Here is a 144,179-nt window from a genome sequence, read left to right as displayed (position 1 = left end):
CTGTCTCCTATCTCTGCCCCTCCTCTCCCCCAACTTCATGCGGCTCACACACAAATCTGGAATTTATGTTGAATATACTTTGAATATGTGTTATATACATACTGTTTTGCCCAATACATTTGATATTGTTCATATGGCTACTTGAGAATTAAATACATTTCTTTGAGAGAGTACTAAGCATAGCTTGGAGGATCTAGGTGGTACAGTTCATAGAGTGTCAGGCCTGGAGTCAGGAAGACCCAGGTTCAAATCTGAATTTAAATATTAGCTGCATGACCCTGGACAAGTCATTAACCCTGTTTGCTTCAGTTTCCTCATCTGTAAAATGATCTGGAGAAGGAAATAGCAAACTAGTCCAGCGTTTTTCCCAAGAACACCAGAAATAGTTTCACAAAGATTTGGAAATGGCTGAAATGCCTGAACAATGACAACAAAAAAATGACTGAACAACGGAAAAAGCATAGCTCTCTGAATTAGCCCCAACCCAAGGCAATTCCTTAGTTTTATCACATATCACACAACAAAATAAAAAAATCCACATATTAGATCTCACCCTTTTTTTTCCTGAAAAGATAACAAATGTGAGATGTCAAATTTCTAGTAAATAAAAGGATCCCATATTTGCAAAGTATTTCATATTGTTGTTATAATTAATTGAATTATCAAAGGTAATGGACACAGAACATAGTACTGTCTCCCTTCCTTGATTTTGTCAGTTGTTCTTATCTAAGCTTATAATACATTCATACTTGAAAGAGTGTCAGGCATAATTAGAGTGAGTGTTACAGCTGAGGACAAGAAAGCTCTGTTGAAATAGGTGGATCAAGAGAAAGCTAGACAGAAATGGAACATATTAAAAAAACCTGAGACTTGAGGACTTTTCAAATGGGTTGGTAAGATGGTTTTTGTATCCTCTTCATGGTTCTACTGCTTCAATTAAAGTGATCAAAACTACTCGGGCTCTGAGGTTGTTGTTCAATCCACTGTATTACTTCACAGAATATCATGAGCTTTTCTGAATGTAGCTCACTTCCTATTTGAAGTAGACTGAATCACTCTCAGAAACTAGAGCTCCCAGGAGCACCATTACAAAGCCCCAGGGCAAATGCCAGCTAATTGATATCTCCTTTATGGGATTTTTTTTTCTTTTCTCAGAGAATCTGTGCATAAGTGTACTTCTTATGCTTCACTGAAATGGTATTATTATGTAATACCTTCCATCCAGGGTGTTTTAACACTTCAATAAGAAGCAATCAGACTTCAGAACTCCACTTAAATTAACTACTTCCTCCATAGTTGACAGTGATCTCTTAATTAATAATTTTGATGGTCTTTTCTCAGTATTCATACTTCCTGTCACTGCTGAACACCTTTCTTTCTAGATATTGTCTTCCGATTAGGTTTCTTGACACCCCTTTTTCTTGATTCTCCTCCTCGTCAGAATAGTTTCCCCTTTGTTTCCTTCATGTCTCAATGTCCACAGCACAATATCTAAACATGAGAGTTCTCAAAGGCTCTGCCCTGGGCTGGGTCCTCATCTCTTGCCCCTCTACTTTCTCTCTTTTGGTGACTTCATCACATCCCATCAATTTAATTATTTAATTTATGTTTACAACTGAAAAAAATATATTATATCTAGTTATAGTCTCTCTTCTGATCTTCAGTCCTGAAAAAAAAATTGCCTATTGGACTTCTCAAACTTAACCAGTCAAAATAGAGCCCATAGAGGCAGCTAGGTGGTGCAGTCGATAGAGCACCCGCCCTGGATTCAGGAGGACCTGAGTTCAAATTCGGCCTCAGACACTTTACAAATTTACTAGCTGTGTGATCCTGGGCAAGTCACTTAACCCCAATTGCCTCACCAAAAACAAAACAAAACAAAAAAATAGAACCCATTATTTCCTCCCATCCTTTTTAAAAATGTCCTTTTTCTGCTAAAAATCACCACCATTCTTCCAGTCTCTCAGCTTTTTATGTTTTGTGTTATCTTTGATGCCTCACTCTCCCTCACCCCACAAGACCCACAAGTTGTCAAATCTTTCCTTTTCTCTCTTTATAAAATCTTACATCCAAATCTATGTCATCTAATCACAATCACCACCTAATTTCAGACTCTTATGACCACTTGCCTAAACTATTGCTGACTGGCTTCTCTATATCAAGTCCATCCTCCACAAAACAATCAAAGCAATTTTTTAAGTACAAATCTATTTCATTCCCCTACTCAAAAAGTCCCAAAGGCCCCCTATTTCCACTAGGATAAAGTATGAACTCTGTTTATCTTTTTTTTTTTCAGTGAGGCAATTGGGGTTAAGTGACTTGCCCAGGGTCACACAGCTAGTAAGTGTTAAGTATCTGAGGCCAGATTTGAACTCAGGTACTACTGACTCCAGGGCTGGTGCTTTATCCACTGTGCCACCTAGCTGCCCCTCTGTTTATCTTTTAAAGACATTCATATCATTCCAACCTTTTGATATGGGGAAACCGATAGGAGAAAGCACGTGGGTCCTTAGGATTCCTCTGTAAAGAATTACACTCTCGCACAAGACCTAATCAGGAATAAGAGAACAGGTTTATTGGGGTACAAGAGAAACCGGCCGGGAGGAAGGTTTTGCCAGAACAAAACGCTTTCCCCCCAACTGACTTGTGGGGTGCCATTTTATAGGGTTTAGATGGGGGGGTGGGTAAGATTCTCTTATTGGGTGAGGGGCTGGTGGTCTTCCTGCATTGCGCTGTGCTAGGAAGAATCCCTCGTGAGAGATCTGGTGGTGGGTGTCAACATTGTCCTGATGGGTCTAAGCAGTCTGCCGATGGGCGGTTCCAGGTGGTCTTCTCCTGGATTACCTCATCCAGATGCTTAGGAGGACTGGAATGTGGGGTGATGGTCCTGGAGCATGCTCAGTTCAATCTGTGCTGCTTATCTCCGTTAGGTGGGTGTGTGTGTCCTTGATTGTGTTCAAGGAGAAGCCTACTTGATTTCAAGGGAAAACCCCTGAGGTTTCAAGGAAAAGGTTCCTTGAACCCCCCAGAGAATTGTTGGGGTGACTGGGGCCCATAATCCTCCCATGACACTTTCTGATAATTATACTTTATTCCTCCTCTGACACCTGACAACCCAGACATACTAATCTCCATGACATTAAACCTCCTGTGTCTGTTGTTTTCCACTTATCTTCCACACCCCCAGAATGTACCCTTTCCTCACCTCTAGCTCATAGGTTCCTTTTGTTCCTGTAAAATGCAGCTTAAACACCATCTTCTACCTGTGAAGCCTTTTCTGTTCTTCCCCACTGCTATTGCCCTCTCTAATCATTTTGTGTTTAACTCCAGAATTTACTTCATAATCATTCTGTATGTTCTGGTTATATATAGTTTTGTCCCCTCAAAGAATGTAAGGGCTTATCGACAGTAGGAATTTCATTTTATTTTGTTTGTGTATCCCTAATACCTAACACAATGTAGACACTCAAGAAATTATTTTTTATTGGTTTATTCTAAGTTTTGAAAAGCTCCTGACATATACTAGCTCATTTGTTCCTCAAAACCACTGTGAGAAACACGAGTTTTAGAGAGGTTAAGCTCCTAGGGTCACACAGTTCCGAATGTCTAAGGTAGAATTTGAACCCAGGTTTTCTCAACTCTGAGTCTAGTGAGTAAATTCACTTGGTCTTCTATGTTCACACATAGGTGATGAGGGAAATATTTATTTGTCATAAGAATGATATATGCCAATATATCTTAAGCATACAAAGTGTAAAGCAGTAACTATCTGAGAGGTTACTTAAGAACTATGCATCATTTAGAATTACAACACTTTTGAGAGGCATATACACTTGTTCTTGGTGAAATATTTGTGAAAGTATTTTTGGGTCTGATACCTTAATTTCACCATTTCTGTTGTTTTTCTCCATGTCTGTTTGAGGACTCCATCAGACTAAGGCTGTGGAATTAAAAGATTAAGACATATATTCTACATATATTGTTTGGCCCCTCCATCTTCCCTATTTATTGCTCCACTTTCAGGAAGTTAATAAGGTAGACATTTGCCTACACTGCTCAATCTAGAAAATTGATTATACATAGTCTGGGGGGTTCCTTTTCTAATCCATAATTCCAGTGCTTTGGGGACCTAATTTTTCAGGTGGTATTTTAAAACACACTTTTATTTAGGGAATAGAAAGCATGATTTGAATATCATGAATACCTACTTTTTGACCCAGTATTATCATAAATATTTGAGACATCATTAATGCCATCCTGTGGTCTTGTCAGATAATAATATAAAGAATTATATTTGTATCCACATGTCTAAATTCCTTATCAATATTTAAACTATGCATGTGTTTTATTGAAATGCCTGGTTTTGCATATATGTTAACTATGATCTTTGTATTTGGATGTAGTTTTAAAGAGACATATCCATTGATAGAACCACTTATGCCCAGTAAACTAATATCATTTACTAGGATTTTCACTTCTATCTCCTAGATCTAATGGTGTTTCAGTGGCCTAAATCATGTCTCAAGGACATCCCCTCTACTTCTTGAAGATGTTGCAGGAACCTAATAAATTCTTTGGCTTTCAGGCCATTTACAATTAGACGGCATTGCTTAAGGATATGTTTCATAAAACTCTCCCAACTTCAATTTGTATTTCTGAACATCAATCAGTTTTTATACAGGAGTTACATAAGGATCCTGATGTCATCTATTCCACACACATGGGTAGTCTAGATGTTGCGTTTTGAGGAACATCATAGCAATTGAAAGTGACAGTACACATTTTAGGGCTTTTGTCACTGATGATTTTTTTTTCCTATATGAATTTTCAGTAAGGCTCCCAGGTGACATTGAGATAATTATTAGAAGAAAAAAACAGACAGATAAACAAACAAAAACATATTTTGTATCTGTGTGTGCAAATGTACATGTGTGCAAGGTCCAGGTTTGATAGCCATAATAGAAGATAAGGAGCACCACTACTACAGAGAACTTTAGTTTCATGGGAGCTTGATGAAACATTGATCATGTCCACTACTTTTACCTTTTACTAGATATATTGAGCTTTCTGATTTGGGTTTCTATTTGTTTTTTGTTCATCAGCATGTCATTGGAAAATGTAATGCTTGAGCAACAGAATTTCACTGGCATCTGCATTTTCAATGCAAGTCTGTTGAATATATGAATTTCCTAATATACTGGAATACACGAGTTCATTGTTGTTCAGGAACACCAGTGGTTCTTGACATGGTATTATTTGCAAAGTGACTTCTGGTTATTTGCATATCTTATGAAGTGGGTACACCAGGTATGTAATAATTCGCATACAGCATTTTTAGGATAGTGCTTTCTGTGAGAGCAGGAACTATTCTATTTCTTTTCTTTGCAGCACTAGTACCTACCATAATGTCCAGAACATACTGGGTGCTTAATAAATAATTTTTTGATTGATTGCTTGATGCATTTGCTGCCTTAAGTAGTTGTATAAATTTGTTCAACACTGAACATAGATCTTCTTTACATTGATGATTCTACATATTATCTTAAAACCTTTAACAACTCCTCATAAAGTACATGTTGCATGATCTACTATGATAGAAGCATAAATATATTTTATGACATAATTTTAGGACATTATCAAACATATTGGGAGTAAATAAATTAAATAGTAGCCATCATATTCCTATTTTGCTCCTGATTCACATAGTATGGGGTTTTATAGTAAGAGCATTCATAGCTATTTGTTAGTTATATGATTTTAGGCAAATTGTTCAATTTCCTTTATTTTAATTTTTCCTGCCTATGAAAATGGGATGAAAACATCCATAGTCCTTACATCACAGATGTATTGTGAGGATTAAATGAGACTTTGCATCTTGTAACCTTAAAGCACTATAATAGTACTACTAGTAGTACTACTGTTACTACTAGTAGTACTACTACTAACACTACTATGAACTATTACTAGATTTATGTCAAATTTTAAGATTTGCAAAGCACTGTACATATGTATCTCACTTAATCCTTATAACAATTCTCTGAGGTAGGTACTTTTATTATTCCCATTTTACAGAGGAGGAAACTGAAGTAGTTAGAGGTTTAGTGGCTTGTTCAGGGTCACAGAGGTAGTAAATGTTTGAAGCAGGATTTGAACTCAAGTTTCCCTGACTTGTAATCCAGCACACTTACTCAATATAAATATAATTAATGATGATGATGATGATATTTGATGCTATTTTCATTGTCATAATACCTTGTCCTTTGTGGCATAATAAATAGAGAGACTACTCTGTTTAGAGGTAAAAGACCAGGATAAATAATATTAACCACGCGTTTTTGCACAAATCAATTAATTTTTCTTATGCTTCAACTACTTTTTTTTTAATGTGTGTGTTACAGCTCTATTACGTACTATGTGACAATGGGCAAATCACTTAAACCCTTTAGGCCTTTGCTTCTCATTTTAAAAAATGAGATCATTGTGGAACAGCTAAGTAGTAAAGTATATAGAGTCCCTGCCCTGGAGTCAGGAGGACTTGAGTTCAAATCCATCCTCAGACACTTGACACTAGCTGTGTGACCCTAGGCAAGTCAATTAACCCTGATTGCCTCCAAGAATCCCCAAACCAAAATAAATAGAGATCATTGGAGTTCTGAGGTTGTTTCCAGTTCTCCATCAATGATCTTTTTTATTTTCATTTTATCAGACCTTTGTTGTTTTTTTTCAAATTACATGTAAAAATAGTTTTCAACATTCACTTTTGTAAGATTTTGAATTCCAAATTTTTCTCCCATCTCCCCTCCCCTGAAGCCAGCTGGCAATCTGATATAGATTATACATTACAATCATGTTAAATATATTTCCATATTAGTCATGTTGTAGGAGAAGAGTCTGAACAAAAGGGAAAAAAAACATAAGAAAGAAGAAACAAAAACAGCAACGAAAAAGCAAAAACAAAAGTGAAAATAGTAAGGGTCAATCTACATTGAACTCCATAGTTCCTTTTTCTGTATGTAGAGAGCATCCTCCTTCACGAATCTTTTGGCATTGTTTTGCATAATAGTATTTCTGAGAAGAGCTAAGTCTGTCATAGTTGATCATTACACAATGTTGTTGATACTGTGTACAATGTTCTTTTGGTTCTATTCATTTCACTCAGCATCAATTCATGTAAGTTTTTCGAGGTTTTTTTTTTTTTTTAATCTGCCTGCTTATTCTTTCTAACAGCACAATAATATTCCATTACATTCATATAACACAACTTGTTTAGCGATTCTCTAATTGATAGGCATCCCCTCAATTTTTAATTCTTTGCCACCACAAAAAGAGCAGTTTTAAATATTTTTCTACATGTGTATCCCTTTCTGTTTTTTATGATCTCTTTGAGATATAAATCTGGTAGTGGTAATCCTGGGCCAAATGGCATGCAGAGTTTTATAGCCTTTTGAGCATATTTCCAATTTGATCTTCAGAATAATTATCTTTTATGTAAAATTTGGATAATAATACCTACACTATCTACAACATGTGTTATTCTACTAATGGAATAAAAATAATGGATATTGAAGCATTTTATAAGTTGCAAAGTACACCACAGATGTAAAGTGTAATTATTATTCCCCATGAATAGCAAATATCAGCTCTATCATGATGCAGTCTATGATTCTGAATCTGCCTTCTCTTCCCCCTCAAACAGACTTATTAGCTAGCTCATATGGATACATTGGTGGAAGCCTTGCCACTACTAAGGAGCAGAGAGATATTAGTTAGCTAGAATTATTAGCAGGAGATTCTAGAGTTTACAGTTTCTAATTCTCTGATGATAACAAGGCCTGACTCTATCAGCAAGATGGCAAGGAGCTATACTCTCTCAGATAAGGTTGCCAAGGTTTGTGAGGGTTGTCCTATATTGAAAATAGGAAGACATATGCTTCTCAAAGAGGGATAAGTATGAGAGAGATGTTTTTTAAAATATAATTTTAATGTCACCAAAGTACTTAATTAAGCAAGATCATAGGGCATAATTTAAATTAACTCTATATTGGCTGTGATATGTTTATAAACATTATTAAATTATTCAGTTATTATTCAGAATTTGAGAGCAGTGTTATAGTGTAAAGAACATTGGAATTGAATAATAAGAACTGGATTCATATCCTATACCTGTTACTTACCACCTTTGTGACATCGATCAAATCAATTATCCTCCTTGGGTCACAATTTCCTTAATTATAAAATGGGCATTTGGACAGGATGGCCTCTATAATTTCTTGCAACTCTACTTCTGTAATCCTATCATTGATGGCTTAAATTTTTGCTCTTCCCCTTATTATCTGTGTGATTTTGGACAATTCACATAATTTCTCTGGGCTGCTATTTTTCAATATGAAAAATGAAAATGCTAGATGGATGAAGCAACTACCTTTTTGTTGAGCCCCAATGCTATGATCCAAAATATAATACTTACCTTCATTTAAGTGTATTTTTTAAACTCCCCCAACATTGGACATCTTATGTTCATTTTTGCAGGCATGAAAAAACAGCTTTGAATTTGAATAATTTATGGAAATATGTTAGGAGAAGGATTCTTAATGAAATGAAGTTGGTTTATTCAGAATGAAATACATGAATGATTTTACTACTACATATTCTTTTATCTAAATAATTGCTATTTGAAATGATTATTTTCAAATTTTAAAATATGAAATTCTTTCTCATGCCCTGTGATCTTGGATTATTAATTAAATAAATGGCATGGACAATACATAGTCATGATGTTAAAACACACACACAAACAGCAACAAAAAGCCTTTTAGTTGAGAAAAATGTCATGAAAAACAATCATAATGGATTCCTATATTTCACTACAGATTTAGGTTTTGATCCTTTATTTTATATGTAAAATTTGTCCCTTCAATGCATATCTTTTCAAGTACATGTCTATACTGGAATGATGGTACCAACCAGAAGCATGGTGCAATATTAAAAACAAACTATAAACAAAGATTAGGAAGGTCTGGGAACTAGTCTTAGCTTCCCTCCAAATTAGCTTTATGGCTTATAAATCACTACCCCCTCTGAGCCTGTTTTTTTTTTTTTCAAAAAATGGGAATAATTCCTACATCACCTAATATTGCAAGTCTTTTGTGAAGATAAAATGAGATAATTTGTATAGCAGTGCCTTATAGACTGTGAAACACTACAAATCTAAAGTATCATTCTACTGAAATATGATGCTACTGGAAAAGATCAGTGTCCTTGCTTTAAAAGAGTAATGCTTTTATTAATATTTTTTTCTACTTTGCACATAACTAATGACTATCTATGGGTATGATGAGGCTGCTACTACTATTTTCAGGCCTTGGTGGTCTTTATTACTTTATTTCTCAGAATTATGTTTTTATGTATTTCATGATCAAATGAAATACACCTCTAGTGCCTACTGTACAGTAAGGCTATATTTTAGGCACTTTGGGAAATTATATTAAAATGGTTTCAAAGACAGTAATTTACTTTACTGAAATAGTATATTCCCAACTGGTAGCCAAGAATCTAGTAAAGAAAAGGCAACTGGTATCTGGAGATAACACATTAAGCACTGGCTTAGTCTTTCCCATTCTTTTTTTGGATAATTTCTCTCCTCTCTGGGAGTAAAGTTGCATCTTGAGCATTTAACAATGTCAACACATGTTAAATTCAAGTGGAAAACTGAAAATTATTATTTGAATAATCTCAAGCATGATAGGCATGTCTCCTTTACTGTCTTAATTTTCATTCTCTGAAATATGGGAGGGTTGAATCAGAAAATCTCTTTTTAAAATCCACTCCATGTATAATTTTTTATGACTATATCGCTATTTGTGGCCAAGATGGTGTCTGTGTGTCTGTGTGTGTGTGTCTTTGTGTGAACTGTCTAGTTCTGGTTTGGTTTTTTTGTTTGTTGTTCTGTTTGTTTTGAATATTACTGTGTTATGTGAAAGTCACCTATAAACCAAGGATAAGGAATTTCATTTAGGCAACATTAGACATCTTGCCAGGGAAATCTATTCACAATAACGGTAGCCCAAGGATGAGGAGTTAGAAGCCAGAAGTCTAGAGCCATGGAACAATTAGTCATATAAGGCATCCTCTACTAGTAAAGAAAGGAAAACAGGCAGTTATTAAAATTTTAATATAAAATGGAGCTTCATCATAAGAAACAAGATAACAATCTAGTAATTAGAATTGTAATTAGGTTAAAAGAGGACCAGTAGCAAATCAGACTTGATCTTGAACTGCTTTTCTACCTCCACAACAAATTGGTCCCTGAATCTGGCAACAGGTTGAACCTAAGGGCAGTGAAGTCCCAGATCCAGGGCAAACAAGAAGCTTAGAAATTATTAGATTCCTTTATATAAATAAATTGTCACTTCTCAATGTCACTAAAACCATGTTCTTAAGTTACATACAACCAAAGAGAAAGAAATAACCAAGCTTTTAAAATAAGTTAACTGATTTTTAGCTTTGATTCTGAATACCCCTGTGTATATCAAGGTGACCTTACATTTCTCCTCTAGTGTAAAAGGTGTGTGCTTTATGGAAGTTAAAATGATAGCTAGTGTTTATATAGTACGTTAAGGTTTACACAATGATTTACATGTATTATCTCATTTTATCTCCACAAAAATATCCTACCATATGACTTTGGACAAGATGCTTAACTTTTTGGGCTACAATTTCCTCATCTGTTAAAGTATGTGGCTGGATCAGATTAATTCAAAGTTCCATTTTATCTCTAACATTATTACCATGAACATCTCTGCCAGGTAGGTAATGCATTTTTCATTATACCCATGTTAAAGATGAGGAAACAGATTAATAGAGGTTCAGAGACTTGCCAATTGTCATATAGAAAGTAAGTGTCTGAGGCAGGATCTAAATCCAGTTCTTTCCCTACTCTATTTTCCTCTATACTATGACTCAGTATATTCCTCAGAAGCATTTTTTTCTTCTGATTTTATAGCTATATCCCCCTTTTCTTTAGGCCCCAAAACCCCCTGATTCAAGCTTAGAATTTTGACCTGTTTGGTTCATCCTATTCAGTTCTAAGGGTAGGAAGTGGGGTCACTGCCCAGCACCCCAATATATAGGAATTTTGCAGCTCATGGCCAGAAGTTGCCATATTTACGCATAAGGGAAGCCTAGAGAAGTCAGAGTGCTGAGATGAAAACTCAAAGGATGTTAAATTTAGAACTTGGTGGGAATATGCTTTGTAGGAACTAAACAAAGCTGAGAATTACCCATAGAGAATGAAGTAGTATATAAAGAATGATAACCCCAGGAGTTTAGGGAAAAATTTTGTTTTTGTTATGCTTTTCAAATAAATATTCTCAGTAAGCGCTAACACCAGAGGTGTGAAGCATTCTAAGTATAACAAGAGCCAGATTGAACTGTAATTGGATAGAAATAAACATACAATAAAACATAGTTAACATTACATTTTAAAACTAAGTCAATAGAGAGTCTGCTGGGATTCCTATAAAGGGACTAGTATCCCCTTCCTCTGTCTATTTGAATTTGACAACAATGGCTAATATAACTGTTAAATGGTTAATTTGTACTGGGGCATTAAGAATCCCTTAAAATTGGAGGAACATGATCAGTGGGACCTTGAGCCATTGGCAGATCAGACATCTCCTGATCTCTCTAAGGCTACTGGGTAACCCTAGGGGAAGGGATGAAATGTAACATAGCTTGCCTTCAAGCAGTGGGAGCCATAGTAGTCACTACTACAATAGAACTAGACAATGAGAGCTAGATGGAACTGAAGAAGTCATGTCAACCAACACCTTCATTTTACAAAGAGGAAATTGAGACAAAATGGTTAAATAAATGATTCATGTTCAAATACCTAAAAAGTATCAGAGAGATAATTTGAAGTCAGGTTTTCTTGACTTCAAGGCCAACATTTATCCCCTAATGCTTGTATTATGGTGATGAGTGGAGGGAAGGGTGAACCCCAGTAATATTAAGCCCTATATGTCTGGGAGAAGTGGGCATTTAGAATTTGTTTACTCTTAAAATATTCTGCCCTACAACTGCTAGACTAAGCTACATGGGTGGATAAATCACTTAAATAAATTTATGCTTTTTTTTTCATATTACTGCCAGAATTGGTAATCTCTATAGGTGTGGGGGGACAACATGTTGGAGGAACACTATACAATATCATGTATGGGTAAGACTAGATGGCCTAGCTGACCTGAAGTCCAAACTCTCAAAATCTGTGTTTCTGGGAAAATTACAATTGTACTGTGGAAATAACTTGCCTGGGTTAGAGGCAAAGCCAAATTGAGAAGGAACCAATAGTACACAGTTGTGTTTCAGTAATACCACTCTCTAAAAATACTCTATATTTGTATTTGTACCTACCTGTTGAAATGATCTGTAGTTCAAATGCAGGTCTGATTCATTAATAAATTTGCTTCATTCTTCAATGCCTGTTAGAGAAGGCATCTAGCTTTTTATAAAGGATCTGGCTTAAGTATGAAAAAAGCTCTTCTTTTGGGGACTTTTGAAACTAGAATCAGAAAATGATGAAGATTTTTGGAAAAAAAAAATAACAAAGCATATTACTGAGCATAACCATGAGGTATGTACCATAACAAGTTACATAATTTAACCACCCCATTGAACACTAATAAAACTCTAATAAAACCAGAGCATCACTTATATTAATTCACATAAAAATTAATGATAAGTACATAATCATCAATTCAATTAATAAAAAAGAACCTAATTACTAAATAATCTGTATGAAATATAGTTGTTTCCATGATTTTTTCTTCTTTATATTCATTATATAAATTTAATTTTTAGAAAGAGAGAGATCTAATTATTTGTTTCCTGGGAAACAGCTATAATTCAGTGGAGAGGCAAAACAAGGTGAAATATGTATATTCAGCCCTATTCTATGAATCTTATAGCTTGGCTATATGGATATAAGCTCTGACTTATGTGGACTCAGAAGTCACCTTGTTCTTCATTCCCTTGCCCTCCCCTCTAGCCAGCAGAACGACTAACCAAAAATCTACCTCAGGAAGAATTTGTCACCTCTTTGTGGTTTCAGAAGAAATGCTTTTCTCCCTGCAGATAGGGAAGGAGAAAATTGGTGTTTATAGTTTGTAAAAAAAAAAAAAGTCTTGGTGATATGAGGTATGTTTAATTTATAATGTATATATAACTTATAAATTAAATTTATAATTTAAATATGAATTTTTATATAAATTATGAATAATTTATAATTTTAGCATATATTATTTTCCTGAATAATTTTTTTGTTCAGTCATTTCAGGCATGTCTGATTCTTTGTGACCCCATTTGGGTTCTTGGCAAAGATACTGGAGTACTTTGCCATTTCCTTCTCCAGCTCATTTTATAGATAAGGAAACTAAGGCAAACAGGGTTAAGTGACTTATCCAGGGTCACACAGCTAACTCAAATTTGAACTCATGTCTTTCTGACTCCAGGCCCTGCACTCTATCCACTGTGCTATTTCTGGATAATTAGGAATACTTTGCCTTTCACTATAGATTTTTTTCTTCTCTTTTATACCTCTACTGCCTCTTGTATTATACTGATGAGTTTTAAAATACAATGATGGGGCAGCTAGGTGGCACAGTGGATAGAGCACCAGCCCTGGAGTCAAGAGTACCTGGGTTCAAATCTGGCCTCAGACACTTAACACTTTCTAGCTGTGTGACCCTGGGCAAGTCACTTAACCCCAATTGCCTCAATAAAAAAAAAAATACAATGACAAAAGATTCAACTTCATTATAAATTTTTGTCATTAGGTATTTTATAAAACTCCTGACTAAAGTTCCTAAATATTCCATGGTGGTAGAAGTCAGAAGACCCTAAATGGGGTCCAAGTGCTTATTGTACCAAATCTGTCTTCTATTGGATAGTTTTTACTGGTTATTAATGTGTTTCTCAGATATAATTTATTTCTTTAATATGCCTTTATGCTGCTTTGCTGATCACATGATTTATAGTTCTGATTATTTGTTGCTTTTTTCTTTTCTATCTTCTTGTCAATCCTCAATACATTGTTTCCAATGTCATAGGATGGTGTCATCTGGTTTAGGGCAGAAAGAATATTAGGAACTAAGAATTGTATGCTCCTGATGATGTACTTAGTTGTACCTCTTTAGTATATCCCCTGAGCTACATCTGCAGAATCACTGCATATTTCAAGCTGGATGGTTCATAGGCATCTGCAATTCAACCTGTCCAAAATGAACTCATTTTCTCTTTTCCACAACCTACCCACCCCTCTTCCAGACTTCTCTATTTCCCTTGAGGGCATCTCTCAAGTTTTAAGCTTTTATATTATCTTTGATTCCTCCCTTCCTCTGAACCCACATATTACCAGTTGCCAAATCTAGTTATTTCTACCTTACATTTTTTCTTTCATCTATTCCCTTTTCATTACTCACATGACTATAACTCAAATTCAGATTCTAATTACCTCTTTCCTAGACTATTGCAATAACATCCTAATTACTAATTGTGACTTGTCTCTCCCTTATTCACATCTTTCTCCACTTAGTTTGCAAAGTAATTGGAGAAGAGAGAGACTTGAGACAGAAATAACAATTAGGGCATTACTGTCATACATACATACATACATATATATATATATATATCTCACCAAATTGATCTCATATTTAATTAACTTAATTGGCTTCATATTGCTTCTAGGATCAAATGTAGTCTAGGTGATGCAGTGGATAGAAGGGTGGACATGCAATTAGGAAGTTCTCAGTTAAAGGCAGCCTCTGACAATTACTAGCTGCTCACTTAAGCTCTATATGCCTCAGTTTCCTTATCTGTAAAAGGGAGATAATAATTGGACCTACCTCCCAGGGTTACTTTAGGGATAAAATAATATAGTATTTGCAAAGCACTTTACAAACTATAAAATGGTAGTAGTATTAGTGGTGGTAGTATTGGTGGTGGTGGTAGTAGTAGTAGCAACAGCATCAGTAGCAGTCATTGACATCATTGTCTTCATTGTAATCATAGCCATAGTATTAGTAGTCATAGTAGTATTGTTTAAAAGTCCTTTACAGGGGCAGCTAGGTGGAGCAGTGGATAGAGCACTACCCCTGGAGTCAGGAGTACCTGAGTTCAAATCTGGCCTCAGACAGTTAATACTTACTAGCTGTGTGACTCTGGGCAAGTCACTTAACCACAATTGCCTAACTGAAAAAAAAAAAAAAGTCCTTTACAACCTGAGCCAAACCCACCTATCCAATATTATATATTACTTCTTTTCACATTCTATATTTTAGCCAAATTAGCCTTCATGCTACTTCTTTTAAAAATGAACTCCATTTCTATTCTCTGGGCCTTCATGTGTTCCTCCTACCTAATCTTTCCTTGTTAGAATCCTTGTTTTCTCACAAATCTACTCAAGCAATACTTTCTTTTTTTTGTTTGTTTTTGGGGTTTTTGTTTGTTTGTTTGTTTTGTTTTTATTTTTGTTTTGCAGGGCAATGAGGGTTAAGTGACTTGCTTAGAGTCCCACAGTTAGTAAGTGTCAAGTGTCTGAGGCCAGATTTGAACTCAGGTCCTCCTGAATTCAGGCTAATCAGTAGATATTGCATGATCATGGATTTACAACTGGAAAGGATCTTAGACATCATCTCTAGTACAACCCATCATTTTATGAATGTGGAAACCGAACCCCTGAGAAGTTAAATGTTATCCCATGTTCTCCAAGAGTTATTATTTGAACCTAGGCCATTTGAATATAAACCCAGCATACTTCTCAGTTGTTTTGTAGAGCTTGGCAGGAATGATGCACATGTGAGATGTTTTGATGGTTAGAAAGAAGGTAAAGCTATCAAGTTGGGTGAAGAATTTGGAGTACTGCCTGAAAGGGATTTAAAGAGTTCTTGTTTGTTATTAAAAGTATTTATCCAGCTAAACGGAACAGTGGGTACAATAAGGAAGATATGAGTTTAAATCCATCTTTACGAACTTATTAGTTGTGAGAGCAAGTCATGTAACCTTGGTTTGCCTCAGTTTCCTCAAATATAAAATGGGGATAATAACAACACCTGCCTCCCAAGGTTGTTGTGAGGATCAAATGAGATATGTGTAAAGTACTTAGCATAGTGCCTGGCACATTCTAGGAGTTATGCAAATACAACCTCTTTTTAGCTATTCTATGGAAGAGAAATTTCATGTGTTCTGATTGGCTCCAGAGGGCAATAGTAGGAATAGGAGTTGAAAATTGTGGAAAGATAGTAATGATGGAAGGAAAAATTTCCAAATGATTAGATCTATCCAAGAAAGGAAAGGGATTCTTTGGGCAGTGCTGTGTTTTCATTAGTGACCTGGCTAACCATTTGTTGGTGATATTGACAGGATTCTTGTTATACTTTGAGTTGTACTAGATAGTCTCTCAGTTCCCTTTTTGGTCATATAGCTTCTGTGATAATGGGCCATTCAGGAAAGAGCATAAAAACATGATTCCCTATTAAAAAAAATAGAGGGAGGTACAATAAAGGCAACTGAGGACAAAAATTATACATTTGTTTTTGTTTTTATGGGTAATGAGGGTTAAGTGACTTGCCCAGGGTCACACAGCTAGTAAGTGTCAAGTTCCGCATTTGAACTCAGGTCCTCCTGAATCCAGGGCTGGTGCTTTATCGACTGTGCCACCTAGCTGCCCTCAAAAATTATACATTTGAGAATTTTGCCTCCGTCTGTCCATACCTTGGTAGAAGAGTCAACCAAGTCTCTTCTCTTCCTTTCCCATACCTCCCTCTCCTCCCATCGCTTTCCATAATTTTTTCCTCAACTTAACCTGAGCTCACCTGGATGGGGGAGTATAGTAGCTGCTGGGCTCATAGCACAGAGTTATTCTCATATGGGTACATGAATGCTATTATAATATGCAAACAGAAATTTTAACTATCATCTGATGTCTTCATTAATCAGCATTTTGTCTATTCTTGAAATCAAATACTTAGTTTCACAAAAATCAAGGAACATAATGAAAGGAGTAGGATAAAATTGAGTCTATGTGCAAATCTACAATGATATTGGGTTTAATTTGGGAGATCCCAAGTACACCTACCTCTATTGTATCTCAGTGAAGTTAATATTGTTGGTACACTCACATCATTAAGGAAGATGATAATGATCACAGAATACCTAGTGTCTTATTTTGACTCAAGTACATAATACTTAGCTAGTGCTCCTAAGCGTCTTGCTCACTTCATGAACTGAGGGAGTTATATAGAAGATCAGAGGTATCTTTAAAATTTTGTTCAATAAGGAATGATGCAATATGGCGATAGGATTTAGAGATTCGAACCAATCCTGTTCATTTTGAAAATAATTAATTCATATCAGAACCAAACACGTATTCACAAAGCCCTCCTATGATTCCATTCTGAACTATTTTTTTTTTTTTTAGTGAGGCAATTGGGGTTAAGTGACTTGCCCAGGGTCACACAGCTAGTAAGTGTTAAGTGTCTGAGGCCAGATTTGAACTCAGGTACTCCTGAATCCAGGGCCGGTGCTCTATCCACTGCGCCATCTAGCTGCCCCATTCTGAACTATTTTTAAACTAGAACAAGATATCCTATGAAAACTAAATATATTTCAATATCATAATAACATTGAGTAAATAATAGCAACATCTAACTGTGGTGGGATTTCTATATCTGCAGAAACATATTTGTCAGATAAGATAGAGTGAATTATGTATATATTGCTAATTTAAGAGAAAAAGTTAGGGCTTTGTTAAGGGTGTATTTTTGTTTTTTGAACAATCCCTTAAATAATCTGATGGACAAAGTCAATAAATATTTATTAAATACTCTATGTCAAAGTACTGTGCTAAGTTCTGGGGATACAAATATGAAGAAAAGATCCCTGCCCTCTAAACATTTGCAATCTAATGGAGAAAGACAACACAAAAAAGGAAGCTGAAAATTGAAGAGGTGGAAGGTACTTCCTGTAAGGGCATGGTAGGGAGATCAGAGAAGTCCCAGAGTAGTGCAGCTAGGTAAGAAATGAGATGTTCTTTGCTGAGATGCCTCCTTAGATGAAGGTATCTTTGCTAAGATGCCTCTTTAGATGCAGGTATTGGAGGTAATGCCTCCAGGCTTCAATCAGATGGGTGAAAAGCAGTGAGGAGGTGGAGTACCAAGGTTGATGGGATCTTGTAGGATGATGACATTTTCTAAATAATAAACTTCCTGGGGTATAGTGGAGTAACTATAGAGGTTTTTTTCTGTACACATCTTCAAATGCTCCAATGAATAAACATGAAATTTTTAATAATTTTATGGAAAAAAATAAAAACTTGGTATCTGCCTGAAAAGGACCATTTTGCTCAAAAGATTTTTGTGGAGAGAGGATTTATGGGGGTGGGGTGAGGGTTGAGATGGGAGGGGAGATAGAGAAAAGGGAAAAAATAAAAAGAAAGAAAGAAAATTACTTTGACCAGACTTGATTTCATCAATGTGGAAGATTCCTGATAAGGAACTTAGGAACTTCCTCTGTCAATGCAAACTTGTACTTTGAATTTTATTCAAGAGGACTTTCTGAGGGTAGATATTTTGGGGCCCAAATTTAATATATGGAGAGTTAATTGGGTGACTCGCCAAACATTGGGGTCCCGGAAATAATGAGGGACCTCTAGGTTCAAAGTTCCCTCCCCTTTGAACTGCCCTTTTAGATATTTTTCCCAGGCCAATAAGAAAGGAGCCTTACAGCTTCTTTTCCACAAAAGGATAAGATTTTATTACTTGGGAATTAATTAAACAACAAAGGTGAAATTAATAAAAATCAAAGATAAGGAAGTAGGGATAAAGAAATACAGATAAATTCTCCTTGCTCTAACCTAAGTCTATACAATCCCCACCTCATTTCCAATTAAGCTAATTCAAAGGAATGCAGGGCTATTGTTTTCACTCACCACACCTGGGAAGTCTGCTAGTTGCTTGAGCCACCTGAAATGACAGAGGAGAGAGAAGAGAGAGCCAGTGTTCTGGAAGCAACTCAGCCTCCCCTCAGCAAGCATTCAATCTTCCTCCCCCAAAAGGGGAAGTCCTTCAAAAACTGCCTACGGAAAGGTTTCTCCTTCTGACCTCAGTAGCATATGTAACTTCAGGGTGGGCCAGGTGTGGCCCCTCCCAAATGAGTCAGCTAAACTCCAATAATTTTTACCACAATATTCTACTTGAGAACTGAAAGCTAAGAATGCTTTTCTTCTGTATTTGCAAAACCAGTATTTTTCAGAGGTATCTCAGTTAATATTTAGGACACCTACTTCAGGCAACAATTAGTTCATTAGAAGCCCCAAAACATAATGTGAGTTGTTCTCTTACTTTATTATTTTCCCTAAGGTTTCTGAGTGACAAGAAACTCATAAAAAAGAAAAAAGAAACAAAGAAACAAGCCTCAAAGCAAAAAAAAATCTTCCAAAAAGTAATTTAGCTATTGAACACTGAGAAGTTAAGTGATTTGTCCTAGGTAACATAATCAGCATGTGTGAGGGGTAAGATTAAATACAGACCTGCCTGATTGTGAAGCCAGCTCCCTATCAATTACACCCTTCTCCCTTTCATAGTTAAAAAAAAGGGGGGCAGCTAGATGGCACAGTGGTTAAAGCACCGGCCCCGGATTCAGGAGTACCTGAGTTCAAATCCGGCCTCCGACACTTGACACTTGACTTGCTAGCTGTGTGACCCTGAGCAAGTCACTTAACCCCCATTGCAAGCAAAAGAAAAAAAAAAGTATGATTTTTTCCAAGCTCGAATAATGAAAAGGTTTATTTGATAAACCTAAACTTCACAGGGTCATAGATTTAGAGATGGAAGGTATCTCAGAGTTCACCTATTCCAATGCTATCATTTTACAGATGAAGAAACAGAGTCTCAGGAAGACAAACTCACTTGTCCAGAGTAACATTGGTCATGAATAGCCAAATTGGAATTTAAACTCAGATCATCTGATTTCAAATCCAGTAATCTTTCCACTATTCTCCTTTGATTGTTTTTGAACACCTCGAGTACAGGAATGGTTTCTTTCTGTTTTTGTTTTTTTTTTTTTAACTCTGTGTCCCTACCATGGTACCTGACTCAGAGTAGATGCTTAATAAATGTTTGTTGATTAATTGATTTGTACTTTGCTTCCTCCTAAATGTAGTTGACTAGCTAATACATTGTGACTAAATGTCTTTATATGAAACTTATATTGTCAATGTTTATACATACAAACTTATACATGTATAGACATATATTGTTTATGTATACATTTCATTAGAATCAAAATACTTTGTCACACTATGGCAAAAGAGACAGGAAGCTTTACATTTTAGATTCCTGAAAGCCTTTTAATGCTATTTACAAAGTTTAAAAAATAGTACATTACCTATATAAAAATGAATTTTAAATAAAACATACATTTTTAATATCTTTACAATAAAATTTAGTTCTATTAAAGAGGACTCTCTGAAGGTAGATATTCCACTTGAGAACTGAAAGCTAGGGATGCTTTACTTCTACATTTGCAAAACTACAATTTTTCAGAGGTATCTCAGTTAATACTTAGGACAACTACTTTAGGCAACAAATAGTTCATTAGGAGCCCTAAAACACAATGTGAATTCTCTTACTTTATATATTATTTTCCCTAAGGTTTCTGAGTGACAAGAGACTTGTTAAAAAAAGAAAAAAGCAAAAGAAGCATAAAAAATATCCTTCAACCCACCAATTGCTCCATAAAAACAAACCCAGGACATTTATAAACTATATATGTGGCAACAACAGGAGAAATATGTCACTCTTGCTGAAGATTTCTGCAAGACATCAATCCTTTACTTTTTCCTTATGCCTTAGAATATAAATTTAGTCAATGACTTTCAGTTATCATCTAAAACTTTTTATAATCATGTTGCTACCCCTGAGGAGTTTTAGAATAAATATAAAGACAATAGCTATGATGTGTATTATTGTTTATACACACATGTGTGTATATATACATACAAATATGTATGTGTATATACAGTCCACTATGAATCACTTTCTTTGCTGAATACACATTTATTTTACATAAATTCTATAGGTGGAGTTCACATAGGATGTAGTAGCCTAAGTTTCCCAAAGATATCATGAAGAAACATAATGATTCTTTTATTTATTTATTTTTTGTTGTTTGTGGGGCAATGAGGGTTAACTGACTTGTCCAGGGTCACATGGCTAGTGTCCAGTGTCTGAGGCTGGATTGGAACTCAGGTTCTCCTGAATTCATGGCCAGTGCTTTATCTACTGCACCACCTAGCTGACCCCCCCAAAATCATTCTTCTTCAGGCTGAACTACTGCTGATTGAACTGCATAAGACTTTGTCTTCCATACCATACAAACTTCACTTTGGAAACTCACTCTAGGCTTGCTACTTCTTACACTTGTGTAATTTAAAATGCTAAATGTGCATTCTAATCTGTCCCCCAGTTTTTTGGGGAAACAGACTAAAATCACTGATCAACGAATTTAGGATTTTTAAAGGTTTATTGAAAGATAGTAAAAGAAAGAGAAAGATTGAGAACAGATTTCCTATAACCTGGCAATCCTAACCATCCTAAGCTCCCACTTCTGAAGTCCACTGCCACCATGATGATCTATCCTATCAAAAAGAGGCTGACCTGTCTGGCCAGTGTCTGCTTCCTCCTTCCTGTTCCCCTCCCAGAAATGGGGGGTTCTTCAAGCTGATTGGCTAGTGTCATTCAAATTCATTGGTTCACTGGACCTGAAGGTGTTCTCAATGTAAAGTTCAAATTTCTTAGCTTCTGAGAACAATCACCTTCCTAAGTACCCTTAAGTACCAGCCAGATGTGTTTACAATCCAGTAAACTGGAAATAAACCAATAATCCAGTCAGCAGTCAGTCACCTTATCCAAATCAATCAGTTTAAACCAGTCTCCAGGTGGGCCCCTGAGTATCTGCTAAATCTTATCTATCACATTCCATTATCTTGACATACTAGAAGCACCCTTTTCCATAGAGACTTCACCTTTGGATTGGCAGGGTCCCCTCCAATTTTAGAAGGCTCCTCAGGCCAAAAATATCTTCATTCTTTTTTTTTTTTTTTTTTTTTTACTGAGGCAATTGGGGTTAAGTGACTTGCCCAGGGTCACACAGCTAGTAAGTGTTAAGTGTCTGAGGCCAGCTTTGAACTCAGGTCCTCCTGACTCCAGGGCTGGTGCTCTATCCACTGTGCCACCTAGCTGCCCCCTATCTTCATTCTTTTACAGGCTGCTCCTGATATGTCCACAGGACTCTATCTTGTTATCACCCCTCCTCTACCAGGTACATTCACCTCCCAGTGCTCAGCACATAGTAAGGCTTAATAAACACTTGCTGGATGACTTACTAACAATGAAGGTAGTAAAGGAAATATTTTTTTTAATAGAAATTCCAAAAAAAAAAACCTAATTTTATCTTAATTACCCAATTTTCCATAAGGATAAAATTTCTAGTTTTCTTTACTCCACTCATATTTTTGACCATTTCACATTCCTTTTAGAACTCTATAACCTTTTGTCATTTTACTATGAAAAATATCCTATTTTTTAAGATCTTTCACTGAGCCATCCTATCTTTTTCTCAATCCCCCTGACTCACTAATTCTCATGAGATGTGTTCATTTGTTTTCTTCTCATTTGTAGACAATTTGTCCTTCCATAATTTTATTTTATCCCTTCCTATCTCATAATGATAGACTGTGCTTTAGTTTTCTCATCCGTAAAAATGCCTGGAATGATATCAGTCTGTAACAGACATTATTAAGCTTCTTTGTATCATAGATCCCCTTGGCAGGCTGGTAAAATCTATGAACCCCTCTCAGAATCTTTTAAATGTACTATAATACAGCTTGCTGTAGATGGTGGGATTTTAGTTATTACTTAAAATAAGTGGGGGCAGCTAGGTGGTTCAGTGGATAAAATGCCAGTCCTGGATTCAGGAGAACCTGAGTTCGAATCCAGCCTCAAACACTTGAAACTTACTACCTGTGTGACCCTGGGCAAGTCACTTAACCCTCATTGACTGCAAAAACAACAACAACAAAACAAAACAAAAACAAACAAACAAAAAAGAAGCCAAGTTGGTCAGTATCAAAGCAGAGCAGGGAGATCATTCCGGGTATAAAGGAGAGTCAAAGAAAAAGCATGGAGCTGAGAAGGAGGTCCTTATCACTGAATTGAAGAGTACTACTAGGAGAGTAAGGTACAAGAAGACTGGGAAGATGGGAGGGGGCTAGGTTTTAAAAGGTTTGGGATGCCAAACATAGCCCTTTGATTTTGTTTGTGGAAGCAATGGGAAGTCACTAGAATGCAGTAAGTAGGGGAGGTCACATGATCTGGTTTGCATGAGACCTGAAAATCCCTTTAGTGCACTCCTGAATAGGAGTGGGGAGAGACTCGAGGCAGGCTGACTCACCAGCAGCTATGTGATAATCAAAATGTGATGAGAGGAAGGTCTGTACTTGTAGGGTGGCAGCAGCAGAGGAAAGAAGAATGGTTATTTGAGAGATGTTTTCAAGGTGAAATCAGCAGTTCTTAACAACAGCTTGGGTTTCGGGAGTGAGAGGGAGGGAAGAAATCCAGAATGATGACTAGCTTGTGAGGCTGAGGGACTCGGATCAAGGTGATGCACTCAACAGCAACAGAGGAGGGGGTGGGGCTCATTTAGGAGCAAAGAATTCTACATGAGGCATTCAGTAATACTCATAAGAATACATGATCTCCTTTAATCTTTCTTCTGTGTTCATACCTCTCCTATTTCGTTAGCATATTATAGATCATAATTCAGTACTTGTTTTATTTCTGCCCTCCCCTACTAAGACTATATTTTAAATATTTAACCTTTGTATCTGCAATACCTAACACAGTGTATTTTATAGGAAAAGCTCATACTAAAAGTATTTAGCCCGACCAATCATTAACTCTTGCCATTGATATTTCTCACATTTTGACGATTAATAAAGGTCCATCCTCCCCTGTATCCTTTTCCATGACTTTTCACATTTTTTCCATCAATTGATCCATGAAATGCCAGCATTCAACATTAACTTCCCTCTCTGCTATAAATTATCATTTTGCCATCCTTGATGTCCTCTGAAAAAAGAAAAAAAATATTCAACTGTTTCAGATATTCTTGTTGCTTTTAGCCCTGTTGTTCTGTTAAATAATTTTATGACTAGCAACATTTGATTCATTTCAATTAAGGTCTTCCATTCTATCTTTTCTCTTTTTTTTTGCAGCGCAATGAAGGTTAAGTGACTTGCCCAGGTTCACACAGCTAGTAAGTGTCAAGTGTCTGAGGCTGCATTTGAACTCAGGTACTTCTGAATCCAGGGTTAGTGCTTTATCCACTGTGCTACCTAGCCCCCACCCCCCATTTTATCTTTAGCAATAATTATGGAATCTTAAGACATGGTTCAAAAAACCCAAACAAACAATAATTTGACAGTCTATAAACCACTTACTTCTCATGATTTCCTTTCCCTTTTAGAGCTCCAAAATATGAATACTTTATATTTTCAAAGATAATAAAATATGATACACATAATATTTAAACTTTCTATACAATTTCATAGTCCTTAGAGAGAATGGTTATATTACTGAAATTTCCATAAATTATGATAAGTAGTACTTTATGAGGTGAATGAATCACAACCTGTTCTTTGACACATAGCAAATTCATGTTCCCATAAGAAAACCTACCTTCTAAAAAAAAAAAAACAAACTACCTTCTAGTACCCTGATTTATTCCTCTTTTAAACTCTTTACCTTTTTGTTGAACCACTTACGAAGTCTGTACTTCGGATCAAAGGTTCTTCTAATCCTTCATTCATTGACAGAGATGGACAAATTTAATGGAAAATAAAAAGAAGCAAGAAAACATGTAAGAACCTCAGTAAAAATTAAGAAAAGTTAGATACAATAGTTTAGTTATTATTTAATGGAAATAAAAAAGACTGTGCATATTTTTCAGAAGGACAGTTCTAGCCAAGACCTGTTCTCACTCCCAAGAAAGTAGAATACCTGATTCTGGCTTCAACCTCTTCCCTCCCCTCCTGACAGGAATCAAAGTCTCTATTAGAGAATGATGATTGGTGGATACACTAGAGATATTTGTTCACCCCACCCTTTAAGTCACAGTTGAACAAGACACATTTGAGCAAACAAGATCCATATGAACAATATACACATGTACATATATAGAACATATATTGTATGAACACATATACAAAATATCAAAAAATTACTTTGTAGAGCTAGAAAAAATTTACTAAAGTCTCTGAATGGAACAAATAGTTGAGAATCTTGAGTAAAAAATATTATTTTTTAAAAAGGGCAAGTTTTCTTTCAATTCCCAGGGCCTAGTATAGTTCTTGACACATAATAGGTGCTTAATAAATAATTATTGAGTGATTGAATTGAGAACCAATTCCTTGACCTTAAAAACTAATATAAACATGTGTTCATTCCTTTTAATTTCCCATTAATAGCTCCTGAGTGGGGAAAATATTTTCTCCCGTTATCGCCATTTACTTGCTATATTATATTTTTAAAAAAAAGAAGAAAAAAGAAGTCGGAGGGACCAGTAAAAAAGAAGCTAAAGGGGTTGGGAACAATTGATGGATTACTTTTTTAGGCCACTGAAAAGGAGAACTCATTCATTCATTCATAATTATAAGAATGAGAATAATATTTTTTCTATTTCCTCAAAAAGGACAACTATTTCCCTTAACATCATCACTGTTTTAGAAAAGAATAGAAAGGTATCATAATATTTAATGATGAAAGTTTTGTTGAGAGTGTTTGTATGTACATGTGAAAGTGAATAGACTTTTGTCTTGGAAACAGCTATTTGATCAAGCTACTGAATCACATCCCTAGTATTTGTTATGTGATTATGTGATTATTTATTTAGTATTAATTTAGTCTAAAATTTCATACCATTCACCTTATAATAAATTTTGGCTAAAATAATATCCCTCCCTCCACCTACCTACTTCTGTCTCTTCTTGAAATGAATGTAAAGGCCAACACCAATAGCCAAAAATTTACTATGAAAATATCTGAAATGAGTACTTTTTTTTTTCTTTGTTTTCATTTTTGACCAGCTACAACATATCTCATAGTGAGTTTCTTTGCTGAATTAAAGTATGCAATGAACTGTAAGGTAAAGTTGTTTTATTCCCTGGAGACTCTGGTATTCTAGCCAATTCTATAGAGATTTGTTCTCCAACTGTGTTCCCCCACTCATAACATCTGGAGGACACAGCTGCTTTTCCTTGAATAAAATGTTCATAACAAATTAGAAAAACAAACATCTATAGATGTACGGAAAAGATTCATTGCTCTCTTAGCTAACTAACTAGGTAGATATATCTATCAATAGAAAGATAGCTATCAATAAACATCTGTACCTATCAGCTATGTATCTATCATCTATCTGATCTATCTATCATCTATCTATCTGTATCCCAACTACTGAAATTAGGTAAAATAAAATAATAGAAGGAACAAGAAAACTAAAGAAAGAGAAAAAGAAAAAAAATGGCATGTGTTTGCTTTTCACATTTAAAATTATTTAACCTAAAGTTTTTCATGAAATACATTTTTACAGGGACAGAGGTGACAAAAAAGATAAACTTCCCACAAATTTGCACCAAGTGGCAACTTAAAGTAGGTTTCTTTTAGAACAAGGAATAAATGTAAAGAACATTGCTGTTTTGGGAACTTGCAGTAACACAAGTATATTTTTTGGAAAACTGTTCTTTATATAACACAATGAAACACATTGTATACAAGCTTAAGGTAGCATGCCAGAGATATCCTGGACTTTATTCCAAAGAAACATGAATCCCAATGAATGTATTTTCTTTTCCTCCCCCTGTGTACAGAACCTTTGGTGTAAGCCTCCAGCTCTGCTTATGGTGCTGTTAAAAATAAGATTTTTTTTGAAGACAAATATAAATGCTTTTCTGACAGCGAGTGACATTCAGTAGTTTGAATGCCATGATTTTGCCAAACCTATGTGTTTTCCTCTTTTAAAAATATACAGATCTGTCTGCCACTTTTCTATCAAATACATTTCAGAACATTTTTGCTGGTGAAAAATGAAAAATCTGAAAGGAATCAGCAGTGAAGCTACGTGCCTGAGGAAAGGGGTAAGGGTGCAGGTATATGTGTGTGTGTGTGCTAGGGGTGACTTTCCCAATGAAGAACATTGGGCACATTTGGCTTTTTGCCGTTTCATAAAAGGGCAAAAATAAATCCATTTTGGTGGGCGAATAAGAAAGCTCTATGCTGTAAACAAGGATTTATTTACACCTTAGAGATAGAAAATCAATTCTGCATGTACCTGTTCTCCAGATTCTCAGCATGAGAAGCTTCTGAGAGGAAGGAGGAGTAGGAATAGATTTCAAAGAGGAGAGAAGCATCAAGGGCTCTAAAAAGGAAAGGCCATTGGAAAAAAAAATGTTTTTGTTTGTTTTTGTTTTTAGTGAAGAGAATATAGAAGAAATGAATAGTCCAATGAAAGATAATTTTCTTTTTCTGGTGCTTCACTCTGGTGTTTCCAAAATCAGATTAAACAATTTCATTCCAAAGAATCTTTTGATTTGACATAATTTTAAATGAACATTTCCAAAGAAACATGAGGCAATGTAACATAGTAGATGGGATCTGCTTGTGGATTCCAAGTTAGAATGTGGTTCAAGTTTTCCTCTGATACTGTGACTGATCTTGCGGAAGGCATTTAATGTATAGTTGTCCTAGGTAACTCTCTGTGACTTCACAGTTATGGACAAATTGAAGATCTACATTGCTGAAAGCAGTTTTCAAATGGGGAATTTCTCCAAACCGGGGAAATCACAGACATAGACTGAAAGGAAATAGTTTGTGGTTTTCTATTTTTGTTCCACACCTTCAATTAAGGAAAGGGAGTTCCAGCTGAGGATAGTCCCTTTATCATTTCAGATCATTAGTTGTCCTCCAACTTATAATTTAAGAGAGTTCCTGAAGGACATTGAAAGGTTAAATGATTTACCTAGGTTTATCTTGTTGATAAGCATGGGAAGTTGAACTGAAAGCCTAGGTTGTCCTAGCTCTAAGGCCTGCTAATTCTCTTTATGGTATACTACATTGCCTCTCTGATCCTTTCTTACCCTTCGATTATATGAATTTTTCTCCTTTAAACCTAGGAAAAATAATACATCTTCCATTTAGATTTGGGAATTTTTCTTGATGTCTTTTCTTTAAATATTCAATATGAATTCATGGACTTGGAGCAAGGGATCATGGCATGGCTCAATTTAATGCTGAGGAATGAATCATTATTGAAAATATACTCTCTTAATTTAAGATATATGTATGAATATGTATGTATGTATACAATTGAGAGAGAGAGAGAGACAGACAGACAGTCATTCAAGTAGTAAGAAGAGCAGCCCGGAATTTTATCTTGTATTTTCTCACTATCAATTCAGTATTTTTGGTAGTCAAGATATATTAAGATAAATGCTGTAAGTTCATTATGACATATGGTTACCTATAAAAAAACAACAAACACAAAACAGATTCACATGTTCTTGGTCCTTTAGAAAGAATTATAATATTGAATAGAGTCAGAATTAGCAGTAAAAAAGGGAAGGTCATAATAATAAATTGATTCAATTTATGTAGCTTATTAGTTTTTTTTTAAAATGCATCACCAATATTATCTTTTTTGATCTTCATAGCAACATTATCAGGAGCATATGTATATGTGTGTAAGTGTATATATATATTTTTTGGGGGGGGGCAATGAGGGTTAAGTGACTTGCCCAGGGTCACACAGCTAGTAAGTGTCAAGTGTCTGAGGCCAAATTTAAACTCAGGTCCTCCTGAATCCAGAGCCAGTGCTTTATTGACTGCGCCAAATAGCTACCCCAAGTGGATATTATCATTATTATTCCCATTGAAGAGTAAGCAAACTGTTCAATCAAAAGGTTACATTAGTTGCCCATTCTCTTAGCTAATTAGGGTCTGAAGGGAAATTTGAACCCAAGTCTCTCTAATTTCATGTTTGCACCCCAAATTTAGTCAACAAGGGCACAAGTAGAGGAACAAATTTTTTAGGTTATTGTTTGGCATGCATATTCTTAAAGCCAGAAAACTCTTCTCTCTGTGACATCTGAGTTTATATTCTATGTTAACGCAAATTATATGGATCATAAGGAAAACTCAAAACTTCAGGTTAACAATAACACTAAGGGGGCAGGGTTTTTTTAACATATGTAAGGGCAATAAACTCTGAATAATTTTTATCATGCTCTCCATCAACAAACAAATAAACAATTGGACACACTTTATATATTTATATATGCATATACATTTTAGACATAAACATGCTATGTAAACTACAATGGTGCTAATACATACAATTTAAAACCTATGCAAAAGAGATTTTGAAAAGAATAAAAGGTGAAATATGTAATAATTTGATTAATTTAATTTTTCTTTTAAGTTCAAAATCTTTTCCTATCTCAACCCAATTTTAGTGACAGCAATGTGATTTATTATTCTTGAAGCAATTTGTAGATTTAGTCTTATGTTCAGCATATTTTTATCCTGTTCTAATGAGTATTGGATCAGAAAACAAATCATGGAAAGATCTATATGAAAGAAGGCCCAATGTTGTCTGATCTTACTAAACTATTTTGCTATTATTCCCAATCCTATCAACAATTAAACAAAAGGTTTGTTTGTTTTTCAAATAGACATGTGGCTAACAAATTTTATTGTCTCTGATGTTAGGGGTAAGACTTGGGAGTGAGGGAGTAGGGCATGATTTCTTGAGGGGTCAAATCCAAAGTCTGGAAATTAGGTAGGAAGAAAAGAGCAGTGGTAATGCAAATGGAGACATCCAAGCCCAGACTAGCCCCTGGTTTCCCATGGCAAACCATTTGCTTCTTCATTTGCTCACAAGTTTATAAGTGATTTTTGAATTGAAGGTGAGGTGCAAAGGCAAGAAGGGAGGAGATTGTCTTGTCAGCAGAAATGCAGATTTGAAAGGTTGCTACTTAGTCTCTAATCCTACCACAGCTGCCTCTGCCTCTTCTTAAATACCCCTGTTTATGACCCTTCTGGGTCCTAATGCTGCTATTTTCTGTGCCTATTCCTCTCAGGGCCTCCTGGGAGTGTGTGTGTGTGGGGGGAGGGGCCCTAGGAATTTGGTGAACTATAAGGAAGTTTTGAACAGTTCAAGTGAGAAACAAAAGGCAATTTCGAGTCAGTGAAAGGAAACCAGAAACCTTCATTGGACAAGTAGGGGATGACTATATGCTCACCTACCTACATGGGTAGGAAAACAAGTGGCTGGCCAACCAGCAAAGTCGAAATTGAGCAGCAGGAGGGTTAAGGGGTTTGGGCCAGCTGCTACTTTCCCATTTGCTAGCCTGAGGAGGAGTGCTCATGAAAAGGTAGGGGAAAGGAAAGGAAAAGAATCAGATGTAGCTGCTAGTGTACGGAACAACTATTCTGTTTTCCTCAGTATTATTTTTTTGAGTACCCCAAAGGATCTTTCTATGTATACCCTGGCATGTATGCACCCTATTTGTGCACTATTGATATTTCAGGAACCAAATACCTTAGCTCAACAAAGTTTGAACATGATTATTCAGTTGGGATTTTAAAATAAAACTTTATATACTTCTATATTTTCCATAATTAATTGTTTTCTTTTCATTTCTTTCTCTTTTTTACAATTCTTAAATTTTTAGATCATTGAATCAGAATATTTACGATTTAGAAAAATGATGAACTGAGTCATCTTCCAAATTCTTATAGATAAACCTCTTCAACGGATTTCTAAAGAACACTGATTTAAGATAATTATTTTGTTCTAATGCTTTCGTATTATGTATTAATGTATAGTATTTGGACACATACTCAATGCATAACCTCTCTAACCCTTTGCTTCCTTATCTGCAAAATGAAACAATCAATGAGGGAATTTATTTTTGCTTGATTATGCATATTTGTTACAAGGAATTTATTCCCTCTTCAACCTCCCCCCCACCAAAACAACAACAACAACAACAACAACAACAACAACAACAACAACAACAACAACTGGGGAGTGAAAGAAAATATATTTCTGATTTTAAAAATAGTGAGCTGGGGGTGCGGGGATTGTCAAGCATAAATGGTAAGGAATGTTTCACGCTCTTTCAAAAGTAGTCATTCTATTGTTAGTTTTGTTCAATTGTTTTACTTTATTATTGAATACTTCTCATCTAATTGTTGTTGTTCAGTCTTTTCCAGTCATGTCTGACTCTGTGACCCCATTTTGCGTTTTCTTGGCAAATATACTGGAATGGTTTTCCATTTCCTTCTCCAGTTTATTTTATGGATGAAAAAACTGAAGCAAATGGGTTAAGTAACTTGTCCAGGGTCACACAGTTAGTAAGTCAGATTTGAGTTAGTGAGATCACATTTGAACACAGGAAGATGAGTCTTCTTGACTTCAGACCCAGCACTCTATCCACTGCGCCACCTGTCTGTTTACCTCTCTCTCTCTCTCTCTCTCTCTCTCTCTCTCTCTCTCTCTCTCTCTCTCTCTCTCTCTCTCTCAAATGGTACTGTCAGATTCTTCCACATTTCTATATATCTAGCATTAAGAAATTGGATGCAAACTTACTTTCAGTGCTCAGCTATACCTGGAATAAAGTATTTACATCTCTACCATTCCTATATCTGCCCTAGGAACTGAGTTAAGGAGATTCACAATTCAAAGAAATGAAGTAATTATAGTTTTTAAATTATAAAAAAAATCTGTAACCTGTACAAAGAAAATACCCAGGGCCAATCAAACCATCAACATACATCTCTTAAGAGCCTAATATGCAGCAGACACTATATTAAGCACTGTGGATACATATATTGAAGCAAAATAGTCTTTCTCAATGAGATTTTATACTGAGGGGAGACAAATCATTTACACACAAAGACATGTACAAAATATATATTTGGGAGTGGAAAGGTAGTAACAACTGGGACAGTGCAGAAAGACCTCATATAGAAGATGACACATGAACTGAGCTTTCAAAAAGAAAAATTGGCATTATAAGAAATAGAAGTGAGGAAGGAATGCATTCCAGGCTTAGAGGATGGCTAGGGCAATGGACTGAAGGGAGTTGATGGATTGTAAATACTGAATGGTAAGAACTGAATTTTGGCTGAAACACAGAGTGTGTGAGAGACAGTCATACTCAATGAAGCTGGGAAGATAAGTTGGTTTCAGGTTGTTAAGAGGTGTAATTGCAAATAGAGACATTTTTATTCTATCCATGTGCTAATAAGGAACTTCTAGAGTTTGTTGATTTGGGAATTATGTGGTCATATAATCAGATTTTTAGATAAGGAAACTTAGGTACCAAGGGGTTAAGTCACTTTGTCAAGATCACACAGGTAGTATATGGCAGAGGTAGAATTTAGACCAAAGTCTTCTGGCACAAAATTCCATACTATCTTCATATATTATATAATTTTCTTGACCATATTCAAGACTAAAAGTGTTCCTTTATTCCTTACTGTACATTTTCTTCTATCTAAACATTTAGAGTCCAGATCTCTACCACCAGAGAAATGGGCAAATTTATGTTATTTCCTTAGAAATACACAGTGGGGGGGGGGTTACTCATAGAACTAATTCAATTAACTGGGGGTAAGACCTACAAGTTAATTTTTTAAATATAATTCAGTGACACTACCTGTTAAGAAGTGTGATACTTAGAGAAGCAAAATAAATATTTTTAGATTACTAAGGGGAAGATCAATCTACTAATGCAACAATACCTCTCTGGCACTGAAAATAATATATTCTTACCTTTTATAGTTTTTAAGAATCTACAGGACATACTCATGGGAGTCAAGTGAATAATATTCTTTGATCTAATCTGTCTTTTGCAACTCTATGTTTATTGCTTGTACACAGAAAAGAAAAATGGAAGCTTGATGGAAAACAGAAATTTGCAGGTAAAAATATCTTAACAAACACACAAAAAGTTTGACCTATTTAATTCTATGTAGATGAGTATCTATCAACTTAAATCTTTCTCCTCCTAAGCTCTTTAAACATATTACTCCAAAAGACTCTACTCTTGCCCCATTTGACTTCTTTTTTATTTTAATGTTCTCTTCTTTGGCAAATATATCTACTCCTGTATTTGAAAGAATGAATAGAGAAAGAGAAGACAGTGGTAAAGAGAAGATGTGGAACAACATAGGAATTCAGTCCGGAATAAAATGAGCATAGCAGTATTCACTTGACTGAGGTATTATCTTATATCCTCCTTCCACTGTCCAGTCTCTAATAGTGAATCTTTTAGGGCATGATTATTTGACATTCTAATAAATTGTGGTCACCAATAAATTAGAAGCTTTGGCAAGAGTTTAGACTTTTTAAACATTTATTAAGGAGCATAAGAATTTGGTCAAGAGAGAGAGAAAGAAGCCTAGATTCAGATATCTATCTCAGGGAGCCAGCATCTCCTGCTCCATTCCCCGCTGAGGTCCTCACCCAAAAGGGAGTGCCTTGCCCCTTCTTTGTCCCAGAAGCCTCCTGTGAAACCGGATACAGGGCCATCCCAACACATATAGCTCCAAGCTATTTGGCTGGTAGCTTTGATAGACAGTACCCATGAGGAAACATCACTTACTAATGCCAAGGAACTGACCTTTCAAGCCACATGGCTTGACTTCAAATGCCTTCTCCTCATGGCAGAGCTTTCCTACAGTAACTCTCCAGTAGGTGGCGTCACTCCAATTGTCAAAGTCCCCCCTGTGCTTCAAGTGATGAAACATGGTTTCCTCACATGAAGCAATAACATTATAGATGCTTATGACTAAGTAAAGGGAATGAAAAGAGAGAAAATTAAATTGAGTGATGCATTGACATTCACAGTTATTGTCTGTTTGCTTCCTGCTTTGTATTTAGTTCTCTTTTTTGGTTTCTCCAGATTTTTTTTTAATTTTAAAGAGATAAATAAAACATATGTTTGATAATTTGATTTGTATAACATTATATTCATTAATATTGTGATTTTTATTAAATTCTCATGACCTGATCTGGAGCATTAATATTCAGTTTGCTCTAAATCTTTTGTTTCTTTAAGGTCCACTTTATAATTGAATCTATATAACTGTTGAGTGTACTTTGGTACTGTATAATTTAAGATTCTAAATGTGGATTCTAATCTGTTCCCCCAGTTTTGGGGGAAACTGACTAAAATCACTGATAAAACGAGTTTAGGTTTTTAAGGGTTTATTGGAAAATAGAAAGAAAAAGATTGAGAACAGAATTCCAACAGCCTGGCATTCCTATCTTTCCTCAAATTTCCTGTGAAGTCCTCTGCTGCCACCACCACCACCATCAAGTCAGGAATCCAAAAGAGAGAGAGCTCTCTGTGCAGGCTCCCTTTCCTCCTTCCTGTCTCCTCCCAGAAAATAGGAGGCTCTTCAAGTTGATTGGCTGGTAGTCTTGATAGATAGCACCCATGAGTAAATGTCATTTCCTGACGCCAAGAAAAAGCCACAATACTTCTGAGGCATTTTCCTCATGGCGGAGCTTTCCCACAGCAAGTCTCCAGTAGGTGGCATCATTCTAATCATTACAGTACATTGAATTCCAAATATTTGAAACATTTTGTAGTTAGTTTCTTTGTTAATTCTCTGGTAATTTCTAGTAGACATCATTTCATCATCAAGTAATTTTATTTCCTCTTTGCCTGCTTTATACATTTAATGTCTGTATTTTGTTTTAAATTTATATAATTTCTAGGACTATAAAGTGACAGCAGTGAGAGCATATATCCTAGCTTTATACCTTTATTTAGGATACTTTTAGTGTATCCTAATGATAGTTTCATGTGGTTTTAATTATATATTTTATTAAAATTAACAAGAAATTCTATGCTACAGTTTGTGGACTTTTTCCCCACCATAAATAAATGCTTCATTTTGTTAAATAATTTTCTGAAACTGTTGGGATAATCATTCACATTTAGATGTTTTGTTTTGAATATGGTAATTATGTTTAGTATTTTTCGAAGGATGAACCAACCTTACACTCATTGCATAAACCCCTTATGGTTCAATTTTTAATGAATTATTTTTATGGATTTTTAAATTTGATATTCAATTTGTGGCATTGATATACAGTTCTTCTTTGCTTTTTCCTTCCCTGTTTTATGTATAGTAATCAAATTTGTCCCATGAAAATAATTTTCTAGAGTATTCTTCCCCAACCTTGTTACAACAGTATTAATTGTTCTTTAAAAGTTTGATAGAATCCTCTTGTAAATTCATCATTTGTGGCTCCTTATTCCAAAATTGAATTATTTAGATTTTTCTTTGGTATGTTATTAAATTGGATGTTTTCTATTATTGAAGGTAATTCTCTCTTTCTTTTGAGTTCTTAATTTTGTTGGCATATGACTTCATACATTAGGCTCTGATCATTTTTACTTTCCTCTGACTTTGTTGTGATTTTACCTTTTTCGTTTGCGATATTGTCAACTTGATTAATTTAATTAATTTTCTGTTTCTTCTAAATGCTTATTCTTTGATTCATCATCTTTATTCTCATTTTTTTTTCCTTTTCTAGCCTCTTTGTCTTTCAATAAAACTCCTAAAAAACAAGTTTAGCTAGGCTGTGAAGGGCATACTTGTGAGTCAATCAGTCAACAAACATTTATTAAGTCAATATTTTGTGCATGTCTATGCACTAACCAGTGGGGATACAAATACAAACAAAAAGACAATACCTGCTTTCAAGGGGTTTACATTCCAATGGAAAAGAAAACACATAAAAAGAAGGCAAAGGGGGAGATGGAGAGAGAGAAAAAGGCTATGTTCTTGAAATATAAAATATGTATTCTTTAGCATACTCAGAGTAGAGGTATGGTAGAAAAATCCAGAGGAATGATACTCAATGGAAAATGAAGAGCTGGTTGGCCTGAAAGCCATTTTATTTTATTTTATTTTATTACTTTTCATATTTACATTTAATTTTTTGCTTTACAAGGTAAAATTTTTATGTATGCTTCACATTTTTTCATGAGTTATCTAAAAATTATACAAAAACATATAGAGAAGTATTCACATTTTATTGTGTATACCATTGCTATTTAAACAACTGAATGCAATGTAAACAATATTCACATGATATAAAGCATAATTTCACTTGATACATTTTCTGCCTTTTAAAGAAAGAAGTTTATGACATACTGTGTTCTTCAATTTGAGATTAGCTCAAATGTTTTATTACTAAGAAATTTGTGCTCTAAAAGACTGTTTTTATGATTTTAAAAAATATGCAAAGTCCTTGCTTTACTTAAGTAAATGCCAAATTACATTTTCATAATTGCTTATAGAATGATCTATTTTCCACAATAAGTTGATATAACAGTATACAAGAGAACTACTAAAATTATTGGCCTTAATATTAATATCAAATTGGACATAGAATTCCCCATGAGCTGATTTCTTTAAAGCCTAAACTAAAAACATCCAGTCTTGCCACAGAGGAAATTAAGCCAACTTGACAAAAGTTGTTGAAATCACCTCAGAGTTATAATGTTCAAGACAATTCAGGTTGTTGTTTTTTTTTTTTAATTTTTAATTAATTAATTAATTTTTTTATTTTATTCACTCCGCTATAGATTTCCTTCTTGATCAGGATGAACTGTAGATTTACTTTCAAATAAAGTAATGCTCATTTATTCAAATGTTTTGTTGATATCTTGTTCCACTTCTCACAAATAAACATCAGGAAGTCACTTTGCGCTCTTTCTATGTACTGTTATACAGTCTTCTTTAGGAGTTGGCACTTCCAATCTGCTTTCTTCTGGAGCCTTGATTGCCAATGTATACAATGTATATCTGGATAGGTCACACATACTAATCTTTCATTTTCTTTGTCATCTGTTAGTTCAAACAACTGCTGAGAACAATCCTTAATTAATTCATCCAAAGTTTTTTCCCATTGCTTATTATTATTAGTATTAGTATTAGTATTAGTATTAGTATTAGTATTAGTATTAGTATTAGTATTAGTATTAGTATTAGTATTAGTATTAGTATTAGTATTAGTATTAGTATTATGGCAATGAGGGTTAAGTGACTTGCCCAAGAGTCAAGAGTAAGAGTCAAGTGTCTGAGGCCAGACTTGAACTCAGGTTCTCCTGAATCCAGGGCTCAGGCTTTATGCATTGCTCCACCTAGCTGCCCTTCCATTGATTCTAAATCATTTAGTTTATCCCTTATATTCTTTTGCTGGGGTACTTTTCATTCATTACCACCAAGATCAGATCCAATGCACTGAATATGATTCTTAGATCTTTTTTTTTGAATGAGGTTGATACCATCTAATACATTGTTGATGTCATATATTCTTCATTTCCATACTCCCAACTTCATTGCAATTTCATTTAAATCAAAAATTCCAGCAGAAGCAGATTTGATGGGGTCCATAAATTTTTGAGTTAAATAAACCAAATATACAACATAATGAGGTTTTGCCACTCAGTGCTTCAGTAGGCTCTCCATGTAGATGGGCAGCAGGGGGAATAGGCTCATTGGCTACAGGTCCCTCTGGGGGACCATAGGATTTAAGGCTGTGTCCAGGCTCTGGGGTGCTTCCTGGCTGGAGGGGCTTAAGCCTGAGCCCCTCCTCACCCCCTTGCAAAGGTGCCTGTCCAGCTCTCCCAGCCAACTCCCTGGGACCCAGAAGACTACAGCTGAAATGCCATTTTAAATGGAGGTTTGGGGACCGAGATAGGAGACCAGTCTCAAATGAATAAGTGAAAGTACCAAGTTCGAGTTTGATATTCTAAATTATTTCCATGCCTTTTAACATGTAATTCTGTAGAATTTCTATGACATTGCATTGTCTTGTAAATTGTTTTCCTTCAAATTATTGTACTTTCCTTTTTTGTTGTTGTTCAATAATCTTTCATTTCTGTCTCTTTATAACCTCATTTGGGTTTTCTTGGCAAAGATCCTAGAGTATTTTTCCAGTTCCTTCTCGAGCTCATTTTTACAGATGAGAAAATGAGGCAGACTGGGTTAAATGGCTTCCCCTGGGTCCCACAGCTAGTAAGTATCTGAAGCTGGATTTGAACTTCAGAAGATGAGTTTTCCTGACTTTGTGTCCTTTGCTTTACCCACTGTGCCACCAATGGCCTTGTTTTACTCTTAAAAGTAGCAATTCTGGAGGGAAGTAATCAACTTGGAAGCAATGTACCAGGATTGACATTTTGTGTTTTAAATAGTTCACTTCTCTTCTAGGCTTTGACCTCCATGATCCTTTTCTTTGCCATTAGAAAAGAAAACTCTTCTCTCAGGGTTCATACCTTTCAACCTTTCTGGACATGCTCCCTCAGATTTCCACCTCCACCCCCTTTCCTTTTCTCTAGTCTCTCAAAGTTAGCAGTTTCCCTATGCACCAAATCCCCGAATTTTAGACTCATCATATGGTTCCTATCTGCCATTACAAAATATATATCTTCCCTCTTGATGGAAGTATTTTTAGTGGAACCTCATCCAACCTTCGAGATATGATGTCAGCTCCCTTTTTCATTTCTTCCATTCTCTTGCTGAGAGATTCGTTATTTCATTTGCCTTATTTACCTTGAACTTGATTAGGATATATCACATAATCTCTTCTTTCCCCATTTCACCTAATTCCCTTTTATGCATCCCCACATTCTGCATGTGTTTCCCCTTTAGGATGAGTTTTAGGGTTTATTCCATGGCTTATCAGGCCAGCTCCTCCACCATCATTTATGTTTCATTAAATTCCATTTTCATCTTTATCCTTTTGTATCCTCTTATGAAGACCTTCCCTATTGTTATCTTCCTCTATCCTTTTATGAAGCCCTTCCTCTATTGTTATAGATATAATGTTTTATATATGTTATCATATATGTCTTTCATATGATACATATTCATATATATTATATATCCTCCCACAGGCATCTTTCTTTTTCTAGTATTTCTTTCTTTTCCTTTTAATAGTTGTTTGCATATTGTCTCCTTCTATTAAATGTGAACTCCTTCAAGGCAGGGATTGTTTGGACATTTCTTTTTACCCTGGGGCTTAGTATAATATTTCTTGATTTCATTTGCTTTTAAAATTATATTATTCAATTATCTTCTGGGATTTCTAAGAGGCATAGAACATTCTTGTGTTATTCAAATTTCCATTCTTTACATCTGACAGTCTTTTTCCTGGTGGCTTTCAGAATTTGTTGTTTATTATTTGAAATTGTTGAACTTTATTATGTTTCTTGGAGTTTGAAGTGCTATTTATTTTCTTCCTTTGGAATCAATTTATGTGTTCTTTAAGTTAGTACTCAATTTTTTTTTAACTTTTTATATCGTTTGGGGAGGAGGGTTCAACCATAATTATTTCTATACATACTGTCTTGAAGATAATTGTATTATGTTTGTATATGGATCATGTATTATTTTCATATTGTTTTTACCCCTATTCTTCCAGATTGTCCTTTACTTTGGTATATATGTATTCCCAATAAGTTATTTTCTCTTTTTTTTCTCTGAAAAGATTAGCTAGTATGGATTCAAGTTCTTCTATTCTGCTATTTATTAATGCCGCCTAAGCTATTAATTCTTCCATTTGTTATCCCATGGAGCTCTGAATTCCTTTTTCTTCCCTTCCCTCTTACAGGTCTGCTTCATCAAGTATTAGTTCAATTTCCATTATTTTGTACTATTAATGTAGAAACATTTCTTTTAGAAATTGTGTTACTTATCTCCCTGGTTTTAACGAAAATTTTCCTTGAGATCTTTGGTGAATTTTTAATAATTTTCCCTTGTATTCCTATGTTGTTCACTTTATGACTCCTTCCGATTTCATTAAGGGTTTGCCTATGGGGATGGACTTTAAAATTGCCTCAGCCTTTTCTTGCATTGGGGAATTCACTTTTCCATTCTTTGCTTCTCTGGTTTAGTTGAACTGATGCCTACTGCTTTTTACAGACTTGTGGGAATTATGGTGGGGTTCTGGGTGAAGTAGTTGCTAAAGAAAGTTTCTGGTGAGTTGAGGTTCATTGACTTTGGAGATACTTTGGAGCTGAGACCAGCCACCTCTGATAAAACATGGCCACTTCAGTTCCACCAGTATTCCTCATGTGACTGGGTAGACTTGAGGTCTGCAGAACTATGATAAGGACAGTGGTGGTTTGCCCTGGCAAAATCTGAGTCACAAAGAAATTGATTAAAGAATCTAAGAGCACAAACCAGAAATCTGAATTGTTTACCTTAATAGAGCCTGAAGGCTTGTGGGAGAAAAAGTAGTGAAAGAGTTATGTTAGAATTATTTTTTTGGTGTGTTGTCATTTTTTGTTGTTTGTTTGTTTTTTTTTTATTTTTGTTTTTTGTTTTTGTTTTTTGCAGGGCAATGAGAGTTAAGTGACTAGCCCAGGTTCACACAGCTAGTAAGTGACAAGTGTTTGAGATCAAATTTGAACTCAGGTCCTCCTGAATCCAGGAACAGTGCTTTATCCACTGTGCCACCTAGCTGCCCCTGATTTGTTAATTATTAAGATTGTTACTTTATTTGGTTTCTTGCCCTGTGGAGATAGCTATAGTTTCCCAACTTTTGAAAACTGATTACTTCTTGGTTTGTTTCTTGTAAGTTAGTAGGAATTGAGAAAATGTCTAATTCAGCATCGTGTTGGTCACATGATAATAGCATTACCATTGTTTCCTGATCTAGAAAAGAAGATGACAAGGTGCTACCCCTTGTAGAAGTGGCTTTTGGCTGATGGCTCTCTTGGAGAAAGCTTTCAAGGAAACAAAATATGAATCTCTTCAGGCATTTAAAAAGGAAGAGTTCTTCCTAACCTCAGGGTAATTGAAAGGTTGGGGTACATTTGTTCCTTGCACACCACATGGAGTATGGATGCAAGGAATGGAGCTTTTTACCACAGGAATGTAACTGATTTGTCCCTCTTTTCGTGTTTCTTTTCCTCTAGCATCAGTCATTTGAATATGAAAATTGATTACTTTTGAAAGCAGGTGCCAAAGTTAATATGTACCTAAGTAAGAGGTAAGGTAGCTAGGTGGCTCAGTGAATAAAGCACGGGCCCTGGATTCAGGAGGACCTGAGTTCAAATCCAGCCTCAGACATTTGACACTTACTAGCTGTGTGACCGTGGGCAAATCACTTAACCCTCATTGCCCCGCAAAAAAAAAAAAAAAAAAGGAACATGTACTTATGCAATTCTATATAGAATAGCAATACAAAGATTGGGCTTATGATGAGACAAGTGCCAGCTTTATAGTGGGTTGTACCCAGAACAGAAAATCCTGTTTGACTCCACTTTGGCTCTTGTTTGTGTTTCACAAAGCAATACAAAGGTGAATTGTAAAATAGCTAATTAGCTGTTTTACACACATTGTGTCCAGTTAGGTTTAATTACTCAAATACCAGATGATTATGCTGTTAGAAGATACAGAATTCTGTTCTCATCCTTTTATAATTATTTCTTAGTATCCCTTTTGCTGTATGGGAATAAATCAACTGTTACATACATGTTTCATGTTATACATTGAGTTCTATTTTTTTTTATTTTTCCCCTTGTGGCTAAAAATACTAGATTTTCAATACGTAAATATTTACATAATTATTAAATGTAGAAATATCAGCTTATGCAAAAATATGCATTATACAGGTGATGTGCCAATGAGTAAGAAAACTGTGTACTCTGTTTCCCTTTTTGAAAAGTCAGGAAAACCCAGAACAATAAACCCAATACATATCAGCAGGTCTGGTTATAGAACTAGTTGGGGAACATACCCTGAGTTCCTATGTGAATTGGTGTTGGTTAAAACTAGCCTCTGTGCTTGGCTTTTATAGGACAAATATTATCAGATGATGCTTGATAATGTCCATTTGGGGCTTGAGTTTATTTCCAATTTCAAGCAGGGAAGCAGTAGGCAGGCAATCTTGTTCCTGTCAAGTAGCAATATACTTCTAGTTTATGAAAGGTATGTATAGATTAGGTATTGGGCAGGTCAGGATTACTGGCAGTACAAAATTGGCAGAGCACTTTAACAGAATTAGGGAACAAGGAAGTCCTAAGATATTGTCAATGGATAAAAGTCAAGAAAGCTTCTGGAGCTAGGAATATAGGGAACAAACACATTAACATATGTTGATATGTATGTGTCTCTGTGTGTATGTATATTTATGAACATATACATATATGAATTTGTGGAACTACACACACATATACATGTATGTGTTTGTGAGGGTAAGGTTTGTTGCTGACAATGAAGTTAGAACAAATGACAAATAATTTTTTAATGGACTGCTCAGTTTCTCTCATAAAGATTGTTTATAGATGGAATGGTAGTGCTATAAGTTGGTAGGTCGTAAAATATGAATCATATTTTTTCTGTATTAATAAGGTATGAATTTTCTTTCCACATCACTTAAATTGTCTCTGGGTTCAGATATGTATCCTTGTACATTTTTCCCTCAAAACCCTTACAATTATGTCACCGCAGACATAGGTTTCACACACACACACACACACACACATACACACACACACTCATATACTCATACACACAGATACACATATACATATATACATGCAGATATACATATACACACATACACATATCTACATCTACATCTCTATGCATATCTACATGTTCATGTATATATATATATATGCTCATACACACGCACATACTATATATACATATAAATATATAAACTTATATATTATGCATGTGTGTGTGTATATACACACACACTTGCTTCAATCTGGCTTTATTCATATCTCTCTTCTTTTTAACACGTTTCTACATTTTCTATCAATACATCCATGACCAAGATATTATAGTTCAAATATGAAAGATTTTGCTATCTTGAGGTAGAAAACAGTTTATTAAAATGTTTGTTCAAATATTTCCCATTTTTTGTTTATCATTCTTTCATACCCCTGAAATGACTTTGCTTAGTTGAACATCTCAAAAAACCTAAAACATTTATTTATTTTTAAGCTTTCTTTACTTTTAAAATTTGAATTCCACATTCTTTTCCTCTCTCCTAACCCCTCCCCATCCATTGAGATGGCAATCAAGAGGATATAAATTATAAACATGAAATCATGCAAAACATACGTCGGTGATAACCTGGTTTCTCTCTCTCTCTCTCACCTGTTCCTCCTCAAAATGTTTATTCTACTTTTAACTACTGTTTTGCTTCTAAATCCCTTCATCTCCTTCATCTGTTTTCCCTTTTAGCATCCCCCACCCTTTCTCTTTTCACACCCATGCCATCTCTTTATGCAAACTCCCTTTAATTGCCCTACTAATGATAAAGTTCTTAGGAGATAGAAAATCATCTTCCCATATAGGAATGCAAACCATATAACTATATTGAGTCTCTTATAATTATTCTTTCATGTTTACCTATTGTTGCTTCACTTCAGTCTTGTGTTTAAATGTCACATTTTCTATTCAGCTCTTGCCTTTTCATCAGGAGTGTTTAAAAGTCCTCTATTTCATTAAATATCTATTTTTGCCATAAAGGATTATATTGAGTTTTGCTTGATAAGTTATTCTTGGTTGTAATCCTTACTCCTTTGCCTTCCAGAATATCATATTCCAAGCCTTTTGCTCTTTTAATGTGCAAGCTGCTAAATTTTCTCTCATCCTGACTGGAGCTCCACTCGATTTGAATTATTCAAATTGTGCATTGTTATTGTTTTGTTTTATTATTCATTTTTTATTTGAAGTGTTTTCTCTTTGACCTAGAAGTTCTGTAATTCGTTTATAATATTCCACAGAGCTTTCATATTGTGATATTTTTCAAGAAGTGATTGGTGGATTATTTCAATTTCTATTTTACCCTCTGGATATAAGGTATTAGTCCAGTAATCCTTTATAATTTCTTGAAGTATGATATCTGGGCTCTTTCTTTGATCATGACATTCAGGTATTCCAATAATTCTTAAATTATTTCTCTTCAATCTATTTTCCAGATGCATTATTTTTCTGATGAGATATTTCACATTTTCTTGCCACCACCCCCATTGTTTTGATTTTATTTTATTGTGTCATGATGTCTCATGGAGACATTAGCTTCTACTTGCCCAATTCTATTTTTTTAAGTAATTGCTTTATTCAGTGAGTTTTTGTACCTCCTTTCCCATTTGGTCAATTCTGCTTTTTAAGGAGTTCTTCTCTTCAGTGGATTTTTGTGTCTCTTATGATTTGGCCAATTCTGGTTTTTTGTTATTATTTTCTTTATAATTTTTGTGCCTTTATTACTGTTAATTCTCTTTTCATAAATGTATTGCATTGTTCTAATATCTTTCCCCAATTTTCGCTCTACCACTCATCTCTTTTTTTAACTCTTCTAGGAATTCTTGTTGGGTTTGGGTCCAATTAGCTTTATTCTTTGAGGCTTTTTTGTAGCTATTTTCATATTGTTGTATTCTAATTTTATGTCTTGGTCTTCTCTGAAACCATAGTAGCTTTTAATGATCATATTTTTTTTTATTATTGCTATTTACTCATTTTTCTAGCCAAGTTTTTGATTTTGAAATATATACTTAAGTTGAGTTCTACTCACCTTGGTTTAGGGAGCCACTGTACCAAGGTTGATGCTTTTTCATAATGTTGTTTTCATAGCTTGTTCTTGGGGGTCTGTAATTTTTTGTTTCATTGAGGGTACAGTGGTCACTAATGGTCACTGCTTTCCTGGTCTTAACTTTTGTCTATACCCAGAAAGGGCCTCTGGTCCCCCTCAGCCACAAGTTCTAATGCTCATCTTTAAAACTTTGACCAGGGCCCCTCCTTCTTTTTGACTAACCACCAACACTCCTCTCTATGCTGGAACTGCAATCTGAAACTGGATATGGGCAATAACATTGCCAATCAGCAGCAGTTGTACCGAGTGTTGGCAAAAGGTGCCCTGTAATCTCTTTCTAATAAGTCATCTAACCCCCTTAGTGTCTCTGGACTGAGAATTTCTAAGATGCTACTGCTACCATGTGGGTGGACTCTAGAAAGGCCTCTACCCTCATGACATAAACTTCTCCTGCTGTCCTCTTAAGTTTTCTTAGGATAACAAAAAAAAGGTCTCATCCCAACCTTTTGGTGGCTCTGCTTCTCCAGATTTTGATTTGAGATGTTTTTAAAAGTTTTTTGAAGTAGAATATTGGGACAGTTCAGCTGAGTGGTTTCTCTTAATATGCCATCTTGTCTCTGCTCTCACTTAGTTGGATATCTTGCCAAACTTTCTTTAAATAAACTTACTCTCCAATGATTCTTTCTAAGTGCCGATAATGCTTATGTTAACCCATTATCCTTTTTTTCTATGATGTGTGTGTGTGTGTGTGTGTGTGTGTGTCTTTGGCTGCCATTTTTCCTTGGTTGGCAAGTAAATAAAGTATTTGCTGACTAAAGTGCTTTTTGAGCTTTTTTGTGTTCATTATATTAGATAAAGGTCTAAGCAAAAGTGTTATAATAACTGCTATTGCCATTTCTGTTTCTATTTTATCATGGATACTTATCTCATTTTTATTTGTTTTTCTTTTTTATTTTGCTAATTCTGATCTTTGCTCTGTCAAGTTAGCAGTCTAATTATATGTATTATTTAAGGAAAATTCCCCAAATGTCCCACAATGATAAGTCTTATTAATTACATGACTTTTTTAAAAATTATGCTATCTTCAAAGAACATATAAACTTTTTCAAACAATATGAATGATAGAACCCATCTTCAGTATTTCACAAGTAACCGATAGAGATAGAGAATATATGGTCCCACTCTGCCTACTGTTTATTGATTGGGGGGATTTTTAGTGGAAAACATAACTTATAGACTTTGTTTCAATAAGGTGTGATCCATATATCAAAATTATTCAAAATTCCTTGAAACACAACAGCACACAACAATAACCCTATTCAATGACTATCTATTTGAAAAAAAAAATCAGCAAAGGAATTAAACAAGAAATATACTTGGGGGCAGATAGGTGGCGCAGTGGGTAAAGTACTGGCCCTGGATTCAGGAGTACCTGAGTTCAAATCTGGCCTGAGGCACTTGACATGTACTAGCTGTGTGATCCTGGGCAAGTCACTTAACCCCCATTGCCCCACAAAAAAAAAAAGAAAAGAAAGAAAGAAAGAAAGAAAGAAAGAAAGAAAGAAAGAAAGAAAGAAAGAAAGAAAGAAAGAAAGAGATATACTTGCCAAAATTTTGTGTCACTCATATAGAAGAATCAATATACATTCCAAATGGATGATGTTGTTCTCTAAATATTAGTGTTCATCAGTGATATTGTTCTAATCATATACTACCCCAGAGTACTACAGAAGCACTTAGGAGAGACTTGTAATCTTTCAAAATCCTTTGACCTGACAATCCAGAAAGGGAAAAAACACCACATTACCAAAAAAAAAAAATGCTGACAATTAAGGAATGTAGTATTATCAAGAGATGAGTGCTTCAAATTCTTCTACCAACATCTGAGGAAACCTAGTGTAGCTAGAAACTATATTCTAAGATTTCCCAGTTGAATCTCTGAGGAAGATGATGCTGGGTCAACATGAAACAAAGAATTTCATGAACATGGACAATGTAAGCTGGGAGTAGAAAGCAGTGTGCCACTAATTATACAACTTTAACACATTAACTAGATGGCAGATTTAAACTTCCATTGATATGATGTCTTTTTCCTCTGATATTTTAGTTTGGAACCTTTCTTTACTATCTCTAGTCCTAGTTCCCAGAATTCATCTATTTCTTTACCTGTACAATAAACACTCTTTCTTAGCCACTAGGATTTGACTGACCAACAAAGAATAGCTTCATTTTCAATTCTTTGACTTCCTCCTGGCTTTCCTTCCTATGGTCAACATCTACGAGTCTAGATTCAGAAAAATAAATTAGGAAGAATGCAATGGAAGACAAAACTTTATTCTAGGTTTAGAGGGTGTCTTAGTATCTCTTATTAATTCACGATCCAGTGTATGATTTTTTATCTCTTGCTTGTGACATTAATATACCTTAACCTGATTCTTCATGCCTTGTCACTCCTGTTACTTCACCTCTTGACTACCCATGAGACCATCCTTGTACTTACTACCTAACCAGACTATTATTTCTGTTTTGCCATTTCCTAGGTGTGAAAAAAAACCCTAATGCAGATCATAGATGAGAGAAAAGAAGAAGTAAATAAACAGTGTAGATTAATTAATAAATGGTTAAAATATTTAAAAGGAACCTCAGTTATATTTTTGTTTCTTTTAAAACCTGCTCCATAATTTCTGAAAAGAAAGTTCACTAATTAATCACATGATCTTTGGGTTAGGAAGGACCTCAGAAGTCATTTAGTCCAACATTTAGCAAGAATCCCCTCCTGACGAAAATACCTCTACTCACTCTGAGATAACACAGTCTATTTTGGGGACCTAATTGTTAGTAAGTTGTTTAATAAACTAGTCTACCAAGAATGATTCAAAATTAACACTAAAAAAGTTGAAAGTGCATTAAAAATACATGTAAAATGTCTTATTCCATTGCCAAAATAAAATAAAGTAAGAAGAGGAAAAAAATCATTATAAGCCAGCAGAAGCTGTAAAGATATCAATGGGAACAGGGAAAATAAAAGCAAATAACAAAATTTTGAGTAGAGCTATTTGTCTATAGGATAAGAGCCTTTAGATTAGAAAAGACTTCAGATTGACTAGGTCAACCCTCTCATTTTACAAATTAAGGAATTGAGGTCCAGAAAGGTCAAGGACCTAGAACACTTTGTTTTAAACGGTATCCATAAAATAACCAAAAAAAAATTAATTGATTTGAATAGTGCAAGTTCACACAAACAATCTGGAAAGGACATGAGAACTTAATCTAGGTTTTCTATCCTATAAACATAGGTTTTTCCCTCTTTTAAGCAAAACCATGTATATGGAGGATTCCAAAATAGCTGTAAGTTTTTAAATGGTCCTAGCATTAGCCTTTAACCAGGGCAATAATTTAAAGCAGTTAAAGATTTCTTTGAACCAGCACTAATTTAATCCCTGTTGGAGATAAAGTTAATAACATAAAGTTCCTTTAATATTCTGTTTCTCATTCATGGGATTGTCAGCAAAAGGAAAAATAAAACAAACAATGGAAATCTGAAAATAGATACAGGCTGACACCTTAGGTACTTCAAGAATTTAGCCCTCTTGTATTAAATTGTCCTATCATATGGCTTTGGCATCTTGCAGAGAAACTGGCAGCCCAGAATCACATCTCTGATTTGGTATAGTTAATAATCTTGAATGTTATAAGGTCATCTTTGAAACATATTAACTGTACTACACTATTAAATTTCTGTAGATGAAATGTGTGTTATTATGAATGAAGAATATGGGTCTGTAAGCATTTGAGGGGTAATTTCCTTCCTTTCTGTTTGATTTATACGTATGCATAGGGATAACTTAATTCACAAGAGACGTGCAAGTAATTTATTTCCAACCACCGAACTAAAACTGGACAATAATTTAGCCGACTTTTAATGTGATGCTGTAGCCAAGGCATAAATGGCATTGAATGATACTGAAGCCTTATCATTTTCCTGTTTATCTTTGGCTTGGGGCACTTAGACATTTTCTTTGCAAAGCCAAATGACTTTGCTTTTTGCACACACATAGAAAACAGATTTCCCCTGGCCAGATATTAAATAGAGACCAAATGAACAATACTCAGTGTTGACTGTTTTTACTTAAATTGGATGGCTACACAGCTGCAATCAAAAAGGAAGGAAAAAAATTATTATGACATTATCAGGTGCCCAGCACAACTAACTACTCAAACCTCCTGTTGGCTCAGCCAACTAATCGACATATTTCATTCTACACAGGATTCAATTTCCCAGTCTTTGAAGTTCGGAAACAAAAGGTTAAAACTGTAGTCTGCAGGATCTTTCTCAATATATTGCAAATGTACCTTTTCATTGGAGTGATATTGCTATACTGTGTGAATGATGACAGGATACCAATGTCTTCTTTCTTAGAAAATTAAATCTTTCCAAAATCTTCTTTAAACCCCTGAAAAATAGCCAACAAAACCAAATGGGAAATATATAGCAAGATAAACATTTCTAGGTGTAGGAAATAATTATCATTTTAAATTTGCTTCTTAATTACTTATACAAAAATTGTAAACAGTACTGAGCACATCTGCATATGTGTCTTATTTGCATATTATTTATCATTTCCAATTAAAATGGATGTTTAATGAAGTCATCTCAAATGTATATGGAATATGCTATCTGGTATTAAAAACAAATAGGAGAATCACTGATAATACGATAACTCCTATTTTTTCATCAAATTAGTTTCTAATTAACATGCTCCAGGGATCAACCTTCTCTGCTTTCCATATTTTTTTATTCTTTAAAATGACATAATGAAGCAAGAAATAATTCTGTTTTCCCCTTAAATCATTAAAAAATGTGAGCAAGGTATATATTTTGAAACAATAATAATACATACTGGCACTTTTCTGTTCTGGACGGAAGATGATTTTAAAAAAAAACAAGCAAACAAATGATGTTATAGCAAAAGACATTTAAGTTACATGCAAGGAAAGATTTCCCGAATCTTAGGCTTATGGAATAATTCTGAAGAGGTAAAGATGAAAACCACGATTTAGATGATTTAATGTTCACTAGTCAAAAGTTAAGGAAATGGTAAAAAAAAAAAAGTGTATTATCCAAATAATGACTATTTTCTCAGAAGCATACCTTTAAAGGAAACCAAATAGTCTATCAATACTAACCCATCCCTGGCTCAGAATTATCTGCAGAATGTCTCCACATTGAGGTAATTTTTTCCTAAGCTTAAAGACTTAAGTTTTGGAGAGAGGCATCATTAATTCCCAAAGCAATCCATTTGGAAATATGTTAATTGTTATGAAATTTGTCTTTACTTCAACCTTAAGTACAGTTTTCTTTATCTTCCATCCATTGCTTTCCACTCTATCCCCAATATGGTTCAGTTGCCACACTTTTCCTTTTCTATCACTACAGCAGAGGTACCAATTTGAGACCTGTGGACTCCTAAGCAGGGGTAGAAACAGATTAAAATATAATTGGTAATATTTAACAAAAAATACAATAAAACCTACCTAATGTTACTGTGTGTTTTTTTAATCAATATATGCCACAGGAATCTTTATGTATAGTTTAAAGTTCCCCATTTCTCTAACTTTGACATTACTTCTCTACAGCATCTCATATCTAAACTTTCCCCTTATTCTAAGGCAACCCATGGCAACTTGCTGGCAGAGTGAATAGAGTGGAGGCCTGGAATCACACATAATCCTGTCTCAGGACATTCCATTCCCTACATCTGTGCCTTCACACAGGCCTTCCTCTGTGCCTATAATTACTCTCCTCACCTCTACGTCTTAGAAACTTCAGGTTCTATGAAGACTAAGTTCAGGCCAGAATCAGAATAATATTGTACACAGTAAGAGCAAAATTGTGTGATCAACTGTGATAGACTTAGCTCTTCTCAGCAATACAATGATCCAAGGCATTTTCAAAAGAATCATGATGGGAAATGTTCTCCACATCCTAAAAAAGAACTATGGACTGCATGACCCTGGGCAAATCACTAAACCCTCATCGCCCTTCAAAAACAAAAAAAACAAAAACAAACAAACAAAAAACCCACTCTGAAATGCAGATCAAAATATACTTCTTTTACTTTTATTGTTGTTTTCTTTTTTGTGGTATTTACTTTTTGTTCTGATTCTTTATTTACAACATATCTAATATGGAAATATGTATAAGATGACTATATGTGTGTGTGTATGTGTGTGTGTGTGTGTGTGTTTGTAGTCCATGTTTTGCTGCCATACAGTAAGGTACTCAGGACGCATGCTTTATAGACAGCAAATTTGTTTCATCTTGTCAGTTTACTGTTTGCCCAGACACACTTGGCAAGCTTAAGCATGGTTGAAGTAGCTTTTGCTACATATACTGGACAAGAGAAGAAGATGAACAGCTTCCACATGCACTGCCTTTGGCTTATCCTTGGCATATCTTGGTCAGATAGGATCACCAACACAGAAGTGCTCCAACGCGCGCAACTTCTGAGCATATACATGCTACTGAAACATAGATGGCTACTCTGGCTCGGTCATGTGCACCAGATGCAAGACAGGCGCATTCCTAAAGACCTACTCTATGGCCAGTTAACTTCAGGCCAAAGACCTGCTGGACTCCCCCAGCTTCCCTACACAGATGTATGCAAGCGAGACTTGAGGGCTCTGGGAATAGACATCTGCAGCTGGGAGGAGATGGCCAAGGACTGCACCGATGGAGTTCAGTACTCAGGAGCAGCTTGCGTGAAGCTGAAATGGGCCTTCAAGCTCTGGAGGAAGAAAAACGAATAAGACACAGGAGCCTACGGGCAACAGAGAGCGCAGTTTTCCGATGTCCTAGTTGCAGTAGGAGCTGCGGCTCCCGTATCGGACTGCACAGCCACACTGTGGCCTGTGGCTCTTCAAGGCGCTGATCCATGATCGTCTGCTACTGGTGGAAGCCTACTACTACTACTACTATATATGTGTGTGTGTGTGTATAGATATATAAACAAATATAGCTACACACACATATAAACCTATATAAGATTGCTCGGTGTCTTGTGGAGGGGGAGGGGAAGGGAGGAAGGGAGGAAAATTTGGAACTCAAAATCTTATAAAAATTAATGTTGAAAACAATTTTTCCATGTAATTGAAAAAAAAAACTACTAAAAAAAGACTAAGCTCAAGCATCATTTTTTAGATGGAGCCTTTCCTGATCCCCCAAATTTCTAGTGCCCATTTTTCACCAAATTACCATGTACTTATTTCATAAGTATTATATAAATAATTATGTGGCATTCCTTTTGAAACCACCTATATAACCTTTACCATATTGACAAGATAGGTCCTCAGAGTAATATTTACTCTGTCATCTAAAAGCTCTTACTATGATTGCCATTGATTACCAGAAAGTAGCCTTAATTTTATTTTAGAAAAGAGAATTTACCAATCTGTGTTAACTGATAGGGTCTTGAAAATATTTGCAGACTTCAAAATGTAAATATTGTTTGCGTAGTATCCTGATCTATACATTTATGTGTCATTCTATCCATGTACATGGCCTGCTTAGCATCTTTTCCAGTGATACACTGTTTTAATAATTTTTTCCCCTTTGCTGATTATAAAGGTATAAATTCAGCATACAGTCTTGCAGAGAGATTTTACACATCCATTTTACCTTGTAGTGTAGTTGCTACTTAAAAGTATCTTCTCTTCACATTCTATTTTGGACCAGCATTCTGATGCCTATTTCATTTCAGGTAGCAAAAGAGTTGAATGTTTCTGCCTTGATCTTTATGTTCTTTTTGGTCAGCCTGAAAAAATGTCAGGAGAAACATGATTGTGTGTAATAGGTTGTTTTCTCTTTGTTTTTGTATTCATAGTGCCTGGCACATCATAGGCCATTATTAAATACATATTGAATGAATGAGGCCATTGCATCATTGTATAATAGAGTCTTCGCCGATCTAAAATATTGATTTCTTGAAGGGGATAGGAAAGAACAAGCATTTATTTAATGCTTACTATATGTATCAGCCCCTTTGTTAAGTACTTTACTAATATTCACTTATTTGATCCTCACAACAACCCTGTTAGGTTGGTGTTTTTATTATGCCCATTTTATAGTTGAGTTAGGTTGAAGTTAAGAGACTTGCCCATGGTCACACAGATAGTATGGGTCTGAGACTGAATTAGAACTCAGGTCTTCCTGTCTCCAACCCCAGGACTTTATCCACTGTACCTCCAAGTTGGCTATGAGACTTTGTGATCTATTGATAACTAATAAGCACTCAGCTTTGAGACTAGCTCTCTGTTCACAACAACATGGTGTTTCTACATTATAATTTCATGTTTATAATTCTTTATCCAGTTTGCTATACTGGCTCACAAATATGTGATATAGGGTAGGCCTGGTTCCCCATATTCATTTGGCCAACATGAGCACCAGAATATCTCAAATTTTCTGAAAAGTGTTGTTCATACTGTGCTTGTAGCAGGTATCTTCTGTGAAGTTTTGAAGATCCTTTACGAAGCCTTCTCTTGTGAAATTTTATCCAACTTTCATAATCTCAATATATTTGGAATTAAAGCAGATAAACTTGTGAACTTTGTGGCTTACTTATCTACACAGGGCCCCATTCCAAATCTCTTGGAGGTATTCCAATAGGAGTCTTTACAGTCACTCTGCTACGTAATAGAAAAGTTCCCCCTAGAAAAAGTATGTGTAATGGAAATATTTTTGATTTGATATTGGTTACTGTTGAGCCATTCTTTCAATAATGCTTCTCCAGTAATTCAGGAATAGTCTTTCAGTATCCAAATCTTCTTTTTCTTTTGATCTCCCAAATTCCTCCAACTGCCAACAGTAACTCCTCCATTCCTAATTAAAGAACAACAAATCTGTACTTTGTGTAAAGTGTTAGTATGGAGCTGTTCCAAGGTCTCCAGAGAACTTCCATCTCACAACTGTCTTTCACTTTGGCATGGCCATAGAAAATGCTAAAGTTCTTGAAAATCCACTCCATAAGGCTTCTCTGGGACCAAACTGTGATAAAGATATATTGACTCTTCTGTTAACACAAAGCTATCTCTGTGTTACAAAAGCTATTTTGATGTTGACTAAGACCAAAGAAATGGTCTAAAAATGAGTCACACTACAAGTGCTACACTTTTTCAGCATGATAGTTCACAAATATTTGCTTTGGGAACAAATATTTGAGTGACCTGGTTTCAAAAAAATGTTACTCTGAATGAAATAGAGGCAAATTATACTCATTTCTAACTTATTGTTTATCATTGTATAACATTATTAACATTATAAGATAATGTAAGTAATAACAAAGTAGGTAATATACATATTGGTTATGTACTTTTGTCTTGTGCAAAATAATATAAATAGCTAACAATTTTATAACACTTATTTTGTGCCAGATATTGTGCTAAGTGCTTTAGCTTAATTATCTCATTTCCTCCTCACAACCATCTTGGGAAGGAGATGCTATAATTATTCCCATTTTATAGATGAAGAAACTAAGGCAAATGGCAATCGAGTGACTTGCCCAGCATCACACAGATAGTGTCAGAGGCTAGATTTGAACTCAGGGCCTATTGACTGCAGACCTGGCACTATATCCACTGCATTACCTAGCTGCTCCACCATAAAAAACGAACAAGAATTTGTCATCTACTTAATTTGTGTCAGTGTATGTAATAGATTTATAGAGTATGGGTTTCTTCATAAAAGTATCCTATTATCCAGTCCCATCCCAAACAATGTGAGCTATGGTTTGACAATTCAGAAATGACTAGAGAGAAGTTTGGAGAAATCTTGAATTTTCTAGAAATAGCTCATGAATAATCAAACATATATAATGAAGACTGAAAAATCTCTGGGGGAGACATTTTGGGGAATGGAGAGTAGATAGTTTAGTGGAAATAGGGATGAACTTGAAGTCACAGAACCAAGTTTATAATCCAGGTTCTGTTAGTACCTGTGTGACCTTTTTATTTAAATAATAATAATAATAATAATAATAATAATAATAATAATAATAATAATAAATTACTTTAGAATTTTTCCCAACATTACATATAAAAGCAAATTGTAACATCTATTTTTTTGTGCTTTTAAAAAAAAAAAATTTGGTGAGGCAATTGGGGTTAAGTGACTTGCCCAGGGTCACTCAGCCAGTTAAGTATTAAGTGTCTGATGTTAGATTTGAACTCAGGTCTTCCTGACTCCAGGGCCAGTGCTCTATCTACTATGCCACCTAGTTGCCCTGTAACATCTATTTTTTTTTGTTGTTTTTTGCAGGGCAATGGGGGTTAAGTGACTTGCCCAGGGTCACACAGCTAGTAAATGTCAAGTGTCTGAGGCCGGATTTGAACTCAGTTCCTCCTGAATCCAGGGTGGGTGCTTAATCCACTGCGCCACCTAGCTGCCCCCGTAACATCTATTTTTTAAAACTTTGTGTTCCAAATTCTCTTTCTTACTCCCTATCTACCCTTTAAGAATTCAAGCAATTCGGGGCAGCTAGGTGGTGAAGTGGATAGAGCACCAGCCCTGGAGTCAGGAGTACCTGAGTTCAAATCCGGCCTCAGACACTTAACACTTACTAGCTGTGTGACCCTGGGCAAGTCACTTAACCCTAAGTGCTTCACTAAAAAAAAAAAAAAAGAATTCAAGCAATTCAATATAAGTTATACATGTGCAGTCATGCAAAAAATAGAAAAAATTAGGAAAAGGAACTAATAGCAACAATAAAATATACTTCAATCTCTATCAAGATACCATCATTTTTTTCTCTGTAGATGAGTTGCATTTTTCATAAGTCCTTCAGAGTTTTCTTGGATCATTGCATTGCTGAAAATAACAGTCATTTGCAGCAGATCATCTTACAATGTTGCTGTTATTTTGTATACACTACATTTTACTTTGCGTCAGCTCATGTAAGCTTTTCCAGGTTTTTCTGATAGCGTCCTGCTCATCTTTTTTATAGTAAACTACATTTATATAGTATGTTTAAGGGAGATTTCCTTGCAAAACACCCATAAGTTGATTATTGCAATAACAATAATAGCTAGCATTTATATAGTACCTTATACCTGACAAAGAGTTTTCTTCACAATAGCCTAGAAAGGTATGATCATGATCATCATCATCATGATCCTCTTCCTCCTCCTCTAGTTCCTTCTCTTCCTCATCTTTTATTGTTCTTGCATTTGCTTCAATTATTTTCCTAGTTAAAATTGCAAACAGTGTTTCCCTCCATCCTATTCACTCTCCATGATATTTACTCTTTTTTCTATCTTCTCTTACTCTATACCTCTTCAAAGGTGTTTTGCTTCTGAGTAATTCTCCCCCAGTCTTCCCTCCCTTCCTTCACCCCTCCCCCCTTATCTACTAACCCATGGGGCAAGATATATTACTATACTCACTTGAGTATAGTATATGTTATTCCCTCTTTGAGCCAATTCTGATGAGAGTACGGCTCATTCGCTCCCCCACTCCTCCCCTATCTTGCCCTCACTCCATAAACTGTTTTCTTGCTTCTTTTATGTGAGATACTTTACCCCATTACATCTCTCCCTTTCCCTTTTTCCCAGTGCAATCCACTCACCACTTAATTTTATTTTAAAGATGTCAACATGGGGCAGCTAGGTGATACAGTGGACAAAGTACCCACACTGGAACCAGGAGGACCTCAGCCCAAATTCAGTCTCAGACATAAGACACTCACCAGCTGCACTACCTTGGGCATGCTACCCAACATTAACTGCTCCACAAAAAACAAACAAAAAACCAAAAAATGATAAGCAAAAAAATAAATAAATGCTTTACAGATATTATCCCTTCCTAATCAATTCACATCTTTGCCCTCTGTCTAAATTTATGCTTTTCAGCTGCCCTAATCCTGAAAAAGTTCTTATGAGTTAGAAGTATCATCTTTCCGTTTAGGAAGTTACAAAGCTTATCCTTTTAACATGACTCATGACTTCTTTTTCCTGTTTACCTTGTCTCAGGTCTTATATTTGAAAGTCAAATTTTCTATTCATTTCAGGTCTTTTCATCACAAATGCCTGAAAGTTCTCTTCTTCATTGATGTCCCCTTTTCTCCCCTGAAGGATTATACAAAGTTTTTCTAGGTAGTTGATTGTTGGTTATAATCCTAATTCCTTTGCCCTCCAAAATATCATATTCCAAGCCCTCCAATCCTTTAATGTGGAAGCTGCTAGATCTTGTGTTATCCTGATTGTGGCTCCACAGTACTGGAAATGTATGTTTGTTTGTTTGTTTTCTGGCTGCTTGTAATATTTTCTCCTTAACCTAGAAGCTCTGGAATTTGGCTATAATATTCATGGAAGTTATCTTCCTGAGTTCACTTTCAGGAAGTGATCAGTGGATTCTTTCAATTTTTAGCTTATCTTCTGCTTCTAGAATATCAGGACAATTTCACCTGACAATCTCTTTGAAGATGTCATTTAAGCTCTCTTTTTTGGATCATGGCTTTCAGGTAGTCCAATAATTTTCCAATCATCTCTCCTGGATCTGTTTTCTAGGTCAATTGTTTTTCCAAGGAGATATTTCATATTGCCTTCTATTTTTTCATTCATTTAGATTTGCTTTATTGTGTCTTAATTTCTCATAAAGTCATTAGCTTCCATTTGTTATTGAACAAATAAAAGTATTGACTCATATATATATACATATATTTATATATACATATATAAATATGAGTATTGACTAATTTATTATTATTATTTCTTTTAAATAGAATTTTATTTTCCAAAATATATGTAAAAACAAATTTTAACATCAGTTTTTTAAAAACTTTGTGTTCCAACTACTCTTCCTCCCTCCCTTTGTACCCCCCACCCACAAGAATTCAAGCAATTCAAAATAATTTATACATGAGTAGTCAAGGAAAACATTCCCACATTAGCTAGGATGTGAGAGAAAACAGTAAAAACAAAAAAAAAAAACAAAAAATAACACAAAAAAAAATAATTGTCAAAGGGGAAAAAATAAAATTAAAAAAATTTTTAAAATGTGTTTCCATCTGTTTTCAGATACTATCAGTTCTTTCTCTGTAGATGGGTTGCAATTTTCATAAGTCCTTCAGGGTAATATTGGATCATTGCCTTGCTGAAAATAACCACATGCTTCCTAGCAGATCCTGTTACACTATTGCTGTTATTTTGTATACAGTACACTTCACTCTGCTTCAGTTCATGTAGGTCTTTCCATGTTTTTCTGATAGTATCCTGTTCATCATAACCTGTATATAATACCTTAAACTTGACAGAAAATTTCTTCATAATAGCCTACCAAAGTAGGTGCCATACATTTTGCCATTATAATCAAGCATTATAACTATTTCCCTCCATCCTATTCCGTTCCCATGATATTTATATTCTATTTTCTATCTTCTTTTGTTTTTTTTTTTGTTTGTTTGTTTTTTGGTTGGGCAATGAGGGTTAAGTGACTTGCCCAAGGTCACACAGCTAGTAAGTGTCAAGTGTCTGAGGCTGGATTTGAACTCAGGTCCTCCTGACTCCAGGGCCAGTGCTCTATCCACTGCACCACCTAGCTGCCCCCTTCTATCTTCTTTTTATCTATTAGTGCTCAAAAGTGTTTTACTTCTGACTATCCTCTCCCCTGCTCTGCACTCCCTTTTTTCACCCTTCATTCCTTATCCTCTTCCCCTCCTACTTTCCTGTAGGGTTAAATAGATTACTCCTCCCAATTGGGTGTGAATGTTATTCCCTCTATGAGCCCACTCTGATGAGTTTAAGGTCTTTGAGCTAATTCTGTTCTAAATTTTTCTTCCTCCCTCCCTCCTCAACCCTCTCTATGAGATTAAGCAATTCAATATGTCATACTTGTGTAGTAATGCAGAACATTTTCACGTTCCTCAAAAGTGTTTTGCTTTTTAATGCTCTCTTCCCCAATTTGTCCTTCCCTCCTTCCATTCTTATACCTACTTGATTATGTATCTTAGTCCTTTTTTGAGCCAATTCTGATTATATTAATGTTCACTCAATCCCTAACTCCTTCCCCCTCTTCCCCTCCCCTCCATAAGCTTTTTTCTTGTTTCTTTCATGTGAACTACCTCTCCCTAGACCATCTCTCCTCTTCTCCCTCCCCCAGTCTATTCTTCCTACACCTCAAGCCTATTTTAAAGATGTCATCCTGGGTTAGTTAGATGGTACCATGGACAAAGCACCAGCCCTGGACCCAGGAGGCCCCAAGCCCAAATCTGGCCCCAAGCCCAAATCTGGCCCCAGACATGCCACCCTGTCTGCCACACAAAGAACAAAACATAAATGTTTTACAGATATCATCCTTTCATATTCAGTTCAGACCTATGTCTTCTGTGAATTCCTTACTGAGATAGTTCTTATGGGTTTGAAGTATCATCTTTCCATGTAGGAATGTAAACAGTTTGATCTCTTAATATCTCCCATGGTCTTTTTCCTGTTTACCTTTTTATGCTTCCCCAGGGTCTTGTATTTGAGAGTCAAATTTTATATTCAATACAGGTCTTTTCATCACAAATGCCTGAAAGACCTCTTTCTCATTGAAATCCCATTTTTTCCTCAGAAATATTATGTGAGTTTTGCTTGGTATGTGATTTGGGGCTGTAGTCCCAGTTCCTTTGCCCTTGGGAATATCATATTCCATGCCCTCTGGACCTTTAATGTAGAAGCTGTTAGATCTTGTTTTATCTTTATTGGAGCCCCGCAGTATTTGAATTCCCTTTTTCTAGCTGCTTGTAATATTTTCTCCTTGACCTGGGAGTTCTGGAATTTGGCTATAATATTCCTGGAGGATTTCCTTTTGGGATCTCTTTCAGGAGGTGATCGGTGGATTCTTTCAATTTCTATTTTAGCTTTTGCTTCTAGAATATCAGGGCAATTTTCCCTCATAATCTCTTGGAGGATGGTGTCTAAATTCTTGTTTTGGTCATGGTTTTCAGGTAGTCCAATGATTTTGAAATTATCTCTCCTAGATTTATTTTCCAGGTCAGCTGTTTTTCCAAGGAGATATTTCACATTGCCCTCTATTTTTTCATTCAATTGAATTTGCTTTACTGTGTCTTGGTTTCTCATAAGGTCACTAGCTTCCATTTGTTCAATCCTAATTCTTAGGCAGTTATTTTCATTAGACAGTTTTTTAATCTCCTTTTCCATTTGGCTTTTCATACTGTTGACTTTTTTCTCATGAGTCTCCTGAATCACTTTCATTTCTCTTTCCATTCTTTCCCCCCTTTCTCTACATCTTCCTTCTATTTCTCCTACTTTCTCTTCAAAGTCTCATTTGAGAGCTTCCATGGCCTGAGACCAGTTCATATTTTTCTTGGAAGCTTTGGATGTTGGAGCTTTGACCCTGTTATTATCTTCTTCTTCTGAGGTTGTATTGTGGTCTACCTTTCCCCCAGAGAAGTTTTCGATGGTCTTCTGCTTTCTCTGCCTGCTCATCCTAGCTTACTATTTCTTGGCTTTTAACTCCTTCTTAAAGTGTTGTGCTGCTTCCAGGACACACTGTTCTAGCTACAGCTAGGCCCTGGGGGTGATTAGGCTTCTTCTCAGCCTGCCTGGTCTTGCTTTCATTTGATTTTAAACTCTCTACTGGGGGTTGGGGTGGGGTGATGGTGGGGCTGCTTCTTGGCTCCTCTCCTGATCCCAGCTTCAGAGCGTCCCAGGTGTTTTGTTTTGAGGAGGGGCAGGTTTTAATCTTGCCTGGCCTGTTCTCTGGTCTGGAGATAACCTCAAGCCTACTTACTAAACAACCAACCAGCAAAGCTTTCTGTGGTGTGGTTCATAGCTTTGATGAGCCTGTTCCCCTGCTTCTGTCCCCCACCTGATCCTCTTACTGCTCAGGATTTCTTCCTGGTTCCCTGCTGGTGTGGGACAGTTGAATAATTCCCCCCAGTCCACTGGTACCCCTTCACTTCCCCCCTGCCCCCAGATGAACCGTTTAAACCACCCGCATGCTCAGTTCTAGAAGACTCTGGTGCTGCAGCCGATTCAGAGGCTCTGGGGCAAATTCCTAGGGTGGGTGTCTGGTGTGTCGTCTGATTGCAGGGTTAGACTTTACTTGTTGCCCAGCACAGCCCCCTGAAATCTATCTATAGCTGGAGAAAAGTCTCAGCCCATATTTTTGTGTGTTTTTCTGCTCTAAGGGTTCTTTTATTGCTATTTTTGGGGTGATTGTATCTGGAGCTTTGTGCATTTAATATCTTTCCCCTGCCATCTTGGCTCTGCCCCCTCAATACTCATTCTTAAGGAATTATTTTCTTCAGAGAGCTTTTCCATTTGGCTTTCCAGCTGTTGACTTTTTTTTTTCTTCATGACTTTTCCTGTATCACTCTCATTTCTCTTTCCATTTTTTCCTCTACTTCTCTTACTTTATCTTCAAAGTCCTTTTTGAGATCTTCTATGGCATGGCCTCAGACCAATTCATATTTTTCTTAGAAGCTTTGGTTGTAAGAGCTTTGACTTTGTTATCTCATTCTGAGGGTGTATTTTGATATTCCTTGTCACTGAAGAAACTTTCTAAGGTCTTCACTTTTTTCTGTCTGTTCATTTTGCTGGCCTATTTCTTTACTTTTAATTCCTTCTTAATATGGAGGCATTGCTTCCAGGACACACTTTCCCAAGCTTCAGGGAGTTGCAGTTGGTATGATTTAAGGAGAGATTCATTCCCCACTTCCCCTGGCCTGTGTTCTGGTCTGCAAGCAACCACAGGCCTACTTGCTCTTTAACCTGGAAACAAAATTCTGTTTCACTGTGGTCCCAAGCTCTGTGTAGTCCTGTGCCTTCTCCCCCACTAGGGACCATCACTCAAGACTGCTTCCTGGTTCCCAGCATGGGTAAAACAGCTGAATTCTGCTTCAGTGCTAGCAGAAGCACCCAGAATCTCCCCTTGGCCGACCACTTAACCCTCTCACCAGACCATATGCAGGATTCCAGAAGAAGCTGCTGCTGATTCAGAGGCTCTGGAGCTCTCTTTCTCTGGTGTTGCCTGTCTGGGCCTGGATATGCACACAGCCACATGGCTGGGCTTCACTCTGACCCTGGTACAATGGACCTTTCCTGCCAACCTGGAAAATGATCTCACCCCATCCTTTTGTGTGTTCTGCTGCTCCAGGAATTGTCATATAGCATTATTTGGAGGTTTTTGGAGTGATTATGTGGGGAGCCCTGCAAGGTTACTGCATTTCCTCTGCCATCTTGGCTCTGCCCCCAGTACCTGTGTGAACTTGAGTAAGTGACATGACATTTTGGGCATCAAGTTCCCCATTTGTAAAATAATAATATTAATGGGAAATACTACTGATAGAATTTGATTAATCTCATTGGCCCAGATATCATTTCATTCCTAAAATCCTACATAGAAAGTAAAAACCCAAGCATTGGGGAAAACAAACATTGATCATTTTAAAAAATAAAGAAATATAGGGGGGCGGAGCCAAGATGGCGGAGAGGAAGCAGCAAGCTGCCTGAGCTCTCCTTCTGTTCCCTCAAAACGAACATTAAATCAAGCCTCTGGACGGATTCTGAAATTACAGAACCTGCAAATAGACAGAGAGACACAGTCCTCCAACCAGAGATAATTTAGAAGACTTCAGGAAAAGGTCGGTCTGACTCGGGCAAAAGGGAGGCCCAGCGCAGGGCAGCAACCCAGCGCCGAGGGGGTCGGGGCAAGTCAGCAGGAGCTGCGGGCCACAGCCGAACAACTGAGGCTCCCGGAACCTGATTCAAAAATCTGGTGGCCAAGAAGGACAGTGGAAAAACTTACCTGCACCGGCCGAGAGGGCCACGAACGGCGGGATCAGACGCCAGGGTCTGGCGCCTGGCTGGCCGAGCACAATCATACAGGAAGTGCAGGGCGGGGCATCTCCACACACCATAAAGGCCTCAGAGTAAAAGCCCGGTCACACAGCACCTATACACCTGCACAAGAAGCCCAAAACAGGGACCCTGGTGCCCCAAGAGCAGACCTCAACTTAAAGAATAAATAAATAAGCTGCAATAATGAGTAAGAAGCAAAAAAGAGCCCTCTCCATTGAGAGCTTCTGTATCAATAGGGAAGAAGCCAACACAAACTCAGATGAGGACAATAGCCTCAAATTGTCTACATCTGAAGCCTCACAAGGGAAGGTGAATTGGTCGCAAGAACAAAAAGCCTTCCTGGAAGAGCTCAAAAAGGATTTTAAAAATCAATTGCAAGACGTAGAAGAAAAAATGGGGAGAGAAATGAAAGCAAAACAAAAAAATTATGAAAAAAGAATCAGCAGCTTAGAAAAGGAAGCTGAAGAAAACAAAGCCTTAAAAAATTCATTTGGCCAAATGGAAAAAAAGTTGCATAATCTCACTGAAGAAAACAATACCTTAAAAAATTCACTTAGCCAAATGGAAAAAAAGGTGCATAATCTCACTGAAGAAAACAGTACCTTAAAAAATTCACTTAGCCAAATGGAAAAAAAGGTGCATAATCTCACTGAAGAAAACAATGCCTTAAAAATTAAAGTGGGACAGTTGGAAGATAAGGAATCCATGAGACACCAAGAATCAGTCAAGCAGAATAAAAAAAATGAAAAAATAGAAGAAAATGTGAAATACCTCATTGGAAAGACAACTGATCTGGAAAACAGATCAAGGAGAGACAATTTGAGAATCATTGGACTGCCTGAAAGCCATGACCAGAAAAAGAATCTAGATACCATATTCCAGGAAATTATTAAGGAGAACTGCCCTGATATCATAGAATCAGAGGATAAAATCATCATTGAAAGAATCCATCGATCACCTCCTGAAAGAGACCCCAAAAGGAAAACTCCAAGGAATATTGTAGCCAAATTCCAGAATTATCAGGTGAAGGAGAAAATACTCCAAGCAGCCAGAAAGAAGCAATTTAAATATCATGGAGCCACAGTCAGGATTGCTCAGGACCTGGCAGCTTCAACATTAAAGGACCGCAAGGCTTGGAATATGATATTCCGGAAGGCAAAGGAGATTGGATTGCAGCCGAGAATCTATTACCCAGCAAAAATGTGCATTTTCTTTCAGGGGAAAAGATGGACATTTAATGACATTGGCGACTTTCAATCTTTCCTGGTGAAAAGACCAGAACTGAATAGAAAATTTGATCTCAACATACAAGACTCAAGAGAAGTTTAAAAAGGTAAACAGAGGGGAAAAAAAAAAGTTACCCTATTAGGTTAAACTGTTTATATCCCTACACAGGAAGATAATACTCATAACTCTTAAGAACTGTAAATGTATTTGGGCATAGAGAAGGACTTTATATAGAGGGTATAAATATAAATTGTCTTTGATGTGATGATACAAAAGAATTAAGGGGATAAAAAGGGAGTCTATGGGGAGGAGAGGAAAGGGGAGGTGGAATGGGATGAATTATATCATATGAAGAGGTGGAAAAAAACCTATTATAATAGAGGGAAAGAAAGGAGGGGGGAACATGGTTTCAACCCTATTCTCATTAGATTTGACTCAAAGAGGGAATAACATATGCGTTCATTGGGATAAAGAAACTTAACTCATTCTTTAGGGAAACAAAAGGGGAAGGAAAAGGGGGGGCTGATAGAAGGGAGGACAAAAGCAAGGGAGAAAAGGGTAAAGAAAAGGGAGGGGGGGTGATAAAAAGGGAGGGCAGATTGGGGGAGGCAGGGGTAAGAAGTAAAACGTCGGTGAGGAGGAATAGGGTGAAAGAAGGGGGGAAAAGTACAAAGGGGGTAAATAGAATGGAGGGGAATAGACAGTCAGTAATAATAACTGTGAATGTGAATGGGATGAACTCTGCTATAAAACGGAAGCGAATTGCAGAGTGGATTAAAAACCAGAACCCTACAATATGCTGTTTACAAGAAACACATTTGAAGCAGAGAGATACACACAGAGTAAAGGTAAAAGGCTGGAGCAGAATATATTATGCCTCAGCTAAAGTAAAAAAGGCAGGGGTAGCAATCCTTATCTCAGACAAAGTGCAGGCAAAAATAGATCTCATTAAAAGAGATAAGGAAGGAAATTACATCTTACTTAAAGGTACTATAGATAATGAAGTAATATCAATATTGAATATGTATGCGCCAAGTGGTATAGCATCCAAGTTCTTAGAGGAGAAGTTAAATGAGTTACAAGAGGAATTAGATAGTAATACTATACTAGTGGGGGATCTGAATCTCCCCCTCTCAGAATTAGATAAATCTAGCCAAAAAATAAATAAGAAAGAAGTGAAAGAGGTGAATAGATTACTAGAAAAGTTAGACATGATAGATGTCTGGAGAAAATTGAATGGGGATAGAAAGGAATATACCTTTTTCTCAGCAGTACATGGCACATTTTCAAAAATTGACCATGTATTAGGGCACAAAAACATCATAGTCAAATGTAGAAAGGCAGAAATAGTAAATGCATCCTTCTCAGATCATGATGCAATAAAAATTACATGTAAGAAAGAGCCAGGGAAAAGTAGAATGAAAATCAATTGGAAACTAAATAATTTCATTCTAAAGAATGAATGGGCCAAATAAGAAATCATAGAAACAATCAATAACTTTATCCAAGAGAATGACAATAATGAGACAACATACCAAAATCTATGGGATGCAGCCAAAGCAGTGCTTAGGGGAAAATTTATAGCTCTAAATGCTTACATGAATAAGAAAGAGAAAGAGGAGATTAATGAATTGGGCATGCAACTTAAAAAGCTAGAAAAAGAACAAATTAGAAATCCCCAATTAGACACTAAATTAGAGATCCTGAAAATTAAAGGAGAAATCAATAAGATTGAAAGCAAAAAAACTATAGAATTAATCAATAAAACTAAGAGCTGGTTTTATGAAAAAACCAATAAAATAGATAAAATATTGGTTAATTTGATTAAAAAAAAGAAAGAAGAAAACCAAATTACCAGTATCAAAAATGAAAAGGGTGATGTTACCACCAATGAAGTGGAAATTAAAGCAATAATTAGGAAATATTTTGCCCAACTGTATGCCAATAAATTTGACAATCTAAATGAAATGGATGAATATTTACAAAAATACAAACTGCCCAGGTTAACTGAAGAGGAAATAAAATCCTTAAATAAACCCATATTAGAAAAAGAAATTGAACAAGCTATTAATGAACTCCCTAAGAAAAAATCCCCAGGGCCAGATGGGTTTACGGGTGAATTTTACCAAACATTTAAAGAACAATTAATTCCAATATTATACAAATTATTTGGAAAAATAGGGGAAGAAGGAGTTCTACCAAATTCGTTTTATGACACAAATATGGTGGTGATACCAAAACCAGGCAAAGCAAAAACAGAGAAAGAAAATTATAGACCAATTTCACTAATGAATATTGATGCTAAAATCCTAAATAAGATATTAGCAAGGAGATTACAGCAAGTGATCACCAGGATAATACACTATGACCAGGTGGGATTTATACCAGGAATGCAGGGCTGGTTCAACATTAGGAAAACTATTAACATAATCAACCACATCAATAAGAATACCAACCAAAATCATATGATTATCTCAATAGATGCAGAGAAAGCTTTTGACAAAGTACAGCACCCATTCCTAATAAAAACACTAGAGAGTTTAGGAATAGGGGGAGCTTTCCTTAGAATAATAAACAGTATCTACCTAAAGCCATCAGCAAGTATTATATGCAATGGAGATAAATTAGAGGCCTTCCCAATAAGATCAGGGGTGAAACAGGGATGTCCATTATCACCCCTATTATTTAATATTGTTCTAGAAATGTTAGCTTTAGCAATCAGAGAAGAGAAAGGAATTAAAGGAATTAGAATAGGCAAGGAGGAAACAAAACTATCACTCTTTGCAGATGATATGATGGTATACTTAAGGAATCCTCGAGAATCAAGTCAAAAATTACTTGAAACAATTAGCAACTTTAGCAAAGTAGCAGGATATAAAATAAATCCACATAAATCATCAGCATTTCTATACATGACCAACAAAGTCCAGCAGCAAGAGATAGAAAGAGAAATTCCATTTAAAGTAACAGTAGGTAATATAAAATACTTGGGAGTCTACTTGCCAAGACAAACCCAGGAACTCTATGAACACAACTACCAAACACTCTTCACACAAATCAAATCAGATCTAAATAATTGGAAAGATATCAATTGCTCATGGATAGGCAGAGCTAATATAGTAAAAATGACAATACTGCTTAATTAATTTACTTATTCAGTGCCATACCAATCAGGCTACCTAAAAATTATTTTATACAGCTAGAAAAAATAATAACAAAATTCATCTGGAAAAACAAAAAATCAAGAATATCCAGGGAAATAATGGAAAAAAATTCACAGGAAGGTGGGTTAGCGGTACCAAACCTGGAGCTTTACTATAAAGCGGCAGTCATCAAAACTATCTGGTACTGGCTAAAAAATAGAGTGGTAGATCAATGGAATAGGCTAGGCTCAGGAAATGCAGTAGTAAATGACACTAGTAATGTAGTGTTTGATAAACCCAAAGACTCCAGCTTCTGGGATAGGAACTCAGTATTTGACAAAAACTGCTGGGAAAACTGGAAGATAGTATGGCAGAAATTAGGCTTAGACCAACATCTTACACCTTATACTAAAATAAGGTCAAAATGGATACATGATTTAGACATAAGAGGTGATACCATAGGTAAATTAGGAGAGAAAGGAATAGTGTACCTATCAGATCTTTGGAAAGGAGAACAGTTTTTGACCAAACATGAGATAGAGTATATTATAAAATGCAAAGTGGATGATTTTGATTATATTAAATTAAAAAATTTTTGTACAAACAGAAGCAATGCATCCAAAATTGGAAGGGAGGCAGAAAGCTGGGAAACAATTTTTGAGGCCAGTGCTTCTGATAAAGGCCTCATCTCTAAAATATATAGGGAATTAAATCAAATTTATAAGAATCCAAGTCATTCCCCAATTGAGAAATGGTCAAAGGATATGAACAGGCAGTTTTCTGATGAAGAAACCAAAGCTATCTATTCCCATATGAAAAAATGCTCTAAATCTCTAATGATTAGAGAGATGCAAATTAAAACAACTCTGAGGTACCACCTGACACCTATCAGATTGGCTAAAATGACAAAAAAGGAAGATAATAAATGTTGGAGAGGCTGTGGGAAAATTGGAACACTAATGCATTGTTGGTGGAGCTGTGAGCTGATCCAACCATTCTGGAGAGCAATTTGGAATTATGCCCAAAGGGCGATAAAGCTGTGCATACCCTTTGACCCAGCAATCCCACTTTTAGGTCTTTTGCCCAAAGAAATCATGGAAGGGGGAAAGGGACCCACATGTACAAAAATATTTATAGCTGCTCTTTACGCGGTAGCAAGGAATTGGAAGTTGAGGGGGTGCCCATCAATTGGGGAATGGCTGGACAAGTTGTGGTATATGAATACAATGGAATACTATTGTGCTGTAAGAAATGATGAGCAGGAAGAGTTCAGAGAAACCTGGAGGGTCTTACGTGAGCTGATGATGAGTGAGATGAGCAGAACCAGAAGAACATTGTACACAGTATCATCAACATTTAGTGTTGACCTACTGTGATGGACTATATTCTTCTCACCAATGCAATGGTACAGAAGAGTTCCAGGGAACTCATGATAGAAGAGGATCTCCAAATCCAAGAAAAAAAAAAAGAAAGAAAGAACTGTGGAGTATAGATGCTGATTGAACCATATTATTTCTTTTGTTTTGGGTGCTGTTGTGTTTTTTTTTTCTATTTTGAGGTTTTGCATCACTGCTCTGATTCTTTCTCTTGTAACAGGATTAATGCAGAAATAGGATTAATGTTATTATGTGTATATATATGTGTGTGTGTATATATATATCTATATGTATATGTATAGAGATATATAGATATAACCTATATCAGATTACCTGCTGTCTAGGGGAGGGGGGAGGGAGGGGAGGGAGGGAGAAAAATCTGAAATTGTAAAGCATGTATAAACAAAAGTTGAGAACTATCTTTACATGTAACGGAAAAAATAAAATATCTCATAAGAAAAAAAAATAAAGAAATATGTCTAAAGGAGAAGCTGTGGAAGTGGTTGGATGAGTCTCAGCACTGTTTAGATTACCCCAAAGTCCTTTGTTAACTTTCACTTAGGGATCAGACACCTGCTTTTTGTTGCATATTTGACCATGAATTCTTACCCTATCCATAGATCTAAAAAGCAATTTCTTCTATACTCCCCTATAACTTATAACATCAACCTTTATGCCTGTCATATACCTGTTTTGAACTTGTCTTGGTGTATACTTTATGAGATAATGGTCTATTTCTGCAGACTACTTGCCAATTTCCTCAGTACTTTTTGTATAATAACATTCTTTCCCACATAGCTGGAATCCATTTATCAAACACCAGATTATTATGCTTATTTGCTTCATTATTTTGTGTACTCGTTTTTTGCCATTGATAAAATTCTCTTTTTCTTATCCAGTAGCAAATTGTTTTGATCATTATTGCTTTCTATATGATATAAGATCTGATACTGGAAGATCTCCTTCACCTTTTTTCATTGATTCCTTTAATATTCTTGACCTTTTGTTCCTCCCAATGAATGCCATTTTTTCAAGCTCTATAAAGTAATTCTTCAGTAGTTTGATTGGAATGGTACTGAATAAGTAAATTAATTCAGGTAGTATTATCATTTTTTTATTATATTGGCCTGGTCTACTGATAAGCAATTAATATTTCTCCAAGTATTTACATTTTTCTTAATCTGGGTGAGTATTTTGTAACTGTGTTTGTATAATTCTTGTGTTGTCAGCTTCCAAGTAGTTTACGCCAGCTACAATTATCTTGGATGGAATTTCTCTATCTCTTTTTCATTTTTTGTTAATATAAGGAAATTATAATTTTGTGGGTGTATTTAATATTCTGTTACTTTTCAAAATATGTTAATTGTCTAAACTAGTTGTATTTTTTCTTTTTTTGTTGACTCTTTAGGATTCACTAAGTAAACCATCATATCATCTGTAAAAAGTAAGTTTTATTTAATTATTGACTATACTCATTTTTTTCAATTTATTTTTCTATTATTATTGCTGTCGCTAGCATTTCTAGTTAATACTGAATAATAATAGTGATAGTGGACATTCTTGCTTTACCCCTGATGCTTTACCCCAGAAAGGCTTCTTGTTTTTATCCCCTCTATAAATAATGCTTGCTCTTCATTTTAGAAGGATATTATTTATTACTTTAAGAAAAGTTCCATTTGTTCCTGTGTCAAGATAATGGAGTATGATAGACGAGATTCAGCAGATAGATACTCAGGGACCCACCTGGAAACTGGTTTAAAATGATTGAATTGGATAAGGTGACTGACAGCTGACTGGATTATTGGCTTACTTCCAGTTTACTGGATTGTAAGCATATCTGGCTGGTACTTAAGGGTATTTAAGTAGGTGATTGTTCTCAGAAGCTAAGAACTTTGAACTTTATATTGAGGCCACCCTTGGGTCCAGTGAACCAATGAATTTAAATGACACTAGCCAATCAGCTTGAAGAACCCCCATTTCTGGGAGGGGAACAGGAAGGAGGAAGTGGAAGCTGGCCAGACATCTTAGCCTCTTTTTGGTGGGAGAGATCATCATGGTGGCAGAGGACTTCAGAAGTGGGAGCTTAGGAAGGTTAGGATTGCCAGGTTATAGGAAATCTATTCTCAATCTTTCTCTTTCTTTTACTATCTTTCAATAAACCCTTAAAAAACCTAAACTTGTTGATCAGTGATTTTAGTCAGTTTCCCCCCAAAACTAGGGGGACAGATTAGAACTCACATTTAGAATTTTAAATTACAAATTCCTATGCTTTTTCATGTTTTAATGATAACAGGTATATTTTGTCAAAAAAACCTTTTGTGCATTTCTTGACATAGTCATATATTGTGTTTTGTTTGTGTATGTGTGTGTGTGAATGTGTGTTATTGATATGGTCAATTATGCTGATAGCTTTCCTAATATTGAATCAGTCCTCCATTACTGGTATAAAACACATCAGAGCATGTGAAGTCAACTTAGTGATATATTGCTGTAGTCACCTTGCTATTTTAATTTTTGCATCAATGTTTATTAGAAAAAATGATTTTTAGTTTTCTTTCTCTGTTTTTGCTCTCCCTGGTTTGGTAAGATTCCTCTTTACCTATTTTTTCAAACAATTTATATAATATCAGAATTAATTTTTCTTCAAATATTTGGCAGAATTTGCTTTTAAATCCATCTGTTCCAGAGGTCTCTCCCCCCTTAAGCATTTAATTTATGATGTGTTAAATGTCTTTTTCAAACATAGGGTAATTTAAGTACTCTATTCTCATTTCTAGTAATCTGGAAAATTTATGTTTGTGAAAATATTTGTCCATTTTATTCATATTGTTGTTTTTGTTGGCATATATTTGGGCAATTATTTTAATTCCATCTTCATTTTTTGGGTAATTTTTAAAAAATGCTGAGTTTTAGCATTTAGCACAATGCCTGGTGCATATTTGGTGTTATGTTAATAATTATTCCCTTCTATTCCCCTTTACTTCTGTTCAGCCCCTCCAGTTCCTAAAACACATCTTTTTAACACATTTTCCTGGTGACAACAAATGATTTTAATTTTGTTAAATCAGAATCTTAGAAAAATCAAAATATCAGGAGACCCAAGATGAAATGGAAAGACATATAGGGAAACAAAAATATATAAGATATGATGCCTGACCTATCAGGTCCTACATCTTTGTTTGGGAATAAGAGAAACAGATTACCATAATATAAAATGCTCCATGGTTAACTACATTAAAGAGTTCTAAAAGAAAAGCCTGTGAGAAGTCAGAAGGGGAAGGTTGCTATTAACTGGGGAACTAAGAGAAGACTTTATGGAGGGATTGGGATTTGAATTGGCTTTTGAGGTCATTGAAAAAGTACAAATATATATCTATCCCAACACATCAACCTCAGTTCTGAAAGTGTTATTACTATTTTTTTTCACACTTGGTATTTTGATACCCAAAAAAGAGAAATAAACAATGCAGACATCATATTTCTTTTAAAGGAGCACCTTTACAGGTGCTATTTTGTATATAACCTGTTTTCTCACTTCTCACTCTGCCCTCCAAACCTTCCATAGCAGCATTCCTGTCTCATCAGGTTTCTAAGGGAAGGTCAACTTTATATAAAGTGAAACATAGATATCTATCTGGTGAATTCAGGAAATATTGGAAACTAATATGAATCCTTGAGTTCACAGTTTTTGAGGAAGGAAATATAACCTCAGTTTCCCCTAAAGTGAATAATATTTAATTCAGAACCAGAATATTGTACTGTGTGTTAATGATGTGAATAGCTGTCAAGTTGAAGATTTGATTATAATTTTTGATTAGAACAGAGCCCCTAATTCTTTTCCTCATCTATCTTTGCTTTTGTTTGGGAATTTTCACCTTCTGGCTTTTGTTTCCTAATGGAAGTGCTATAATAGTTGCTGTGACTTTAATGAGATTGAGAAAGGATATCTGTTTCCTAGTATAACTCCAGCACATTGAAAAATCACTATGAAGAGAAAATGATCACATATTCAGGTATATTTTGAAAAATGAGCTTGAGCAAGCTTTTTAATAAAGTCATTATTCCCCTTTCCATAAATCAATGAAGCTTGTTTTTGTCCAGCAAATATGAGTTGGTCAAGGACACATCTTTTAGATTGTCCTTGTATGTAATTTGCTGTGCTAGAAGTTTCTTTCATTTTTTTCATGAAAACATACATGAATGATATGTTGTTATAAATAAACCTCATTATGAATATACATGTATATATTATATATAATGTATATATGTAAGGAAGTAGTTCTCATTATACTCTAAAGGGGAAATGACTCTTCACATTAACAATAAAAATTTCAAAAACAACAGTGATACAATGTTACTTTCTTCTACATTCAAAAAAAGCAGGGCTATAGAAACTTATGAAGCATATTTGTAAATAGTGAAATTGATTTTTATAATAAGCATAAATGAATTGCATCCTTCTACAGACCCTGGGAGGCTATACACTCATTCCTACGCTGCCAGTATCATTTATTCAGTCATTTACTAAGGACATACTATGTGAGGGACACTGTTCTAGGCAAAGGGGATACAAAGAAAAAAGCAGTGGTCTGCAAATGTTTTTAATTGTGTACCCCAATCAATCAAAAATATCTGAACTTATGCTTATACACATATATGTATTTATTTTATGTTATATACATTTACTATTATAGTGATAATTATAAACATTTTAGAAGTTACTTACAATATAAATTTTATAAGGACAAGATAAATTTAATAGTATATTTATCTTAGTATTAATATGAATTTATTAGAGTTTACTGAGTAGAAGTATAAAATGGTCAGGCCTAAACTTTAGGAAAATCACTTTGTCTACTGTGTAGAGGAATTGGAAAGATGAAACAAGGCAATCAGTTAGAAGCCTATTTACGGTAATCAATATGATAAGGTATAAGAGTTCTCTGTTTATTGAGAATGGGCAAAATGCAAACCATATTGTGCTGTTAAAAATGACAAGAACTGGCATCTGAGTATTGAGTATGACAACAAGTTGAACCTGAGTGACTAGAGGAGAGTAGTGCCTGTGATAGTAATGGCGAAGTTCTGAAGAAAGATTGGTTTGAAGAGAAAATAATATAATGAAATCTTTAATGCACAATTTGTTCCATTCATACCTCTCTATTCCACGAGTTTCATTCTGACCTAATGAAAAATAGGGTTTGGGGGTTCCTCTTAACTCTGCATCAGTTTATATGTCTTTCTATGCTTCTCTATATTTTCTAATTCATTTTTCCTTAGAGCATAGCACCACAATTTATTATTCTATTGCTCATTTGATGAGCTTTGCTTGTTTTCAAATCTTTATTACTGCAAAAGGTGCTACTATGAATATTTTAATACATAAAAAATATAGTTTTTTGTATTTGCCTTCTTTTGTGTTTATACCTAGCAGTGGGGTATCTGGGTCAAAGATTATATTATAACCCCTTCTTGTTTTGAGCATAATTGTAAATTGTACCAATACTCAGCTTCTTGCCAATAAAATATTAATTTGCCTTTCTGTAATCAGACTCTTTATTATGAACAATTTTCAGCTTTCAATATCTTTTCCCATTTTTTGTATGTGAGATATCATCTCAGAGTTGATTTGCTTTGCTTTTTTCTATTAGAAATTAAGAGCCATCTTTCTTATTCTTGTTAATTTGATGTAGGCTTTTGTCTTTTTGAGAACTATTCCTATATTTATGTATCTATTGTGAACTAGCTTTTGGTTTTACTTCTAGAATAGCTTAGATATTAGATACTTGTCAGAGACATTTGAGGAAAAAATATCATAATGTTTTTACTCTACTCATTTAAAATGTTTGAAAGTATGTTAATGTGAGTTATTTTGAATGAAAGCTACTTGTAAAATAATTATTCTCAGGTAACTATCATGTAAGAAATTCTATGATTAAGAAAAAGAATTGAGGGTACACTATTACCCATATTTATTAAGTACATTGATAAAATGTTTAAAGAAGATATTTGTTCTAATCTTATATTATGCATCTGGTATTTCATACTCAGATTAATAGAATGAATCTCCATTTTCTTTCAAATATTAGTCCTTATCAAATTCCTAAGAATTTCTTTTAAACAATTATGTAAATTTTTTGGTTTGAAATGGAAAGGGGAAAAGGTTCAGAATACATTGAAAGTATAACAGTGCAATTATCCGTATTGGGGAGAGAGAGGAAGGAGAAACCAAGGGCTGACTGGTAAGAAAAAAGGACATCTGCTGTGGATCCCTACCCAGAACTTTTCTTGGAATTTTTACAAGAAATGTCTAGTTATATTGGCAAGAGAATAATTTGTCAAATAAACAGTGAAAACAGTGAATTTTGTGTAAATAACAGAATATGTCTATAGAGAAAATAGTTTGAAACTTACTTGGCAGGAATTTGAGTATAGAAAAGACTAGTGTGATTAAAAAATGAAATTCCCACTTAGAAATCTTTGATCAACATGGAGTTACAAACGAACACACATAATTGTTGTCAGCTTTATATGTTTTAACACAATGGACAATTTTGAAAGAATTAGCTTTAAACTGTAGTCATTACAGTGAATAAAATTTGGTTATTACATGCTTTGAACAAATGTTAATGAATATTTAACTTTATCCCAAACCTGCCAAAACACAAATGTGGAATGTAGCTTTTCAACTGTCTAAGTAAGATTTCAAATGAGTAACACAGCAAGTGTTCAAAATAAGTAAATTGCAATAGCATGGGATTAATTATTGTTCCATGTTCAAACAATTCTATAACCTTATTCTTACATCAAAAATGCTGATTCATGAATAATTTATGGTATCAAAAAAAAAAAGTGACAAAGCAACAGGTCTTTCCAAAGCAGCTATAAATCTGGTTCTAACATGAAAGATAATTCATGTAATAAGCAACATTTGGGACATGTCTTTATTAAATGTTATCATAATTCCTTATCATAGGAAAAATATATGCTTGCTTTGCCATGCTCTGTTCAGGTTCATCATAATTAATATAGTAAATACCAGAATTATGACAAATTGGATTATAAATATATAATTTTTAAATATGAAATTGCTTAATTTACCTCCTGTTTTATTTTTAACAGAAATAGGTGCCTACAATTTAAAAGGCAGCATGGAGCATGGAAAAGAGATCAGATCATGGTATCTGGGTTCAAATTCTGCCTCTTTTACTTATTAGTAACCAGATATTTGGTGAGGCATTTGAGGTATCTCTGCATGGATTTCCTCATCTGAAAAATAAAAAGGCAATTAAAGCATATGGTCTTTTTCAGCTTGTCAACAGGCAATCACAATTTCATGTGTAAGATTGGAATGATGCCACTTGCTGGAGAGCTACTGTAGGAATGCTCCACCATGAGGAGAAGGCGTCTGAGGGCAAGCCATGTGGTCAGTTCCTTGACGTCACTAACATTTGCTCATGGGATGGGTACTGTCTATCAAAGCTACTAGCCGATCAACTTGAGGAGCCTCCCATTTCTGGGAGGAGAAAACAAAGTAAGAAGTGGATGCTGGTGGAGGGGTTCTTCCTTTTCTGGTTCCTGACCTCACCATGGCAGGTTGGATGCTGGGGTCTCTTAGAAATAGTGAGATTTTTACCTTTCTCTTTGATCCTAATGCTCTTTAATAAAAACTTAAATACTCTTGCTAAAGCTTATAATTTATTGGTGACCACTCATTAGATTTTAGATAGTATAGCTAGAATTTTAACTCTCTTACAATGAGACATGTGAAAACGAGATTTATTACAAGAGAAATGAACATGTATGGGAACAAAATGGGCTCAAAGTGTTTACAAAAGTTTACAAGTCAGTATTAAAGAGAAGGGGATAACGGGAAAGGGTGTGACATGGGAGAGGGAACAGTACATCAAAGGTGTAGGATACCAAAACCACTCCTCTTGGGGAGGAGTGAGGCAATGGTAAAAGCCCTATTCTTTTCATCTGGAAATTGCTAAACTATGAAGATAGAAAGGTCCCCTTATCTGCAGAAGACCTCCCAGCTGCACAAGCAGTATCCCAGCCTGGCAGAGACAGCTGGTGTCTGTCTTGCCTCCCAAAAAGAAACAGGGAGTCCAGCGTGTAGTACAATAACATGCATGCTCTGAATCCAATGTTTCTGAAAAAAATCAACTTAAAAAGACAAGTTCAGGGAGCAGCTAGGTGGCACAGTGGAAAGAGCACTGGCCATGGATTCAGGAGGACCTGAGTTCAAATCCAGCCTCAGACACTTGACACTTACTAGCTGTGTGACCCTGGGCAAGTCACTTCACCCCAATTGCCTAACACACACACACAAAAAAAGAACCAAACAAACAAACAAAAAGACAAGTTCAGGGGATCCCCATAATAGCCCTTAACAAACTCAATATTTAAACCTATGGGGTTTTTTGGGGGTGGGGCAGGGTTGGGGGTGAGGTAAGGCAAGTAATACATAGATTCTCACTGCCATGTAGTTCAGTCCTTTCTATTGAAGTATAAAACAAAGTAGCACCTCAATAAAACAAAACAAAGCAAAAAACTGGACAGTTCTTTTTGCCATTATAAAGGCATTTTAATTTGCATTATTTTCATCAGTCTCATTGAAGAAAGGAACTTACTTAAGACCAGCATCTGCTGCTATGGTACCATCTCACATCTATCATAAATTTGTATTTTTTTAACTAATTTAAGCCCCAAGGCTTTCTCAATCCCAGTCTCAACTAGATCTGTCTTTATAGTTCATAAGGCATTTATGCCTCAAAAATGGTGGTTCAGTCTTTCATCAATTATCATACCATCAGTGGCAGAAGGAATATTCTTTCTTACAGAAGTTGTGCTATAAGGTTTGTGACCTAGCTAAAACACTTCTTTGCTTTGAAAGCTGCTACTTACTGCTTCCCTGCAGAACTGTAAGATATTATCTACTGCTAGGTTACTTCACCACTAAACTCCTGCTATCTGCTACTAAGCTGCTTTTCTACACATTTGCTACTATCAGCTGCTAGGCTGCTTCTCCACTAATTTGTTACCTGGTACTTAGTTCCTTTCCCTCCGTTCTTCCAGTATTGTCTGCTTCTTCAAGGCCATTTTCTTTTCTATATGATATTTTTTTATTTAAAAAATTATTTTATTTCTAATTTATGAAATAAAAGAAGAATTTAGATAAAATAGTCTATTTTTTCTTAAAAAGATGATTGCACATGAAACCAAAATTCTATTATGTACAACTTGTTATTTCTGTCAAGTATATAATAGTGATCACATAAATTTCTTTTTTTTTTCTTCCCTCACTCTGACCCTAGAGAAGACACAAATGTGTGTGTGTGTGTGTAAATTTATTTTATACTTTCTTCTATTTATCAGTTCTTTCCCTGGAGTCTTCTTTCATATGTCCTTTGTAGTTAATTTGGGTATTTATAATAGTCAAAATGACTTATTTGCTCAAAGTTGTTCTTTTTTTTAAATAAAAGTATTTTATTATTTTCCAGTTACATGTAGAGATAGTTTTCAACATTTATTTATATAAGATTTCCAATTTCAAATTTTTCTCCCTCTGTCCCTCCCCTACATCCCCCCCTCCACTAGACAGCAGGCAATCTGTTATAGGTTATGTATATAGCTATATGGTATTTTCACAGATCTTTTCAAAGAGAGTCCACTATTGACACTATTTTAGATATTTTCCGAGTCAGGTCTTTTTGGATCTACCCAAATACCACGCTAAAGAGACCCTAAACTCAAACTTGTTGTTCCGGTAACTGTTCTTCCCAAAAATGTGAAATACTTTTTCTTTGCTTCATGTTTGACCCTGATAACCTAGTGGATAAAACTTGGAGTCAACAAGAACTGAATTTGAATACTACTTCAGATACTTCCTGTGTGATCCTAAGCAAATCATCTCTCTAAAACTATTTCTTCACTTATAAAACAGATATAATATTTGTATCTATCTCACAGGGTGGTGCTTTGTAAAATGTAACACTCTTTTATTAACCAACATTATGATCTTCTAGCTAGCATGAGATAAATGAAAATTACCATAAACTTCACTTTAAAACACTGAAGGGAAAGAATTGAAACTATAAGATTTGTCCTCCTTCCTGAATTCCCACAGGTTCATCTAGGTTAAAACAATTTAAGGTTTTTCATTGCCATAGCTCTCAAGCCCCAACTCATGTGTTCCCTTCATGGACTATTTAATAGCAATTAATCAGTCAGGATTAACTAGCTTTTAAAAAGAAGTATTTTACTAAAATGATACAATAAGAACTGTTGAAACAGAACATTCCTTCAGAAATCTGTAACAAACTCCCAGTAGAACATAGAGTCCAGGAAAAAAAAATATGTTCACTTTTTTAAACCACATATGGCAAAAATTTCATAAATCATAACACTGGGAAGGCCCTTTCATGGCATATATATACAGTATGTATTGCATAACTTCTATGCTGGGCTGATTGTGGACTTTTGCAACTGCCTTTTTTCAATGAATCTATTTTGTCCTCAGTTCCCAATGCACGAAATTTCATATTTTCCTAGAGACACAACTAAAAGCCTGGCATAGAGCAGGCTTTTAATTAATGCTACTTGATTTGACAAAATTATCCTTTCTTGGACCCCCCAGTTTCTAGTGCCTCCCATACAAATTATCTTGTGTTTATGTTTGCACATGTGTACATATGTATATGTGTTGATGTATACATATACACATGTTGTTGTTTAGTCATTCAGTCATGTATCACTTTGAGTTGCCCCAAGGAGTATAGCATGTCAGGCTCTTCTAATCCTCCACTATATCCTGAAGTCTGTCAAGCTCAAGCTCATCTTATCCTCTTCCATCCCTTTTTCCTTTAGCCTTTATTCTTATTCAACATTAGGGTCTACTCTAATGAGTATGTCTTATCATTATGCAGCCAAGTAGTTAGGGTTCAGCTTTAGTATTTGACCTTTCAGTGAATAGTCTGAATTATATATTTAAGTATTGACTGATTTGATCTCCTTGCTATCCAAGAGACTCTCAAAATGCTTCTACAGTATCACCATTTGAAAGAGTGAATTCTGTGCTGCTCAGCTTTCCATATAGTCCAATTCTTATAGTTCTATGAGACCACTGGGGAAAAAAAACCAAAACAGATAATATTTCTACTTCTTAGTATCCAGTCCAAATTTGTCATAGCTTTCCTTCCAAGGAGTAAGTATCATTAAATGCTATGGCTTCAGTTGCCATCTACAGTGATCTTTGAGCTGAAGAATATAAAATCTGACACTGGATTCATTTCTTCTCCCTCTATTTACCAAGAAATGATGAAATCAGTAAGATCTTAGACTTTTTTGTTTGTTTGTTTTGGGAAGCTTCAAGCCAGCTTAAACAATCTCTTCTTTCATCCTCAACAAGAGTCCTCTTAATTCTGCCATCTGAGTGGTATTATCTGCATATTTGAATTTGTTGATATTTCTCCCAGCAATCTTAATGCTGTCTTTTGTTTTATCCAGACTAGGATTTCATGTGATATACTCTGCATATAAGTTAAATAGAAAATGTGACAATATACAGCCTTGTCATACTTCTTTTCAAATCTTAAACCTATAATTCTTTTCATGTTTGGTACTGACTGCAGCTTTTTGACCCACATACAAGTTCCTTAGGAGACCAGCAATATGATCTGGTGCTTCCCATCTCTTTGAGGATCTGTGACAAAGGCTTTTGAGTAGTCAATGAGGCAGTAGATTTTTTTTTTTTCCTGGAACTCCTTTTCACTTTGTTGTCAATTTGGTCTCAAGTTCCTCTGCCTCTTTGAAAACCAGTCTGCTCTTCTGGTAATTCTCAGTTTATACGTTGCTGAAGCCAAGGTCACAGAATTTTAAGCATAACCTTGCTGGTATATGAAATGAGTGCAATTGTTCAGTAATTTTGAGCACAATTATTCAGTAATTTGAACCTTCTTTAGGATTTGGATGTAAATTGATTTTTTTTTTCCAAATCAATGGCCACCATTGAATTTTCCATATTTCCTGGAATATTGAGTGCAACAATATAACACCATCATCCATTAGGATTTTTAAGTGGTTCAGCAGGAATTACATCACCTCTCCAAGCTTTGTTATTAGCAATGCTTGTTAAGGCCCACTTGGATTTCATTCTCCAGGATATTTGCAACTATATCAGTAACCACACCACTGTGGTTATGGCAATGTTAAGATCTTTCCTGTATAGTTTTTCTGTATATTTTTGTCACCTCTTCATAATCTCTTCTGCTCCTGTTAAGTTCCTCCAATTTCTGTTATTTATCATGTCTATTTTTGCAAAAAAAAATTCCCTTGAAATCTCTAATTTTCTAAAAAAGATCTCTTGTCTTTCCCATTCTGTTGCTTTCTTCTATTTCTTTGCATTGCTCATTTAAAAAAATCTTACTTTCCTGGATATTATTGGAATGCCACATTCAGTTTCTATTTCTCTTTTCCCTTTCCCTTTTGCTTTCCTTCTTTTCTCAGCTATTTGTAATGCCTCATTGCATAGCAATTTTGCTTTCTTGCTCATCTTTTTCTTTGGAACAACAACATAGAAGCATTGACATATGTACACATATATTTCAAATGTACATATACATTGTTAACCTGGAAATTAAGGAAACAATCAATATAGGAGAAATAAGGTCTTTAATCAGGGCAGAGGAACTATAGCTCATGGTATTGCAAAGCTCAGAAGCTAGGAATACCCAAAGATGGGAACAGAGGACAGGGTTTTTAATGGGGTAACAGAACAAAAAGGGAACCAAAAGATTGCTCCAGAGTGACATATAGTTAATTAATGTAAATGAACCTTTGACAAAAGAAATAATAGAACTGCTCCTAAATTAAGTATAGGAGTTACTGACTCTGAATAGAAATTACTTAATGTAGGTGGACCCTTTTTACATAATAACATAAAGTCCTGGGAGTAAGGTGGGGAGCATTGGGAGGGGATAAGTTTCTTGGGGGAAGGTCCTTATGTCTGGAAATGACAAAGACAGTCAGCCCCAGGCAATTCACCTGCCTGGGAAAGAGGGGACTGGAGGGGAAATCAGTTCTCAGTAAATTTTGCAGTTCTTGACATACATACATACATATGAATAGACACAATGATATAGACAATAAATATTATATACACATAGATGTGTGTATATATACATATACCCATACATACACATACACATGCAAACACACATAGATCTATCTATCTATCTATCTATCTATCTATCTATCTCTCTCTCTCTCTCTCTCTCTCTCTCTCTCTCTATCTATCTATCTATCTATCTACGTGTCTGCCTATCAATCTATCATCTATCTACCTTGATCTATCTGTCTTTCTATCTGTCTGTCTGTCTATCTATCTATCTATCTATCTATCTATCATCTAACTACCTATATATGGGGGAGAAGCTATTGAGCCTAGTGGATAGAGTGCTGGGCCTCAAGGTAGTAAGAATCATCTTCCTGAGTTCAAATCTGGTCATAGATACAAGACCTGTGTCACTGGGCAAGTCATTTAACCCTGTTTGCCTCACTTTCCTCATCTATAACATGAGCTGGAGAGGGAAATAACAAACTATTATCTTTGTGAAGAAAGCCCTAAATGAGGTCATGAAGGTTATGAGGACATGACCAAAAAATGACCACATAACAACAAAAATGTGTTCATGGGTATTTTTTTTTCCTGGTGTAAAATATATATTCTTTAAGGGCATTTTCATTTTTGCATATGAATCTTGAACATCCAGCAAATGACCTGGCACCTAAACCTAGGGCATATTGAATTTATGTTGATAAATTTATTAGAATACCACTCATCTTACTCTGCACTTACACTCTGTTCGAGTATTTTAAAAGTCTTATTTTCATCTATGTGGAGAGATGTAAAAAAATCTATCTTCTGTAACATTCACAAATAAAGAGTTAGTTTTGAAAGTTGCTCTGGAGGAAATATCAACATAATACCACTTTTTTTTTACATTAAAAATACAAAGTGGAAAAAAATACAAACTGGTCATAAGGGCTTTATTCTCCCTTAGTGAATCCATTTTACCATATTCATTTTTTTGCTTTAAAAATGAGAAAGATTCGAAGACAGTTTATGAAAAGTCCATGGCCTAAAAAAGGGAAGCCCATAGCCCTTTCTTACTTTTGTTAGTAACAGAGGCTATCCTAGTGTTGCCAAATAGGCCTAGCATATTTTTCTGACTGTAAACAATACCATTGGGAGAAGATGAGACAGTTCTTGAGAATGAAGTAGGGTTCATCTCACAAAAAGAATAAGGCCTTCCAAAGGTAGCTCTCCTGATGGCTAGAGGAGCTTCACTGCTTCCTTTGATTCTGAACTATTCTGTTCCAGTAGGATTCATGTGAAAACTAAAAGAATGCTATCGAATTTACATAATAAATCTATGTCTGGTGTCGAAATTAATTTTGATTTGGAGACCCTACCTTTGGGCTGAGATTAGAAAGCCTTAAGCCCTCGGGGTCTCTTCTGTGTGGAAGGTGCTGGTACCCCTCCCCCTCTGCTTCAGCTCAGCCAAAAAGCCCTGTGGGCTGTATAAGACACCAGGTCAGACAGCTGGGGAGAGGGAGCACTAGCTCCCTCCACCCTGAGCAGAGCTATCCCAGAGATCCTGGGCTCATGCAGGCTGGGGCTCTTTCATAGCCTGTGCTGAGTCACAGGATGCTCAAACATCTCCTCAGCCCCAGCTGCAGCCCTGACTGGCGGATTAACTTGGTGTATGGGTGCAAAAAGCCCCAAGATTTGAGTGGAGATAAGAAAGATATATATCTAGATAGATAGATAGATAGATAGATATAGATATAGATATAGATAGATAGATAGATATAGATAGATAGATAGATAGATAGATAGATAGATAGATAGATAGATAGATAGATAGATGGATAGATAGATATAGATATGTAGATATATCTCTATATATATAGACCTGGGAGTGAGACAGGAAGGGGGCTGACAGGAGGACTGGAGGCCAGCTGACAAGATTAGAGTGGTGGCAAAGGTTGGAGAAGACAGACAGGGAGGCTGCTACAAGGACACTAGAGAAAGTGAGAAAGGGCTTTCCAGTTAGAAGAAGGTCCATTGGTACACAGGGAGAGGGCAGAGGACAAGATTAAGGGAATCTGACAAGATTAGCAGGGAGACAGGGCTGACAAGAGGACTGGAGGCCGGACGGACAAGAGGAGAAGGCTAAAGGATTAGGAGCCGAGAAGAGAGGCAGAAGGATAAGACGGAAGGAGCAGACAGACAGAACCGGAGGCAGTGGAGAGCACAGAAGCGGTCAACACAGGATACAGGTTGGAGAAAGTGAAGATTAAAAGGAGTTAGAAGAAAGTAGCTGAGCAGGGAAAGTGTAACATACCCTGAGGCAAGAGGTGGCTAAGGCCCTTATTGTATTAAAAAGGTTCAGGGCTCAGCAGGTGGAAGGAAGCACCAGAACACAGTCGGGTTGTACATTTTATTTCCCTGTATTCTTAATTTTAAATGGTATCTCATAAATAAACTCTGCTTCCATTATTTAGTTAAGAGGCTTCTTAATCTTTAGTTTATCAATTTGGGAGCAGTGTGGTGGAACTTTATAAACGACTCACATTAAGTTAAAAGCAGTCAGATAGCCAAATAGTCAAAAGTCCTCAACAGATTAGTCCTCCAGTCAGATTAGCCCCCAAATTAGGCTAGTCAATTAAAATATTTTTACATTTGAATGGCAACCCAGATGGGACTTATGGCCCAATTATAATTTTTCTAAACTTATAATTTTTCATATAATCATAATTTTTCATAAGTCCAAAATTATAAATTTTTCCATATTAGATATACTTATTAATAATTATTTTTTACACTGGCTAAGAAGTTGATGAGAAGCCATATCAAGGAAAGGTGTCATATTACCATTTTTCCTTGAGACTAATCATTTAAAAACTTAGGGGTACTATTGAAACTTTCCCAAAGTCTACTTTAGTTGGGGGTGAGATACAATAAAGCATATTTCTTGAGAATTTAGATGGATAGGATGATTGATTTATTTTTGCACAGAGATTTGGGTAATGGGAAAACAAAACAAATAAACAAAAAAATCCATTACTTTAGGCAGTGACTAGACTTTACAATTGATTCATATCATCATAGATTTGGATTATTGATTATTATTGTGGACAGTGCCCAGTCATAATAAAAGTTTTTGCACATTATACTTCTTTTTGAGGCTGCTAAATGTACATACTTCATGCATCTCCTTGTTTTCATACAAGTGACTAAATTGGAAGACTGGGTATGTGGCATTTTGGATTCTGCAATAATTTCTTCAACAGCTGTATGCCTATGACTTTGAAAAAAAAATCACTGACTTTCATTGTGAAGTTGTAGGTCTTTAAATGGGATTAATGTCTCTTCTCACCTATGTATTTAAAGATTACTGAGTTAATGAGATCAATTCTCTAGAGGTTTGGGCCTTGGCATAATAAAGGCTTATGAAGGCTACTTACTCACACTTCTTAATTCCTTCCTTTTCTTCTCCTTCCCATTCCCTGCCTTACCCCCAACACACATAGAAGCAGAGACCCTCTGTGCTTCTCAGAAGGACTTTGCCTTGAAGAGAATATTTTTCTGTAATACACAGCATGAATATATATTTGTCCAGAGAGAATATGCAAGGGTGATTAAGAGAGGACATTCCAACCACCATGGAAAGAAAACAACAACAACAACAATAAGCCTTAACTCAGAGAGGAAAATCTAACTCAGCAGTACTACCAAAAGAAAGCCATTTAATATTATTGATTTTTGATAAAACCACTGTTGTTCCAAAATGCCTTGTTTCCATTTAAATAATGTTAATACTACAGCAAGATGTTTGCCAATATGTCTAATGATTCAGATGTAATTTAAATATTGAACTCTGTTGAATGTTCATTTCTATACTAGTAAATGTTTTAAATTCTTTGGAAAATATTCCAAAGTGTATTAATTCTAGAAATATGTCACATGTCCCAGAGTGTTACTATGATTTTTTCCAAGACTAAAATATTAGAGAAAGGATCTTTGACGTCTCTGTTTTTCAAACAGTGATGAAATACAGTAGACATATAAACCAATTTGTACAACCACATCAGGAAGAAGGTTACTTTTCTACACAAAAGAATCCTCCAAATACATGTGGAATATAGTCTGATCATGCATATTTTGTAGGCTTACAAAGTTAATAATAATTTTCTTTTTTTCTTTGAGACTACGGTTTTGTATTCTGCCCAGGCTGGAATGACAGAGGGTACTCACAGGCCAATCTGGATTGGGACTGTCATTTGCTTTCTTTCTGACCCGGGCCTTTTTTGACCCTCCACAAGCTCCCTGTTGTTCTATTCTCCCTGCTTCTCCTGAGGAGACATATTAGACAAGCTATGGGGACCAAACCTACCAGTATAAGTAGGGTGTAGGAGAATCTCCATTGCTTTGGTACCTTAGCATTGTATAGAATAGGCTGTGTGAATATCACAGTATTCAATTTAAGCTTGACTTTAATAAAAAATGATTCATTTGCATTTACATTGTCTATTTAAATGGCCATGCTTACTAAGAATCTAGAAGCCCTGGACCTTTGCTGTTTCAGTGTTGAAATAGACGGTGGGAGGGGCAGCAGTGGATAGAGCATGGGCCCTGGAGTCAGGAGTACCTGAATTCAAATCTGGCCTCAGACACTTAATACTTACTATCTGTGTGACCCTGGGCAAGTCACTTAAGCCCAATTGCCTCACTAAAAAAAAAAAAAAGAAAGAAATAGACTGTGGGAAATGGGATAGAACATGTTTCTTTTTCTCATGAAGGCTATGCTCAACAGTGAGGGTTTCTTCAGTTAAAACAAACAAAAATCTTGTTCAGTAGATTTTTACTTTACTAAAATGTTTCAGTACTTACTTACTGGACCCAGTTTTACTCTTTCTTTAATCATAATAGTTTTCAGTTTCCCACCTCAGTAATGGTCTGGGACAATATCTACCTTTAGTAAGATTCATTAATATGTTCTATAAAAATTTTTAATCACATGAAATTCTGTCACAAGAAGAAAGAAGAAACAGATAAGTTGGGCTTCATTGCTTAATATATTATATTATTTTCATTGTCTTCCTCTCCTTTATTTGGAAAACTTTTTAAGGTTTATACTCTGACAATTTTATCCAAAACTTTTCCAGTAAATCTGTTTTCATTTTATTTACCCTTTAGTTTAGTACTTCTCTCCCACCTCCCCATCTCTGTCAGTGTCCTTTTTCCTTTTTTGCCTTTATTTTAGGGATAGTAATTTTACTTGTGATTTAATTGGTATAGGGGAACTCCCAGGGTGAGGAAGGGACAACCTCTATCAATGTAGTTCAGTACCTTCTTTGTAATTTATAGTCTTGGGTTCCTAGAGCATTAAGAGGTTATTGCCTTGCAGAGTCACATAGACAGTGCATGTCAGAGATGGAACTTTGACCCAAGTTTCCTGACCTCAAGGTCAGAAATCTTTACAGTTCTCACTGGTCAGAATTGTAACAGAGATGGGGCAGCTAGGTTGCACAGTGGATAGAGCATGGACCCTGGAGTCAGGAGTACCTGAGTTCAAATCTGGCCTCAGACACTTAACACTTACTAGCTGTGTGACCCTGGGCAAGTCACTTAACCCCAATTGCCTCACTAAAACAAAAACAAAACAAACAAAAAAAAAGAATTTTAACAGAGGCTTCTTTTCTTGACTATATGACCTATGTTTATAGAGCTACTAGTATTTTAATATGAAAGGTTCCTAAAAGGAAGACTTGACATCTAGCAAAGAGTTAGCCTCTTTGTCATGTAGGATTTTTGTAGAATCAGCAATACCAAATATGGCTGTAATTTTCTTCCTGCTTTTTTTTTAATCATGAAAGTATTTTATTATTTTGTAGTTACATGTAGAGATAGTTTTCAACATTTGTTTTTATAAGATTTCTAGTTCAAATTTTCTCCCTCCCTCAGCTCCCATATCCCTCCCCAGGACAGCAAGCAATCTGATATAGGTTATATAGGTACAATCACATTAAATATATTTCTGTTTTAGTCATGCTGTGAAGGAAGAATCAGAACAAAGGAGAAAACATCAAAAAACAAAAACAAAAAAATCACAAACAGTATGATTCAATCTTCATCTAGATTCCACAGTTGTTGTTTTTTTCTGGATTTGGAGAATATTTTCCATCATGAGTCCTTTGGATTTGGAATTACTGAGAAGAAGCAAGACTATCACAGTTGATATTCCATCACATAATGTTGTTGATACTGTGTACAATGTTCTCCTGGTTCTGTTCATCTCACTTAGCATCAGTTCATGTAAGTCCTTCCAGGTTTCTCTGAAATCTGCCTGTTCATCATTTCTTACAGCACAATAGTATTCCATTAGATTCATATACCACAATTTGTTCAGCCATTCCCCAATTGTAAGGCATCCCCTTGATTTCCAATTCCTTGCCACCACAAAAAGAGAAACTATTAATATTTTTGCATATGTGGGTCCTTTTTCCTTTTTTATGATCTCTTTGGAATAAAGACCTAATACTGATATTGCTGGGTCAAAGGGTTTGCACAGTTTTGTAGCCCATTGGGCATAGTTCCAAATTGCCCTCCAAAATGGTTGGATATCTTCACAGCTCTACCAACAATGCATTCGTGTTCCAATGTTTCTATATCTTTTCCAACACTTATTATTTTCCTTTTTGTCATATTAGCTGTAAGAAAATAATGGGCTTTGCCAATGCCCAAAGGCCCCAGCTAAAGGGGATTGATTTGGACTGATTGGATTGACAGAGATTTACTGATTTAGCTGATTAACTCACTTAAAGTTAATTCAATTGAAGCCATATCTACCTGGCTCTCAGGAGGGTGTGTTCTCAGGGACTGTGGAATCTGACCTCAACAGGAGACCACCCTCTAGTCCAGTGAGCCAATGGATTTGTGTGGTGCTAGCAAATTAGCTTGAAGCACTGTGGAAGGACCGCCTTTCTTTTGGACACAGAGGAAGCTTCCACGATCAGATCTTCTCTCAAACAGGCTGGTCATGGAGAAATTGAGGAAGTCGCAGGCGAGGCTAGAATGCTAGGCTAGGTAGTTCTTAACTTTCTGACCCAGGTTTATCTTTCTTTTCCTAATAAATGCTTAATGCCCCAAAACTGGTGCCAACGCTTATAATTTATAAGTAAACCCTAGCTAGCTTTCCCTACACTTGGGACAGAAATAAGGCAGCCACACATTTAATTTTAAACATCACATAGCCAATCTGATAGGTGTGAGGTGGTACCTCAGAGTTGTTTTAATTTGTATTTCTCTAATCAATAGTGATTTAGAGCATTTTTTCATATGGCAATAGAGAGCTTTGATTTCTTCACTTGAAATCTCCCTGTTCATATCCTTTGACCATTTCTCAATTGGGGAATGACTTGAATTCTTATAGATTTGATTTAGTTCCCTATATATTTTAGAAATGAGGTCTTTATCAGAAATATTGGCTGTGAAAATTGTTTCCCAGATTTCTGCCTCCCTTCTAATTTTGGATGCATTGCTTCTGTTCATACAAAAAACTTTTTTAATTTAATTTAATTTAATCATGATCATGCATTTTGCATTTCATAATACTCTCTATCTCTTGTTTGGTCATAAAGTGTTCTCCTCTCCATAGATCTGAAAGGTAAACTATGCCTTCCTCTCATAATTTACCTTTTATGTCTAAATCATGTACCCATTTTGACCTTATTTTAGTATAATAAGGTGTAAGATGTTGGTCTATGCCTATTTTCTGCCATAATATCTTCCAGTTTTCCCAATAGTTTCTGTCAAATACAGAGTTCCTATCCCAGAAGCTGGAATCTTTCAGTTTATCAAACAATAGATTACTATAGTCATATACTACTGTGCGTCCTATTCCATTTATCTGCTACTCTTTTCTTAGCCAGTACTAAACAGTTTTGTTGACTGCTGCTTTATATTAAAGTTTCAGATTTGTTATGGCTAGCCTACCTTCCTGTTCATTTTGTTCATTAGTTCCCTTGATATTCTTGAACTTTTGTTCTTCCAGATGAATTTTGTTATTTTTTCTAGTTCTGTAAAGTAAATTTAGGTAATATGTGTTAAGGGTTAAAATTCTAGCTAATCTGTCTAAAATATTTAATGAGTGGTCGCCAATAAATTATAAGCTTTAGCAAGAGTTAGACTTTTAAGCATTTATTAAGGAGAATAAGAATTTGGTAAAGAGAGAGAGAAAGGTCTAGATTCCTATCTATTAAAGGGAGAGCACATTTCTAGCTCCCTTCTCCGCCAGAGTCCAGAGGAAAGAGGCCCGAGACTCCGCGCCAGTCTCTTCCTTCCTCCTCCCACTAGTCCGCGTCACTTCCTGATACCAAAGACAAGACTCCTGGTCTTGCCCTCAAAGACCTTCGCTTCATGGGCAGAACTCTTCTACAGTTAGTATCCAGCAGGTGGCGTTATTCCAATCGTTACAGTCCCCCCTGTTGTTCCTCAAGAAGCAAAATGTTTCCTTGACGGAACAGTAAAAAGAATATAATAACTATTGATAACTAATAATATGTGAACAACAATATAGAAAAGGAAGAGAGGAAAGTTTTGTCCAGAGGGGCGATTTTTTTTTTGTCCTCATGAACTGACGCTTTGACATTAGTCTTGCAAAGGGAGGGCCTCTGCAGAGAATACATATTACAGATGGTGTATATTATAACAGAAAGAGAAAAAAAAAAAAACAAAAACAAAAACAACAAATCAAAACTGTTCATTTAAAGTCTCTGAAAGTCTTTTCTTAGATGTCCTCTAGGTGTAGTCGTGGAATGGAAGTCTTTTCAGGGGTTGATGTGTGGATACTGGTAATCAGCCAGGAAATTTCCTACAAAATTGAGCTTAACACAACTTTAAAATAGCTTTGTCAATAATCAAATCAAACAATGAAAGTTCTCAAAAACATGTCTAAGGGAATTCAGAATCTTAGTTGTTACACATGAAACATATAATAAAACAAAAATTGAAACATTCTTTAAAATTATAATATTACTATAGTCCCCCCCTTATGGAGGGTAATTGAGAAGACAATTGCTGCGATATTAATTATTAAAAATAATTTTTTATCTTTGTTTCATCACTTTTTGCATCATCTGCCTAATTATCCTCATGCCATTATGAGAAATTAAAAAATCTAATATAATTGGTAACAGATGTCAAGGCCAAATTCAACACTGTATTTATCATGACACCTGAGATAATTATGGGGGTTACCATAAAAGAACAGAGAAATGATGAGCAGTATGTACTGCCCATACAGTATGCCAGGCTTAAAAGAGGTGGATGGAATATATGTCCATGCCACCGAACATATTGGAAGAAACTGAGTCAGACTTAATCAGATGCATGGGATTGAGATGTCCATGGCATCAGGCATATAGGAGGGAGCATAGAAGCCAGGTGTAGAAGTGAGATGGGTGGGATCAATACTTCCAGCCATCTGTACAATATTGTGGGGAAAAATAAAATAAAATATTAAACCAAGAGAATCCAACCTCAACATTTGTCAAAAGCCGTTCCCTTGGCCATACCTTGACTTCATGCATGTCTCCCCTCATGTGACAGTTCAGTGTCTGCTCTTGCATGTATTCCTCTTGTGATTGGATGGCATCTTGGCCAACTGGCATCTGATAACTCAGAATAAAGGCAATTAATGTCTTAAATGATAAGTTCCCATAATCCAAGTCTCATATGGATTTAAAAATTGAGGATAATAAATGATTGCAAAAAATGTGAATACATCTTGACTCAGAATATAATATATAATTATGCAACAATTTCAAATAATACCTTTTTTTTACTTAGTATACAATTACTTTTGTGAAAAATCAGAACATACTTAAATACAAGTTAAAGCACAACAGAATCTCAAAGAAAACTTTTTTTTTAAAAAGAAAACTTTTACAAATGTTCCCCTCTTTTTTTTTTTTTTTGGAATATGCTTATCAAAAATAATACTTCTAGAATCAATTTACACTTGCCATGGCAACCAATTTGCCAGGGAAATGCTTTAAAGAGTTTGATCAAATAATCAGTTGAGAAAAAATAACAAAAACAAATAACTCAGAATATGGGAGCACAATACTCCTAGAATTAACATTGTATAATAAAATCAAAACCATCTTGCAATGTTTCAAAATTAGATAGACAAATGAATAGAAGAAAATACACATGGAACAATAAAAGACAATGAAATTCAAACTAAGGAAGTCTAAATGAATGTGAACTTAATATTAATAAGAGTATTATAAAATATAAACTTGATCACATGACTATAAAAAGCTTTTACAAATATTCTCCTTGTTTTAAAAACTAAATATAAAACACAATCTCAAAAGCATGAAAATCTCTATGAAAATAAACCCATACCATTAATTTCAAAATGTATATGTAATAGCATAGAAATCCTATGTAACCTCTGAACTGATATTAATACTCTGAGTGAATTCAGAACACCTTTGATTCCAATATCTAAAATCCCCAATACTCATATCAATACCTTGCTGCTTACTTCTACATTTCTGTAAAATATATACCCTTCCATGGCAAAAGAGGCAGAGTCTTGAACTATGTTGATTGTCATTCTTATTCAGCTTAAGTTTTTCTTCTTTAACCCCTCTATATTGTCTGTCAGTCTTTTCACCATACAAATGCTTTATAAGATTACTAATTAAAGACAAAAGCAGGTTAGCAAAATTATGAACAAAACGAGCATATCTGGAATTTAAAGAGTTTTCTAAGATTGTCTCAAAAGCACAGCCAGGCCGGGGAAGGGCTGAGCCTGAAGCTGCAAATGCAGGTAGAAAAAGTTGAGCATGCGCATCAGATCTCTGGACTTCCCAGGCAGGGGAAGCAATGGGCTTGGCCATAGGAGGAGTAGAGGGTGGGGTCTGGAGAGGAGGGGAGGGACCAGAGCAATTTGAATCAGACTTGATTTTGAACTCAGGCCTGGATTCCTCTTCCCCCACTTTGCCTCCAGGTGCTAGGGGATTAAAAGCTTCTAGAGGGTGGGTCATTGCCTCCAGGCATGCAAAATTAGAGCAACAATTAGTGTTAGAACTGGGAAAAGCTGCGGGAATCTCTTCAGGTTTCTCTGAAAAAGCATGGTTGGGAGAGGGAGAGATATTTCCTTGTGTGAGTAAGTTGCTGGCTCTTTTAACAAAAATAAAAAGAAAAATAGAAAATCCACAAAAACAAAGCATTAACATGATCTTATCTCCCATTTGTCTGGTTAAACAGACCAAAATCAAAAATAGGATAATTAGGGAGTTTAAAAGGTCCATTCGAAAAAATTCAAAGGAAAAACACAGCCAGTACACCAGTACTTAGCAGTTAAAGGGAGAGGGAGGGGAAATTTCTTACCCAACCAGCAGATCAGAAGACTGAGGGTTAGCTTTCCTCTTCGTGGTCAGCCATCTGTTAAGGGTTAAAATTCTAGCTAATCTGTCTAAAATATTTAATGAGTGGTCGCCAATAAATTATAAGCTTTAGCAAGAGTTAGACTTTTAAGCATTTATTAAGGAGAATAAGAATTTGGTAAAGAGAGAGAGAAAGGTCTAGATTCCTATCTATTAAAGGGAGAGCACATTTCTAGCTCCCTTCTCCGCCAGAGTCCAGAGGAAAGAGGCCCGAGACTCCGCGCCAGTCTCTTCCTTCCTCCTCCCACTAGTCCGCGTCACTTCCTGATACCAAAGACAAGACTCCTGGTCTTGCCCTCAAAGACCTTCGCTTCATGGGCAGAACTCTTCTACAGTTAGTATCCAGCAGGTGGCGTTATTCCAATCGTTACATATGTTTGGTATGGCACTGAATAAATAAATTAATTTGGGGAAAATTGTCATTTTTATTATATTAGCTCAGCCTATCCATGAGCAATTGATATTTTCCTAATTATTTAGATCTGATTTTATTTGCATGAAAAGTGTTTTATAGTTGTGTTCATAGAGCTCCTGTATTTGTCTTGCTAGGTAGACTCATCAGTATTTTATATTGTCTACTGTTACTTTAAATGGAATTTCTCTTTTTATCTCCTGATACTGAGCTTTGTTGCTAATGTATAGAAATGCTGATGATTTAAGTGGGTTTATTTTATATCCTGCCACTTTGCTGAAGTTGTTAATTGTTTCAGGTAGCTCTTTTAGTCTGTTCTCTAGGATTATCTATGTATATCATATCATCAACAAAGAGCATTAGTTTTGTATCCTCCTTGCCTATTCTAATTCCTTGGTTTCCTTTTTCTTCTCTTATTGATAAAGGTAACATTGCTAGTATAATATAAAATAATAGAGGTGATAATGGACATCCCTGTTTCATGCCTGATCTTATTGGAAATGACCCTAACTCATCCCCATTACATATAATATTTGCTGATGGTTTTAGGTAGATACTGCTCTTCCAAGAAGGCTTTTTGATCTTGAGACCAATTCATCTTTCCTCTTGAGACTTCTCATGGAGGCAATTTGAGAGTATTGTTCTCATCTGAGTTTGTGTTTTGCTCTTCCCTCTTGACACAGTGGTACAAACCCTTTTCTGTTTTTTACTCATATTGTAGCTTTTTTTAATTTTTATTTTTTTAAGTTGAGGTCTGCTCCTGGGGCACAAGGTTCACTGTTTTACGTTTCTTGTTCTGGTTGATAGGGGACATGTCACTGGCTTTCTGCTCTGATATCTCTGTGGCTTGTGGATTCCTCACCACCCTGGGCTTGCTCCCTGTGCTGGGATGGCTCAGCCTAGTCATGCCTGTACCATGTATGGCCCTCTAGCGGGCAGCCTGCCCTCTCAGCTGATGCTGGCAGATCTCACCACTGGCCAGCTGTGCCACCAGCTTGCTGAGCCAGGATCATGGGGCCTCAGTTGCTCTGCTGTTTCCAAGAGCCTCCTGCTGACTTGCCCAAACCCCCTCAATGCAGCACTTGGCTTAGCTATGCTGTGCTCCCCTTTTTCCCAAGTGAGACTGATCTTTCCTGAAATCTTTTAAATTATCTCAAGTTGTAAGATTGTTTCTCTGTCTTTCTGTAGGTTCTGTAGCTTAAGAATCCATTTAGAGGCTTGATGTTATTTTTCTTTTTTTGAGGGAAGCTCTGGAGAACTCAGGCAAGTTCCTGGCCTCTCTATGCCATCTTGGCTCCGCCAATATTTCCATCATGCTTTTTACCTTAATGATTGCTGTTGAGTTTATCTAAATAGATTAATATTAACTCTACCTCCTGAAATTCTCAATAAGAATATAGCAAGAGACTGAAATGCATAACTTAAGGCAGAGATCAATGAGTAAGCACTAGATCATATTTTTTATAAAAATTGAAAATTACCTTTTGCAGTTTAGATTTAAGTGCTTCTTCCTCATTTGGAAAGCACTTTCTCTGAATTAATTTTATTTTCCTTATTCATTCAATTATAGGGTAATCACAATCTGCTTAGCTGATAAACTCAAGTCAAAATATTTAAGAGAATCAAGTCTTTGAGAATTATATGATAAGAGACAATTCAGGAATGTTTGAAATTAAAATTTTCCTCCTTTTGCACAAATGAAAAAGATCAAAGATAAAATGAGATATTAAAGTACAGTGCAAACCTAAAGCACTATAAAATATTAGCTATTGTTTTTACTGAGGATGATCCCATTTCAAATCATATGATAGGAAAAGACAGTTTTGTTTGAAACTCCTAGTTCATGATCTCTTCAGGGGTTCCAGGTTTAATATTTAAAAAAAGGCTTTTAAAATGGCTTGGGGTGTGTGTGTGTGTGTGTGTGTGTGTGTGTGTGTGTGTTTCTTACTGAGCTATTTTAAAAATATATTGTATTATGGCTCGATACATCAGAAGTAAGATCCAATGTCACAATCCTTTAACAGCAGGTAAGGTCAGGTAGACTATTTAAAAGCTTAAAGTGAGGGAGGTTTAGGATAGCTCAGTTCCCTAAAGATGATTCTGATGGAGCTTGTGATTAAATATGCCTACTGACTGACTCTCACCTCTAATGTAGCTAGGAGAGAGCAGTCACTCCCAGGAGACCCTGTAGGGGAAAAGTTCCTAATTCTCCTTGTCAGTATTAACAGTCCCAGAAGAAAGGTGAAGTTCTTTCATCCTATAAAAAAATGAGTTCAGACAAAGGGCACTGGTTCAAAAGTATAAGGGAGCATTCATTACTGTGCTGGGTATACTCTTTGGAAAAACACCATTTCTATCCCTAAGATCTTTAATTTACTTAAGACTAATCCATCTGGGTAATCTGAGTATAGTAGATTAGTAGCAACATTTATTTTAAAAATGTAAAGGCATGCAAAGGTTTAAGGATCAATTTTCTGGTCAATGAAAAGGAATTTATATGATAATTACAATTAGCCATAATAAGTTACACCATGCATTAAAGTGAATCAGAGTAAGGAAATTTTAAATTCTTGTTTTGAAAAAAATCTCTATTGGGAAGGAAACATTATAAGATACTTACCTTAGCAGTTGCTGATAAGTTGCATCTGTATGAAAATGTGATGGTACTAAGAAGAGGGAATTTTCCTACTTTAAAATGCTTTGGTTAGCAATCTGACAACTTGATCTTGACTTCAAATATGATAAACATCCTGGGAAATTTATACAACAGATGCCTTTCCTTTTTTTTATGATGTTCTTTCCAAATAAGTTGTTCAGCTACCTCAAAGTTATGTCTTATCAAATTCTGGAAAAAGAAGGATGAATGAGAAGAGGGAGAGAGCATAAAATGAGCTCCTTTTTTGCAGAAAATACAACTGATAAAATAAGATCATAGGTAATGGATTGATAGGGGAAAGGAGGAAGTTGGACTGACAACCAATTTATTTGCAACTCAGTGTTTATTTTATTTCTCTGGGGGTAAAGTTGTAAGTTATAAAGACACTTCATTTTAGCTGTTTCTAGCCTTTTCACAGTTGTTGCCATAACTACTTAAATCATTTATTCTTTGATGTTATATGCTTCAACTTTGCAAACAACGGCAAAATACTCATTGCCCATTGAAAACTACCAGCTGTTACCTATATTGTTGAAAACTGGGGTATGCTAATAGAGCAATGTAACGCATTTTAGAGAGGAGAAGGAAGGAGGACCAGAAATGCCTGGAGATAATTTGACAGACACTAATTAGTGTAATTCAAATAGTTACCAGGTTGAGGTCAGGTCACTTTACAGAAAATAAAATACATTATTTGGATCCCAGGATCTATTTATATGTGAAATTATTGCACTGCTTTTGAAATAAAATGACTACTCCTTTGGATTAAAAGAAACCTCTGTCATAAAATCAAACAATCTGGTATGCTAAGTCCAAAACTCTGCTTTTAAATCAAAGATCTTTGACTACTCTTTACCTGGCTTAATGCATATTTTTTTTTGCAAACTTTGATAATGTGTTGTATCTATGGTTTACTAGTAGAAATGCATATTTAAGGTGAATTTTTCCATTCATTCATTTAAAAAATTCATAGAATTATAATGTAGCAATATTGGAAAGAGTCTGAGAGGTCTAGTCCAGTACAGGGGGATTCCTGCACAGTAGTAATTCAGCAAACCTTTGTTAAGTACCTCCTACATACAAGGCACCATGGATTGCATTGATGATTTTTTTAAAAAAAGAAAAGACAAAAAGCAGATAACCCTCTGCTTTGAGTTCATTCAGAAACCAGGAAGGAATATTTCTTTCCCACAATGGTATCAGAAGCAGGGCAGATCTGATTCTAAAATAATCCAAGAGGGTTTTTATTTCTTACTACATTCTTAGTTTGGTATTGGACATGTACTTTCTTGAAACACATTCCAACAATCTTGTACACTAGCAACAATATGTCTTAGAAGATGGTACCCAAAAATTCACATTCTTGCAATTCTCCCTTTGAAAAGAGGAACGTAAATTTCTTAAACACACAAAATTAAAATAAGTTGATTTTATTGAGGAAATAATAACTCAAAGACAAATTCGCACATTTCATCAATGAAACATTGTTTAGTCAGAAAACAACCCCATTAGACACTTATCTTTTATAATTTTTATGGAAAATTGGAGAGATGAGTAAGGCTTAGGTTTATGGAAGAAAAAGATGTATAGAGGAATGGGCTATTGGGGATAGAAAAAGAGTCTCCACTTATAATGGACATGCCTTAATGAAGAACAATAGACATATTTTCTCTAGGATATTTGCATGTGTAGGTATGTTTGTATACAAGATTGCACGCAATCTTTAAAAGTATCTACTTGGTTCTCCTATACTTTTTCTTCTTTTTCTGTGTTCTAATCCCTCCCAAATATGCCTTATGACTATAAAACAGAAGTGAAACTACATTCTCCAAAGATTCTGATGATCTCTTAATTACCAAATCTAATAATTTCAGTCCTTCTCTTCTTGACCTCTCCAGCATTTGGTGCTGTTGATCACCTTCTCCTCCTAAATACATTCTCCTTTCTGGGTTTTCATAACACTGTTCTCTTGGGACTTTTACTACATGCCTAATGATTCTTCAGACTCTTGTTGGATCTTTGTCCATAAGATGCTCACTATAAGTAACCTCTAAAGGTCCTGTACCCTATTCTTTTTTCTTTCTATAATATCTCACTTGTTGATATCACTCATATGAGTTCAATTATAACTACACAGATACTTTTCAGATACATATATTCATTGCTTGGATCTTTTGTTTTCAGTCCCTTATCACACCTTTATTGACATCTCAAACTAAACATGTCTAAAAATGAACTAATTCTCTTTTTCTACAAACTTTTCCACCTTCTTAACTTTCCTATTACTATCAATACTACCAAAATCCTCCCAGACACCTTGGCTCACATCCTTGAATCATTCTTGACTCACAGGCCACATATAAAATTTGTTACCAAATCTTACTATTTCTAATTACATACGCGTTTTGTATATATTCCCTTCTCTCCACTCAAATAGACACCATTATAATTCAAGTCTTCATAACCTCTCACCTAGACTATTTTATTAACTTCATATTTAGTCCCCTTGCCTCAAGTCTCTCCCCACTTTAATAAATCCTTCAAAATAACTATCAATAAGTCTAAAATAACTACCAAAGTGCCAACTTTCCTAAAGTGAAAGTTGAATCATGTTACTCCTATACTTGGTAAACTGAAATGGCTTCTTGTTACTTCAAAGATAAAATGCTATTTGTCTCTTTCTGTTATTTAGGAGTTTATATAAGAAGTATTAATAAAAATTACTGAGATTCTCTCTATATTACTTAGAGCCTCAGCTAAGAAATACAGTAATGTTTTAGTTTTTTTTTTTTTCAGTAATTTTTCAGTCAGGTCCATTTCTTTGTGACACCATTTAGGTTTTTCATGGCAAAGATACTGGAGTTGATTGCCATTTCCTTCTCCATATCATTTATGGAAAATGAGGCAAACAGGGTTAAGTGGCTTAGAGTCACACAGCTAACTGCCCCAACAAAGGTTGAAATCCCTAATCAATTCAGCCCTACATATTCCAAGACATTTTTTCCTGAGAATACACTTCTTCCACATAAAATGTGGGAAACTAAAGCAGAACGCTTTAGTTCCAGTATTGGGGATTTTTCTTTTGTATTTATGCATGATGTGGTGAAGCTGTATATGATTGTTACAGAAGATCAGTAAGTTCAGAGTTCATCAGGTTCTGAGGCATCTTTCCTCTGAAGCCTTTCCCCTGTGACTAGAGGGGAAAATCTTCTGTAGGCAAGTGGTTTGAGATTTCAACCTTCACTCCTGGAAGCATGAATTCGAACTGACTAACCTCCTTCTATATTATAGGAGGAATCATTCCCCTTGAGGCATTCTTAAGGGATAGAATCTAGACTGTATATACATTTTGCCTTAAATTATTTTTTGCTTTTAAAATTAATGTTCTTTTTTTTTTAAGGTACTTCACAAAGATATATTGACGGAGGCTCAGGCTAGAGATTTAAATAGTGGATAACCCTTGCAGATACATTGAACTTGCAAATTAGTGAAGAATTCCAGAGTCCTATGGAAAGTGGGGAAAGGTGAGAAGGAAGAAATATATTTGCATTTCATTATTTAAAATAAATTTATGTAATATAATCATGCATATTTTTTACATATTATTATTTTTCCAGAAAGATGTCTATAGACCCTGTGTTACATATCTAAATTTACTAATAAAATACAGTAAATGACACTCCATTCATAAAATCCCTTCTCATCTTCCCAATTTTTCCCAAGCTTACTGTGATTCACTGAGAACTGTCTGTTATTCTTCAGTTTTTCTATAAAAAATGTTATATATAAAATATACTAACTTTTATCATGTCCCATTTAAAAATACTTATCATTTTTATATTTTTAAGTAATATATTTTTCTGTATTCTCCAAAAAGCATTTTAGATAAGGACATAAGAGGAAAAAATATTAATTCATTTATTTATTCTCTTCTTTACTTTTCCTCCTTAGTAATTAAAATGAAAAATATAGTTAAGAATAAAAACAAAAGATGTTTTTCTTAACTTAAAGATAATTTTTCTTTTCATTTATCCAGGCAAGGCATTTTCATTAAGTATTTACTGAATACTCATCTCTGGATTAGATATAGTGGATATTTTAAAAATTCTGATGTGTGGATCAATAATGCTACTAAATTCTTTCTGCTGAAACATTTATTCATTCATTCATTCTCATTAGGTTCACCTTTCCTTGTTGCATCCCTAGTTTCATCCTCCTGCAACAGCTTTAGAACCAACCTTCTCCATCAGTCAATGTCAAATTCTGTAGTTAAAATCATATTTCATCACTGGTTATTACCTAATTACATTCTCCCTTTCAACTCTAAATGTTGGTCTTCTGAATTATATTTGCAAGGAACTTCTTGATAACATTTCACCAACCTACTAATCTAAACAATCACATCTTTAAGTACTGTGAAGTATATTGTTTATCCTTGACACCTCTTTATATCCTTCTCACTCATGCTATCTCTGACTTTCCCTGTATGTACAATTACTTCCAAGACTTCTAGCTTTCCCCACCAGTGTCGTGGATGATGACTCTAAGAACCAGCAAATAAGGCAAAAAAGCACTCAGTGTAGCCAAAGTCAGGAGATTTGGGCTCTTAAAGTGACTCTGCTACCAGAACTGTTTGATTTCAGGCATAAGCAGTTAAACTTTCTCTATAAAATGTGGAATTTGTATAAAATGATCACTAAAAATCCCTCTCAGGATTTCCCATGAGATTTTTGATTCTATGATTATAAGATATTTATCTCTCCAAGGTATATTTTAATCAAAGTAGAAAACTTTTGAGGCCTAAAAATTCCTGAAGACTTAAAATAATAAATCTCTAAAGGAAGAATTTTAAGACACATTATATATGCTAAATTCAAACCTAGGTTCCCTAAAATCTTATCATATGAGTTTATAGCACCTATTCATAAGATGAGCCCTACACATCAAGTTTAATCTCCCAAGATGAACTCATTTCCTCCCATTGCACCAAACCTACCTCTCCTAACACTTCAGTTTTTATTAATAACAGTCCGATCCTCTCAGTCAACTAAGCTATCAATTTCCACATCATCTTTGATTCTTTCCTCTTTGTACATAACCAATCAGTTGCCAAGTCCTGTTGATTCTATTTTAGCTATAATTCTCACAACCTCCCACTCTATCTACCCTAGTCTGGGCTCCCTTCTCTTATCTAAACTGTTGTAAAAGCTGTATAAATGTCCTCTTCAACCATAATGTTTCCCTTCTTCAACTCATGTTTCATACCATAGTCCAAGTAGTCACCAAAAAGAAACTGCTCAGATCATATCACTTCCTTACTAAACAATCAGTGACTCTCCTTGGTCTACTAAGTATAAATGACTGATCTTACTATAAGGAGGGCATTACACTTCCCTATCTAAATTAATGTAATTAGAGAAGGACTGGGACAGGAAGGTGGCACACTGGCCCTGGAGGCAAGAGGACCTGAGTTTAAATCTCACCTCAGACACTGACTAGCTGTGTGACCCTACACAAGTCATGTAACATCACCCTGAAGTCATGAAATCTTCTTCAAGAATGAAGGACAAACAACAATTAGAGAAGGCCTAGATCCCTATTTCATTAATCAAAAGTATAAACTAGGGGCAAAAATGTCCTTAATCAATTTGGGAAGTAGTTCTTTGAACATTGATTGAAATAAGACCCTGCCACAACAGTAAATGTGTGGCTAGGACTGAAGCTCTTCACCTTCTAGTAACCTGGCCCAACAGAATGTGGGAACTGAAATAGTGCTAGAGTGGTGCTAGACTAGTATTGGCCCCTCACAACTTGGTTCTGATATTCATTTGCTTCCTCTGCTCATGTAATCCTTTAACTTGTTCTACCTCCTGGCCAAAAAGGACTGTTTTCTTCCTCTGTTCTCATTCTGCTCTCATAGGATTGTCTCATTTCTCAGAACTGTCCCCTGCCCCCAGTCTTACCACCTCTGCCACCCATTCCTAGGATGGTATTACTCTTTTATCCCCTTTTTATTGAATTTATTCCCCTGCTAAAGGAATAGTACTTCCAGACTCTGTATTGTATTATTAAAAAAAAAAAAACAATCATCTAAACAAATGGACTCTGGCTTATATCTGTGTGTGTATGTGTGCATGTTTGTATGTATATATTTATGTATGTATATATATGTGTGTGTATGTATGTTATATATGCATGTGTATATAGCTGATAGATTGAGTATATATATACACGTATATATCTATATGTATATACAAATGGAACAGACTAAGCAAAAATCAGGTAAAATTTAACTAAGTTGTTTGGAGGAGTCCCTATTTTTCAAAAACAGCTGGAAAAACTGAAAAGCAATTTGAACGATATATACATTTGCATATACATGTATGCAGAAATTAAATCTTATACCACATATCACAATAAGTTTCAAATGGATATTCTACTTCAATATGAAATGGTCATTTTTAAAAAAATCATTATAATGATGCCTTTTTGACTCAAAGAAGATCCTACCTCATCCATGAATCTTTCCTGAACCCTTTGTAAGTATTCTGCTGTCTCAAATTTGAAAGAATACTGCATTCACTTCTCCTTTGTAAGTATTTCACTCTCCTTTATATCATGGCTATTCATATAGGTTTTCTCTTTTAAACTTTTTTCCACCCCCCATTAGATCAAAACTATTGGAATATAGTGTATCTTTTCCATATATCTTTGTACTCTCTAGCACCTAGCCCAGTGCCTTGAACATGCCAGGAACTTAATAAATACTTGTTGAATTGAAGTCAAGAAGCACTCATGTGTGGCCGCTTTTAGAACTCCTAAGATTTAGAGTTCCTAAATTAGCTTGTCAAATAAGAGACTTCTAAACAGACCTGTGTGTTATATGGAACATTCCATATTTCCTTATGACCTTTGAGGAATGCATTTTGTTTCACTTTCCCCTTTGTCTTCTGTGTAAGCATGTTACATTGTCTCTCATATCTATATATTATGAGAAATACATCGGTATTAATAAATAAAATCTTTTTTTTCTTACCTGTTGACATCTAGGCAAAACAATCCCACAAACAACAACAAACAAACAAAACAAAACAAAACAAAAACACACCAAAAAAACAAAACCCTTAGACCTGCTGTTTTGGCTGCTTCTACATATTCAACTGCTGATGTAATCCATTAGCTGTGTTGATGGTGTTTTTATGAGAAGTAGTTTAGAGTATAATCTTACTTTTTTACATCAGTGTTTGTCACTGGATAGAAGTTGTAGAAAGATTTGGGTCAAATATATGGAAGAGAAAACAAAAACAAAAACCCTTTTTAATAAGAATTGACACAAAGAGCTTTTTGCTGTGTCAGGAGGTACCATTCCCATTTACTGGATGTGTTCTGGTATAAACTGAATGGACCCTTATCAGGGATGTTGTTCGGGATTTATAATCATCTTTAAGTTGTACTGCTTCACTGGTCTCCATAGTGGGGTAAATACAGACTTCTGGAGTATGCAAAACTACCCATGGGTTAAAGAAAGAATATATTAGAACTTTCAGAATCATGTTGTCTTTAAGGATAATTAGAGGAAGACAGGCTTATGGCATGTAAATTAATTTACTGATTTTTTTTTAAATTTATGATCATTTTAAGATAAGAGAAATTCAGTAAGGAAGAAAAAATAGTAACTTGCTATTTCTCTTAATTGTAGCATGCCAGAGGACCAGTATACAAAGATGGATCATAGGCCTCATGTTTATTTGGATCATTCAGAGAGTGTTTGAATACATGCGAAGGGCTTGGCATCGAATTATGTTAAATTTGACAAAGGAGTAGAGGGAGACAGGGAGAGGGGAGTTTAATAGTGGTAATATAGTTGGAGCACAAATGATCTCAAAGAAAACAAATCTCATTTTTGGAGGGTTGATCATATAGCAGTGATTTCAGAGTGGATGACTATAATTTAAGAAATGGCTAGATGAATTTTGATATGTGTAATAATAATGGACTATTACTTCCCTGTTTAAAAAAATAACATGGAGGTGAATTAAAAGATGTCTTGGAACACTTGTTTGAACTGATGATGCTGAGTGAAATGAACATAATCAGGACAATCATTTTTATAATAACTACAAAATTGTAAAGGAAAACCACTTTGAAAGATGTATGAACTCTGATCAATTCAATGACCAATATGTCTTTAAAAGACTGATGTTAAATGTGCTTCTCTTTATGAGGAGAAAAGATAGATTAGAAGTGAAGAATTTGAATTTTTTTTAGGTACAGTCAAAATGTGAATTACATTTGTTTGTTGGTTAAAATTCAGGGATTGTATTTATGTATGGAGAGGGTAGGGGTTTGAGGGGAAAAGTTGATAGTATGGTAAGGCAAAAAAAAAAAGAAAGAAAAGATCAGCACTCAATCATTTAAAAATAAGAGCAAAAAAGAATTTTAGAAAGAGGCAAAGATAAGCAGGGTAATTTTGTTATTAACAAATTAAATTTAATATATATTTGAAAACATATACTGTGTGTAATAAAAGTACACAACCTCATGTACAATCTTCTTTTTTCCATTCTTTGTATACTGAAATATTCTTTTGTCTGTGACTGTCAAGTTTCTATAAAAAAGCAAAATTTTTTAAAAAGGATATTAGAACTTTTAATTTTATTTATTTAATCTAAGAATAAGAAAGATTTATAAAATAAACACTGACTTGGTCTATGATATCTAGAGGGCATAGTGCAGCTTCCAAAATAGAGAAAAATCTTAAAGTTGAAAAATCTTGCATGTGAAAGGTTTCTAGGTGCATTTAAACTCATTTGTTAAAATATAAAAAATACCCCAAACATCTTGGTATTGCTTTTGTAGTATATTTCATTAGTGTCAAGGAAGACAGAAATTTATTATCCAGATTTCATTTTTAAAAAAACACCCTTCATGTAACTGATGGGTGATAATGAAAAATGTGTCATGATTTATTAAAAACTGACAATTATGCACTTCTCCCTCTTGTGTCTACATACCTTTGTGCAACATTATTTTTAAGCTATGATTGTCTTAAAACTTAAGTATTCTAAAAACTGATTAACAAGATTTTCAAAAATTATGAAGCATATTCAGAGTGCTTTCACTTTTTGTTAGAGCAAAATTTTAGTAAGATAAAGATAAATATTTTAAAATTATTTTTCATCTTTATTTCAACCATTTCATTTTTATTATTTTTATGTTTTAATGTCCATATTTGTATAATAGCAATATATGTGATTTATTTTTAAAATTATTTTATTTGTAATTTGTAGAGTAAAACAAGCATTTTTGTAAAATATTATAATAAAAAGATAATTGCACATGAAATTGTAACTGTATTATGTACAACTTGCTATTCCTTTTAAATATATGATAAAGTTATCATGTAAAGCTATTTTATTCCCCTTTTACTTTCTTCCTTCTCCCACCCTGCCCTATAGATGGCTAATGTTAGACACAAATAGGTACATATAAATATAGACACACACACTTTTCTATACATATTTCTATTTATCAGTTCTTTCTCTGGATACAGACAACATCTTTCTTCATATATCCTTTACATATCTTAGTGGGTGTTATTTTCATGGGCTACATGACCAAAAAAATTTTAAAGACCACCATACTAGATGACTTGAGCATCTGTACAGTTCTGAGTTTCTGTGAATCTTTGTTATAATTTAATGCTTAAATATATTTAAATATTCTCTTTATGTATAGTTGGGCATTTGGTAGGTCCATCTTTCAAAGAGATTAAATTTTTAAAAGTAGTGTTTGCATTTTGATTGACTTGAACTGGTTGTGCATGTAGATACCAATTCTTAACAGATGATTGGACTGTGGAAGTGAAGTGTACTTTTGTAGTATACGGTCTTTCAACTGTGCTTTTTGTTGTTCTGTCATTCAGTTGTGTCTCACTCTTTAATGTCCATGGGGTTTTCTTGGCAAAGATACTGTAGTAGTATGCCATTTCCTTCTTAAATGGAGTAAGGTTAAGTGACTTATCCAGGTCATAGGATGTCTGAGTATGCATTTTAACTCAGGTTTTCTTGACTTTGAAGATAGCTTGGTGACCCAGTAGATAGAGTATCATGATATTCTGGAGTCAAAAGGACTCCTTTTCATAAATTCAAATGCTGCCTTGCACATTTACTAGCTGTGTGACCCTAGGCAAGTCACTTAACCATGTTCCTCTGATCCTCATCTATAAAATGAACTAGAGAAATAAATGGCAAACCATTCCACTATCTTTGCCAAGAAAATCCCAAAGAGGGTCATGGAGAGTCATACACAAATCAAAAACAACTCAACAACAGCTTCCTGACTCTGGGCCAAAGCTCTATCCACTGAGTCATCTACCTGCACCTTCACCTATAATAGTAAATAGTAATGGTTTTGAAGGTCTTGTTATTATGCATCTTCTCTGTGAGCATTAAAAATGACACACACAATCTGAAGTTTACTTTTCCATAGCACCAAAAAAGTCTATAATTAGCTGTAATCCATGTCAATTTATGCTATCATCCAATTATCACTGACAAGTTAGCAGAGAGAATTTGGAAAGGAAACCTCCAAAGGGATATAGGAAACTGGATATTTCAATAGGTCTATTCTTAAATGATTTTGTGAGGAATACATAATTATTACATTTTAAGCTACTGAGATAATATATATTTGGTCTTTTATAAGTGGATATGCTAATCCCTTATATTCATTAATGTGATAACATTTTGAGAGTAGGATAGTAAAGGTTGACATTGTTTTTCTTTTAAGAATTAGAATTTACATATGTTGTTTATATATTTAAACTATTATTATATTATTCCCATTTTAACCTTATCATATGCCTCTAGATTTTTTTTTTTATCACTGGAAGCATCTTCCCTCCTCTATTACTTCTTCCCCATCTCCAAAAGAGATTGACCTAATAATCTACAAAGGAAAATGAAAAAGCAATAACCACAACCAACATATGGATGATCAATGTCTATTATCCACACAATGACATTCTGTTAGATAGGCAGTCCACTGGACAAATCTATCAATATAAACTGTATATCTTAGACTCTGTAGATGGAAAATGAACAGAACCAAGTACTGAATAAAAGGAAAATAGTTGGATGCATTTTTTTGGTGAAATTTTATAGTATGTTTAATGATCCCAAATGGCTCACTGATGAAAAAACCTAGCTTTTAAAGCAACTACTACTTTAAAAAAAGTTTTATTCATGATTTTGTATTTTGCATCACAGTCATTTTCTTTTTACTGGATATCCCTAACATCTTAGTGCAGTATGAACTGAGTTAAACTTTAAAAGCTTAAAACACCACTGAAAGTTTTGGGACACTTAATAAAGCTAGTATTTCTAGCACTGTTTTATATATGTCTTCACATTTTTGATTTCTCAAAGTATGTTTATGCTAACATATTGGGACTTCAATATAACATTGACCGTCAGGTCTTATAATAAAAGTTCCTTCTAGGACTTTAATCACTAAAATACTTTTTGTGGAAGTTTAACAGAGCTCCATAATGTACTGAACAGATATATAATATTGCATATATGAGTGTATAAGTATATACACTGAACGGATATATAATATTACACACATATGTTATGTATGATATATAATACTCACCCTTATGTGTGCTATATGTGATATATAATATACATGTTACATATGTGATATGTATCTGTTCGGTGTATATACTTATACACACAGACATATATACAATGACAGAGAGACAGACAGACAGAGACAGAGACTGAGAGACAGTATCAGAGACAGAAGAATAGAGAGAGAACAGAGAGAAGTAGACAAAGTTGTCTATTGTAAATTGAGTGATAATGGGGTATTCCACTGGATTTTCATTCACTATTCAAGTAGAACATTTGGAAAAAATTCATAGCAATGTTGTTGTATTATAATGAAAAGGAATAGATTCTAAGACTTTAGGCCATAATTAGAAATGAGCCATTTCCTTCATTTTATCATGGTTAATTTAAACCTGTCCTATTTATTTACTTTCACTAATTTTATCTATGACAGCCTATATTCAAAAACTTTGCAAGTCTGCCATAATAATTACTAACATTTCTTATTACTTGATGTGTCATTTGCTTGTTTTCGCTTTTTAGTATTTTATCCTATTATTGCTCTGAAGTTTCTAATTTAGTTTGACTTTTAAAAATATGAGCAGCTAGGTGGCACAATGACAACATGATGGGGGCTCGAGTCAGGAAAATTTATCTTTGTGAGTTCACATCTGGCCTCGGCCACTTACTAGCTATCTGACCCTGGGCGAGTCCCTTAAGCTTGTTTGCTTCAGTTTCCCCATCTATATAATAAATTAGAGAAAGAAATGGCAAACCATTCCAGTATCTTTGCCTAGAAAATTCCAAATGGGGTTGAGTTGGACGCAACTGAAAATGACTGAACCAGACATTTAAAAATATCCTCTTTAATTACAATATATATCTTTACTTGTCAGTCTTTGGGAGTATACCAGAAGAGATGTAACTTTTTCACAACAGGTATTAATTTGCAGAATACCGTTTGTGAAGTCTTAATTACTTTGTTTATCAATTTCCTCTTCTTTTTTTGTCCTCTTTGGTCTGTCATTTACTCTATTGTTGTCTTCATTTTCCTGATTGTTTTTGTGGCCTTATAAACTTTTTATTCTTCCTATTGAATGTTTTCCTTCAGTCATATCTAGTGTGATTTATAATTTGTTCTTTGCTATTCCATACCTTTGTTTGAGAACCAATTCCTTGATTACTGGACATTTCACTCCTCATTCTCAGCAGACACCTTGGTAAAAAAATCATTTAAAAATTACAAAACAGTCTTTTCTAGCTATATACTCTGGATGAAAAGCATAGTTTTTTTGTTTTTGTTAGTAATATAGCATTCTTCAGGAGGGCATTAAATGTGAATGCTGAAAGCGCTTGCAGAAGGCATCATATTGATATTTATAATATCTATTACACATTATTCAATAGCAAAATTGACAAATGCTTATCACCGTATTTTCATAGTGACATAGAATTTAATTATGGAGACAGCATGGCTGCACAGACAATGTACTGAAGTCAGAAGAGCTGGTTACAGATCCTGACTCAGGATACTTACTATCTTTATGACCTTTGGAAAGGCAATCAGGTTCCTTCTGGCTCTAACTATACGATGATGACATTTTGTATTCACTTCGTATGTTATAATTTTATAAAGATCATAAACAAATCTTGCTATAAGGGAACTTAAGGTAATCTCTCATTTTTATTTAAGAAAACTGAAACAGAGTAATGTAGGAGACAAAAAAAGTGTTAACAGGAAAACTTAAGCTCCAGGCTCTCATTTAGATCTGAGCTCCAAGAGGGGCTATAATTTACAGACCCCAAATCAAATGGTATTAATGGATAACTTAAGACTTGGGCCTTCATTAATACAAGTCAGGGCCTAGGTTCTTGTTACCCACATTAATCACCACTCATAACAAGAACATAAAAAGGCAGGTCATAGAGACTTTAACTATAACAAAGACATAGAGACAGGCTACAGAAATCCTAACTGAGAAATGTTAATATCCAGAAGCTAGGCCTGGGAATGAAAAAAATATAGGGACAGTCTGACCTTGACAAGTTGAGGTAACGTGCAGAAAATGCCAAGTTTGTCCACAGATTTACCTTATGCTATGTAAACCTCCAAAATACACTTCCATGGAAAAAGATGCCTGACTTGGGGGTTGGCCTAGGACCCCAAGAAGTCCAAATTAGGATAAGCCCTCCCTTGTACCTCCCTAAAATGGAGATTATTATAACAAGCCTGATAATCAATTTATCCATATTATAAATATAACTGTCATCTCTTTCCCTATTCAAGAGACACCTCCATGATGCTCTTCCTGTGGTCACTCCCAGTATTGCAATAAAACTTGGGAAACTGAGTCACTGAGTCTTGTAATTCTTTTGGGATGACTCACAATCAATCTGATCACCCTAATTCCATCCCACATCAAAAGGAAGATAAAATTATTTTTACCACAGTAACAGAAATACTTCACATCAGTGTAAAATTAGCCCTGTTTGTAACAAGTGATTTCATGACAGTCCCCAAGTACCCCAATTATTTTTGGTTACATATTAAAGAATCAGAGGGACAATGTTATAGTTAGGAAGGCCTGAGTTTAAGTAATGACTCTGATGGATACTATCTGAGAGGAAAACAACCCCTGCTCAATAATTCTCTACAACTTAGCTGCGATGTGTCAAGGCTCATTTATTCTCATTCTTGCTACAGCCAAAATTTATCACTTGCAGGCCCCTTTTTAATCCCTAGTCCCTAATGTGAAAAGGACACTCCCCTTTTTCATCACTGGCCTGATTACTTAAGGGTTACAATCTACACTGGAAAGCTAGCTTACCTGAATACTATTCTTAACCCTAATTTCCACAATTAGTCTTTGGGTTCTCAGTCAATTGGGAAAGTGACACAGAGACATTTTTTCAGTCTTCCCTTATATGGATACAGCTCAGATTGCAGGCTTACCATCTATGTGAGGTCTTATGTTTCCACACATACATTAGCTACATAGTAGCTAAGCAATATAATGGGGCACAGAGAAATATTTGCTTCCTATACTTGTCAACTTTTTTTTTTTTTTTTGGTGAGGCCATTGAGACCAGCTCAGAACTACTTGAACCATATGATCTGTTTGCCTGAGGGGACAGAAGGGGGACTGAGACCTTTGTCCTCAAATAGGTCTGAAGGAGTATAAGTTGAATGGTGCCAGTTATGTTTATTGAGAGTAGATCATCACCCAGTCATTGTGATCATGGGTATATTAGTTAATTTATGGGGAAATTACTTAATATTAGTTAACTCTCTAGCTCTGAAAATTAGAGCCACATTCATGGAAAATGATTTTTTTTTTTACCTATTGTTGTACACAGAGATGAAATTATGGAAACATGGGATTTTAGGAAATAGCAGGAGAAAGGGGGGAGGGAGAGACAGAGACAGAGAGAGAGGGAGAGAGAGAAAGTTGTTCAAAAGTGGATGCAAAAGTGCATTATCTCTATTTATTCTTAAAATACAATACACAATTTAAATGTGAATTATCCATCAATCTGATTCTCTTGGCTGGAAAGCTAAGAAATACCATAGCACCTCAGAACCATAAGATTACATAGCTGAAAATGGCCTTGGAAGCCGCTTATTTTGACTTCTTTTTTGTAGATTAGAAAAAGGAGGCTCAGTCAGCACTATATTCCTCAAAAAGCAATGTTTTTGGTGGTGGTGGTGATGATCCCTCTGGAAGGTGATGTTTTGACTTGCTCATGAAAGGGATTCAAGTCAGCCAAAGCCCCAAAAAGTCTTGAGTCTCACTCTCTCCTCCAGAGTCCTTTAGTGAAGGTTGACAGTCTCCTCCAGTGACAATATGTAGGTGAAGATGACTGCTAAGAGCCCAGGATGCAGGGGGTGACCTTAGTCTTTCTAAATCAGGCTATTTCCCAGGTCTCAATTTGTCTGTGGCCATGCCCATTCAATGACTAAAGACTAGGTAAGAATTGAGATAAAAGGTGGCCCAATTTGCCACAACAAAGACATCAGTCTGAGAATGGAAGACCCTCAGGCCAGAACAGAAAATGATTGCTATTTATATTCATTCAAAGCCATCAAAAGCTAAACAATGAATCACTGAGGTTTGGGTTGGGGACTATTGTTGTCCATTACATGAAAGCTAGAGTGATTTGAGTTTAAAGGCATAGTCAACAAGCTCCATTTAAAACACAATGGGCTTTTTAAAAGTCTGTTTTTTCAGAACAACATTTCAAGAAATGATAAATGAACACTACACAGGACATAAAGTAAATTTTCCCAGTTTTTTGAAAATATAAATAAAATTAAAAAGAAGAAAAACAGCAATATTCCACAACTTCCCCACCTTATTTTAACTTCTTATTTTTCAGATAAAAAAACTGAAGCTCAGAGACATCACTGTCATCATCAACAAGTATTACATGCTTACTATATATGTGAGGTCTTATGTTTCCACACATACTTTAGCTACATACTAGCTAAGCAACATATTGGGGCACAGGGAAATATTTGCTTCCTGTACTTGTCAACTTTATATTTTTTGGTGAGGCAATGAGGGTTAAATGACTTGCCCAGGGTTACACAGCTAGTAAGTGTCAAGTCTCTGAGGCCAGATTTGAACTTAGGTCCTCCTGAATCCAGGGCTGGGGCTTTATCCACTGCGCAACCTAGCTGCCCCCCATACTTGTCTAAACTCGTAGAAGTCTTCCTTGATTGGTGAACCCCAAAACTGGTCTTAACAGGGGTTATAACAATTGATAAAACTGAAAGTCTGGCACCCCAGGAATAAATCCAAATTCATAAGGCAAGTGGCCCAAGCAATAGCTACACCAGGATCAAGATAATCTAAGTTGCTACACTCTTAAAACTATAGATCAAGAGCCCCATGGATATATTTTCCTGTGTATTATAAGGTCTGTTCTAAGTGTAATCTGAAGAGCCTGAACAAACTTTTATGTTGTTGTTTCCAGGTAATCAATAACACTTATTGATTGTCCATTGTCCAGAACCTTATCACTACTGGGTCAACTAGGTGGTGCAGTGGATAGAGCACTGGCCCTGAAGTCAGGAGGACCTGACTACAAATCTGGTCTCAGACACTTAACCCTTACTAGCTGTGCTGGCAAGTCAAGTAACCCTAATTACCTCAAACATCTGGGGCCACCTTCAGTTGTCCCAATGTATATATTGACTTTGCACTGCTTTCTCTCACTTCAATTCACTGCAAGTTATGACATCCCCTTCTGATGTCATGGTTCCCTTCAAGAATGAAGGGGAAACAACCACAACAATCACTATTATTCCCATAGGGTCATAATAACTAGAGGAAAAATGTTTCAATAGGTCCATATCTGTAATTTATAGTATCTTTCCTTCCCATAGGAATTTCAAAATGCAGGCAACAGAAAATAAAGTATTTTCGTTTGTTTTAGTGTATAATGTGAAAGCCTTTTTTAGAAAATAGGTGCAGAGTCTATGCTAAGACAAACATAAAACCCACTGACAATTCTTCACCATAATGGTTTATTTTTATGGTGTTTTATGATATGGTATCAATACTAATGCTGTCAGAATCTCATTCAAAATACACAGTATATTTACTTCTTTACCTTTTTTTAAAGATACTTTGTCTATAATAGTTTCCCATCTGTCAAAGCAAACAATTCTGAAATTGCTGCTCAGGGAAATTCACAGGTAAAATGGAAGATATGTAAATATCATTTCCAGGAACAAAGTAGTACAACTCTAAGGTCTCCCAAGGAAATATGGGAAACAATTGGCAGGTAGATTGCATGTGAACAAGTTAGTCAACATTTATTTTTTGCTCGCTGAAGATTTCCCTGACCTCAGAGAATCAGGCTGAATGCAGAATGTTTGTCTAAGCCTGTTTCAGAAGACCCTAGCTAGGGTCCTTTTCCAATACAGATAATTGAAGACATATCCCTTGTTCCTTTTTGAATAAAAGAAATAGAAGATACAGTTACTACTCTTGAAGAGGTTAAAACTAATAGGAAATTGATCAGGGATTTTGTTTCATAGCTCAAACTGCACTTCCCTTTGGCCTAAAAGCAGCCTGCCAACCTTGTTTTCTCTGCCCCCTTTTCACCTACTAAATTCTTTGTTATTTTTCTTAAATCGTTTTTTAGTTATGTCCAACTCTCCATACCCTCCTTCGGGGTTTTCTTGGCAGAAATACTAGAGTCATTTGCCATTCCCTTCTTCAGCTCATTTTACAGAGAATGAAACTGAGGCAAACAGGATTGAATGACTTGAGCAGACTCACACAGCTAGTCAAAGTCTGAGGCCTGATTTGAACTCATGAAAATGATTCTTCCTAATTCCAAGCCCAGAGCTCTATTTACTTTTCCACCTAGCTGCCCCTAAATTCTTATCTATATTTTAAAGCCTTAGTTTAATGATATTATATGATCTCTTATCAAAATTTTTCTTTTTAAAAACCACAAAACCCTTTGTTATATACTTCTCTATTTACATTTATAATTTATTATATAACATGTGAATTATTGTTAACCTCTCAGAAACTTAATTTTCTTAATTGTTGAAATAAGGAAATTTAAGCAGATAACCCTAAAGGTTTCTTTTCTTTTTTTTTTTTTTTTTTTGCGGGGCAATGGGGGTTAAGTGACTTGCCCAGGGTCACACAGCTAGTAAGTGTCAAGTGTCTGAGGCCGGATTTGAACTCAGGTACTCCTGACTCCAGGGCCAGTGCTTTATCCACTGTGCCACCTAGCCGCCCCCTAAAGGTTCCTTTTAACTATCATATGTTTTGCCATTATTCACCAAGTGGATTGTTAGCTGCATGATATCTGTGATATGGGGGAAATACCGGGAGGAGAAAGCACGTGGGTCCTTAGGATTCCTCTGTAAAGAATTACAATCTTGCACAAGACCTAATTAGAAATAAAAGAACAGATTTATTGGGGTACAAGAGAAACTGGCCGGGAGGAAGGTTTTGCATGAACAAAATGCTTTCCTCCTCAACTAGCTCAGGGAGTGCCATTTTATAGGGTTTAGATGGGGTGGGTAAGAGTCTCTTATTGGGTGAGGGGCTGGGGGTCCTCCCACGTTGTGCTGAGGTAGGAGGAATCTCTAGTGAGCGATCTGGTGGTGGGTGTCAAATTTGTACTGATGGGTCTAAGCAGTCTGCTGATGGGCAGTTCCAGGTGGTCTTCTCCTGGATTACCTCATCCAGGTGCTCAGGAGGACTAGAATGTAGGGTGGTGGTCCTGGAGCATGCTCAGTTTGATCTGGTGCCTCTTAACTCTTTAGGGTATGTGTGTGTCCTTGATTGAGTTCAAGGAGAGGCCTACTTGATTTCAAGGAAAAAGTTCCTTGAACTCTCCAGAGAACTGTTGGGGTAACCGGAGCCCATAATCATCCCATGACATCAGGGTTCTCTCTCTCTCACACACACACTCTCTCTTTGACTCTCTTTGTCTTTCTGTCTGTCTGTCTGTCTCTCTCTCTCTTCCTACCCTCCTCTTTTTTATATCTGATCTTTTGCAAAGTCCTTGGCAACACCTCTTGTATATACTCCCTTCTTTCCTTTCACACTGTCACTAATCTGGTAAAAGCCCTTTTCACCTTACAACTAGACTATCGGCATAACCTTCAGATTTGTCTCTTTCTCAAGTTTCTTCCCATTTCAATCTATCCTCCACTCAACTGCCAAACAGATTTTCCGAACCTGAAAGTCTAGTCATATCACTCTCCCCCACCTCCATTTCAGTAACCTCCAGGGGCTCTCTGTTATCTTCAGTATCAAATATAAATTATTTGTCTGTCTATTAAAGAACTTTATAGTCTTCTTACACCTTACTCCCCTCCAAGTGCTCTATGATCAAATAACATTGTTTGTTCTCCTTCTTATTCCTTGAATAAGACACTCTATCTCCTCACTGTGTATTTTCCCTGTCTCTTGTATCTAGAATGTTCTGCCTCCTCATTTTCTTCAGGCATCAGCTAAAGTTCACTTCTGCAAAAAGCCTCAGTCCTCCTTAATTCTAGTGGGTAACTCTCAGTTTATTGTTTATGTGTTGCATTTGTACATAGTTATTTACATATTTCTGTCCTCATTTGAATTGGAGTTCCAGGAAGGCAAGCACTGAATACTTACCTTTCTTTTTGTTCTCAGTGTTTTGCAGGGTCTGACACTAGTAGATGCTTAATAAATACTTGTTGGCTTACTGATTAAGCTATTTCCTCCACTCACTAGCCTAGAGCTCTGTCCTAGTTAAGCAGTTAATTAATGTTTGCTGAATGAACAAAGTAAACTGGCATCTGAGCCATGTTTTCTCACACTGAAGGATGATCTGGATTTTATAGAGATGAGAAAATATATTTTATGAGAAACCAGTTCTCTACTGATTTTAAGCAACAAACTGGGGAATGGACAGATAAGATTCATGAATATTTAGAAAGAACAATTACAACTATAACAAAATACTCTGGAAAGGCATGATGACTAACTGTAAAATTTTTATCTATTCAACTGTTGGAATGTTCAGAGCATCTAACAAGCTCACATTATCAAAGCCATGGTTATCAATAAGGGCTTGGACACTTTCAGGAGAATGCACTAAATTAATTTTTAGTAGTTCAGTGTTAATTGTTGCATTATAGGGCAACACACAAATCATAGAAAAAATAAGTGAGATATTTTGAATCTCTGAAGCTATTTAAGGAACTGATTGTTTATTTAATAATGGCTCACAATTACATTAAAGATCACAAAGTGTTGTCTTCACAATAAAATGTGATAGAAGGAGCTCTATGACCTATTATCTTGATTTTTCTGATAATGAAACTAAGGCTCAGGCAAAAAAATAAAAATTCCCAGGTCACATAGTTTAAAAATGTCAGGACAAGATAACAAACACTCCCTTTCTCTAAAAGATCTTCATTCTTGTCAATATACTCTATACCCTCATTATTTTCACTTTTATCTAATGTTAGGAGGAAATGAATGGAATTAATTTGAATTAAGAGATACAACATAGATATAAGGTGGTGATAGGCCCATTGCATTTTCTCTACCCTGTGAGACCACATTTGAACTATTACATTCAGTTCTGTGAGATATATTTTTGGAAAGATTCTTCTCCAGGGTACACCCTTGTCTTTCTTCCTGGATTTTCTTTACAATGCCTCAGAAATCTCTCCATATTGGAAGTTTATTATATTCTCACTTGGAGATAAGAGAGGAGATGTGAAACCTCTGTATGAGGTGATGGATTTGGGTCAGTTCTGTATGAGATGATTATGGATTTGAGTTAGATTAAACTCTGAGGATGGGGTCTGGAAGATACCCAGCCCCCCCCAGTAAATTTTATTGCTTGTCAGTTCTTTTTAAGTTTTATTACCAATTAGCACTCTTTACTTCTGCTTAGCCCCTGCTTACTTGTCAGCTACATCTTATTTTTATGGCCTGTAATAAAAATCATGTCCCTGGAATCCATCACAAGTCAGACCCCCAGTCCCTGCCATGGATTAATTGCAATCACATTCCTAAGCCTGATATCAGCCTCTGTTACTCATTACTGCCCCCCTTCCTTTTTCCCTTGATTTGAACTTGTTCCCCCTCCCCTTTACCCCATGTTCCTGGAACACGTATGCATGTCTCCATACATTGATCACTAGCTAAACAAGCACCCTGGGTGAGACAGGATTGGATGTTAGATTGTGAGCTCACCCTAGTGCAAGTGGGGGCTTCCACCAAAAAATTCCTATAAAAATCCAGAGTATGAGTCTATTATGGCAGCTCAATCTCAGTCATTGAGTCATCTTTTCTCATGAGAATGTAATAAATCTGTCTCTGCTTGACTTGGTGGTCTCCTCGAGTTATTTGGGTAAACTGAGGCAGTTTGTCCCAAACACCTCTCTACCCAAGCTATGTATTAGGGGAACCTTATTGAATATACCTTTTTTTAAAACTGTTGGATAACCAAGAAATGCCTGATATCATTCTAATATTGAGTCTGAACTTTATAAAGTTAGTTACTCCCTTAGCATTTACCTAATCCTCATAATACACTTTTCAAATTATTAGTGTTATGGGCCTAGCACCTCAGAAATTTTCTGGGGTATATCAAAGAACCTTCTCCTTGAGAAGCTAAACCAAAGGACAGACACACACACCAAAAAAGATAAGTGGAACTGGTTCAGGACTGAGCTAGCTCCAGGACCATCACCCTTCATTCCAGTCTCCCTCACTCCTGGGGAGATAAGGTTATGTTGCGGGGAAATAGGTGAGGGGGTTTGGGATAGGAGTTGGGGTTTGGGGTCTTTAAGAATTCCTCTTTAAGGAGTTATACCCTCTTGCACACAAATCCAATAGAATAAGATAATTGTTTATTTAGGGGCTGGGGAAGGGAAACCAAGAAACAGAAATTCTTGGCACATAGCATTGGCTCTGAGATACCAATCTCCTAGAGCAGGAGACAGGCAGATATTTTTATAGAGGTCTGATAGTGGTCCGATAAGGTGGTCTTCTGACTGTGGAAAGTTCCCCTATTGAGGGAGGACCATCCCCCACTGGTGGTGGCTGGGGGAATTGGGTGAGGGGTAGCTGTGGATCTCTCAAGCTATATCTCTCTTTCCTCCTCCCAGGACAAATGCAGCAGCCATACCTAATCTTATCTCCCCAGGGGTGAGGGAGACTGGAATGAAGAGTGGTGGTCCCAGAGCTAGCTCAGTCCCAATCAGGTTCCACTTATCTCTTTAGGTGTGTCTGTCCTTTGGTTTAGTTTCTCAAGGAGAAGATTCTTTGATGTACCCCAGAGAACATCTGGGGAGCTAAGCCCTATAACATTTAGGTGTGGCTGCTGCCTTTGTGGCAAGAGGAGGCAAGAGTTGGCTTGAGAGATCCACAGCCACCCTTCAACCAACTCCTCCAGCCACCACTAGTGGGGGATGGTCCTCCCTCCATAAAGGAACTTTCCAGAGTCAGATCATCATCCCCAATAGTCCTCTATAAAAGTAATTGCTTGCGTTTTCTGATGAAGTCAAAGCTATCTATTGCCATATGAAAAAATGCTCTAAATCACTATTGATTAGAGAGATGCAAATTAAACAACTCTGGGGTACCATCCGACACCTATCAGATTGGCTAATATGACAAAAAAGGAAAATAATAAATGTTGGAGAAGCTGTGGAAAACTTGGAACACTAATGCATTGTTGGTGGAGCTGTGAACTGATCCAACCATTCTGGAGAGCAGTTTAGAACTACACCCAGAGGGCTATAAGGTTGTGCATACCCTTTGATCCAGCAATACCACTATTAGGACTTTTTCCCAAAGAGATCATAAAAAAGGGAAAAAGACCCACATGTACAAAAATATTTATAGCTGCTATTTTTGTGGTGGAAAGGAATTAGAAATTGAGGGGTTGCCCATCAATTGGGGAATGGCTAAACAAGTTGTGGTATATAAATGTAATGGAATACTATTGTGCTGTAAGAAACAATGAGCAGGCAGATTTCAGAGAAATTTGGAAGGACTTGCATGAACTGATGATGAGTGAGATGAGAAGAATCAGGAGAACATTGTACACAATATCAACAACATCGTGTGTTGATCAACTGTGATAGACTTGATTCTTCTCAGCAATACGATGGTCCAAGATAGTTCCAAAGGGCTCATGATGGAAAATGCTTTCCAAATCCAGAACAAAAAAGAACTGTTGAATCTGGATGCAGATCAAACCATACTATTTCTATTGTTTTGTTGTTGTTGTTGCTGTTTTTCTTTTTTGAGTTTTTTCCTTTTGCTCTGATTCTTCTCTCATAACATGACTAATGCAGAAATATGTTTAATGTGAATGTACATATATAACCTATATAAGATTACTTGCTGTCTTGGGGAGGGAGGAGGGAAGGGAGGGAGGGAGAAAAATTAGAAACTAGAAATCTTATAAGAACAAATGTTGAAAACTCTCTTTAAATATAACTGGAAAATAAAATATTTATATGAAAAAAAAAGTACCTGACTGTCTCCAGCTCAAGGAGATTGGTAGCTCAGAGCCATGCTTTGTGCCATGCCTTCTCTCCATGAGAAGAAGTCCAAGAAGTTCTCTCTTGGTTTCTCTTCCCCAGCCCCTAAATAAACTATGATCTTATTCTATTGGATTTATGTGCAAGAGGGTGTAATTCTTTAAAGAGGAATTCCTAAGGACCCCAAACCCCTATCCCAAACCCCAACCCCTGTCCCAAACCCCCACCAGTATTTACTTAGAACATTAGGAATTTATCTATTTACCTGTTGTAATCTCCCCTACCCCATAAAATGTATATTCCTTGAGGACACTATAAGCCTTTTTTGATTTGTTTGTTTGTTTACAAGTCCTTTACCTAACAAAAACCTTTGGTAGGTAAGAAATTTGTATTAAATTGAATTAAACTACATTTATTTAGCAAACAAAACTTCCTAGCATTTACCAGTATACATTCCCTATTTACTATATAAAAAGCACTTTAAAATGCCTAACATACATAACTTTGTAAGCTTTCTCATTTGAAAGCTGACATTTAAACCAGTGTAAAGATAATCAGTTGATAAAGAAACTTTGGAAAAGCTCACAGAAACCTGAAGAGACCCTCAAGAAAGAAACAACCTTATGGATCCAAGCAATTGTATAGATCCAGTAAGTGATACTAGAAACAGTTAACAGTAGAAGGACTGGATATTTCATAGGGATGAAAGAATCTAGTAAATTTAAAGAAGAATGAGGGGAAAAGTATGTATTGTATATATCTTATATGTGTATTTTTAATTTTCATGTTTTTACTTGGAAATGGAAATTACATTAGAAGATAATAGCATTCTACTTACATTACATTAGGATGGAGTGCTTTAAAGACAGGGAACATGTTTTACCTTTCTTTGTATCTCCAGGGCTTAGCATAGTGCTTGGTACAAAGTACTTATATTCTTGCTGATTGACATTGTCTATATTTACATGTCCCTGTGTGTGTGTGTGTGTGTGTGTTCATCTACTCAACAGACAGATAAGAACTGAGATGCCCCAAGGAAAGTTAAGAAAAAGAAAGGGCCAAAAGGTAGAAAAAAATTAGGGGAATCCTTTAATTGTCCCTAGAGGTGGAGATAGTGAATTCAGAAAGTGTGAGAATGGAAAGCATAAATTAGAGGTGGGCAGAGCTAGGAAGGTGTCAGTCTGTGCAAAGCCTAAATTCTGGTTTCTTCTTTCTAATTTGTTGCCTAAATTTCATGTTGAGGATGTATGCTACAAAATAAACAATTCAAGTCCAGTTTGTTAAGATGTGGAGTTCAGCACTATGAAGTGTCAGGGAGGAAAGTGATTTACCCACATAAGTGCAATGCCATATCTGAAGAAGTTTGAAAATATATATCATCAATAAAGATCTCCCATTTATTAACATTTATTATTATAATGAGTCTCATCAAACTTATTAAGGGTGGACCTTGGAGGACAGACATCCATCACATACATTCAAACAGTTTTATCATTAAGCCAGCCCCATGAAAGTGTAATGGGCACTGAGGGAGAAACAGGAAGAGTCATGTGCCATGTGGTTTAAACCAGGCTTTCTACCTTGACTACTATATCCTCTCAAATCCCAATGGAGGTAGTCTAGTACCCTGAATCCAAGAAGGAACTCCTATAGAAATTTGACCTAGCAATTGCCTTTGCATATGCTAGAGCTCTCAGTGACAACCACAGTGACCTAGAAAAGAAAGTTCTTGCTTCTGAATCCCTAGAACTATCAACAGACTTAGTGAAAGAACTGTATATGATTTATCAGTGGAAATGACACTAAAGAGGATGCATTACTAATATATCCTAAGAATCACTAGGATTTTCTATTTTCCCTGCAGTTGAATCCTCACATAAATGTTGTCTCTCCCTGTTAGAATATGAGCTTATTGAGAGCAGAGACTATCTTACTTTTAAAAATTTATCCCTAAAGCTTGGTACAAAGTAATAAATGTTTGTATCAATCCATCCATCCATCCATTCTGTCATTCATTCAGTGAAAATTAGATTGCTTCCCTTTTAAACTGAATGCTTGGGTATATACATCCATATAAGCAACATCATGAAAATACTGTTCTGCTTTTTCAAGGATGTAAAAGTAAAGAGTCCTTTTGGTTTGAGTCCAAGAGGTAAAGTCAATTATCTTTGCTGTTAATTTTGATGTTACAGAGATAATTACCATATAACATGTACTGAAATTATAGTGTGGAAATAATTTCATATGGGCTTGATTACCACCTGTATTTGATTAATCCTAATTGGTTAAGTAGTAGTGTTTGAAAAAGATAGTTAGCAACTATTTAGAGAACCACAAATGAGTCAATCACTAGAAAAGAATAACAACAATAATAACCGAAATTTACACCTATACCAAACTCAGACATTGCAAAAGTATGTTTACAGGAATTGGGAACTGAACACTTAACATGATTTCATGATTCATGAAATGCACTGAATCTGTTATTAGGAAGGTTGTTTTCTGGGCCAGGGAAAGCATAGGGTGCTCATCTACTTTACTGGACTTTGGGCTTAAGAAATTCTAAGAGGTGACTAGACCAAAGGACAGAGGTGAAAATATTTCGAGAATAAACTACTTATGCTTAAAGGGCAAAATTCTATTTTACCATTATATTTATGGGGTTTCTGAGAGCTGTCAGTCTATGAAGACAGAGCAAATGATCTGAGCCATTATCTACCCTCAATTAGATGATAAATTACAGGGAATATGTCTAATTTAACTTAATATCTCTCCTGAAACTAACCATAACTCCTTATATTTGTTGAATAAACAATAATGCAAAAAGTTGGCATTTTATTCTATCTATCTATCTATCTATCTATCTATCTATCTATAGCTAACACCACATATGTAAATGTGGATATTCATAACATACTTATATATACATGTACATACATAAATACATGCATACATACATATAATACTGTCCTGCAATTTGAATAATGTAAGATTTTTTGGTGTGGAAGATATCTCCCTCAATACATATATAATTTTATATTATTTGTATGTGACATTTAATACTAATCATAATCATATAATCTATATAATATTGCCCTATAATTTGATTAATGAAAAATATTCTCTGCATTGAAAATAAACTGTAACTTCATTATTTCATCAAGCGTGATGGGGAATGTAATAAATAATAAAATGCATTTGTAAAAGGTTGTAAAACAGCACTATATTATTATCAATATAAACACAGGTAACATTTCTATCAAAAGGTCTATATATAGAGACTTATTCATATTTTAAGAGACATTCACCAACTAAAAGAATCAAATGAATAATTTGAATAAGCCACTATCAGTTTCAGTAACAGAATCATGACTGAATGATACAGATAATAAGCCTTAGCTCTTTTATTTTTATAAAATAGAAATTTTATTTGAAAAATTAATGTAATTAAGAAATTTATTCAACTTTTTTATATATAAGGATTAATACTTGACTTTTAAGGAAGCAAATAGATTGTTTAAAGCAGACGCATATTAAGAGAAATAGAAATATATTTCCAGTTAACCTTAGCTTGAATTACTTATGTATCTATACATATATTTGTGTATATATGCATATATATGTGTATTTTCTTTATATACTTTCTTTTTTATATTTTTATATAATAAATATTTATTTATAGTTTTGGGTTCCAATTTTATTCCAATTTCCCTTCTTCCCCTCCTCCCTTGCTGAGGAAGCAAGCAATCAGATATGGGTTATATATGTATGATTACTATATATACTTTCTTCCTTAAATGAGTTCAGCTGAGGGTAACTTTCAAGTATTGCCTGCTCCTCATCTCTAAAATATTTCCTCCTCCAGTTTAAAGATGATGTCAAGGCCAGGAACAGAGAAGGGATGTATGTCCTCTAAAAATAGTATGAGTAATGCTCAAGGTCAAAATGAACTGGGCCTAGTTAGGGAACCTACAAACAAAAAAGGTATGATTTAAAAAATAAATTGTATTTAGCTGTTCTGGCAAAAAAATAAGGAGGATTAAAGAAGATATAGGACTTCTATTCAGAGTGAATGGGATCAGGATAATTGACAAAAGCAAGAAGTCAGAATTGTTTATTATTTTTCCCTCTTGAATGCAGAATGTTATTTATGACGGAAATGATAAAACACAGATGATTAACAGGGAGCCGATAGCCAAGGTTAATAAGGAGATAAGAAGCATCTATTTGCCCTTTATGAACTCAAATTACCTTGATCAAAGTTGTGTCATACCTTCATGTAATGAAATAATTGGCAAATGTGATTGAGGAATTACTATAAATGATATCTAAAAGATCATGGAAGATAGATATGATTAGAAAATTTCCAATTTCAATTTTTGAAAAAAGGGAAAGGAACTGAGTCTGCTCACTATTGACTAGGAATCATTGATGACAAGGGAAATATTCTAAAAATGGATCATTAAAGTTATGGTTGATGAACATCTTAAAAAAGAAAGTAGTATTAACAAAGAGTCAATAATGCTTCTAAAATATTACCTCAATTCCTTTATGACATTATACTTAAGTAGTATATGAGGGGTTTTAGTTCAGAGAGATGTTAACAATGTCATTAATAAAGTATTTCAGGGGCAGCTAGGTGTGCAGTGTATAAAGCACCTGCTCTGGATTTAGGAGGACCTAAGTTCAAATCTGGCCTCAGACACTTGACACTTACTAGTTGTGTGACCCTGGGCTGTCATTTAACCCTCATTTCCCTGCAAATAATAATAATAATAAAATAAAGAAATAAAGTATTTAATATATTCTTATGTACAAGATTAGGAAATATAGATGAGACAGTAGAACAATAAAATGCATTCAGAATGATTTGTATGGCTAAACTCAAGTGGCAGGAAGTCAGTTTCTAGGATAAAGATGTAAATGATATATTCATCAAATTTACAGAGGACATAAAGCTAGGAATGAAAACTGGTACAATGGATGATAAGGTCAAAATTCAAAGACATCATGAATTGGATGGTTGGGCTTAATTTAATAAGAGTAAAACCAAAGTGGAAAAATATGTAGTTTTACTCTTGAATCTAAAAATCAACTTCATAAATATAAGATGGGGAAATTATGGAAAGATACCACTTTGAAAAAAAAAAGATACAGGGGTTTTAGTGGACTTAAACACAGCATATATCAGGCATCGAATGTGTTAACCAAAAATGCCCATGTAAAATTGGGCTAAAAGGGGTGATATTGCCACTATACCCTTCTTATTTTCGGGAAGTTAACTGAAATGTTGTATTCAGTTATAGACAACATAGTTAGGGGCATCAACAAATTAGAGAGTTAACAAAGGAGGGCAGCCAGACTAAGGAAGGGCCAACCTTCAATCCATGAAATATGAGGATTAAAGGAACTGGTAATTTTTAGCCTGTAAAAGAAGAAGCTCAGTGGGAATATGATAGTTACATTAAAGTATTTGTAGTAATGTCATATGCAGCAGTAGTTAGAATGGTTCCATTTGGCTTCATAGGACAGAATCAGGAGTTATGGGTAGAATTTGCAAAAATGACAAATTAGCTTGGATGATGGAGGAAAGAACCAACCAAACAAACAAAAATACAACCTCCTAAATAATTAGATATATTTCAAAGAGAAATTAACTCCCTCAATATTTATTGAGTCTCTTTCCTGTGTCATCCCATGAGTTCAAATCTGGCATTAGATACATAATAGCTATGTATCCTTAGGCAAGTCACTTAACCCTGCCTACATCAAGTTCCCCATCTATAAAATCAGCTGGAGAATTAAATGATAAACACTATAATATCTTTGCCAAGAAAACCCCAAATAAGGTCAAAGAGAGTCAGACCCAACTGAAACAAATGAACAACATACACGATCTCTTTGGATGTCTTCAGTAAAAGTCATTTGTATGTTATAGGTTGCATTCATTTCATAAACTAGTTGGACAAGATTGCAACTAATGTCCCTTAAAACTCTCAATTTTTTAAATTCTGTAATCATGGCCTTTTCTTAGCTACCTGGATAATGGAAAGGAGATAATAAATGGTTAAACACTAAAGTATACAATGATAAAAAATGTATTAACCTCCTAATTCAATTTGCATTTTAATAGGTATCAGAATCTTAAACCAAAGCAATGGAGGAATAGTATGTAGAGGAGAATGTAAATGGGGGCTGGAATCATCCCTTTGCTCCTTGTATCACATGAGATAGGCAGTAACACACTCTACCTATAAAAAACACCAGCTTTCTTTGTGTATGTGTTTCCTCAAATATATTTTCAGGACTGCTTTTCACCTCTGCTGTCTCTCACCCAACTTTCTCCTGTGGCTCTAAGAAGCTGTAGCATCTACAGTGTCCACACCCTGGTAAAACCACCTTGGTAGATTGGCTAAACCAGGTTGAGGGTAATTGATGGACCTTGGACCCATAGGTGAGTGAGGGGGATGTCTATCCCAAGCATATGAAGACTTCGGCCTTGTGGGGGTGAGCAGATGATAACAATTTGTTTTAACAGGCAATGAATGCAGCAGAGAGCCTGGTCAGACATTGAAAGAGGCCAAGGTCATCCACAACATCCCTGGGCCATTGCCCAGTGTCTTAAATTTTGTGTTGCTGCTGGACTTTGATGACTCTGGAAGAGAGAGTGAGGCTGATGACTTTGTTCAACTTTGCCTCACTTAAATCCAATTTACCCACAAGTCAAGACATTACCTATACAATGTTACTATTTTAATTTAGTTATTCAACAATTTAATTATTTTACTATATTAATATTTTATTATTTTACCTACCTTGAAGTTCTGTGACAATGGGCAAGTGATAGAGAAGCAGATTGGATACACTAGGAGCTGTGGTTACAAGTCTGCACACAGCTCAGGCCCTAGTGTTGCCTTTTCACCAGGCTGAAGCAACAGTGGGATTCAGCATCCTCCTGGGTGTGTGAGCAGCTTTTTAAAGGACAACATTGATCACCTCCTGGCATGAGAAAGGGACTAGAATAGGTGTCCTAAAAATTGGCTACTTCACCCAAGACTGACCTGCTTGAATTGGTGGACAGGATCTTACAATGGGGTCAACTCATACACAAACAAAATTTAGAGAAATTTTTGCAAAGATGATTCCATTCACTATTGGTACATGGAATGTGTTCAAGCTCATGTGTGCATGTTCATGGAAAACACAAATCCAGTAGACCTGAAAGATGAATGACTCTTTTTGTGAGAGAACTCGGCAGGTATCACATTTGAATAGCAGTCATGAGTGTAGCAAGGCCAGCTTACCGAAGCTAGAACTGGATAAATGTTTTTCTGGAATGGCTGCTGTGACTAGGAGCTCTGTGAAGCTGGTAAAGATTTCACAATCAGATCTAATCCAGTCAGCAACCTTATATGCCTCTCAAAATCCATGAATAATAATCTCACAATAATGAACAAAAGTGCCACTCTACCATCATCAATGCCTATGCTCCCACCATGATAAATCTTGATAAGGTCCAGTACACAAAGACTATAAGATATGGCAGGGGGTCATTGGGAGGAATGGAGCTAGAAACAGCAACAGCAATGGTCACTAACTGCTGAAGACTGGTGTATTTCACAAACTTTTTATCACCAACACTGTCTTCTGTTTAAGTATCTAAAATTTAGTACATGCTATGAGGACAGAAAGTCGTGAACTTTAATAGATTGGTAAGGAGAAGAACCAGGTAGGGTGTGAAAGTGACTAAAACAATGTGTTGTGCAGGGTGCTGGAGTGATAATAGACTTAATTTTCTCCAAGCTAAATGTTCCCATTCAACAGAAGATACAGCCCCAAGGCAAGATGACCATTAGGAAACAGCATCAACAGATTAGAGTTCTTCAACACACTTGAACAATTAATTCCTGACCTGGATGGAAACTGTGGAGCAGAAAAGGAGTGGGCAGCATTCAGAGATTTGGTGTACAGCATTGTATTTGCTCACCTGGGCCAGAAGACTCACAAACAGCAAGATTGGTTTGTTTAATCATCTCTAACAAGTAGGTATTTAAGTCCATCAAAAGTAAACTGCATGTAAAACTCAGAAAGATGCCGGGGTCTTGGCTCAGTAAGAAGAAGAAATTCAATTTCACTTTGATAGCAACAACCCGAAGCATTTCTACAATGCCCTGAAAACTATTTAAGGGTCAAAGATCTCTGGGGCATCCAAACTACTCTATAAAGATGGAGCCACAATGATCAGTGATGAGGAGGACATGATCCTGGAGAGATGGGCCCAACACTTTCATAGTGTTCTCAACAGATCATTATCATCCAATACTGAAGCCATTGATTGTATACCAGTGGTTGAAATTAATCCCTTCTAGCTGAACTTTCAACAGAAGGGATATTGAATGCCATTAGGCTCCTCTCATGTGTCAGAGCACCTGACACTGAGTCCATCCCAGCAGAGATAAGGCAGAGAGTCCACTGCTTATCCAGAAGCTCACTGAAGTCTTCCAGGTTATATGGCAAGAGGAAGTTATTCCTCCAGTTTTGTCCATCTCTCTAAAGGACAATGACACAGGTTTTCCTGTGATGGTCATGGGGGAATCTCTCAGGCATTGATGGCAAGATTCTTGCCAGAGGCCTCCTTAATTGACTGATCCTTCACCTGGAAGATGGTCATCTCCCTGAGAGCCAGTATGGCTTCAGAAATGGTTGAGGAATAGTCAACACAATGTTTGCTGCCTGAGAACTCCAAGAGAAATGCCAGGAGCAGAGCAGAGGTCTGTAATAAAGTTTGTTGATCTGACTAAGGACTTTGATACTGTCAGTTATGAGGGTTTATGGAAAATCATGGTGAAATATAACATCTCAAAGAAGTGCATCAGTATTGTACAGCAGTCTCATGCTTCCTGGGTCCTGGATAAAGGACCATGTTCTCATACTTTCCTAGTCACCAGTGGAGTAAAGCAGAGTCATGTGCTTGCTTCCATGAAAAATATTTTCAGTTGTAAGACATCTTCAATGAGGACAAAAATTACATCAAGGTTATCTACCCCATTGGTGTTAAACTATTTAATTTGAAAAGACTACAAGCCAAGACAGATGAATGTGCACTCAGTGCAGCCTCTGAGCCAAGATGCAACAGAGTATGGGTTGATTCTGTGCCATGTGCTAATTTTGGCCTGATAATCAACACCAAGAAAACAGAGATTCTCCATCAGGCAACACCACACCATCTATACATGGGGTCATCAATTATAGCAAATGAAGAAATTATGAATGCTGTGGATAAGTTCACTTACCTTACCTTGGCAATATACTTTACAGGGGTGTCTACATAGATCACATACATTACCAAAGTTGTCTAAGCATTTCAGAGGCTCCAAAAGAATGTCTGGGAGAGAAGACAAACTAGGCTGCATACCAAACTAAAGATCTATAGAACTACTGTGCTGACTTTAATGTTGTATGCTGGTGAATCCTGGAGAGTTTACCAATGTCATAGGGGAAAATTGAACCACTTCCATTTGAATTTTTCTAGAAAGATTCTGAAGATTACCTGGCAAGATTAGGTACCAGACACCAAGGTCATTTCTTGATGTAAACAGCAGAACATCCAAACTCTATTTCAGAGAGCCCAACTCTGATGGGATGGCTATATAGTCAGAATAGCAAATGTTCATTTACATAAAAGACTGTTTTACAGAGAACTCACCCAAGGAAAGTGAGAAGAAACTATAAAAGGACACTCTCAAGGTCTCTCTGAAGAACTCTGAAACCATTTGGGAGACATAGAATACACTGTCATAGGACTGGCTCTCATGGCATGCTCACATCAAAGAAGGCACTGTGCTCAAAGAGCAGAGCAGAATCACAATAGCACAAAGGAAATGTGAAATGTGAACATCTAGAGAAATCACCATCCCAAATGTCCAAACAGACTAGTTGTGCCTGATCTCTGCTAGATCCTACCCAGTTTGTATTGGATTGAAAAGCCACAGTCAAAAACACACTATATCTTGATCCCAACGTTATAATGTCATTTTGTCCTCTATTAGTATGAAACATGAACAACCACCCCATGTCAATAAAAACTAAATGAATTACTTGAATATTTTAATCTCAAGAAAATATTTATATTTTTAAGATTTTTTTTTGTCTTTTCTTTTTATCCCACCTCTCTGTCTTTCTTATATTCACTATTATTTAGTGGATATTGAAATAAGTATTTTTTCCTCATATAATTATGGTTCATGGATCAAAGTTAAGTAATTTTCTCATATTATAGTAATCAATTGGTTCTTCATTTTAGTCAGAATGCTTGTCACTACCAAATAGACCAAGAAAAAAAGAGTTAGGCTCAACAAGGAGTTAAATCAATGGTTTTAAACTTTTAACTTTTGAAATTCTCTATCAGCTGCTGGAAAGGAGAGAAAACTATGGCAAATCACTCATTTTTTCTTTTATTTTAGGGTATATGCCATGTCATTTTTTCCCTGACAGTTATTGTTTGAGGCCATAATTAATAGATGCATAAAAACTATGGATTGATCATCAAATATTTTAGTTCACTTTAAAGGTAGCCAATTGTGAAGACTATATAATGTAAATCCAAAGGCAAAGTGATGACTGGAGCTCATTTCCTTTTATTTAGAATGGTTGCTAAAGTCTCTAGGGAAATCACAGAAGGAGGATTTAACATTGATCCATCTTCTTTAATCCTTTTTCTTCAATCCCAAGTAGTTTCCTTCCATGTTAAACTTTGTATTAGGTGAACTTTAGTTTTTCATCTTATCGAACTTAACAAACATGCCTTCCATATGCCAGGTGAACTTTTCAAACATAAATAACAACTATAAGTCATGTTATCTCTTTATATTTACTTTGGAATTTTTATTTGAAAATTTGAACTGGATGTCTGTATTTTTCAGATACTTTTACAGATTGAAAATGACTTACATTCTTATAATCCAAAAGAAATATGAGTTCTTTCAAGTGACAGAAATTACCCAATTCTCCATGGTGTGTGGTTTAAAATATCCTTTGAAGGAAACATTAGAGAATTACATTTGGCTCCAAATGAAGGTACAGTTCTGGAGAGGTTTTTTGGAACATTTACTGCAAAGAAGAGAAAAAATTAGACAATTTCTATCATTTTCTGCATATCACTAAACATAACTATCATCAAGAAATGATAAGAATGTGACAAATATCATGCAATGGTTTTTATATCATTTTTTTTCAGAGGAAGAAACTGATAATATGATGACATCAATAAGGAGAAAGTGAAGAAAGCTCTCTTTAATCTTATTCATAATTTTTGAATATGTTATTCATCACGGACTTTTGTAAAAACTCCTTCCACAAATTCGTATGGCAAATATTCAGTAATTAATAATCTTAGCTATTTACACAGTGCACTAAGACATTAAGTGGCATGTCAACTAGACTGTATGTTGGTCACATGTCATAGTAGAATACAAGAAAAGGAACCTTCATCTACAAGTCATAGATTACCAGTTCCATTACCTGGTACCTTCATTTTCACAGTAAAAATCTTGTTTGTTTAAAAAGCAGATCTGTGAAATGATGCAACCATTTTGGAGAGTGATTTGGGATTATGCCGAAAGAGTTCTTAAACTACCTATACACTTTGACCTACCAATACTACTTCCAAAGATAATTAGGGGAAAAGGAAATGAACCTATATGTTCTAACATGTTCATAGCAGCTCTTTTTGTGGTGTCGAAGAACAGGAAATTTCAGGGATACCCATTATTTGGGGAATGGCTGAACAAGTTGTGGTATATGATTGTGATGGAATACTACTGTGGTATAAAAATGATGAGCTCAGTGATTTTAGAAAACCATGGTAAGTATTGCATGAAATAATGAAAAGCAAAATTAGCTGAACCAAGAGAACATCATATATAGTAAAAAACAAGGCTGTTTTAAGAAAGCCTTTGAGCAAATAAGTAATTTTTAATATTATAGACACTCAAATTAAATCTAATGGACATTTGAAGAAAGATGCTATCTTCTGCCAGAGGAAAAAACTAATAATTATAAATATGTCTAGAATAATTTCACACACACACACACACACACCACCACACACACACACCTATTTGTTTCTGATGGTAGCTATCTCTAGGGTGGGGGGGGAAGGAAAGAAAAAAAATAAATTTACATGAAAATTTTGTTGTATAATTGAAAGAAATAGCAAGTTGTTCATAGTAGATTTGCAGTTTCAAGTTCAATCATCTTTTTATTGTACTATGTTATGGAAATGATTGTTTTATTCCATAAATAAAAAATAAAATAAAATACATTAGAATGCTCAGAGACGAAGAAGAACAATAACAAAAAGAAGAAGAAGAAGAAGAAGAAGAAGAAGAAGAAGAAGAAGAAGAAGAAGAAGAAGAAGAAGAAGAAGAAGAAGCAGCAGCAGCAGCATCTGAGGGTCATTAGGACTTCATATACTAAGGATCATCCTGACTGTTACGGATTTTTGTTTTCATTTGACACCATATACTAATTCTCAGCCATTTGTTAGAACCATGTGAACGTCACTGCTGTCATATGTCACTGGAATCAAGGGGTTAAGTAAGATAGAATATATTAAATAAATATTGACTCTCATAGAATCAAAGTCCCCATATTATTTTTAAAATATTCTATGAGGACTAGAATAAGATAATAAAAAGAACACTGAACAAGGTATCAGGAAACCTGATTCTTTTGTTGTTGTTGTTGTTGTTGTTGTTCTGACAGTGTGACCTTGAGCAGGCTCATAACATTTTGGAGCCTTAGATTCTTTGTCTATAAAATAGACAAATTTCATTAGATGTTTGCTAAGGTTCTTTTTGGATCTAAACATTTATGACTGTGTTAACTTTAATTTCTTCCCTTCCTACCTGCTACTCAGACAAAGATTGTGGCTAGCTGAATTTTTTTTTCCCTTCAGGTCATATATTGTTTAAAGGGCATAAAGTATGCTAGCATGAAGGTAAAATATATAATCTCTTTGGTCTCAGGAGAAAATGTAATATTTACCAAACTGTAGCAGTTTTCATAATATGATAGCATGTAATTCTTCCTCTGTTTCTCACAAACACTTGTTGTTTTAATAGTATTGCATATTTAGTATTTTTATCTTTTCCTTCTAAGTTAGTATACATGCTGTCATTGACTCCTAGTATTCCAATTGCTGTCATATAGAAGCCAGCTCCTGCTGACTTTTGAACAATTGCCTAACAACAAAATCCAGTGGAGCTGGACTGTTCTCATATCTTTTCATCTGAGAGAATAACAAGGCTTAACATCCCTTTCAGAGACAATTTTCATCATAGAAAATTCTCTGTAAATAGCAATAATGATAAAAAAACAACTGTTTTTTTTTTTCCGTTCTCAGCTACTTAGCATTGGTTAAAAGCAGCATATGAGAAAGAAATATTAAATTTTAATTTGTGTGAAAGTCATTCATAGTAGCCTATCACTGTGAAACTAGGCATATGTCCACAGGAAGCAGTTTTAATTTTTATTTTGGTTGATATGGGAGTCATTAGAAATACAATGCAATGAATGTTGCTGGAATTTATTAGACTACTGATTTACCATCATCAATGATGTAAAAATGAAACTAATTTACTACTTGCACTTCTTTTGTCCCTTACTCAGTGTATTTTTGGTTATTGAATTTCAACCCAGATTGCTATATTCCTCTTTCCCTCCTCTTCCTCACTCTCTTTTCCCTCCCTCCCCCCCCTCTCTCTCTCTCTCTCTCTCTCTCTCTCTCTCTCTCTCTCTCTCTTATTGTTTTTCTCTTTCTCTCTCCCCTTCACCTCCCTCTTTCTCCATGACTAGCAGTAATCACCACAAGATGGCTCTGAAGCTTTTTGAAATGTAGTAGACTGAATCATTTCTTTGACTTATCAAGTTAATCTGCAATAAAACACTCATTATTGGAGTCTAGAGTACTATACTATAGGCCAAGGCTTAGAGCCTTGTCTAACTAAATAAAAACTACTTGTCTATCAAAGCCCTTAGGATTTTTTGAAAGGTAATTCTTACTTTATTTTGGGGTTTCCCAAAAGAGGTTATCTCCTTTGTGTCTTTCCTATTTGTCCATCCTGTTTCTTCAAATCCTTCCCTTAAATACAATGTGGATTCAGAATTTAGTGTTTAATGATCTGCTAATAATAGTAAAGAACTGAATACTTCCATTTAAAAAAATTAATATCCCTACTGATGAAAATATAAAATATATTGGACCCCCAGCCCAAACCTAATGACTACATAAAATCAAATAGTGAAAATGGAAACTGGATGACATAATAAATCTATCATCTGTCTCCAAACTGAGATTGTATTCTAAATGCTAGATTTGTATATATCTTGACAAAATCCATATTTTAGAAGCATCCTAATACAGAGACTATGTCATGCTAGTTAAGCACAGTGTTCTTAGATAAGGGCAACAGACCTTCTAACTAAATCAATTGTATCTAGATGTCTTTTACTTATCACAAGATTTAAGAAACAGAAATGGAAGAAAAGAGAGGGACTTTAGGCAGGAGGGTTTGGATCAGATAATTCATTATTACAAAAGTAGACTGCCAGTATTAAAATGTCTTTTTTCTTTGGAATGCATTTTTTTAAAATTCAAGGCTTTTATGTATGTCTTATTAAACATGGCTTTGTTTTGCAGGCCAGGCTGCTGTAGCTTTGCCAATCTTTTTTAGAAGATAAAACAGAATGTATGTTAATGTTTATCTTATTCTGAGTATCAGGTTCCTAACTACTCTTAGATCTACAAGGAAAAGACAGTAAGTCTACTCTCCAAATCACTTTGTCACTGTCAATATTACTCTTTCAAATTAGCCACAAGTCTTCGATTTCCATTTTTTCAGTTTCTAGCTGTTTGAGACAGTACCCTGAAATACCCAGAAAATATGTAAATTAATTTTATGATGTTTTATCCCTTTCTTCTTCAGGTAGGAGGTTTAACAAATGCTGTAAACACTGATTGGTTAGAATAAAGTTTCTTTGACTCTTGACCTTTCTTTAGGACCTAATTAGAATTGTTTTAAGGCATATTATATACTAATGCTAAGGGACAGGATTATTGTGGATTCTATCTTTATATGGTAATTAGTTTTAGCCAGTACTATTTCATTCTTTCATTTCTTCTATAAATCTCTTTCTCTGAAAGCAATGCAAATGTTTGCCATATTGTATAAGATCATAATTGTGGCTTGGTTTATTTTTTGAGAAAACCAGTTTGGGCAAACAAGGAAAAATAATATCTAAAATGAATTGGAACTATAAATTAACTATATCCAGTCTTTTATAAGCAAGGTACCTCTGTCCATAGGGACCCTGAATAAGTAAAAACAATAATATTCATTGAGGAGAGTTGGTATATTTTTCATCTCTCTCTCTCTCTCTCTCTCTCTCTCTCTCTCTTAAAAATAGTCATTATAAATTCAGAATCTTAAATTTGGAAATGGACCTTCAAGGTTCACCCGGTTCAACTTATACCTAAAGGTGGAATTCCATCTAAAATAGTCCTAACAAGGAAACATTGACGCTCAAATGGAAGACTTCTAGAAATGTGCACCTATGTACTTCCAGAGGCAGTTAACTTTTGAACAGCATTATTTGTGTAAAACTTTGTTTTTTCTTATATAATCCAGTACTCCATTATGCCTAGGATTTCATTATTCATCTCCCATAATGAGGATTGCAAGTCAATCATATATATATATATGTATATATATATATATATATATATATATATATATATATATACATATATATATAACATTAGGCTACCTCATTTTGAATACTGTGGATAAATTAACAACATGGGAGTATACTTTCTAGGGATGTACACATAGATGATGAGGTTGATACACATATTGCCAAAACTAGTTAAGGCTCTGAAGGAAAGTATGGGAGAGAAGAGATATTAGACTGCCTAACAAACTGAAGGTCTACAGAGCTGTTATGCTTATTTCATTGTTATATGCCTGTGAAACCTGGACAATAGACAAGCTCATGCCGGCAAACTGATTTGCTTCCATTTGAATTGTCTGAGGAAGATTCTGAAGATCACCTGGCAAGATAAGGTCTCAGATACTGAGGTTCTTTCTTGAACTATACTGCCAAGCATTAAGACTCTTCTGCAGAGAGCCCAACTCTGTTGGGCTGGTCACATAGTTTGAATGCCAAGCGTGTGTTTACCCAAAAGACTATTTTACAGAGAACTCATACAAGGCACACACTCCATTTTTTTTTAGAAAAATCAAGAAAAGACACTCAAAAAGTCTCTATGAAGAACTTTAGAATTGATTGTGTGACATGGGAGATACTGCCAAAGGACTGCCCAGCATGGTGTGCCTCTATCAAAGAATGTGCTGTGCTTTATGAGAGAAGCATAATATCAGCTACTCAAAAAACATGAGATGTACAAATTTAGAAACATATCTACTCTCAATGTTCATATGGACTATTTGTGCTTGATCTATGGTAGAATTTTCCAAGCCCATACTGGTCTTAGCAACCGTAGTCCAAAACACTGTACCTTGATTCCAACATAGTGATGTCATTTTGCTCCTTTTTGAGAACAACCAACTGACCAACTAACCTCACAGATTACCGTAAAGGGTCCACCCCATGTGATAAGGCCCTATTTTAAAAATTCTCTTTATAGTACATGATGTTGATGGACCACATGAGTTGTCCACTGATTTACTTGTGTCTTCTCTATCGAATCATGCATGGTTCCTTTAGCTATTCCTTGGACAGTATGATTTTGAATTCCTTATCCATCTTGATTTATGTGCTTTGGACTCACTTAAGCATGCCCATATCCTCAGTAAAATGTTGTGCCCTAAGCCAAATACTATTTGCCAAATTAGGTGAGGTAACCTAGCCAAGGCAGAGTAAACCTGGAGCAGGGGAAGAACAGCTCAATTGGTCCAGTGCTATCTTCAGTCTATGTCAAGATGCTGAAGTCAGTTTCCAAGCATTTAAAAAGTTCTTACGTTCCATGAGCTATATTAATCACTGGGGAAGCAAAGAAAAGCAACAATGTGATCACTGCCTTCAAGGAGCTCACATTTTAATGGACTCAACAACATGCAAAGAATTCCACAACACTGTATATATTTACTACAGAGATTCTGTTAAAAGAATTACATAGACTGAGAAAGCATGAACTGGTTGATAGAAGAAATAAGGACATTGATGAGTTCAAAAGTCCACTGAATCATTCAAATATTTTAATGGATTATATTGTTTTCTGTGTTTTTTTAATCACCCAGATTTATTCCTCTATCCCTTCCCCTCACTATCCCAGAGAAACAGTGCTTACAAAAAAGTTTTTAAAGGTAATGAGGAAGAAGACCAAAAAATCAACAAATGTGGTCAAAATAGATGAAAAGTCTATAGTGGCAGGCCAACACGTAGTCAGATGGACAAACCTCTCTCCTGAGTAGTCTATGAAGTAATTTTGTTTCAGTCAATCAGTTTAAGGTGTCAGAGCCACAGTGGTGGAAGAGTGGGATGAACTAAAGCAAACTCACTCCTATAAGCTCTGCAACTCCAAATAGATATGGCTTCTAATTGGAGAATACAAGAAAAGTCAAAGAAAAATTCAAAGTAACTCTTTTCCCCCAGAACCCAAGTCAACGTAGGGATACAGAGGGCAAAACTTAACAGAACAGCACAGGGAAATGTTGTGCACCAGGGAAAGAAGAAGTCCCAAATCTCTCACAAAGGGACCTGAGCTTGTATAGGGTACAGAAACAGGTGACAGTTGGCAGTTCTGCCAATCACTGCCCACTTCTGGATCACAAATCCAGGATGTACTGAGGAAGGGACCTGTGCCCAACATTGCCATTCCAGGGTGATGGGTAGTTGCTAGCCTTAGGCTGTTTACCAAGAAACAATATTCAGAAGCAATCATTAGCTATATATTACAGACACCAGGAGTAGAATATGCTCCATGTTTCATCCTTTAGCACACTATGAAGGCTTCAAAGGAAAAACCAGGGAAGGAATCACAAATCAGAGGGAAGCTTACAATTCTGTAACACTATTCAAGAAGAGCTTTGTACCTAGTGGATAGTGGCTGAATAGTCTAGTGAAACTCTAAATGAGGCAAACTCACAGACATATTGCTCAGATTTAAATCCTGATCAGGAACTCACAGAGCTCACACCAATGAATTCAGCAATCATACTTTGCTCTGGATCAGACCACTTGGGAGTATTGAGATATTCTTGAGAACCTTGAATAACACAAAAGTCAATACAACAAGAAATCATCATTAAGATCAGCACAAACATTCCCTTCAGAATTGAATAGAATCTGGTCCTTCCATGTAAGGGCCAAATTTAATATGGGGAGAGTTAATGGGGTGGCTTGCCATAATATCAGGGTTCAGAAAATAATGAGGGACCTCTAGGTCCAAAGTTTCCTCTCTTACAAACTGCCTTTTTTAGTTGTTTCTCCCAGGCCAATAAGAAAGGAGATTAACAGCCTCTTTTTCACAAAAAAATCAGATTTTATTAATGGGAATAAAATATATAACAAAGCTGAAGTTAATAAAGCCAGTGACAAGGGAATAGGGGAAGAAAAAAATGGATAAGCACTCTGGATCTAGCAAATCAACTCAATCCCCAAACTTGCTTCCAGCTCAGCTAATTCAAAGAGCTGGCCTAGTTTCTATTAACTCACTACCTGGGGTCCATAGTTTCTATGGGAGTCAGCTGTGTTGCCCCTCTCCAGTCTGCCCTCAGAAGCTCACCAACAGGAAAGAGAGAGCTCCCAGCCTCAGTGTTCTCTTTTCTACCTTTTCTCTCCCTCACCCAAATGGGAGCTCCTTCAAGTTTCAAGGCTGCGATTGGTTCCCCTGCTGATGTCAGCAGTATACATCACTCAGGGCAGGCCAGGTGTTGCCTATATCTAATCATCCCAAGTAGGTACTTAGTTGGTTTCTTTAACAATACTAAATCAATCAGGTGGGACCCCTGGGCATCTGCCAAATTCCATTATTTTATCACAGTTAGCATGAGCAAACAGCAACAAAAAAGTATTTCACCATAAAAAAGCTATTGCTAAAGGCATAATCCCAAAAGAAAAGAATAACTCCAAAATATATTAAAGTCTCAAAGAAAAACAGCTTCATCACACATTCACCTATTATTCCTGAAAGAGATGAATAATTATTTTGTAAAATATTTTTAATAAATGGAATAAGTGCTAGGGGAGAAAAATAAAAAAAAATAGTTATGAGAGCTATGAAAGTTAAAAAAAAAAAACAAAGTAGAGAGGAAATTAATGATGATGCAAAGATATAAAAAACCTTACCCAAGTAATACACTCTCTGAAAATTAGAATGTACCAAATAGAAACAATGATGCTATAAGACAAGAAATAGTAAAATCAAACTCAAAGGATTAAAAGAATTAAAAACATAAGATGGATCACACCAAAAATAACTGGCCTAGAAAAAGTTTGAACACAGATAATTTAAAAATCAATTTACTACCTGAAATCTATGATTCCCCCCACCAAAAAAAAAGCCTAGAAAGCATGTTTCAAGAAACCATCAAAGAAAACTTCCTAGATATCTTAGAAACAGAAGGAAAAGTGGAAATAGAAAAAAAATCCAGCAACAGATTATCTTAAAGGAGAGATCAGAAGTAGCATGGTCAGACAAGTTGAACCACCAGCATCACCTTGACCACCATGGAGGTAGCCCAGGTCTATGAATATATGAATCGAACAGCAATGAGTCTAGTCCATATCCTACATCCATCATCCTAGGAAGCAGCTCCTGTGAGATACATTCTGGCAACTGCTCCTACAAGTGCTAAAGCCATATCTTTTTTTTGTTTTGTTTTTGTTTTTTTTGTTTTTTTTTTTGTTTTTTTTTTGGTGAGGCAAATTGGGGTTAAGTGACTTGCCCAGGGTCACACAGCTGGTAAGCGTTAAGTGTCTAAGGCCGTTTCTGAACTCAGGTCCTCCTGAATCCAGGGCCGGTACTTTACCACTGCGCCACATAGCTGCCCCAAAGCCATATCTTTTAAAGGCTCAGATATAAAAATTCTTGTAAGAAAAACAAAACAAAACAAAAAACTTGACACTGTAAAATGGTTCATCATCAAACATGGACAGGATTTTATCAAGGAAAATGACACTAAAGGTGCATTAACATCTGCTTTGCTGCTGTACCCTATTGATTATGGGACCTTTCTATTCAACTTGCAGCTGAAATCTTCCTTTTAGAATTTTAGTTCTTTGAGATCACTGACTACCTTATTTTTTTTCTATTTTTTGCCCTAGGGATTAACAGTGCTTTGCATGGAGTATTTAATAAGCATTTTATGCATTAATTCTGAGAATTAGCCTATTGTTTCTGTACATTGAGATTTTCCTTTTATTTCAATTTCTGTAAGGAAACAGACATCCCTTCTCTGGATCAGGCCATCTATTAAGCTGATATGCAAACCTTCTATGCCTTCATTGACAAATCATTGACAAAAATGGTCAAGAGAACATGGTCAAAGATAAAGTCATATGCGGGGGCAGCTAGGTGGTGCAGTGGATAAAGCACCGGCCCTGCATTCAGGAGTACCTGAGTTCAAGTCCGGCCTCAGACACTTGACACTTATTAGCTGTGTGACCCTGAGTAAATCACTTAACCCCCATTGCCTTGCAAAAAAAAAAAAAAAGGATAAAGTCATTTGCTTCTTTCAATTCACTGTGATGTAACCTCATCTCAGAACACATTTCAGTACTATCACCATCCTATGAAAAAGACAAACCTGAAATTTGCTCATAATCCTCTATATAGAAAAAAATAGAAAGCAAAATTATTTCTGTCTACTTAACAACCCTCATATTACTATGCATCTTTTTGTACCCTCTTTATATATTTCTCTTGTTAGATTCCTTCAAATAAGATGAGAATTGAAATGGAAAAAAAGAAGAATTAGACATTAAATATCTGTGCCAAGCAGTGGCAACAGTTAAAGAGTTGCTTTTCTAATTTTCCACCTTCCTAAAAGCCTCTGAGAATATCCATTCAGATAATGAAGGTCTTTGCCTATCTATTTGCCCAGTGTGGCAGTCATGACAATGCCCTGCCTCTTCCAGGCATTTTGGACTTCCTGCCTATTGTGGTAACCCATTTTCTTTTAAATTCATACTGAATATCGCCACTCTAGATGTTTTAGTAATTTGTTTATTATGTGGAAACAAAATAAGATCCCAATAGAATATGACATGCAATTTTATTTCTAGAAAACATGCAAAACAAGGATGCAAAAGAATGTGCTTTCCTATGTGTTCAATGTTCCTTTGTTTGATGTGATATTCCTGAAATAAAAGTCTTTCTAATATTTTTTTCATATCTGCCTAGGGACAATTTTGAAGTTACTCCTTCCATTAGTAAATGTAACTTCATCCCGAGTAGATGGCTGCATCAATAGTCAACATAGTATCCATGCTGCCAGCCTTCTAGTGATAAGGTTCTCTAAATTTAAGCTATTTCTCATGACAGTCATCAGGCCTGCATATGCAAAACGTTTTCTCCTCCAAAGTCTCCTCTTCTATGAACAGCAATATTATCTTTCCAATCACCCATTCCCTCAATCCACATATCCAATCAGTGTAGTCTAGTCTCATCTATCTTACCTCCACAACATCTCTTAAATCTATCCTTTTTTCCCTAACTGTGTACTTTCTACCTAATTTAGGCCTCCATAACCACTCATTTGAATTACTGCAATAGCTGCCTACTTGTTTTTTCTGACTCTCCAATTCATCTTCTCTGTAGCTGCCAAAATAATATTCTTAGAAGATAGAAGTAACATTTCTCCCTACTCAAAAATCTTCAATGGTTCCTATTGCTTCAAAAGAAAATATAAGCTACTCAAACTGAAATTTTAATTTCTCCACACCCTTTCCCACTTATACTTCCAGTTTTATTTCATATTCCAGTTATCCCACATTGCCAGGGTTAGGGACATGGAACACCTGAAATCTGGAAAATGCTTGCAAATTGTTTGACCCTTCTTCAGTACCAGAGAAATCTGATTTTTTTTTCTTTTTCTGTTATGGAATGTTTACAGTACTTGACTGTAAAATTTGGGTTAATTATTTGGTCATATGCTCTATGTCATCTGCTGGCCTTCACATGTTATCTGCAGCTTTTGCAAAGCTGTCCCAAAAATTCACAATCAATTTCTTATGCTGACCTATGATATATTGAAACCACAATGTGTAAAGTCACGATGTGTTGGGATAACTGTTTTACCTTTCCTAGAATCTTTCTTCCAACCATACTGACTAATTAGCTGTTGCTGAAAACAACAATAACATAGCTGATCACCTTTTCTTATGCTCTTAAGCCAGGGGTCCCACATGTCTAGAATATACTTCTTCATACGCACATTTTTATCCCTTATAATCCCTCGGTTCCTTCAAAGCATAGCTCAGGTGACAGCTCCCATAAGAGGCACTTCCTTTTATCCTTGGTCATTAGCACTCTGTCTTTTGAAACCATCTTCTTTTATTTTGTTTTTGATGCATACTGCTGGGCAAGTCATTGTACCCTGCAGTGTCCTATGAAAAGTTCTGGTAGTATAAATTTCAGAGAATATACTTTACTGCACAAGTAGAAAGTGTTTCCTCATATGTAATTTTCTGTACCAATGAAATCATGGGTCAAGTTCCTGTCAAGTCCCTTTTGAACTTTGTATTTAATTTACTTCTATATTGGATGCTCCCTCCTACTGCCCACCTATCTTTGCAGAAATTTAAGCTGTTTGAAGACAGAGATTGTTTCTTTTTTGTATTCACAGTCTCCAGCACAATATCTTACCTATGTCATTTAATAAATATTTTCTAAATTAAACTGTTGAATTGGTACGTCCTGATGGAGCTCACAGCCTATTGGCAAAGTATTTGAGAACCCAATATCAACACTACACAACAAAGTGGTTAAACAGGACTTTAGGGAAGTCATGAATAGGAATTTTGTCCAATATATAGCACATAATTCAACACTCAATATGTAATACAACTTATAATAAACTGTCACTGTATTTTAATGAGCAATATAAAAATGGTAGGAGGCTTCTCATTTTATTTTTTTCTCATATCCATAAGTGATTCTCAGGGGAGAATGAAAGGCAAAACCTGATGATTTGCTTTACAACATGATTGTTTTAATTAGACTTTAGCAAGGAGGCTATCATTTGATAAAAACACAGATATTTAGAGCAAAATGAGACCTGAAGAATCATTTACTCAAGTCTTTCATTTTAGAAATTTGTGAAAAAAAAACACAAGATAAATTGTGTTAAAATCCCACAGGTAGTTAACGATAGAGTTTTAATTTGAATTCAGCTCTCCTAAAGCACTGCTCTCTCTTTTTTTAAGAGTAAGAACAAAAATGGGAGAATTAATTTGAGCAATGTTCTGTTGGCCATCCCCATCTCCCACCTATGGGGATCTACCATATTGTTCCCTATTCCTAGAATAATAAAAATAGCTAACATTTATAAAGGTGGCCAGCTGGTACAATGAGTAGTGTACGAGGCCTGAAGTCTAGAAGACCTGAGTTCAAATCTGGCCTCAGACAGTAACTGTGACCCTATTTGCCTTAGTTTTCTCATCTGTAAAAATGAGCTAGAAATGGAAATGGGAAATTACTCTAGTATCTTTGCCAAGAAAACTCTGAATCAGGGCAGCTAGGTGGCACAGTGGATAGAGCACTGGCCCTGGAGTCAGGAGTACCTGAGTTCAAATCTGGCCTCAGACATTTGACACTTACTAGCTGTGTGACCCTTGGCAAGTCACTTAACCCCAATTGCCTCACCAAAAAAAAACAAAAACAAAAACAAACGAATGGGTTCATGAACTGGAAATGACTGAATAACATTTTTATAGTCCTATGTGCCAGGCAATGTGCTAAATGCTTTATAATTATCACATTTGATCCACACAACAACCTGGGAAGGTAGGTGTTAATGTTATTTCTATTTCACAGATGAGGAAACTGAGACAAACAGAAACCCAAGGTCAAACAGCTAGTATTTATCTGAGGCTGGATTTGAATTCAGATCTTTGTGACTCCAGATTCAACCCCTTATTTACTATGCCAATATATTACAATATATTCCCTCCTCATCTTGTCCTCTCAGAATCCTAAACTTCCTTCAAGGCTCAGTTCAAATATTACTACCTAGGCAAACCTTCCCAGATCCTTCCAATGTTAGCACTCTCTCCATCTCCAATATTCCTGTATTTACTTATGTAACCCCTATCCCCAAACCCATTGGTATAAAACTCTACTAATACATGGATATAAATGTTTTGCCTTGTGCTAAGGGTGAAGTGGAGTTGGTGAGAGTAGGAGAGTGACAGCCTTCTTCAAGCATGAAGACACTTTAACTCCTGGCTTCCAGTTTTGAGAAGGAAGAGGGAAGGGTTCAGTCCCACTTCATTTTTGTGAGATTTAAAATTGGATATTAGATCATAAATCTCCCCTATTTAACCTTTCCCTTAAT

The 144,179-nt window shown here is 35.5% G+C and overlaps 1 pseudogene; it reads right to left on the bottom strand.

The window, feature by feature from the left end:
• Window positions 1-36,841: 36,841 nt before the first annotated feature.
• On the bottom strand, window positions 36,842-127,757 carry LOC122747205 (annotated as a pseudogene).
• Window positions 127,758-144,179: the final 16,422 nt, after the last annotated feature.

The sequence above is a fragment of the Dromiciops gliroides genome, chromosome 3 (genome assembly GCF_019393635.1).
Source record: "Dromiciops gliroides isolate mDroGli1 chromosome 3, mDroGli1.pri, whole genome shotgun sequence".
NCBI lineage: Eukaryota > Metazoa > Chordata > Mammalia > Microbiotheria > Microbiotheriidae > Dromiciops > Dromiciops gliroides.
This window is presented reverse-complemented; position numbering and strand designations above follow the sequence as displayed.